Source organism: Dama dama, chromosome 14, assembly GCF_033118175.1.
Source record: "Dama dama isolate Ldn47 chromosome 14, ASM3311817v1, whole genome shotgun sequence".
Lineage (NCBI taxonomy): Eukaryota > Metazoa > Chordata > Mammalia > Artiodactyla > Cervidae > Dama > Dama dama.
Window position 1 is genome coordinate 60,471,398 of NC_083694.1, and position 121,896 is coordinate 60,593,293.

Consider the following 121,896-nt stretch of genomic DNA (forward strand, 5'->3'; position numbering starts at 1 on the left):
TTCATTTTTTGCCCTCTCCCTTTTAAAACTAGTATCACAATGTAAAGATGGCTTAAACTGGGTATGTGGAGTTGGATGAGAAGAACGGGCTTTACCTCATAGAAGAGGAATCTTGTCTTCACTTGAGCCTGGCCACAATGATATCTTATCTAGTTATGCTTGGACTTGTACCAAGGACCAAGAAAGGATCTATAGACCTAACACCAAGAATCACATGTAGTAGTTAGTGTAACTTTGAAGAGGAATATTGTAATTCTCTTCTGCTGTTGTTGTTGTTCAGTCGCTGAGTTGTGTCCAACTCTTTGTGACCCCATGGACGGCAGCATGCCAGGCTTCCCTGTCCTTCATTATCTTCTGAAATTTGCTGAAATTCATGTCGATTGAGTTGGTAATGCCATCCAACCATCTCATCCGCTGTCATCCCTTTCTCCTTTTGCCTTCAATCTTTCCCATCATCAGGATCTTTTCCAATGTATCATATTAATTCTCACCTGATTAGAAATCCCCATTTGATAACCTCAAAACCTTGGAAGTTTGAGAAAGCTTTCCTTTACCCTTTTCTCATCCATGATCTTTAAACAACAGAAAAGAAAATAGCATTGGGCAGTCATCCAGAAAGTGCAGGCTCTCTATTCTCTTGGATCCTTAGTTTCCTCAATCCTATGTATGCTATGTGCAAAGTCACTCAGTCATGTCTGACTCTTTGGGACTGTAGCCGGCCAGGCTCCCCTATCCTCAGCCCTAGACAATTACTATTCCTTGCTTCAGAATTATTACATTTTGAAAAGTATAAAACAGAATGTAAATATAGACTAACACCATTATATTATTAGTTGTAACTGTTATCTTTAAGTTGCATTCTAAATATAAAAGATAAAGCTTGGGACTTCCCTGGTGGTCCAGGGGCAAAATACTCCACACTCTCAACGCAGAGGGCCTGGGTTTGACCCCGTTTCCCAGATGGCTCAGCAGTAAAGAATCTGCTGGCCAATGCAGGAGACACAGGAGACCCAGGTTGCATCGCATGTCAGGAAGATCCCCTGGAGGAGGAAATGGCAATCCACTCCAGTATTCTTGCCTGGAAAATCCCATGGACAGAGGAGCCTGGAGGGCTACAGTCCATGGAGTTGCAAAGAGTTGGACATGACTGAGTCATTAAGCAAGTGTACAGGAAACGAGATACCCACATGCCTCAACTAAGACTTGATGCCAAATAAATAAATAAAATATTTTTGAAAAAGAGAGAGTAATGTCTAGACTTGAAAAGAATATAGGGAAATGAAATCAGAAAGACTAAGAGATGGAAAAATAAACACACTGGTAATTATAAAGGATAAAAAAAGGGCCAAGTTGCAATCTGCAAAGGTCAATACAAACTTTTAAAATTATTTTTCTAATTATATATATCACATAGTTTCAGTCTTGATGTAATGGGCATCTGGGTTTTTTTTCTGCCTTGTAACCTGCCCTCTTCTGGCAACAGCAACCTCTTTGCTTGGAGAACTGCTTTTCCTAAACTCCAAGGTTTTCACATCACTCTCTTCACCTTGCTAGGGGTGGGTATGCTCAGGCATCTGCAGTGACCTGAGTCAGGGGAATCAGCATCCTTCCTTGAAACTAATTACACAGATCCTGATGGGGGAAATCTCTGTTCTCTGAAGATCTAAGTGGAATTAAAAAAAATTTTTTTGGAGCTCTTTCCTCTGTATAATAAACGACTACCTTCCCTCATCCTACCATTCTCACAGTATAGAGGCACTGGCGATCATCTCTGGAGGGATCTGAAACCATTTCCCCCACATTGTCACATTTTTCTTCTAAACACCACAATTGTTTACCAGAGATAATGAAGTTTCCAAGCAGCTAAGAACATGAATTAAGGACTCAGAAATTCTTTGAAAAAACAGGCCAGCATGAAGTAAAAGAAAATCTCAAACATCTCACTTAAAAAAAATACCAAGTTTATTTAGTCAGCAGTGGCATCTCCAGGTACTTAAAATACTTGATTTGTTATCATCAACGATCTAGTCAGCATTTAAATTTCTCAAATTGTCTTAAATTTTTTTTCTTTTAATCATTGGTTTGTTTGAATCAGGATTCAAACAATGGAGCAAAAAAAAAATTTTTTTTTATCATTAAGCACACTGGCTGGTTACATTTTTATCTCTCTTCAAAACAGATACATCCTTGTCACACTCTCATGATGAGCAACAGAATTCAGAAATCAATTCAAAGTCTCTTTATGTGCTTTACAAATACCAGATGAGGTTCTGGTAATGAAACTGTGGGGTAGATAAGCATAAGTAATAGCTTTAGTTACCATTGGACATTAGAACCCCAAAGGAAGCAGTGACAAGAAAACATTTATGTTGATTTTAGGTTCTCCATTTCTTCAACTATTTTGACTTGGCAGTAAACAAAAGGAGATCCACTGTTTGGTTTGCCAATGTCTAATAAAATACTGAAAATTTATAAGGCAAATGTATTAATATATGTATTAAATATAGTTATTAAAATTATCTGTAGCTTTATTTACAAACTGACGTGCTTATCTTTGTCTTTTATGTCCTTGTTTGTTCTCAAGATCAAGGACTGAGAGAGAATATCACCCCTTCTAGGTATAAATGAATATATTTTGCTTCTGACTCAAACATGAAAGGATGAAAAAACATTGTTACCCACAGTTCCACAACCTTCTTCAACCAAAGAGCAGATGCCAAGGGATGAGGAGTTACAGGCTTCTGAGTCATGCCTAATCTCCACCCACTTCATCAAATAAATTAACAATATAAGTGATCCATGTATCTGCGAAGCAAGCTCACCATTCTGACAAGTCCCCTAACCCACTCCCCTCCCCAAAACCATCACTCTTAAGGTCCTCCTAGAGTTAACGCTGACCCCTACCATAGTAACCTAACGGACACATTTCATCATTTCGTATCCCCACCATCTCTCTCTTAACGGGACTTCTGGGTACAAAACTAGATATTCTCCGCTCCCGTCCCCGCCCCAGTGCATTTATTACTGTTAAGATCTTGTAAAGTTAAAAAAAAAAAAAAAAAATCTGTCTCAGGAGCACCCACTTTGCTTCCGCACGCCAAAGCGATCCATCCACGTTTACAGCGCCCTCCCTCTGCTCCTGTGTGCGTCGTATCAGCACCGAGTAGGTGCCCAGGTTCTGATCTCGGGCTAAACCTCATGATCTTCTGGCTGAGCTTCTGTGAACTGAGTCATTCTGGCAAGGAGAATATTCCGTGACTCAGCAGGCCCGAAAAGGAGGATGTCAAATCCCAGATCCTTTCGAGTCTTTTAAAGGCAAGCTGGGGAACATAAACAACACAGTGGAAGAATTTCGCAGTGGGTCTGCTGCATACCCAGGGGAAAAAAATGCCATTCCATTCCCAGCCTTCTCACTTCCTTCCTCGCCCCTGTTAAAAACCACGGGTTACGCTTTAATTTTGAGGCAGGAAATCACTTCAGAAAACTCATTCTGATGCTGCGATCCGGCTCTTTAATCTCCGGGGACCGTGTCAGCCCCCTGACACCCCGGGAACTCTGCTCGGAAAGCCCTGGGGCCGGCCGCGAGCAGCACGGGCCATTCCCGGGGTGGCCCCGCGGCAAGGGGCTGGGGGGGAGGGCGGACACCCCACCTCCGTCCGCAATGTCGGGTCCTAAGGTCCCCGCCCCGGGGCGCGGCCCGCGGGACACCAGGACGGACACCTGGCGTGGCTGGGACACGAGTTACCGCGGCCCAGACCGCGCGGGGCCAAAGGGCCAACTCCGAGCGTCCCCGCCCCTCCGGCGTCGCCCCTATAAGACCCCTCCGTTGCCCCCGCCCCCAACCCCGAGTCTTCCTGGGGACTCGGCGCCAGGGGACCTTGCTGTCCATTTCCCGGCTGGGCGCCGGCTCTCCAGGGGCTCCGCGGCCCTCCCGGCATGCACCGCCCCGCCGCCCCGCCTTCCCCGTCGCCCCGCCCCCTCTCCCGCCCCCGCCCCCTCCTCGCGCCCCTCCAGGCCCCGCCCCCGCCGACCGCGCTCCACGGGCTCGAGCGTGAGGTGCCGCCGCGAGTCTCCGGGGCGGACGCGCAGTCCACGGCGCGCGCGGAGGGCCGGGGAGCGGCTGAGAGGACGCCGGGGTTGGGCTTCCTCCTCGGCCAGACCCCACCCGACCGTGCCGACCCCACCCCCCAGCTCCTTCCTCCCCGGGGGCGCGCGCGCCGGCGCGGGCACGCGCTCGGAAGTCGGGGGTCGGCGGCGAGTTGCGGGCTGTGTCCCGGGTGGGAGAGAGGTGGGCGCGGAGCAGCGCTCAGCCAGCCGCGCGGTTCTCGCCCGGGGCGCCCACCCGCCCGTTTCTCCGGTGGCACAGCCGCCGCCACCGCGCGTCCGGAGAGCCTGGTCACTGGGCCCCGCGGCTGAACCCGCGCGGAGCGGCCTCCGAGGGACGCCCCCGGGCGAGAGGAACGCACCCACGCCCTGGCCTTTGCCGTGGCCCAGCGCGGGGGCGGCGGGATGAGGGGCAGCGACCGGGCCGCGGCGGCGCTGCGGCCGCGGGGCCGCGTCTGGCCAATGTTGGTCGTGCTGGCGGCCGCCGCGGCCGGCTGCGCCCGGGCAGCCATGGACGAGTGCACGGACGAGGGCGGGCGGCCGCAGCGCTGCATGCCCGAGTTCGTCAACGCCGCCTTCAACGTGACCGTGGTGGCCACCAATACGTGCGGGACTCCGCCCGAGGAGTACTGCGTGCAGACCGGAGTGACCGGGGTCACCAAGTCCTGTCACCTGTGTGACGCCGGGCAGCCCCACCTGCAGCACGGGGCAGCCTTCCTGACCGACTACAACAACCAGGCCGACACCACCTGGTGGCAGAGCCAGACCATGCTGGCAGGGGTGCAGTACCCCAACTCCATCAACCTCACGCTGCACCTGGGTAAGCAGTGACAGCCCCGTGTGCCCTGCTGCTGCTTTGCCCGCAGCCCGGCTCCCGGGCCACCTTCACCCCCTGGTCTAGCCTGGACAGGGGCCCGAACAGCCGCCTGCGGGCTCCCTGCTCCCCAGTCTGGGCCACACAGAAATTCCCTTCTCCAACTTCTATGCTTGATCTAACACCTAACTTCCCGCGAGCCAAGATGCTCTTCCCGCCAGCATCTCTCTGTCTGCTTTCCTCTTCTAACTTAGCCGGCTTTTCTTTCCTTAGATTATTCGCCATTTCGGCTTCTTTGGTCCCACTTTCCTGAAGCATGAATCAGAAACCCTCCTCGTCCCCCTCTCCTTGTCCACCTTAAGCCCTTTTACCTTGTTTAAAAAGTTTCTCTCCAGGGTTGAGGGTGATTGCTCTTTGCTCTGCTGAATACGCTAGAGAGGAAAAGGTTAAGGGGATTTGAGGGGAGCAAATGTGTTTACTACCGCTGTTGCCTGCGTGTAATTAAAATAGAAGTTCACTTTTAAAGTTATTGTTCTTGAAAGTTGTTCATCTTTAATGAAGGGCCACAAAGCGATTTCACTGCTAATCTCCGTACGGAGAAAACAAAAGGAAGTATCTGCACCCGCTGCATTTGTTCGGTGAAGTTTGGTCCCTGAGTAAAAAGGCTCTCCTCACTGCCTTCTCTTTTGCTTTGATTCAAGGCAAGTGTAGAAGCATGTGTGAGAGACCTTTTAGAAATCAGGAAAGGGATGTATAGAAAACTTCATCCCTGGGTGGTAGACGAGGATGGACGTGTTTATCTCAAAGAATTGTATGAAAAATCATGTTTGATCTGCGTCAGTTTTTCTTCATCATTGGAATATACAAACAAGCTGAGTGATTCATCATTGTGTTTAACAGAGTAACATATGCATAAGAAACTGACATTTGACATGTAGAGCTTCAGCCTCAGTTAGGTTGAAAGCCATGATTTTACTGGTAGCTGGTAGTAATGAACTTCCAGAGAGAACAGGGTGCCAAGCCATTCTTCTGTCAAATCAGGATAGTTCTGTAAGGCTGGAAACATGATTTGGGGAATCTTTGAAAGGAACTATTTCGTGGGCACATGGTTCTTTTGGTTGTGGTTTTGTATTTTTCTTTCCTCTGCTGTCTGGTACATTAAGTTTTATGTAAGTGTCAAGATTCCAGAGAAAGTACTTGAAAAGTGAAGTTAAATTACTGTGTGTGGAGTAAGTTTTAGAAAAACAGTATTTAGCGCTTTTGTAGTAAATATTTTATTTGTAGACAAATCATTAGGAAGACGAAACTTTTCAAAAATACGTTTATAAACTGGAACTCTGAGGCACCCGTTTTTCAGAGATTGAAGAAGTAAACAGTTCAGTTTTTCGAAGGTATTGGAAACATACGGAGCTAAACCGTATGTTGGAACAGGTGCCCTTCTGAAGATTCTGCAAGAGACCAAGGGCCTTCCAAGACCTTGTGGGGATGCTCTTAGCTCTTTTCTCCTAATTGTTATAGTTTTAAACTTGGCCAGAATTATTTTTGAAATTTTTATCCATTTATTTTTGTTTAAATTTTTGTTTTGTTAAAGTTTCTGTGTTGAATTTTGAATCTCCACGAAGTCTTATTTCATCTGTTTTGAAATATTAAACATTTCGAAGCAAAAGCATGGCCTCAGTGTCTCACATGCCTGAGATTCATTTGAAAACTTCTGCACAAAAATCTCTTATTTAGGTAAAGATAGGGCTGACAGTCTGGACCTTCTGAATTTTCTGCTGTGAGCATTGCATCTGTTGTTGTTGAGTCACTAAGTCGTGTCCAACTCTTTGCAACCCCGTGGACCATAGCCTGCTAGGTTCCTCTGTCCATGGGATTTCCCAGGCATGAATACTGGAGTGGGTTGCCATTTCCTTCTCCAGGGGATCATTCCGACCCAGGGATCAAACCCCAGTCTCCTGCATTGACAGGCGGATTCTTTACCATTGAGCCCCCTGGGAAGCCCTTGATCACTATGTAGTGAAAGGTTATTTCAGGTGAGGGTGTAGGAAGGTAGATTACTCAGTGATTACTCCTCTGTTAGAAAGATAATGTGTTAGGTAAGACAGTATCTTGTCAAGTTAGGTTGCTACTCCTGGACGATGGAAACATGGACTTTGGGTCCTAGTGATTGAACGCTTGATAGACTTTTTTCTCTGAAAATGTTATATATGCTTCAACTTGTTTTGCTGAAAAGTTCTTCAGTTTTGGTAACATTTTTGCTAAATGAAGTTCATAAAACTGTAGATTTAAAACTTCTAAGTAAACAGTTACCTAAAAGTTTTCACACAAGTGCTGTAAAAACATTTTCTTTAAGCTTTTTAGGCGGACAGTTTCTAAAAAACTTGACAAGAACTTATTGTACTTGTTCTTGGAAGGGGAGGGAGATTTGTGTGTAGTGGGGTTAGATGTCTCAATCTCTTTCTCTCCCCTCTCTTTTTTAATGACAAGGATATATGTATTTGTGCATGTTGTGATATCTAACTTATGGCAGATAGACAGGGTTTTATGTATTGGATATTCAATGTATTCACTCCCTAACTCCAGTTACTCCATGGGCTCTAGCTAACTAATTATTTCCCATGAATTCAAGGACCATGACTGTTTGTGCATCTATTAAATCTCCCATCCAGTTCAGATTTCACATACCCTTAAACAAGTGATGCATATTGTGCTCTGCCCTTACGGAGCATGTGAAACTCTACGGGAGCAGTGTGAAAGAACTAGGTCTTGCCACCACTTTTCTAGCTTTCCTTTTAATGTTGAACTTTAAACACAGTAAACTTTAAAATAAGCAAAGTCAGTTCTCACTTAAGTAGTCACAAGAAATATACATACTTTGCCACTGATCCTAAGTCATTTTTTTTTTTTAACTGTAAAAGTGAAACATGACATAATGAATTAAAACAGTATAATGACTAGTGTGTACTTCATCTCCAGTTGCTAAGTTGCCCTGGAGACTGTTGCTCACAATTTCTTTTGTAACCTTCCAGAAACTTTTCATGCATACACATGTATGTATAAAATAACATGATCATTTTAACTGGTCCTTTTTTTGGGTGGTGAGGCATATTTTAATAGATGGCAGGTACAAATTACATGGTTGTACCATTATCATCACTTGTACGAAAGCCAGGAAAATCAGCACTGATTCTGAAAGCAGCCATGTCTTAAGCACCACACACAGTAATCCAGGGTGCAGGGTGTAATGTATCCTTAGATATAATGAGTTACAGTTGCTATGGGATTCAGAACCACATTTTCTGCCTGTTGTGAAGAGAAATCTCAGCAAGGCACCCTTTTCTAAAAAGAAGTTTTTCTTAGTTTGCCTTCAACTTCTGGATCTTCTCTCCTGACTTCTACATGAATTATTCAACTACTTTTTCAAAGTTTAGCTTTTGCGTTTTACAAGTTATAATGAGTTTTATCCTTATCAGCAGAGTAGTTGATAGTAAGATTGTAGCTGAGAACTTGCCTTTTATTAAACAACCTGTTTAATTAACTTGGTAGTCATTTGTAGGTGAAAACTTGGCAAACTGGGTCTTTTGGAGGAGGGTACCTTTCCCTCTTTCTAAAAACAATTATATTAAGGAAAAGAGTGCTTATAAAACCAACTCAGTCAAAGTTTATGAAACTCCTAAAATATACACCAAGACCAGATTGGTGTCCAAACTCGCTATAAGTTTCGGTAACAAACAGTGATTAAATGATGCTTTTAAGCTGTATCTAAGATACTCTTTTTTGGTGTCTAAATTAGAATAATTGCTATATAAGGAAGGATATTGCACTTTATTCTGTTTGGTCCCTTAATGTATATTTAACAGGAAAAAAAACGGCAATTTTTTTTCCCCAGGAAAATCTTTTTAAGGTAGGTTCTGACTCTGTCAGAACTCTGGTGACTTCACTGTGGTATTTGTGTACCCTGAGGGGACACTATTTTAGTTTGTCTCACAAAGGCCTGATTTACATTTTGCAGGTTTCAACTTGAGAAGTTAAGGAGCTCTTCTTTAATGGCCAGCAGTTGGTGAACACAGTTTTATAAAGTTGCTGTTGGCTGGTTTCCTATTCTACAATTCACTGCTTTTTCTCTAAATACCTTCTTCATGTTTCTAGAGTATTCAGAAAAACAGTTTACACGTTAGGAGAAAATTCTGGAGCTGTAAGCTCCCTTCCACCCTTGATTTTGTCATTGACCACATTTGTGGGAGGGACAAAGCTTGACTATTTCAATTCTAAATCCTCTTAGTAAGTCAGATATCCCTTTTGCTATTCACTCCTTAGCCTTGTGCATACATTCTCACATTACTTCCAAATATTCTGCAAACATATTTTAAATACCTACTAAATACATGGTGCAGTACCTGACAGAAGGGTGTAGAAGATTGAAGGTCCATTCTTCAGAAGTTTATACTCGGTTAGATGGAATTTTGGCTTCTCTGATGACTCAGATGATAAAGAATCTGCCTGCCATGCAGGAGACTCGGGTTCGATCCCTGGGTCAGGAAAATCCCTTGGAGAAGGGAATGGTAACCCACTCTAGTATTCTTGTCTGGAGAATTCCATGGACAGAGGAGCCTGACGGGCTGTAGTCCTTGGGGTCGCACAGAGTCAGACACGAGTAACAACTAGCACTTTCAATTACTTTCATTTGGAATTTTCATACCCAGATGTAATGCCATTACAGTACTAAATCAGGAGTGCCTTTGTAGTGTTTTAAAGCGGCCAGTCAATTACTGATTAGATTTTCATAGCTCATTGAAGGAAGGCGAAGATGAGGAGCCTGAGGTTGTGATTTGCCAAAAATTACAGTGGAGGTAGGTTTTTGACTCAGTCTAACATAATAGCTCCTTCAGCTCTTAGCTCCTCTAACAGATCTCTCAGAAGAATGACTAGTTTATTTCAGGGCAACTTTAAAATACAAGTTCATGTATATACTGATTCAGAGATACCAAACTCGCTTGGTTTTCTTTCTCCTGCTTCTGTTCCTTTCCACTTATGTTTCTGAATTTCTTTTTACTTTCTTTCTTTTTTTTTTTTCATGTTACTTACTCTTCTGAATGAACTCTTAATCTCAAGGCTTTCATTACTATTGGCAAATCAGTGAATTCTAAATTCACATTTTCAGGACAGTTTCTTCTCCAGGTTGGACATAGTCAGTTTGGGATGTCCAGAGGTCGTGTCCAAAACTAAATTCATCCCTTATTTTCTTATCCAGTTCAAAGCTGTATCTTAATGAAATGAAGATACAGCTAAATTACTGTTTAGCCCTGAGACTCTCATCCATTCTTTTGCCAAAGACTGTGCTTTATAGGCGCCAGTAAAGATTACTCTTTGGCCAGCGGATAGCATCCACTGCTGAAAGTCTCTGGGCAGCTCTAACTCCATCACTTTCTTTCCCATCCATGCTTACTGCAGTCTGATCAAGACTCCACTTTCACTTCCTGTATCCAGCCTTTATGTCTCTTGGATCCTTAACTTTATCTTGCTTTATTGTAGCTCCCCATGGAATTCTACCTTGATTACTGCAGCAGCTTGCTAACTGATTTGGTGGTCTTTCTGCCTCCAGTTTTGCTCTTTCTATTTGGGCAGCCGTTGCTTGGGACTGAGCACTGGTTCTCAGATGCAAGCCTGTTGATGTTGTATCCTAGCTGAAAATGTCTGCAGTGGTTCCTCAAGTCTTTAAGATCAAGTCCAGACACCTTGTCATGCTGTGTAAGGTACTTTAGGATCTGGACCTTTTTAAACTTCTAGGCTTATCTTTTGTCATTTCATGTGCTCAGAGGGTTCCTTTTTGGTTTGGGACACTTCTCCCTGGTGTCACCACCTATAGGAACCCTTCCCCAGTTTGTTTCTCTTATCCCTTTCCATCCTACTTCCTGGCCTGGATTAGATCTTCCACTCATACCACCCTGCAGGTATCTACCACAGCGCTTATCACATGGCATTGTCTTGTTGCTTTACTTTTCTCCACTTCTAGCCCAGGACGTTTTTGAAGGCTGGGTTGGAGATTTATATTTTTAGTTTTTAGTTAATTGCTTGCTATGCCTCAGCACCATACAGTTTCCTGGGTGTATAATGATTCATTGGACATTGCCCTGACCTCCTGGAACTTGTGGCTTAGATGTGGAGTCCTAGGTCTCTCCTGGGTGTGGGCAAATTATAGCCCACATGCTAAATCCAGTCCTGGGCTGCCACCTACTTTTGTATGGGCCATGAGCTGAGAACAGTTTTTACATCTTTAATTGGTTGAAAAAATCAAAAGAAAAATATTTTATGACACATGAAAATGATAAGAAATTCCAATTTTGGTATCTGTAAAACTCCTTTGAAACACGGTTAAGTTCATTTATTAACATATTGTCTCTGGCTGCTTTTGCACTACAATGGCAGAGTTGAGTGTGTCAGTATGTCCTGGCCCACAAAGCCTAAAATGTTTACTGTCTGACCCTCTGCAGCATGAGTTTGGTGACCTCTGCTTTAGACAGATATATTCAGTGTTATATAATAAGCTTTAAGGTAAAAGGTGCACACACAGTGAGCATTCATTTATTTCACCATTTGGAGGGGGACTGAAACAGTTTATATCTTCAGTGCTTATCTGTCTGTCTGGCATATTGAGCAACATGGTTCAATAGGTATATTGATAAACAAGTAAATAAACGAATGCCTGAACTATAAGAAGCCCCCAAACACTCCATATTAATTTGCATTCTTCTCAGTAACACTTTTGAACTTGAGTTTGTTATCAGTGCCATCTCTTCATTCTCTTGAGATATATGCTATGTTAATATGGTCTGTAGTGGTTTTATTTCTGTAGCTTTAAAGAAAAGTACTAAGTTAACTGGGTGTGGAACTGATATGGAATTGAAAGATCTGTGATTGTCCTTTTTGGGGGCAAAAATTAGACTTTTATATGATTTATAGTTAGCTGGGTAAATTTTAGGAGTAAACTAGATGCTCAGATTTGACTCTCCCTTGTTTTTGTTTGTTTTGTTTTGTTTTGATTGTCACAACAATCTCCTTGTGATTGTTCCTGAAATTTTAATGTTAATATTGTGTATTTTGTCTTTAGAAATGGACATAAATTTTATTTTAAAATATGTGTTCACATGTCTATTGTTGAAATAATTATTAAGCAGTTGTGGGGAAGGGTTGCAGTGAAATACCTTATTTGCTTATTGTGCGTGGCATTTTTAGTTTATTTAACTCATTGGGGTGCAGTTGGAATACAGGCATACTGAGGCATGCCTTCTCTGCAGGATAGTGAAGAACCACATTAAAGTGGTTAGACAGATGAATAATAACCACTTATTGTCTAGAGTTAACAGGCAGCAAAACCAACAGATGCTTCTTTCCTTGGTTCTTGTTTCTGGCTGTATGTAACAGCTTTGCTGCTGTTCTGTTTGAGTTTTAGGGGAAAGTGTCAAAGTTTAGAGCAGAGCTGTTTGTTTATTTTTACTGTCCAACATTCTGGAGGAGATTGTTAAAAATAAGAGATTATGAATCTGTCCCTTATTTTTTTTATTATTATTTTTTTTGTCATTTATTTTAAACTGTCATTTCAAAGGGTAAAATTTCAAGATGACTGTGTGCTAGTTCTGTTCCTTTGCCTACATTTCTTGCTCTAAGATTTGTAAGAGGGCCTTGCTAAGATTTGCAAACCTCTCCTTTCTTATAAAAGGATAAAGTTAGATGTTGCTCATTCAAGCCTAAAATGGACAGCTTGCTAAAAGGGGTTAGCAGAAAACTCATTTATAGAAATGTTGCTGAGGTTTTAGAGTTTTGTGCCAGACTGTGGTGACACTAATTAAGTACATCTGCCTTTCTTTCCATGGTCTCTTCCAGGGGGGCCAGCCTAAAATAACTGGGTCCAGTCAGCCTGGTGCCCTATGCAGCTACATATTCATGAATAAAATAAAGCAGACTTATCTCTTTCTTAGACAGTGGCGCTCTCAGATCTCTTGTGGCAAGGCTGGGAGATGAGTTAAGGGATTTACATCATTTCTTTTAGAACTTAGGAGCTGTATATTCCCTCAGCTCCCTGCTTTTACTCTTTGTTTCCAGCTTCATGGCTGCTTCCTATTACATTGCAGTCAACATTGGATTTTTGCTGTATTATCTTTTTTTGATTTCTGTTATTTTATCTTCTTTCTGTTTTGCAAGTTTTTGAAAGTAAAAATTCAGAATCAGCCTCCTTCACTTAAAAAAAAAAATTTTTTTGAAGTAAAAAATGCAAGTGGTCCTGTGTAGAGTTAGGGACTCAATGAATTTTGTTCGTGCTGATAAATCACAGTGTACATGAAGAATGATTGCCCATAGCAGTGACTGTAGAGATGCCTTCAGTGTTTTCAGAGACATGGCCAATGATCGGGTTTTGTTTTTCTCCATTATATTTCTCACTTTACATTCTGTATCTTGAGTTGCATGGAGATTACATAGGTGTATACATATATATAGATTCAGAGTCATATATTTAATATTTGTGCACTTCATTGTATGTGAATTATTCAAGTTAGAAAAAAGAATTAAGAAACATTTCAGTCTTTTAAAATACAAAAATTATATAGGTGATTTTTTTAGTTTGAGGTGTGATTTTGGTTTAAAATAGGAGAGCACAGAATCTGAGACTTAATCTGAACTCTGTTTCTTTTGCTGTCTTTCTATGCCACCAGCAGCTGCTGGCATTAATAGGCATTAAGAAATGTTTTTTTTGAATGAAAGGATGAACAGGCCAACCAGCTGATCTTCATTGAGGTGTCAGCTGATTTTAACGGACATACCCACAGAGTAAGTTCAGAAGAGCATTCAGGTGAGCTTCATAGTGAGTCTCAGGAAGTGGGGTGCAGGCAGGTGTGCAGGGTGAGCAGTTCTCTTTGCTCTTCTCATCAGTACCTTTAACCAAGTAAGGGTTTGGTTAGTTACCCCTATGGATAGTAATAAAAGATGACTGGTGACTGCTCTGAGGCAGGACAGGTTGAGTTTAGGTTGGAATTCAGATCTGCTGTGGATAGATTATGCTCTTGCCATCGTGCTGTGTTAGAACAAGCCTGGTGAGTGGTGGAGAGCCGAAGAGGACCTTTTAACTGGGCAGTGAGATGAAAGTCCACTGAACGGGAGTACTGAGCCTGGCTTCTCTGACAGATCTCTGCTGGAGCTCTGGGTTTGGGTTGTTTCTTTAAAAAGGATCTCTGCACTTACTTGTGAAGAACAGAGGATTGTTAGCAATGGAAAAATACTAGGTTTTGGGTGCTTATACTAGCCTTATATTTAGCTGTTAACACTTCTAGGAATTTCTAAGGAATTTATTGAATTTCAGAATGAGATCCTGTGTTTTGTCAGTGTCTACTGATAGGAAGAGTGTACCACATACCCCGTTTCCTGAAGGGTGGTTGGGGAAGGCTACCTTATCTCCTTTCTACCTTATCCATGACTCCTTTCTGGTTGTTGAGAATGGCTGAGTTGGTTCAGTTGCTTACTTTATCTGACATCTTTAAAGATAAGTCTGTCAGGGCCATCTCCAGTTTCTATTTCATTTCCTCTGCTTCAAGTCAACTCTCTGATATTGTGGCTTTTTTGTTATTCATGTTTGCTAACTGAGTAGATCTAACCACCTTTTATTGATTGATAAATAACTACTGTGGTCCTGGGAGATTTCTCTGTCACTATTTCCTTTTTCAAGCTCAAAAGTGACTCCCTTCACCTTGATTGCTGTAACTGTTAGTTTATAGATCTACAACTCTGTCTATGTAATCTGTCTTATCTGTGTATCTATCTGTCATTCTATGTTTATCTCTTAGGTTCCCTAGAGCACTCCTGAGCTAAGGTTCAATCAGGGAATTCCTAGATTCCTTAAAATTAATTTTTTTTTGCTTTCTCTCTGAAGGAGGAGGTTATATTTCCCACTTGGATTTTGGATTTTGTATTCCTCCCACACAACATACTACCTCCGCTTCTACTAAGATGAAGTATTACTTAATCACAGTCCTGCTTTCTCTGCTTTCTTTATAGACCTACTTTGTACACATTGCATTTCTGTGACACAGGCATTACATTGAGTGAGTGATGATTTTTAAATTCACATTTCTTATGAAAAGGATGGCACTTACTGCTGCATTCTAGTCTGTGTATTGGGCTTAAAATGCCCCCACCCCTTTTGCCAGTTGGGAAAATACAAGGGCATAAGCGGGTTTTTCCATCAGCTGTCTTCAAAGAGAATAAAAGGATGTTAAGTATTTCGAAGAGAAGAGCTTCACAGTGTTTGAAAAGGGGGTCATGACAGCTTGTTGAAAATGAGTTGAACAGCTTCTATTGCACTTTCTGTTCATTGGCAGGGACTGGGAAGTAATGTTTTCCTGCTCTGGCAACAAAGATCCTGGTTAGAGGCAGGAATGGTTTGCCCAGATGTTCTCAAAATCTGAGGTCATCTTATTATCACTGACTATTGAGGACTAAGTTTTAGTAGCTTGGCAATGTGAAATGATTAGATCTAGAAATGGATTTTGTTTTCTGACTCTGTCCTGAACAACTTCAGTTTTCTGGAATGTTGGCATCTCTGGACTTTTAAATATGTGGCTAACTGGAATAATTTTGGAGTTGAAAAGAGACTTAGGAAAGTTTAAGCTGTTAAAAAATGTGTTTTACGGATGGGTCCTTGCTTAATTTGGTTAATTAACTTCTTCTTACCAAAGAAGTTAGGGTATAGTTGCCTTGGTTTAGCAGTTTATCTGTGCTTTGGCATTGCTGTTCATCCCCTGGTGGTTCCTGCTTATGGACCTTGTTCTCACAGGACCATGACTTCTGTTGTTTTGGTACCACTGTTTTTAGATTATTCTTATTATTTAAATGCCAGATCCTGATCTGGTAATGATGGGCATCCTGAAATATTCATTGAAGTTGTGTTCTTTTTTTGGAGGTGAGAAGAAACATGAGGCTAAAAGGTGAACATTGTTGGGGGGAGAGACAGCTGAAACCAAAAGAGCAATTGTATACTTTAATTGCTTTGGTCATGTGGTTGCCCCTTCATGGTAAAAGGGTCATGTTCTGTGGGCTTGAGCATCTAGGATTAATTTTCAAAGTGGCTCTGTGCATGGTTGTGAATTTCTAGTGAGTATTTTAGATAAGTCGTGGGATAGAAAGTCTGTTGAATACCAGATTCTTACAACTCTGCTACAGAATATGAAGGTTTGTGGGCCCATCTGTAATGCAGCTGTAATAAAATTTGTTTACCAGGATCGCTTCAGAGGCTCACGCTGGTTTGTTTACTGCCATTTTCAGCGTTTTTGTTGCTTTTGCCAAGAAATAAGTTAGCATCAGTTCCTGGTGCAATTGGGCTCTTTCAGTTTTGTGGCCATCCTGATAAAGCTTGGTTTTATCTTAGGCCCACTTTAAAGTTCTTGTATCCTGGCAGAAGACATGGATGGTAAATCTAGTGTACCCGAAGAGAGACTGTGCAAATTAACAAAGCTTTCCAGATGTTTGGAGAATGTAGGCTTGTTTTCTGTGCTGTTTTTCTGTGTTCTTCTGTGTGTATCTATGCTTTCCTGTTTTTTTTTTTTTTTAGATAGGAAAACCCCTTGGGGAAGAGGGATGTGTTCTTTGGAATGGGGAACAAAACAAGTATTACATTTTTTGTGAAATCTTTAAGTTGGATTTGCCATTTCTCTGAGAGAAAGGCGAGGCAGCTTTGTTCCCAAAAGGGAGACTGCTAGGAAGGCTGGTGTTGGGGTGCGACTCTGTGGAAGTAACTAAAAGGACTTCTTCACATCCCTAGTGATTTTCAGTTATGAAGTGGGCCACTAATGCTCTGAATCAGCAGCCTTTTAACCACGCCTGACTAAATAGACCTTGTTTTTGAAATTCACAGCAGTGTCTAGATCCCTGCTGTCTTTTTGTCCATCCTGCTAACACACAGCTGTTTTTGTTCATACATCATCTTATGTTCAACTGCCTGGTGACTTCCTCAGGTCCCTTTTATGGTGAATAATGGACACTTGGGAGTTCGGACACCCAAGTGTGTGATTATTCAAACAGGAAGTCTCCAGGAAACACAGTAACCTTGTCAGAGGAACAGAAGGTGGTATGGGAAAGGCCATTGATGATTTTAGGCTTAAAACATCTGCAGGGAAAAATCTGACAACTTCTGAGATAAGGACATTCTGCAGCTTATAAAAGGGGTGGTTTATTTGGAACTTGTTTCATTTTTTCCGCCAGACATTTGGAGTAGTCAGTCTCCATAATCTATAACATAGAAATGGAGGTAAAAGAGAAGCAGTGTGGCATCAGTGGCGTTAAAAACAGAAGGAAGAACTTCCCTGGTGGTCCACTGGTTAAGGATCCACCTGCCAATGCAGGGGATACAAGTTCGATCCCGTGTCTGGTCTGGAAAGATTCCACATGCCGCAGGGCCACGAAGCCTGCGTGCTGTAACTGCTGAAGCCCACCCGCCTGCTCACCCTAGAGCCTGTGTTCTGCAACAAGAGAAGCCACTGCAATGAGAAGCCTGCGTCCTTCAACTCGAGAGTCACCCCCGCTTGCTGCAGCTAGAGAAAGCCTGCACACAGCAATGAAGACCCAGTGTGGCCAAAAATAAATAAATTTAAAAAGAACAAAACAGGAAGGAAACTCTGTGGGTCTTGGAAAGAAGGTGCAACAACTCATCTTTCCTGGAGGTAACAGTGAGGCCGTGCACACGGACAGGCAGATGACTGGGACTTGACAGGGACTGAGGGACCTGATGGGATTGGATCGGATTAAAAGAAGATTCTTTTACAGAGCCTATCATTATTGTGCACAGAAAGAATATGAGATATAGAAAGATGTGGATTATGCATAAAAACTGTGTGGTCTAATGGGAGAGCAAACATGTGTTTATCAATGAACACATTGAGACAAAATATAAAGCACTATAAGAGAAAGATCAGAAATTCCACATGACTGCAAAGAACTGATTGTAGCTGATGAAATGATTCCCAGACCACTTATCTGGTGACCTTTCAGAGTCCTCCCAGCTTTGAGATTCTTTGATTACATGATGGAGGGCTTGTTAGAACTAGTCAAATACATTCTGATTTTAGATTTAAAAGTGAAAATTAAATCTGGATGTTAAAGAGGTGGGTAGCTCTGCATTGACAGCAGTTTGTATTAAACAAGTAGAGTGATGCAGATGGTAAAGAAAAAAATTCTGTTTTTGGCTTAATTAGTGGGAGCAGTGGTATTCGAAGGAGTACTAGATATGTTCGCTGTGTCCTTGGAACGCCGCCCTTAAGTTCCAGTCATGGTAAACATGTTCAGACAGCATGGGTGCTGCATCTTCTTGATTCCTTACCTTGTTTATTTGGTTAACTCCTAATTGTCCTTCAGAACTCATGGCAGATCTCAGTTTCTCTGGAAAGATTTTGATTTCTAATTCCTCCTGCCCCTCCATAGCATTTGCTGTCATGTTGTTCAATGTCCACATATTTGTTCATTTCTGCAAATCACTGAACATACTGCATGTCTGTGATTTGAGAGGTGCTAGATTGTACTGTTTTGTTTCCCCCATTAGACTGAATTCATTGAGGATAAGATGAATATATTGATTTTTCAGTTCATTTACCTAACAGATATTTATTGTCTGTTATGTAAAAAGCACTGCGGGGCTTCCCTGGTGGTCCAGTGGGTTAGGAGTCCACTTTGCAATGCAGGGGCTTCCCTGATGGCTTAGTTGGTAAAGAATCCACCTGTAATGCAGGAGACCCTGGTTCGATTCCTGGGTCGGGAAGATCCGCTGGAGACGGGATAGGGTACCCACTCCAGTATTCTTGGGCTTCCCTTGTGGCTCAACTGGTAAAGAATCCGCCTGCAATGTGGGAGACCTGGGTTCTATCCTTGGGTTGGGAAGATCCCCTGGAGAAGGGAAAGGCTACCCACTCCAGTATTAAAAAAAATTGTTTAAATCTTCTGCAATGTGCTGGAGATGGGACAGAAAAGAAGACCTAGAGGTTAACTTCTCGGTGAAACAGAGGACCTGACCCTAGGAAGGGTGTGTTGACATTCTTTATTACGTTGGCTTATATATTCTTAATGTATTGCATAATACCTTTCATATAGTAGTAAGTGCTCAAAAGTTTGCTGAGTGAATGAATTCCTGTTTCTCTGAGGCACCAGCTGTAGAATGCAAAGAAGTTCTGTTTCTGTGAGGCTACAGCCATAGAATGCAGATAAAAGAGAGAAATAGTAACTTTGTTTAGATTCTTCTCAAGATGGAGTTTGCTTTTTACATAGGGTTATTGAAACTGGCTCAGGTGGAGGGGAATGGCTGGTCCATGATGTAGCTCCCTCACCGGTGTTGTTGGGTGAAGACTGAGCTATAGTAGTAAAGAGCTCTGACAGTCGTTCAAGAAACACAGAGGTTTCTCTTTCACATGGTGGTCCTGAGTGGTCAGCAGGACAGCTGTGATCCACACAGACATTCTGGGGCCTAGGGTCCTTTCATCTTCATAATCTGCAATTCCTTAGGGTGCTGTCCTCATGTGTGTGGTTGAAGCTGGTCATAGGCACCTCTTTTTTCCAAAAGGGAAGATACTGCTGAAGTGTGTAGGCTTAATTCTCAAGACTGAGACCCTACAGAGTCCACATCACTGTATCATCTGCCACTGGAGAGCACTTAGTCACCTGGCCACTCCTATACACATTGGAGGCTGGGAAATGTAGTCTGGTTGGGCAGCCAGAGCCCGCCACAAATCTGTTACAGTGACGGAGGGCAGGGAGCAGGGGGCTGGCATTGCTGCTGTAAGTCGTGTCTGATTCTTTGTAACCTCACGGAATGCAGCACACCAGGCTTCCCTGTACTTCACTATCTTTTGGAGTTTGCGCAAACTCATGTCCATTGAGTCAGTGATGCCATCCAACCATCTCATCCTCTGTCGTCCCCTTCTCCTCCTGTCCTCATTTTTTCCCGGCATTGGGGTCTTTTTCCAGTGAGTCGGCTCTTTGCATCAGGTAGTGTTGTGCCTGCCAGTCCCTGCTCTGGGGAATCCTCTCTTTACTGAGTTTTGGTCTTCCTGAAGTGCATTCTTCAGAGTATCCTGTTCTGTAGCTAGTAGTTTTGGGAAGTGGATTTAGAAAAATGAGCAGACACTTTCTCTGCAAACCTTCACACCCCTAGGTCTTCAGGAGAAGAGCCTCTGAAGAATAGGGGTGCGTGCTCATCCTGTTCTTCTCAGTTGCAACATTCATTCCCTACCTCTGCACTATTCATTTGATTCTGAGATACCAGTTTTTATTCCCATGGTCCCATCTTGACACTGAGATCTCACTATAGTAGTGTCTGGTACTTGCACTGATTGGCTCTGTATCACATTCATCTTGGAGGAGAAGCACATCCTTGCAGGATCATCATGTCTTGATTTACTTGACAGTACTGATCATGTTACATTCCGTCGTGATGGATGAATCACGCTGTTTTAAAATCCAGATGTGTTTCAGAAACAAGCACTCCAAAAATAATAAAACAGAGCCTATTGTTTGTACCACTTACTGGTCACTTGAACATACAGTCTTGTTCTGGGATGTTTTTAAATGCATATTTATCTTTTCCTTCAATATGAGTTGAGTTCACTAAGTATAGGAACTGTATTTTAACTGTTAGTTAGGTCAGAGACTTAGAGCCAGGTCCCTGACTTACAGAATTGTAGTGAATTGAATAATTTACTAACTGCAGTGTGTGCAGAGAATCTCTGCAGTGAAATGTATTCATAATTTTATGAATTAAAAGCTGATTAAAGGCTATAAGGACCTCACACTAGTTCAAGTCATGTTGTCAGATGTTACGAAAATCTTCTGCTATTTAGAATATTTTGGATTTAGAATCACAGATAAAGGATTATAGATTGTATCACATTTGATTACATATAAGTTATACCACTTTCACAGATAGTGATCATAGAACTACTAAAGACTATGTAAAAAATTGGCACACAACAGACATTTGATTAATTATTTTCTAAATGATCCAATAAAGTCCATTTAACAGGAACTTTTATTTCATTGAAAGCATGAGTTTCAACAAATGTATTTTAAGACACTTTGAGTGGATGGGTTATTAAATTATGGCGAAGTGAAAGTGCTAGTCGCTCAGTTGTGTCCGACTCTTTGCAACTCCATGGATTGTAGCCCACCAGGCTCCTCTGTCCATGGGGTTCTCTAGGCAAGCATGCTTGAGTGGGTTGCCACTCCCTTCTCTAGGGGATCTTCCTGACCCAGGGATCGAAGCCTGGTCTCCCACATCACAGGCAGATTCTTTACCATCTGAGCCACCAGGGAAGCCAAGTTATGGGAAGAGTAGTAGAATTTCAAGTAGAGCATTAAACATAGGTTTCAAAGAAGTAGTTTATGTTTTGTTTTTGTTTTTTTGTAGAAATGCAGTTTTATCTCCAGTGCCTATGTTAGGAATGTGGCTGCTTTAAAGCATTTCACTTGAGATACTTCTTGAATTGGAAGTCAATTCTGATTTTCTTCTTGTTTTCAGAAACACATGATTTAAGTGATGTCTGTGTCCTAGCTCTCTACCCCCTTTATCTTCCTCCCTATCTGCCTACTTACAGCTTTTTTCCTTTCCGTCCAGTTGTTTTAAGTCAGTAAGAAAGCAGAGTCATTAGGAATCTTTGCAGTCACTCGTGTTGGGAATGCCTTACAAATAGTTATAAGTGATTGCTTTTGCCTTTAGGGTTCTCTCAGCTTTGTTTTTGCTTTCTAAAAGATTGTGGTTTCTTTGAATTGACATCTTTTTCCTTTTTCTGAGACTCATTGTTTTTATTTGCTTTAATGTCCTTTGCCATCACTCTTGCCTAAATACATGTCATGTTTTTCTCTGTGCTTTATCATTCCATTTTCTTTTGAAAGGAAATTGCCTTCTCTAAAAATTCTTTTCCACATTCTAGAAATGTGAGACAGTAGTGCTTATTGTATCACTCATTGGTGACTTGAGCATACCATCTTGTTCTGGAATCTTTTAAATGTGTACTTATTTTGTTTCTTCAAGCGAGCTCATCGTGGACGGGAGCTATGGGTCAGCAACTCAGTTAGGTACTTGATTTATGAAGTCCATAGGCGTTTGAGTATTCTTTGTCTTGATGAATCAGAAAATTCAATTCTAAATTGAGAAGCATACGGCTAAATTCAACAAATATGTCCAGACTTTGTGAAAAAGTGTTTGGAAGAGGTGTGTTTATTGACCTTTGGAGAAAATCCACAGAGCTGTTTTCTCGAAATTTAAGACATCATCCCTGTTGTGGACAGTAGTAATAGAAGACGTGTCTTTTTGTTCTGATGAACTTTCTTTTGAGACCCGAAAAAATAGCTGAGACCAACCATAATTTTGTTTCTTTTTAAGTAAGCCTTATGCTCCTTTCCAGGATCCAGAGTGCCAAGTTAAATACCTTTCTTTTTTTAGGAGAGCAGAGTTTCTCAGACTGAAACTTTTAAGAGTTTCTGTTTCTCTAAGGATAAAGTAAGTCCTATAAAGTAGGTGTTGAAATTCCTTCTTCATGGCATTTGAAAGTTATTACAGTGTAATACTTCTTATAAATTCTTAATACTAATTGTCAGTGAATCCAGGGATTTTTCCTCAAGGAGGAAATGCCGGTGTCACCTAGGCTAGTGGTCCTTAAGTACTCAGCAACGGCAAACTGAATCATCTCTGGAGTTCTTTGTGTGTGTTTTATCTCTTTGGAAATACAGATGGTCAGCTGTGTGTTTTGTACTTGGAATTAAACGCAAGACAAAATAGATAGTTATGTTGTTTGTTCAGCAGATGCTGTTTCCATGCACAGAAATCTGGAGTAGTAGTGAACACTTCTCTGTGTTCATTTCTGCCCACCTTCCCCACTCTAGATATCCACTACCCTGGGTTTTATGTTTTATTTCCTTGCTTTTAAAAGGAAGTAGTTTATCATCTCTAGATAGTGTATTGCTTGTTTTTGAACTTTATAAAAATGGTTTCTGTAGTCGTCAGCACTTTGTTAGTAATCACTTAATACGTTTCTAAGATGTAGTTGTAATTTTTTGTTCTTATTCCTGTGTAGTAGTCTGTTCTGATTATACTATAGATAATTTATTGGTTATTCTGCTGATGGACATTTTTTGGTTGTTATGACAAATAATGTTCTATGAGCATTCTCACTTATGTCTTCTGATGCTTATGTGGGAGTCTCTCTCACTGAGTTGCTGGATCTTAACACGTGTCACCGTTTTTATGAGATCATGCAAGTTGTTTTCCAGAGTGGTTGTGCTGGGTTAGATGCTCACTAAAAGTGTTAATAGACAGTTGATTCACATTTGGTATTGTTAGAACTCTTAAATTTTGCCCATTTGATGGTGTAAAATTATATCTCAGCTGTTTCATTTATAAGGGTGAATATCTTCTCATGTGTTTATTGGTCTTTCATATTTCCTCTCCTGTAAAATGTTTCTTCATGTTTTTTGCACATTTATTGATTTGCCTGTTTATTCATTTGTAGAATTCTTCCTATATTCTTGATACTAATCTTTCATCAATTACATATTTTCTGTATCTTCTACCAGTGTGTGATTTGTCTTTTATATTCCCTGTGATAGCTTTTGGGCAGAATTTCTTAATTTGAATGTGATAATTGATTTGTGTGTTGTCTTTATGTTCTAAGGCAAGTCCATTTCAAACTTATTCTTCTATTTTACAAATATCCTAGCTGTCTTTGGGCCTTTGCTCTTAAACATGAATTTTAGGTTGAAGTTATCAAGTTCCTTAATAACCTCTATTAGGATTTTGGTTGAAATTGCATTGACTTATGCATCCATTTGGGTTGAATTGACATCTTGACAATTTTAAGTCTTTCTTTTCATTTGTGTAGTATAATTTAGTTCTTCTTTAATGAATTCCAGTAGTTTTTTCTTTAAGTGCACACTTTTTATTGCTAGTTAGAATCAGAAAACCTCTGACAAACGCCAGTGATGTTTTATAATTCTGTCCATGTGAACCCTGCCCTTTTTCTGTTAGAATTATTCCTGGGTACATTTTTGATGTTCTTGTTATTTTAACTTTTTTCTAAATCATATCTTCTTTGTCTTTGTTGCTGACATGTAAGAATGTAACTGGTTTTTGTATATAAGATCACTTGCCTAACTCTTGCTTGATTTTCTTATTAATTCTAATTACTTTTCTTTAGACTCTTGGGTTTATATGTAGACAGTCATAATCTGTGAATAATAATAGTTTTCTTTCTTCTTGCTCACCCTTAACTCTTTTATTTTTTCTTTTCTTTGCTGACTTGAACAATATACAAATTCCTGTTTAAACATTCCTCTTAAGGACTATGATTTTTACAAAGCTCTGCTAATTTGATAGATGAGAAATGCTTTATTTTAGGTTGCCTTTCTTTTGTAATCATTGTAATTGTTGACACTATTTTTTATTCTGTTGCATGTTATTTATTTCTGTAAGCTGTCTCACTTTCTTTTTTTGTAAAGAGATGTGGTATTAATACAAAATCTTTTTAGCTTAGTGTCTAACTATTTTGCTATTTAACCACTTTAAGGAACGTTTTGGCTACAGGTTACAGTGAATTAAAATAGTTCAAATTGAGAATTCCTTGGTGGACCAGTGGTTAGGACTCCGTGTTTTCAGTGCTGAGTGCCAGGGTTCAGTCCCTGCTAGGGGAATTAAGATCCTGCAAGGCACGTGGCAGAGCCAAGGGAAAAAAAATAGCAGTACCCAGATATTACTCACCTCTTTGATAAAGTAGGAACCACATTAGTTGTTAATTCATACTGTTTGGCATGATAAATAATATTTTGGATAACAAAAGCGCTGCTACCTATAAAATTTACTGAAGACTTGGTCAAAATATTTGTTTCTCTAAAAAACAAAGCAGACTGTCTCAGTGGCAACACCAGGAAGCACTGATAAAAAGCCCTTGTCTTCCGAACTGAATCATCCTTGACTTCAGTTTGATAAATTTCTCAAGCTCCTGAGATGTGTTAGGGCAGTTGTCACGAAATTTTCTGTCATTAATGTGGGTCATATACTTTAAACTCTCTTACCCCTCTTTAAAACTGTTTTGATACACTTTGAAACCTTATTTATAATCTGAGAGGTGGATTGAATTTCGAGATTTTTAGAACAAAGAATGGTAAATCTATGGGAATTTGTAGAAAGACTGTTTTGTACAGTGTAAAATGTGATAAATCTGAAGTTTTTAAAGTGTTTGGAATAGATAAGCCTCATGGATTCTGCTGTACCCCCTACCCCCCAAGAGAAGTGGTCCTCAGAGGAGTGTGGTACTGTCCCTTTAGGGGTATTTAGTACATGGGAGGCAGAGAGGATAGAGTGGGGAAGGGAGGCAGTCCGACACAGCAAAGAATTGCTCAAGTTTTGCCCAACTTTGTGATTTCTCATGGGACATTTATGCTATTAAAAAACCTGATTATAAATATCTGAGCATAGAACATAACTTTGTCTTTACACATAGTTTTTTCCACATAACTTTATTATACATAATTTTCCATGAATACAGCCACTGTATAAATAGTTTTTGAGCTTAGCAAGAGGAAAGTCATTTTTCTACCAATAGTCCCTGTCACGGAGTTCAAGTTGTTGTTCGACACATGTGTAGATCACACTACACTTCTAGCACTCAAAGAGTGACTCCGTGTGTATATTTGTATACTTAGCCTCTTTTTTTCCTAAAATATCAAATGTCAAGGAACGTATTGATCATATTCAGTTGAAATTTTGGAATTTGCTTTTACAGGTTTTCCTGCACATGAATAATTATCGATGTGCCTATCCTGCCAACATGTTTTTTTCTTATGGAGCAATGAAATCATTAGGATTAGGTGAATATTTCATAAGGAAACATGCTGATAAAGTTGGCTGAGATATATCATTGTAACTGTGTTCTCTACTTTGGCAGTCTGTAATTTGAGCTGACTTGTTAATACCTTCTCAGTTAAAGTGTTATTTATTCTTTTCTTAAAACACGTATGGGTTCATCTGGTGTGTTACTACTTTTGCTAACACCATTTTTCTTTATTGCATTGTCCCCCTGTACCTCTGCCCCTTAATTTTCTGTATGTCGTGTATAGAAAGGCATCTAGTCCTATTTTTAAAAATGCAAACTTGGGACCTGCCTGGTAGTCCAGTGGTTAAGACTCTGCACTTCCATGGCAAGGGGCACGGGTTCAGTCCCTGGTTGGGAAACTAAGATCCCACATGCCACATGATGGCATGGCCAAAAAATAAATATATAATAAATGAATAAAAATGCAGACTTACTTGTTATAAGTTGGTGTCTAGTAAAGGTGTCTGATGGCTTTGAAATGCCTTTTAGTAGTGATGAAGGTCTTTCTATTGAAATGCATAGTTTCCTTTTGATTTCTGCTTTACATTATAGGTAGACTTATACACACACACACACACACACACACACACACACACACGTGCACCCTCCGTTGAAAGTTGTGTGTTGTAGATGATAACCTATGGGTTTCATTTGGGGATGGTGAAGGGAAGGCATTGCAAAGTATTTGTTGTAAAGTAAGTCTGCAGTCTGTTGGCTTGAGGATCACGCTACAGTGAGTCATCCTTCCACAGGTAGTTTTCTAACCAGTCTCCTGTCTCCACAGTCTCTCTCCAGCTTCTGAAATACCAGCTGTTACTTCCTCAGGTGCTATCTTGCACTGCATTTTGGTGTATATATTGTCTCACCAGTTGGAGACGTTGATAGGCAGGGACTGTGTCTTTGATTTCATTCTCTCTCCGTGTGTATTAGTGTAGTTATTTGTGCCTGGTGTGCGTTCCAGGGGTGTTTGCTGATATTTTTAATCTGCTTTTCCTCCAAGGTAATAGAAACTGAAATTGAAGAAAGGTCTCCATGATTCCATACTAATTTTTTTTGGTGATTTTATTTTTTTAATTAAGAATTGTTTTTTTAATCAAGGTACCATTGCTTTCTAACATTGTGTAAGTTTTGTGTGTACAGCCTTACACTTTCACTTCTGTGCACCCTATAGTGCGCTCACCGCTGAGCGTTTAGTTTCTCTTCATCTAAGTTTTTCAGCCTTAAGCGCTGAGTGGTGGGGTCCGAGAGGATCTGTTGCTCTGGAATTCCCTATCTTTCTCTCCTTTTAAGTGAGGTGGTCAAATGAAGTTTTCTTCACCTGAGTTTTAAAATTCCCAGTTGTGAGTAGTTAGCAGATCATGTCTGCCTTAAGATGCAGCTCTGATTTTGCTGGTTAGAATGGATTAGAGATGGGCATGAGTGCTTCAACACTCTTCCCTTTGCACGTGGACTGGCGTGTGACTGCTTGACCACCAGTGGGAGAGTGGACGTGGTGATCGGCCAGTTCCAGGTTCAGCCTGTGAGAGGAGTGGCAGCTTCCGCCTTGGCCTCCTGGAGCCCGAGCCGCCGTGAAGTCGGACTGGACTGACACCACTAGGCTTGAGAGGACGTGGGTGGACACCCTGGTGGGCGTTCTCAGCAGTGTCCAGCCTTCCATCCACCCCTGCCAAGGCACCAGGCATGACCAGCCCGGCTGAATACCATCGAGTGACTTCAGTCAGCGCCGTGCAGACTGCGAGAAGCACCCAACGGAGCCCTTTCCAAATTCTTGACTCAAGATCCTGAGATATAAAAATGGTGGTTGGTATTGACCGCTGAGCATTGGAGTGGCCTGCTGCGCAGCAGTAGATAACTGGGCCAGTTGTTGAGTCTCTGGGGTGTTGACTTGGAAAGCCCAAGCTGTTTTCCCCCCAAGGGAATCAGCCTGTATTCCTTCCTGGAATGGTTGCTTTAAAAAAACAACCTGTGGACTCCAAGCAGAAATTGCACTTCTACTTGGCTTCCACTGGAGAGTAGCGGGAGAGGAGCCAGAAGCATCCCCGGGCTGTGCATTTTTGTGTGAGAACCGAAGCTTGGCAGTAGTTTCAAACCAAGTTCCGATCACAGGGATCTTGTGTCTGAGAGAGCAGACTCTTACGGTCGGTATCCTTTTGTGGCTGCTGCATGGGAGGCCGGTGCAGGAACCCATCATTAAGATGATCTCAAGGAGAGCCATGAATGTGGTAACCCTAAGAAGACGAGCGTGTTCAGATTGTTGGTATCCATAGCTTCCTGCCATTCCCCATGACCAAAAAGCTGCCCTGTCATTGCCTGCCAAAGAGAACGTACACCCCCTGGCGCCATCAGCCATAGCCTTAACTACCACTGTTTCCTTACAGGTGTCTGACTAGCTACCTATCCATTTTTATGCAGCTCTCATGCCTTTTCTTAGCTGTTCCTGCCTCCTTCAGAGGTACCCTGATTTCCACTCCTAATACATTGTCTCTGCCAAACTGTGCCAGCTGATACTATGTTTATGCTAAAAGGCTAATTTCAGCTTTCTTTTTCTCAACGTCTTTAATTTCTTATTTCTCCACTCATGTTCCTCCCTCTCTCTCACCTTGAGCAGAGTCTTTTTGGATGTTTGTCTTATCTCCCTTCATAGATTATAAGCAGTTTGAGGACAGAGAAGTTCTTAATCATTCGTAATATGTAACAGTGTTCATTAAATTATTTGGATTAAGTAGAAACCTTTTCTGTATTTGCATTTTCTTCTTTCTTTCTCGAAGAAGCTACATAAAAGGTCTTGAGGGGCTTAGTGGCTGGAAACCTAAGGAATTATTGTCTCCAGAGCATGTGGGTTTCCTTATGCAAACACAGGTAAAGGACGCAAGGCACTTACACAATGATTACTCTGTTTCTCCTAGTGTTGGCTGGAGTTCTCTGTACTTCTGCTTCCCATCCAGGAAGGATAAAGATCAGCCCTTTCTGAATTTATTTGTTTGAATTTATGGTACAAGAGTGCTGTAAACCAAATCTCTTGTTAGGGTTTTGCAATGCGTTAAATTAAAAAGCTTGAAAAATTTGTTTAAAGACTCAAAAAACTTAGTTTCCTTGTCAATTTTTAATAGGTGAGTTTTCTCCTATATTTTTTACTGTAACCCTTTAGAAGGAATATTTTATATTGCCACATATTCAGGACTATGGACACAGGTGTCCTAAGACAAGACTTACTCTGATATTTCCATTCTAATTATTTTTTTAACGCTGACTTTGACCTACCAACTTTTCCCCCGCATCTCAAGCCAGTGTATTGTGTGAAAAATACTTAGATCAATAATAAGCTTGAACAGTAAAAGTCTGATCTTGAGAACTAGTCAGCTTTCCTGAGAGAATTATCTGACACTTAACGGCTCCTGGTATTCTGGCTCATCTCCGTTTCCTCCTTGTATCAACACTTGACCTTGCCAAATCTGGTACATTTGTTGTCCACTGGAGAGGACCACTGTCTTTGAAGCCTGACTTGAGTGTCTTCATCCTTGAAGGCTTCTTCTCAGTTCCCCTGGCCGTTGCTTTGCTCTCCCTCCTAAATTCTCGAATGCCACTGGCGTTTAATCAGCTTTGTGAGGCAAAATGAAGGCACCTCGAAGACCTCAGAAGTCTTTTTACCGACCACACTCAAATTACAGATGAAGAATCTGAAATCCAAGGAAGATAGTGATCAGGTTTCCTGCTTCTAGATTAGTGTTCTCTTTATGACTTTATGCACCATTTCAGTTTGTGAGCTGATTAAAAAACAAAAACAAAAATAGGTTATGTAACCAGACCCATACCTTATGGAACAGAGAACCTCTTTTAAGGGCTCATCCTGCTCATAGTCTATATGCCTTTATTTAGAGGGTAGGCATAATAATTGAGTAATTCTCTTATTTAAAATCACAACACAAGTATTAATAATCATACATGTACTAAGCACTTTGTACAGAGCTTTGAGCACTGTGAGCTTTATAAGAAAGTCTGTGTCTTTGAAGAGCTCACAGCCTACTGAGCAGTTAAAAAAAACAAGTGAATAAGGAAGACTCTGGAGCAGGACTAAGTATTCTTTGGTTTGTTAAAGTGTAGTTTCCCTATGATACAGGGTCAGAGGAACACAGATTGGTACTCACCTGGTTCTCTCACCTCAGCTTCTCTAGAAGAGAAGTGTTTAGTGCATTTGTTTCTATTTCGAAGTCACAGTGGTGCCCACCTTATAGCCTTCTGAATGCTGCCTGGGACTTTCTTTGGTCAGCCCTCATTCATTACCACTTCTTTAGCCATCTTTGATGTCTAAATAGATTTCATGATACAGGCCAATCTCCAGAGAGACAAAGTTGCCTCTCTTCCTGGAAGCGTCCTAGACCACCACAGACCATATAAAAATTTACTTAAAAATTCTAAAAGCTGTCAGCTATAGCCTAAGCTGGTAGGGTTGGGACGTTGAGAATGTACATATATATCATACTCATTTAGTCTCTGTTGAAGTTTTTTTTCCTTATATTTTATGTGCCTTAACTAAACATACCAGATATTTTATTATGCCCAACCCTTAAGAAGTAACTAACTCATAAAGTCATCTTTAAAAGGATTTGCTCTTGTTTAGCAAATAATAACAGACCTCATCTCTTTCTAAAAATAAACTATCAGTTTGTCACTGAGTATATTTGACCCTTCTAAAAAGAGACTGTCTCTCATTCTAAAATGGCAGGACATTTATTTTTTTTTGTCTATGATGTAGTTTTCCCAAAGTTCATCACTATTGACTGCTCTGTTCTAAATTTAGTAAATTCTTGGAAGTACACTTAAAGAATCAATTTAAGGATTTTTATCTCAAACCTGCACATTGTGTGGTTAAGTGGATGTGAGTTTTGGTCAACTGTTAGGGATACTGGGAGTGATGGAATTTTACAGTGCTTTTTGATTTTCTACATCTTTATGTTTGTCTGCTTTTTAAAAAAAATTAATTTATTTTTTATTGAAGGATAATTGCTTTACAGAATTTTGCTGTTTTCTGTCAAACCTCAACATGAATCAGTCATAGGTATACATATGTCCCCTCCCTTTTGGAACTCCCTCCTGCTTCTTGAATACACTACTTTTGGTGGAGAAGATTCCTCTGTGGTTATTTTACTTGGAAGATATAAATTTAAGTCTATTTCTGTTTCTTCTCTGCAATTATTTGGTAATAGAGATCCATATTGTTTCTTTGTCCCCTGAAGACATGATGGATTTGGTGATTTGGGAATTGTGTGTGTGAATGAATCATTAGAGAATACATCTTAAATATTTTAAGTTTTGTTCTTACATATCTCTCCTGTTTTCCTATAACATTTTCTTATGTCTCAATATGTAAATATTTTATCTTTACTCATCCTAATGTTTCTTGTTAACCAGATTATCTTCTGAGACTGTTTATCTAGACTTGAAGTATTTTTTTTATGTCTCTGGGTGTGGGTGTTCTCAGTACCTCCCAGAAAACCTCCAGGAATTTTTGCCCACCTACTTGGTTTCCCTGGAGGGTAAAAGAAGGTGATTAATGGAGGAGAAAAACTCACAAAAAGCCACCAACAAAAGGCTCTCTACATATTTACTAAAGGTAAAAATCTACTAGCTGCAATCTCAATACCCAAGTGTTCTTCAATTAAGGTAATATCTATATTTTGTTCTGTTTTACAACATATAAATTTTTCTTCCCTTGGAATAAAGTCTGGAAAGTTTTTCTTGAAAGATAGCTGTTCTATGACAGAATCTGTTTTTGCCATGTGTCTCAGTTTACTAGTTTGATATAGGTAATTCCTTCCATTGGGTTCCCTGTAGCTATTGCCTGTCTTATGATTTTCTTAGAAGCCCCTGGTAGTGAAGTGGCCTCTAATTCAAGCCTTCATAAGCAAAGCAGCCATGCTTAGAGGAGACTATGTTAGCAGAATAAGAACCCTGCTGAGAAATAAGAGGGGAGGCTTCGTTGATGATTTTGTTAACTCAGGTTTGGTTTCCTGGTTTGAAAGGTGTTTGGCATAAATGTTGATAGATGGGTTATTAATAAGTTACATCATTGTGGACCACAGCATCCCAAGTTATAAGAGACCACTTGCCCTGTTTTATATCAACACTTATAATTTACATTAACCCCAAGTGTGTGGCAAGAGAAAATGGAAGTGATCTGAGAGACTACCTGGTCTAATTCTCCATTTCAGCCAAGGAAGCTAGTCAAACTAAGTGATTTGCCCAGTGTAAGTCAATAAGTATTGATAATTTGTGGTGGCCCTGAACGCGGACCCCAGATCCGGCAGCAATTTACGAGATAGGTAAAAGAGAAGACACATAGATGTGGCGCGGGGACAGGACAAGCAGAGGGCTGTTCAGTGCAGGATTGTGTGTGGCGTCAGGGATGGAGACCACAGAATCCAGAGTGGGGCATCTACCACTTACAAGCTGTGTGCCATTTGGACAAGAAATTTAATTTTTCTGATGTTAGGTTCATTTATCTTAGAAATGTTGTAGGGATTAAATACAGGACGGTATTAAGTGTCTGGCACAGTGCATGTGACATAGCAAGTGTTCCCGAGTGACAGTTACTGTTCTGTCTTCAGTGGAAGAGAGAGCAGCAAGACGAGGAACGTGAACAGTGTGGTCGTGGGGAGATGGATTAGTCAGTGCTCTCCAGAAGAACAGAACCAGTAGGAGAGAGATCCTTATTTTTGCTTTATTCTTTTCTTTTTTTTTTAGTTGGAGGATAATTGCTTTACAGTATTGTGTTGATTTCTGCCATACATCAACATGAATCAGCCACAGGTATACATATGTCCCCTCCATTCTGAACCTTATTATGTAAAGGGATTTATTATGAGGAATTGGCTCATGCAGTTGTGAAGGCTGAGAAGTCTCACCATCTGCTGTCTGCGAGCTGGAGACCCAGGAAGGCTGGTGATGTAATTCCAGTCTGAATGCAGAGGCCTGAGAGCTGTTAGGCAGAAGGTTAGCCACAAGCAGTGAGAGGTAGCCCCCTCAGCTAAATCCAGTGGCCACCTAATCCCACCAAGCTATTTACTAGCCCTGCCCCAAAGACACCCTTATCAATACTCCAAAATAGGGGATTGGAGAGATCGCCCACTGGCCGACTGGAGGAACTTCCCCTACTCTGGCACATGCGCACACCTCACACTTCGTGTACTTAGGTAACCTTTGGTGGCCATTGGGCTCATTAAATGTTCACAAATATTCCATGAGTACGTACATCTAATTATGAGACTGAATGATGGGGAGGACATGCTGCAGTAGAGCCTCTTGTTATATTACCTGCAGCTGTCAGTCAATGACCCCCCTGCCCCAGGATTATGCAAATAACCTTGCCTTAAAGTCTCTGCACCCTCCAGGGCCATTGCCTTCCTTGGTCTGGCCTCCCCCCTCTCTGTCTTAAGGTATTCTCTCTGTTCTCTCTTTCCTTATCTTCAGTAAACTCTCTTGCAACAGGTAAGACCTCAGATTCTTCTTTGTTTCCTTACCAAGAACTGAGGCCCATGGGAGAAGGGGTCTCTGGATTCTCCTCCACTCACAGATCCGGGGGAGCTAATGTTATAAATCCCAATCCAGGGGCAGGAGAAGACAGAGGTCTCAGCTCAAACAGACAGGAAGCAAAAAAGGGGTGAACTCTTCCTTCCTCTTGCCCTGTCTTTGTCTATGCAGGCTTTCAATACAATAGATGGTGCCCACTCACACTGGGGAGGGCAAGCTCTTTTACTGAGTCCACCCATCCAAATGCTAATCTCATCCAGAAGCACCCTCACAGACAAACCAAGAAATAATGTTTAATGTGAGCGCCCCTTGACCAGGTCAAGCTGACTCTGAAATTAACCATCACAAGAAGGCTCTGTTGATCTTGAAAGGAGAGTGTCTTCAGAGCAAGCTCTAAAAACCTGAGCATGTCACTGCTGAAAATCATCCTAGGCTCTTCATCATGTATCTAGAAGTTCAAGCCTAATGTGAATTGCTTTCCAGCTTTACTTCTTGTACTTTTAATGCTGGATCTTTTGCAGTTCTTGGAGGGTGATACATATTTTCATTTTTTTCTTAAATAGCACTTGCCCTTTTATTCTGTCCCACCACTCCCCATTAGTCATCCTTTAAGACTTAATTCAAATTCCACTTCTTCTGTGCAGCCTCTCATACCATGGTTTCTCTATCTCTTACGTCTTGTGGTGTGAATCACTGCTTCTACTGTGTTTCCATAGTACCTTGTACACAGTATTACAGCAATTATTAAACTGTGCCCTAATGATTTGTTTACATGTCTGACTCACTAAGTAATGATTTACATCCCCTGAGGACAAGGATCAGGTCTTAGTCATCTTTGTATCCTGAGCGCCATCCCTAGTGCCAGATACATCGTAGATGCTCATTGGGTGGTTGTATGAATGAATGAATGAATGAATGAAAACAGAAGTCCTGGTTAGAGGTTATGATGAGTTGACAAAATAAGCATAAGCAAAGAAAAGAATGCAAAATTTGCATCACTTTGTTGAGAGGAGTGAAACAGTTGAATTGGAAAGAAGAATTTGTGTTCAGAAGCAGGCTTCTGTAACAGCGAGAGGGAGATGTGATCACTTCATCTGGAATACTTTGAACATGAAGCAGACTTGAGATGTGTTGTGGAAGGGAGCCATTTTAAGCTTTTTCTGTCAGATTAGTGACATGGTTACATAGCAGAGTTACTGGAAAAATAGTCTAGTGGCTAGATGGTTTGGAATGAGGAAAACTTTGGATCCTGGAATACTAGTTAAATTATTGTAGCAGTCCAGATGTGTTTTAATGATGACTGAGTCTGGGGTGATGTGCCAATCAGAAAGGCCAGAGGAGAGACATTTAAAACAACAAACCACAAAACTCTGGTGGACCTAGTTCACTTTTAGATTTCTCACATTTTGGTTTGCCAAGGTGGTTTTTTTTTTTTTTTTTACCCCCTTGCCTCCCTTCAAAAGTAAAGTCCTTGCCATTCTAGTCTTTTGGTATTATTAGTATCTAAAAACTCCACCTAAATCTGAAATTTTCTGCTCTGGTTTTTCAAAGAGGAACAGAAGTTCTTTCTGTAATAACTCTTGCTTTTAGTTTTTTTGTTTGTTTGGTTTTTGTTTGTTCGGAGCTCATCTTTGCTGGGCTGTGGGCCCAGACGGAATCTTGGGAAATAATTTGTCAGTTCCTCTTGGCATTTATAAGATGTTCCTGTCGCTTCCTTATGATATTATGGCTTCCTGACATTTTGTTGCAGTTGTGGACGGTACTTATTGCGTTGCGTGTATGCTCAGTCCCTCAGTTGTGTCTGACTCTTTGCGACCCCATGGACTGTAGCCTGCCAGGTTACTCTGTCCATGGGATTCTCTAGGCAAGAACACTGGAGTGGATTGCCATTTCCTTCTCCAGGGGACCTACCTGACCCAGGGATCGAACCCATGTCTTCTGCATCTCCTGCATTAACTGAGCCAATTAGGTTCTTCACAGACATTTTATTGAATGCTCACAACATCTGGTAAAGTAAATAATAATTTACTTCATTGAGGAAACTAAAACTTTGTGTAGTTAAATTGTATCTGTGCATAATTGAAAAGTAGTGAAAAAGGAAGCCTACATCTTTTTAATATGCCCAGCTGGGAGACTTCCCTAGTGTTCCAGTGGATAAGACTTGATGCTCCCAATGCAGGGGGCCTAGGTTCGATCCCTGGTCAGGGAACTAGATTCCACATGCTACAGATGTGACCCAGCACAGCCAAATAAGTAAATAAAAATAAATATTAATATCTCCAGTTGACCTGAACTTTTTCATATAGCAGTTTTCAAACTTTCTTATAACAGGACTCTTTTTTTTTTTTTTTTTTAATAACAGAACTCTTTATCTAATGAAATCACACTCTCAATACATAAGATAAAAATAGTAATGTTATGTACATTTATTTTCTTCAGTACACTAAATTTCAGTTTGAGAGTTATGTTTAAACCTTCGGTCAGTTTCATATTATAATTTATTTCTATGTAAATTTTGTTTGCAAAATGAGATTTCAAAGTCGTGGATAATTTAGTATTTTTTTTTGGCTGGATCAATATTATTTAGTATTGTTTTTCTTGTCAGAAAGTGCTGAAAATTACAATGTGGCTCTTTAATACTTGATAAAATAGCTTGTCTTGCAACATCAAGGTAGTGTCTTGATTTACATAACCCAAGACACTTGAAGGAGAAATAGTAGGAAATTTTGTTTTAAAGTTGAATTACTAGTGATGTCAATGTTCCATATCAGTTAAATTCATTTTAGGGGTACAGATAGGGAGTTAGTGAATATCCCTACATCCAGTGTCATTATTTGGCATAAAATGATTTTTGAATGTATGTTGTAACATTTTAAGATGTTCATGGTTACTTAAAAAATCAAAAGACTGTCAGCTTTTCACTCAACTTATCAATATAGTCAAATTTGTTTTACACATTGAGTCCAAACTAACACTTGTCTGTAAGCCTTCAGTATAGTAAGATTAAAGCTTGTTCTGGAGTATAGGCAAATTGATATTCAGAGGTAGTTAATGGATGGAATTTATCAACCAGAAGTAATTTTAAAACATCATTAGAGATCAGCACATTGCTCCAGGGCAACTAGTATGAAAAGAGTTGAAGTTGTGCATGTGGGTGTTGACACCCTGGAAAATGAGCATTTCAGAGATGGTGCACACAATTCAACTAAGCCCATGTGCCACGACTTTTGAGCTTATGCTCTCGAACCTGCGAGCTGCAACTGCTGAACCCATGTGCTGCAACTGCTGAAGCTTGAATGCGCTAAAGCCTATGCCCTGCAACAAGAAAAGGCTCTACGGTGAGAAACCTGTATACCGTGAGTAGAGAGTAGCCCCTGCTCTCTGCTGCTGGAGAACGAGCCCGAAGCCTGTACAGCAGTGAAGACCCAGCACAGTCAAAATAAATAAATAAACAAACAATTAAACAAAAGATGGCTTAGTGAAATCGGCAGCTTTTGTGTGACTGTTCGTTACTATGTGGAAGATGCTGGTATCTGATGCTTACTATTGAACACATTGTGGTAATTGATTTTGTCAGGGCCATGCTGTTCCTGAGATCTTTTCTATCTTTCCTTTAAACTGTGTTGCATAATATCTTGTAAATACTCTTTATTTTTTTTCCTGAAGAAATGTTAAAAAACAAACATTTAGAGAAAATCTGTCTCATCAGATACAGTTGTTAGAATGAACTTAGCCAGTTTCAGACATTGAATGAACTCGGCATATGCAAAAGATGCTCTTGCTTGGAATCTTCCCTGGGGGTGTTATGAGATGATGATATTAAATTTATTTCCACAGTTGCTTGCTCATACATCAAACTTGATACTTTTTCCCCCTTTTTAAGATCATGTTTGCCTACAACATTGTTCATTCTTGGATACGGTAATTTATTTTTGAATGACAAATTAGTTACATTTTCTTTGTCAGGTTATAAGAATAAAAGAGAATAAGATCTGACACTTTAAATAAGTGTTAGGATGTCACGAAGCAAAGTGGGTGACATCCTTATTGTTGTGGAGCTGGCTCTTACCCGCTGGCAGGTGCAGCGCCAGGGAGTCAGGTGTGTTTAGGCTCCTCTGGCATCTGAGTGTGGCACACACGGGCAGTAACAGTGTATGTATTTTACACAAGCGGACAAGCCCAGAACTGAATTTACAGGAAAACAAAGTGGAACTATAACTGGCCTAATTAACCCACATGTGTAAGTTCAGATATGTCACAGAGATGGGGAAGAGTTTTTCCAGTGTCTTCGTGAAAACAGGTTAACTTATGTGCATGACTTAATGCATTTGGTAGTTATAATTTTATATGTAATACATTTAAGTGTATATATAAGTCATGAATCTCCAGAGAAACACAACCAATAGGAAGGAGATGTGTGTGTGTGTGTCAGTCAGTATATGCATGCACATGTACATACATATGTATACATACAAATATCTGTGTATTTGTACATACTAATTTTTTTTTTTTTTTTTAGTTTTGGTTGTGCTAGGGCTTCATTGCTGTGTGGGGGCTTTCTAGTTGCGTCAAGCAGGGTCTGCTCTTCATTGTGGTGTGTGGGCTGTTCATTCTCTTGTGAAGCCCTGGCTCTGGGGTGTGTGGGCTTCAGTAGTTGCAGCTCCTGGATTCTAGAGTGTACAGGCTTCAGCAGTTGTGGCACATGGGCTGAGTTGCTCCGTGGCATGTGAAATCTAACCGAGCCAGGGATTGAACCCGTGTCCCCTGCATTGGTAGGCAGATTCTTAACCACTGGACCACCAGGGAAGTCCCTTATATTGCATTTTAAAGTTTTAAATTCCCCTATATCTTTTCACTATAGGCTAATACAAACATTTATGAGCACATGATTGGTATTGTACATGGGGGGAAAGGGAATAAAAATCCAGCACTCTCAATTTTATTGTTCTTTTTTAAAACTGAACAACCAATGAAGATAAGCAATGTTGTGATCTCAAAGAGTTGTTTGAAGATTAAATGAGGTATCCTGTAAAGTATCTACAGAGCTTGGAATGATAAGTTTTGTTTATCGTATTTTTAGTTATTGGTGTATAGTTTTTTTAATGTCACACGTTAAGGCTAAGTACATTCTAAGAGTGCATTGAAAATGTAATTTCTTGTTTGGATACCAGTGTTCATTGAAATGGAACCATATTTTCTAGAAAAATCTTTAAAGGAGGTCATATTCTTACAGATTTCATACCTGGGACTTTGTCTAACTATTGATGATGATTTACTGATCAGCTCTGGGATTTTGCTCAGAAATGAAATGTAATCTTTGATTCATAAGGTTTTTCAGTTTTGTTTGGAATTCTGTTTTTTTGGTAAGTATATTTTTAAGTTATAAAAGCATTCTTACTTTAATAATAATAAAAAAAGATTAGGATGGCTCCTATTAAAGTTGATCACATAACTGCCAAATATATTTTGTGCTTTTCTTTGTTGATGTAGTTCTGCACTGAGTGTTCTGTAGCTCGTCAATATTGACCTTGTTATTAATAGTGTTGGGAGTATCATGATAGCAGAAGGAACTTGGAAAAGATCTGTTATTAGGGACCTCACATGGGTGCTTCTGTGCTAGATGAATGGAAAAAAGAGATTAACTGTTTATATACCTGTCAGTCTTCTGGAAAATGAGTAGATTAGAGTCTATTAACCTGAGTTTCCTTTAGCATGTGGAAGATGAATTTAGGGTCCATTTCCTACTAACCTGTTGAGAAGCTTAAGGGCTATATTGAAAGTAGCTGGTAATACTCAATTTCTTATTTGAACAAGGTATTTTTAAAAAGCCTTTGCTATTTATTGCCTAAAAGATGATACTGTATTTTGTTGGATTATCTACTTTGTTTTGTGTTCATTTCTTCTTGTGGAGAATGACAGTGGATACAGTTGTCCCAAACTCAGATGCTTAAGTGAACTTAAAGTGTAAAGTCATTATTCTTAGGTAAATTGAAGTAACATCTGGGATGTTATAGTCCAAGGTAAGACATAATTTAAGTCAGAAGTCATACATAGTACATAAGCAAGGAAGGGCAAGTACATCCATCGGGATGGGAATGAGGAAGTCAGAACTGGAAGTTTTGGTGGTATTAGTGCTCTTCACCCAGTAGTCCTGGAAGGGTAGCAGTAGCCCCTGACTCTGGAGGAAGACCTGCTATGTGCTAGCGTTTGATGTTCTTCATCCTCACAGTCACTCTGTGAAGTAGGTACTAGGTTATTGCAGGTCTCGCTATGACCAACCTAGACAGCATATTAAAAAGCAGAGACATTACTTTGCCAACAAAGGTCTGTCTAGTCAAGGCTATGGTAGTCATGTATAGAAGTGAGAGTTGGACTATGAAGGAAGGCGAGTGCCAAAGAATTGATGCTATTGAACTGTGGTGTTGGAGGAGACTCTTGAGAGTTCCTTGGACTGCAAGGAGATCCAACCAGTCCATCCTAAAGAAGATCAGTCCTGGGTGTTCATTGGAAGGACTGATGCTGAAGCTGAAACTCCAATACTTTGGCCACCTGATGCAAAGAACTGACTCATTTGAAGACTCTGATGCTGGGAAAGATTGAAGGCGGGAGGAGAAGAGGACGACAGAGGATGAGATGGTTGGATGGCATCACTGACTCAGTGGACATGAGTTTGAGCAAACTCTGGGAGTTGGTGATGGACAGGAAGGCCTGGCGTGCTGCAGTCCATGGGGTCACAAAGAGTCAGACACGACTGAGCGACGGAACTGAACTGAGTCCCAGCTCCAACATCCATGGGGCAGACTGTTTCAGAATTCATGATTTTTAGAAATGTAACCCGATGTGTATATTATGTACTCCTCCTCTCACCAGTTTTTGGACAAGTACCCCATAATTGAATGCATGGCAGTTTCTGCAGTGAAAGAAAAACTCATGCATAAGTGGAATAATGACTATAAATAGCCCATGTCACATCAGGTCAGATTTTGCTATAAAAGCTAAATAGGTGAATTTTATAGTATGTGAATTATGTGTCAGTAAAGAAAAAGAGTAATTTCTTAGAGAACTTTCATCCAGTGTCTTGTACATGGCACATTAATCCAAATCTCTTGGGCTTTGCACATTTTTCAGTTTATATAATATATACTGAATTAATTCAGTTACAGTGTCCTAGATGTTCTAGGGAATAAACATGCATCAAAACATCAGATGCCAGCTTGTATGTGTTAGTCACTCAGTCGTGTCCTACTCTTTGCAACACTATGGACTGTAGCCCGCCAGACTCCTCTATCCGTGGAATTCTCTAGGCAAGAATACTGGAGTGAGTTGCCATTTCATTGTAACCCATACTTGTGGAAGGATTTGTCATTTATAAAACTATTTTCATGTAGCTTATCTTTTTTGAGCCTTACTTCAGTCCTGTGATTTAAGTAGGACAGAATTAATTGGTTTCTCATCTGTGTTTTCCAAAGCTTTTTCATACCTTTTACTGTGATAACTTTCTTCACAGCTGTATTATCTGTTTACCTGTTCTTCATGAAGCCTTATGTATCTGGTACTTCAGCTAGCAGGACCTCAATAAGTGCTTTGTTATTGAAATCACTTATTCCCATTTTTCTAGTTGAGGAAATCAAGACTCTGAAGGTTGAGGGGACATGCTCATGTTCCCACACTGGGTAGTGTGGCACGGCTGTGGGGTAGAGCCTAAGGGTGCTGGAATCTTTCCTTTTTTCCTCACTTGACCACCTCTAAGAAAGAAGGTGACTGTGAGCCCTGAGGGAAGCTTTCTGCCAGAGGATTTCTGAGGCTTGGCCATGAAGGCAATGAGTCATGAATGGAGTCTGGAATGCAGGTGGTGAAGGGGACATTTTTTGTCTTGCTCTTGATTTTAAATAAGAGAATGATTTAATGTTTTATGGTTGAGCATGTTACTTCCCCAGTGGCTCAGCTGTTAAAGAGCCTGCCTGCCAGTGCAGGAGACGCAAGAGACATGGGTTCGATTCCTGGGTCAGGAGGATTCCCCTGGAGAAGGAGACGGCAACCCACTTCAGCATTCTTGCTTGGAAAACTCATAGGCAGAGGAGCTTGCCAGGCTGTAGTCCATGGGGTTGCAAAGAGTAGGACACGACTGAGTGACCGAACACACACACACACACACACACACCTGCCCACCGGCAAATAGGCATTGCATTTTAGCTTGCTGTTCTTGCCAGATTCTCAAAACATCCTGGTATGTGCCTGGGAATAATAAGTATGGAGTCTCATTATTTCTCTTTTGCTAATGCATGTTCAAAGTATGACAGATGGGAGCTATCCACCAGGATATAGAAAACCTGATTATTAAAAATGCAGTTTAATGTCCTGCTGTGTTTTTGAAGATCGGGCGTTCCAAGTAAAAACAGAATATCATGGGCAAAGGCTCTGAGTCCATGAAGAATGGCCTGGCTGAGTTCTTGTAAGTGGTTTGGAATGACACAGTACATGGCACACAGTAGACTCTTCATAAAAGATTACTCAGAGAGGGATTGAATGAACGGACAGATGAATGAGTGTGCTGGATTGCAGGATGTGTGTAGAATTAGATAAGAGATACATAGACTTGGCCATGAAAATCTTTCATGTCATATGGTAAGATTTTTAAAGTTCAGAGTGCTTTGAAAAATCTAAACAAGGGAATGAAATGCCCAGACCTATATCTTTTAAAATTTGAGTATTTTTTACTAAATCATCTCTCCACAGCCCTTTTATAAGGCAAATACATAGTCATACAGTTCAGTCTGTGATTCAGTAGTTGTATTAGCAAATCATTTAATCTGTGGGCCCACTTCCTCGCCTGTTAATGAGGCAATTAGATTTGGGAACTCTCCTTCTACCATAGAGAGCATCTATGATTTTAAGTAAATGAACAGATGTTAATGCTTTTCTTGGGGCTCCAGAGCTGAGTCCCTTCTGTTGGATTCTGTGTCCTGGCTCTCTGAGCATCACTCTGGCCTGTCATGGAGTTTAGATGACCGAGATGCTTTGTGGATGCTCAGATGTTCCTGGGATACTTCCAGTTTTGTGGGTGATGGTAACATCTGTGTGTTCTTCCTTTGTTGTCTGGGTCATGATCTCACTAGTATACCACCATTTGTATTTATTTGGCTCCTTTGATTTCTGGGGTAGTGAAGGAAAATATCCTAGGTTTTTATAACTGTAAGGAGAATAAATGCTGTTATCTAGTTGATAACTAGGGAGACCTTACTCTTTGGAGGTAGTTAGAGGAAAAGGGTTTAATAATTTCTTGAGATATCAATGTTACATGCTTACTTTTTAAAATTCTTTTTTAAAAAAATACTTATTTGACTACATTGGCTCGTAGTTGCAGCACGCGGGCTTAATTACTCCGTTGCATGTGGGATCTTAGTTCCCTGACTAGGGATCTTACCTGACTCCCCTGCATTGCAAGGCAGATTCTTAACCACTATACCCTCAGGGAACTCCCTCCATGTTATATTTTTAAATCTGTGGCTTAGGAGATTTGCTTTTAAGTAACTTTTTTTTAGGAATTGGGTAATCTTCTTTTTTTCTGTTTGAATTCAGTGTAATTCTCGCAGTAATGGCACCCTTGGCAGATTTCTTACGTTAATGTGTAAAGAATTGTCAGAGAGATGCAAAGGCTAACTGAACAGTGGGTAAGAGTGAGTTAAAGCATGCGAAATCATCCAGCAGATGAAGGCTGGTTGGATGGTGAAGATGTGGGGTTGTGTGCTGATGCATTATTCCCTGAGGTGGTCTGCAAGTGTGTGGGGGAGGTATTTGTTCTCATTTCCTGTTTCATCACACCCTGCCACCTGCTGAGTCGCTATACAAAGTAACAGTGCTTTTCAAGATTGATGTTTAGGAAATCATGTTTTATATGTCAGGAAGCTGATTGTGTTGTTGTTTCACAAAAGGCTGATCCAGGAAATGTCTTTCAAGGCTCTAAATTTGAAAGTTGGTGTGTGTGTGTGTGTGTGTGTGTGTGTGTGTGTGTGTGTTTTCAAGTCAGGGAATTGGTGATTGATGCAGGAAGAGACATAATGAGAAACTTGGAATTGTGTGTGCGTAGATGTTTTGTCTGCATGTGGGTGTAGGAAAATGCTTTATCCTGTGTTCTGTAGCTGTTACCCTGTGGGATTTCTCACTTGAAAATTGAAACTGTATCCAGATATAGCTGTAATTTAAAATAATAATAAGAAGTCTGTATTTTTCTTTCTCTGGACACCAGCAAGACTGAGACTAAAATTGTGATGCTGTTTGAGGTATGTATGTAGGTAGACCCTGTGCAATCCATAGTCATTATTCACAGATTTGGTATTTGCAGATTCCCCTCCTCACTGAACTTTATTGGTAACGCAGAAGTCAGCACTCAAGGTTCCTTTGCAGTTATTTGGGAACATGTTCAGAGAGGTGAAGAATGTTGCCTGACACCCATGTTCTCAGCCGACATTGGAGAAGGGGATGCCCCACCCTCTCATTTCAGCTGTCATACGGTGATCATTTAGTGCCACATTTTTCTCATTTTGGTGCTTTTTCTTGGTGACTTTACTACCTAAAATGGCCCTCAAGTGTCTAGTGTTTCTGAGTACAAGAAAGCTTTTTTTGTACTTCAGGGAGAAAATACATGTGTTAGATAAGCTTTGTTCAGGTGTGAGTTATAGTGCTGTTGGCCATGAGTTCAGTGTTAACCAAAAATAGATGTAAAATAAAGTGCCCTAAAGCAGAAACACACATAAAACAAGGTAATGTATTAATGTGTTGACAGAATATGTCCAGATGTTTGCAAGAATCTAATTCTGTATTTCCTCTGGCAGCAATGCTTGTGTATTTGCTAATTTAGTGTTCATGGCATTTAGTTATAGAACATAACTACCAGAATAATGAGAATTGATCGTATTTGAAGTAAAGTTATTGGCCATACTCATGGTTCAGATGTCTGGGTGAATGTGAGAAATTTTTTTTTGTTGAAGTATAGTAAATTTACTTTATTGTGTCAGTTTTAGGTATACAGCAAAGTATGTGTGTGTATCCTTTTCAGATTCTTTTCCATTATGTTTTATTACCATATTGGTTTATTACCAAGATACTGAATACAGTTTCCTGTGCTATACAGTAGGTCCTTGTTGTTTATTTCATATATAGTGACTTGTATCTGCTAATCCCAAACTCCTCCCTTCCCTCTTTGGTAACCATAGTTTGTTTTCTATGTCTGAGAGTCTATTTCTGTTTTTGTAAACAAGTTCATTTGTATCATGTTTTTTAGATTCAGCATATAAATGATATCCTATGATATTTCCTTTTCCATCTGACTTACTTCACTTAGTGTAATAGTCTCTGGGTCCATCCATGTTGCTGACAGCGGCATTATTTCATTCTTTTTTATGGCTGGGTACTATTCCGTTTTATATGTGTACCGTGTCTTCGTTGTCCATCCATCTGTTGATGGGCATTCACGTTGCTTCCGTGTCTTGACTCCTGTAAGTAGTGCTTCTGTGAGCATTGGGGTACACATAACTTTTCAAATTAAGGTTTTCATTTCTCCCCAGATATATGTCCAGGAGTAGAACTGCTGGATCACATGGTAGACCTATTTTTAGTTTTTTAAGGAAACTCCAAATTGTTCTTCATTTTGGCTGCACAGTTACATTCCCAACAGTGTAACAGGATTAGAACATGGGGAATTTTTATGTATTTTGAAAGAGAAAAAGGAAAAAATCTCTTGAGAATTAAAAAAAAAACTTTTAATTTGGAGCTTAGAACAATAGCACATAGGTAAAGTTTGACTTTCTGAGGTCTGTTATTTGGGGGACACCATTTGTGATAATATGACCATGGTGAGCTTCTGATATAGATAAACTCTTGCTGTGACACATTCCAGAGACAGTGAGGCTTGGCAACATTTAATTCAGGTGATCCTTGCAAAGTCTGCAGACAGTGCTTTGAATATCTTGGACCCCAAAAGTTCTGACTGATTGTATGTACATTTCTGCTTCATTAGAAGTATTGAGTCGACAGTCATAGAGCCTCTCGTCCCACTGGTTTTCAGACAATTTCAAACACCCATAAAGATTCCTTCTTTATGGGTATGGACCTTCCAGAGTGAATGTCTAACCTGAATCTAGGAAATGGTGGGAGAGAATTTCCCCACAGTGCTATTATGAACAGAGTTGTGGATGAACGTACCAGGGTGTGGGCTATGGATGACTCTTGGGTCCTCTCGGTTAGAGGACGGATCATTGCAGCATCAGTGCTTGGTGTTGTCCTTCAGTAGTATTAAAACTGAAGCTTTGCTTTTCAAATTCACTTACGACATTTAATATCCTTCCTCTTCATTTGACCTCATTTACTGTTGTCTGAAGAGTGATTCCTTAAACCAGTCTTTAGATAAGATACAGATGAGAAGTAAAAAGAAAAAGGAAGTACTAGGTAGGCAGTGCCAGACTAAAAGTACTGTTTATATAGTTTAATCTAGAAAATGTTATTTTACTATATGATAAAGGCAATGCCAAAGAATGCTCAAACTACTGCACAATTGCACTCATCTCACATGCTAGCAAAGTAATGCTCAAAATTCTCCAAGCCAGGCTTGAACAGTACATGAACCATGAACTTCCAGATGTTCAAGCTGGATTTAGAAAAGGCAGAGGAACCAGAGATCAAATTGCCAACATCCATTGGATCATCAAAAAAGCAAGAGAGTTCCAGAAAAACATCTACTTCTGCTTTATTGACTGTGCCAAAGCCTTTGACTGTGTGGATCACAACAAACTGGAAAATTATTCAAGAGATGGGAATACCTGACTACCTGACCTGCCTCTTGAGAAATCTGTATGCGGTTCAGGAAGCAACAGTTAGAATTGGACATGGAACAACAGACTGGTTCCACATCGGGAAAGGAGTACGTCAAGGCTGTATATTGTCACCCTGCTTATTTAACTTATATGCAGAATACATCATGAGAAACACTGGGCTGGAGGAAGCACAAGCTGGAATCAAGATTGCCAGGAAAAATATCAATAACCTCAGATATGCAGATGACACCACCCTTATGGCAGAAAGAGAAGAACTAAAGAACCTCTTGATGAAAGTGAAAGAGGAGAATGAAAAAGTTGGCTTAAAACTCAACATTCAGAAAACTAAGATCATGGCATCTGGTGGTCCCATCACTTCATGGGAAATAGATGGGTAAACAATGGAAACAGTGAGAGACTTTATTTTGGGGGGCTCCAAAATCACTGCAGATGGTGACTGCAGCCATGAAATTAAAAGACACTTGCTCCTTGGAAGGAAAGTTATGACCAACCTAGACAGCGTATTAAAAAGCAGAGACATTACTTTGCCAACAAAGATCTGTCTAGTCAAAGCTGTGGTTTTTCCAGTAGTCATGTGTGGATGTGAGAGCTGGACTATAAAGAATGCTGAGCTCCGACGAATTGATGCTTTTGAACTGTGGTGTTGGAGAAGACTCTTGTGAATCCCTTGGACTGCAAGAAGATCCAACCAGTCCATCCTAAAGGAAATCAGTCCTGAATATTCATTGGAAGGACTGATGCTGAAGCTGGAACTCTTAATACTTTGGCCACCTGATGTGAAGAACTGATTCATTTAAAAAGACCCTGATGCTGGGAAAGATTGAAGGCAGGAGGAGAAGGGGATGACAGAGGATGAGATGGTTGGATGGCATCACTGACTCAATGGACATGAGTTTGAGCAAGCTCTGGGAGTTGGTGATGGACAGGGAGGCCTGGTGTACTGCAGTCCATGGGGTCACAAAGAGTTGAACTTGACTGAGCAACTGAACTGACTGAATGGGAACCTAAAAGAGACACACCCATTTGATATGAATCAAGAATCTAGGAATCAGACTGTTGCCTAAGTTGGATATATGCCAAATGTTCAACCATGATTTGCTTTGTAAAGGTTTTTTTTTTTTCCCATAAAAATTGTTTAATGCTTCCAAAACCTTTTCGAAATGATACATGTTATGGGCTGAATATTTGTACTCTCAGATTTCATATATTCTAGCCCTACCCCCCAACATCATGGTACAATAAGCCCCCTACATATGAGAAAGTTCTCTTCTGAGAGCCTGTTCAAAGTCCAATTTGTTAAGTCCAACAAAGTTAGCCTAGGTACCCAGCCAACTAACACAGTTGGCTATATAGTACTGTACTGTAATAGGTTTATAATACTTTTCACAGAAATCATACATAGAAAACAAGCGCAAAAATTAAAACATTTGTAACTTTCCAGTATAGTACCTTTAAAAGTACAGTAGTACAGTGCAACAGCTGGCAGACAGGGGCTGGTGTCGAGTGAACAGGCAAGGAGAGTGACTGGCTGGCGGAAGGAGTGGAGGTGGGAGATAGAGCTGAAGGAGCGTCAGCAGGAGCAGACCCAGGGCAAGCTGCATTGCATTCACTCCTAATGTTGATCGCACAGGTTCTGGTTCCTTGCTGGATTCAATTCTGTCTACCCTCTTGAAGAGGAGGCTGAGTACTTACCTGAAGAAGAGCTGAACACAGAACACCTTTCCCATCTACTCCAGAGAATTTTGACACTTTATAAGTTAGAAAAAATGATATTTTTATTCTGACCTGTTAATTTTATAGTTTTAATTGATAATCTTATTGGAGTCTATAAGAAAAAAAATCCTGGGAGTTTTTTTACTCAGTGCTGTAAGATTTAAAGATGAAACTTTACCAAAATACCAGGTAACTGAATAGTAGTAGTGGAAACCTCTTTCATTTATCTACTTTGGGATAGATACAGATTATATACAGACTAGCTTTTACCTCACTGAGTTTTAAAAGGAAAACTTATTTCCTCCCAAATTCAAACACAGCCTCAGTCCCACTTAAGTCTAAAAGAATTGTGATGAAATAAAATTTATTCACTGCTTATGATTTTCTTGTCTAATGGAAAAATTTTCCAAAACAGGTTACTAAGATTATAGTTATGTTTGAGCAAGAATGAAGGGAAGTTACATAAGTTAGGAAGTGAACTTCCAGGTTATCTCAAAGCTTTGAGTCCATGACAAGCATGAGTTCTAAGTGGCTACCTGGACCTGTGGTCTCTAAACTTTTGGATCAGTCATCACTGGTAGTAAAATATTTCTTGGCATACACCTGTTATGTATGTATACTAATTTATTTATAAATGATACACATGTAGGCTATAGCAATATATTATGTACATTACAAGTATAGTAGATAGGAAGTTTAGAAGGGTTAGACAAAACCAAATAAAGTTTCTAATATTTTCTTCCCACACATCCTAAAATGGACCATCTTGTTTGCTCATTTTGGATAGCGATGATTTGCCCTTCCTGTCTTTCCTCAGAAATAGGGAATTTATAACTTTTAGAGTTTGCCATTTCAGGTATGGTGGTAATTTGTATAGTACATTGAAATGAATAGTTACAAGCATTTGATAGAGAAAACTCTTGTATCCTTGGAAAGTTTTTTAAAATTTCATTTCCTTTCAGAAGAAATTTGAGTCAGTTGTAGTGAGGTGGATAAATCTAGAGCCCATTATGCAGAGTGAAGTAAATCAGAAAGAGAAAAGCAAGTTTTAACGCATATGTATAGAAACTATAAAAGTGGTACTGATGAACCTATTTGCAGGGAAGGAATGGAGGCACAGATGTAGGGAATGGGTTTTTTGACACGGCGGGGGGAGGAGATGGTGGAATGGGTTGAGAAGGTAGCATTGTTGTCCACGGTCATGTGTAGAATAGTAGCTGGTGGGAGGCTGCTCTGTAGCACAGGGAGCCCCGCCTGGCACTGACGACCTAGAGGGGGGGATACGGGGAGGGGAGGGGCGCTCACGAGGGAAGGGCTATACGTGTAATTATGACCGATTCGTGTTGTCATCTGGCAGAAACCCAACACAACACTGTCAAGCAGTTTTCCCATAATTAAAAAGTAAATGAAAAAATGGCATAAAAAATTAAAAATTTTTATTTCCTGTCAAACAAATCCTCAAATTCTGGGTGCTTAAGATGTTTTGGCTCATGACTCAGCTGTCTCCTGCGTGGAGAGGAAGGGTAAGAGAGAGTACAGTAAGTTTCCTAATCTCCTGGCGCACTGGGGACCTATGAAATCCGTGGATTCAACCTCATGTTGTCTGGCCAGTTTCTGTCAGTGCTTCTGCAGCTGTCATAAAAACCTCTTTCTGTCGTTTTACCAGGTCTTAGAGATGTTATAAAGAGAGAACTAACCTTCCTGGGCAAGTTGTTTCCAACAGTGTGAATATGCCTCCACAGGGGTAAAGAAGGATGGAAATGGAGAATCCGTTCACCCTTTGAAAGGTTCTCTGCTTACCAGACATTTTTGTGATTGTTAGGCACACTTCGTATTAATGCTCTCAGCTCCCTTTCCTTTGCCTTTATCCCTGAGTAGGGAAGGACATTTTTTCTGAGCTCTCATTTTTATTTCTTAGCAGTAAGGACTGAAAGAATGCAGTCATGGGGTTTTTTATGTCAAATGAGAAACACTTCTGTAGTTGTATTTTATTCTGTTAACATGTCCATCAATTCATTTGTTCACCAGCCTTTGCCATCTTTGTCCAGCAGCCTGGGAAAATGATGGAACCAAACTGGTGGTTGGGGTGGTAAGACAGGAGGGGTTCAGTTCAGTTCAGTCGCTCAGTCGTGTCTGACTCTTTGCGACCCCATGAACCACAGCATGCCAGGCCTCCCTGTCCATCACCAACTCCCAGAATCCACCCAAACCCATGTCCATCAAATCGGTGATGTCATCCAACCATCTCATTCTCTGTCCTCCCCTTCTCCTCCTTCCCTCAATCTTTCCCAGCATCAGGGTCTTTTCCAGTGAGTCAGCTCTTTGCATCAGGTGGCCAAAGTATTGGAGTTTCAGCTTCAGCATCAGTCCTTCCAGTGAACACCCAGGCCTGATCTCCCTTAGGATGGACTCTCAAGAGTCTTCTCCAACACCACAGTTCAAGAGCATCAATTTTTCGGCACTCAGCTTTCTTTATAGTCCAACTCTCACATCCATACATGACCACTGGAAAAACCATAGCCTTGACTAGACGGACCTTTGTTGGCAAAGTAATGTCTCCGCTTTTTAATATGCTGTGTAGGTTGGTCATATAACAGGAGAGGTTATTAACCTCTTTTCTCTCTTCCTTTATTCTGCAGTGGCTGAGTACCAACCTTCATGCATCAGCAGGTCTTAACTTCAGGGCCATTGTAGACCTTTAGGATGAAACAGTATCTGAACCATATTAATACTACATCTAATACTATATCAAAGAAAGTCTGCGCTTGTTTTCCTTTTCTGCATCGCAGTCACCAACTCATCCTGTGAATGGCCTCTCTAATTAATACTAGAGATTTGATCACTGGTTATTGAAGGCTGGATATACATTTTGACAGAAATCACTTGTCATTCAAAGCATTTGTGCACAAACAAAAACATTATTTTTCTCCAAGAGACTCATTTGTTCACCTTACCCCAGACTCCACCCACCATCTAATGCCTGTCATAAATATTTAAACACAAGAGTATTTTAACTTCATGCCCAACTAGTTAGAGAAGGACTTGTTGATTTTGTTACCTAGTGACTGACCTTTTCACTGCAGTTTCCTGAAGTTGCCTGAAAGACGAGGATTGTGCTTCCTGAGTTCATTTTGGTAGTTGGTGTAAATAAGAGGGTCTCTGGAGAACAGTTAGGGTTGCTTCTTTCTAATTTAGAGAGAGCAGAACAAAGGACCTAAAAAATGCAACCAGTCTTAAACCCAATTTGCCCCTCCATTTCTCCTTTTTATTGAAAAGCAAGTACACTTGCTGAAAGTTTTGGGGGAGTGGGGATTTCTTTGAAGTACCTGTGATCCTAGAGATAATACTGTTGAGTCTTTTTGAACAGGAGAGAGTCATGGTTGCGGACAGTGCTCATTATTTGCAAGAATTCCTTTTCCCTTCCCTTTTTCCTGTTCTATCAAGTCTTTTCTCACTACTATTGTTTGTGCTGACTGGTTCTTACCAGCTTTCTGTCTCATCTCTTTGGAGTTTACTTGTTTGGAGTAATAAAAAGTTCTCTCTTAAAATTTATTCAACTCTGGTGTTATTTTTTTTCTTAACCTTTGAAAGTCGTGCTTTGCTTTTTGTGTGTGTGTGTGTGTGTGTGTGTGTGTGTGTGTTTTAGTGTACTTTCCCCCTTGATATTTTAGATATGGATAAAGTTATGAAAAATAGTAGTTCAGAAAGGTTATTCTTGACAGGATTTTATCATATTGGTTATTTTTTTGACTAGTTATGGATCCTATGAATTCCTGCATCTGCAGATAAGGTGTTAACTGGAAGGGTAGGTATCACACTAGAATGTTAATTGCTTTTTAAAATGCACTTACATCTAAAAGCTCAAGTAATGAGATAAGATCCTCAAATCCCCAAATCTGGAGTCAAGGTGAGAAAATGGAATCTAATAGATGGAGTAATTTTAACTAATTTTCATGTTGTGGTTAAAGGTAACATTGTGAGATTAAGGGGATCATGATATATAATTAATGTAAAAACTATAAGACAGAATCTTTACTGACATATAAGGAATATTGAAAAGGAAATAAAGAATAAAAATTTTAATCTGTGTCCCATTCTCTGGAGGAGAAAGTAATATTAGACCACTGGTCTGATTATTTTTAGAGAGAACTATCTCTAGAATAGAGAAGGGCAGTTTGCCATAATTTGAGAGAACTCTTGCCCGAGAATGTTCAGCTCCCGTTTGCTCCAGTTCTCTGCTTACCAAGCAGTTCTCCAATCTCTAATTTGGTCTTCTGTGAGGACTTGCTGTGCAGCTATCTGCTCCTATTGTTTTGACAAGAACAGCTTTTATCAGAAATGAACATGTGGTTGTTTATGGATACATCAGTTTGGTTGAGTTTGGTTAGCATAAATCAGTTCCCAAGAGCCTAATCAGCCTTTCATGCACTCATAAAAAATTAAATTTCTGAGTTTGAAAAGCTGAAAATGAGACGATTGTGCATAAAATAACTAACCAGTGTTACCAATCTTTATAATAGAGTCAGTACAATTCTACTGAATGGACACATAAATGTATTTATTATTGTAGGCATAATGAAGGGATATCTTATTGCATAATGACAGTGCTATAAAAATGTAAAAAAAAAAAGTATTGTTTTATTGGCTGTTCCCCCCCCGCCCCACAGATGATATTTAAGATACCAGGATAGTTTCTACAATTTCTAGGCAATGTCCTTTATCTTTGGTTATTCATTTTCAGAGAGCATTACACTGATCAGTGATGAAATATACATGGGCACAACTCGTTTCAGCTTGTAGCTCATGAAAGGACCAGATTGGATGAGGCGTATCCCTGGAGTTCTCAAAGGATCAGCTCCCCTTTCTCCATCCTCAGTGTTTTGTCCTGGACCTCCTTATGGAAGCCAAGGCTTCCCTGTTCCCTCTCTTAACTTCTCAGACTTCAGCCTTGGGACTTAGAACCATTGAGAGAATACCCAGCTATACTAAGTGGTCGCTGAGTTGAGTCAGACCTCTTGAGGATCAGGGAGTTTATTGCTTCCAGTTTGTTCTTTCCAGACCCAGTAGCTAGTTTGTTAAATCTTAACTGTTATAGTTTGATGTTAGTTTTTTTTTTTTAATATTATGTTAAAAATAGAAAAATGCATACTGCTAAGCTGTGTTATTTTATGTATGTTGTTAGATTGCTAGTATTTTTTTTCCCCAACACAAACCAGTTTGGGACTTTAAAAACTGGTCTTAATACAACTTTTCGTAGTACTAATGTTTTAAGTTTTTAGTATTTTTGCATGAAAATTACCTTTGAAAAACTATGACAAGGTTCGTTTGGCTTCTGAAATGAGCCCTTTAAATTAACTTTAGTAATGTTCTTTTTAAAATTAACAGACTTTATTTTTCAAGTAGTTTCAATGGCAAAATTGAGTTGAAAGTAAAGTATAGAGACTTCCCATGGAATACTTCTTCCCTTCATTCATACACACAGCTTCTCCCACTGTCAACATCCTAAACCAGAGTGGTGCATATGTTACAGTCAGTGGGACAATAGTGACCCTTAAGTATCCCCCCAAATGGATAGTTTACGCTAGATTCGTTCTGGGTGGTAATACCTTCTGTGGGTTTGGACAGTGTTAAATGACATATGACCGCTATTGCAGTATCAAAGGGCCATGGTATTGATGAGATTATAGCACGAATGCTTTTTGATTACACAGGCTTACCTTGGAGATATTGCCAGTTTGGTTTCAGACCATTACAGTGAAGTGAGTGTCACATTAAAGTGAGTCACACATATCCTTTGTTTGCCCAGTGCATATAAAAGTTATGTTTATGCTACATTGTAGCCTGTTAGTGTGCAACAGCATTATGTTTAAAAGGTGTACATACTGGGGACTTCCCTGGCAGTGCAGTGGTTAAGAATTGGTGCTTCCCCTGCAGAGAGCATGGTTTCGACCCCTCAGTTCAGTTCAGTTCAGTTACTCAGTTGTGTCCGACTCTGTGACCCAATGGACTGCAGCTTGCCAGGCTTCCCTGTCCATCGCCAACTCCTGGAGCTTGCTCAAACTCATGTCCATCAAGTTGGTGATGCCATCCAACCATCTCATCCTCTGTCGTCCCCTTCTCCTGCCTTCAATCTTTCCCAGCATCAGGGTCTTTTCTAATGAGTCAGTTCTTCGCATCAGGTGGCCAGAGTATTGGAGTTTCAGCTTTAGCATCAGTCCTTCCAATGAACACCCAGGACTGATCTCCTTTAGGATGGACTGGGTGGATCTCCTTGCAGTCCAAGGGACTCTCAAGAGTCTTATCCAACACCACAGTTCAAAAGCATCAATTCTTCAGTATTCGGCTTTCTTTATGGTCCAACTCTTACATCCATACATGACTACTGGGAAAACCATAGCCTTGACTAGATGGACCTTTGTTGGCAAAGTAATGTCTCTGCTTTTTAATATGCTGTCTAGGTTTGTCATAGCTTTTCTTCCAAGGGGCAAGAGTCTTTTGGTGATTTAAGATACCACATGCTGTGTGGTGCAGCAAAAAAAAAAAAAAAAGTGAAAATAAATACTTAAAATCTTTTTTTAAATGTACACGCTTTAATTTAAAAATATTGCTAAAAAGTGATAATCATCATCTGAGCCTTCAGCAAGCAGTCACATCAAAGGTCTCAGATCACCGTAACAGATATAGTAATAATGAAAAAATTTGACACATTGCTAGAATTACCAAAATGTGTCATAGAGACGCAAAGTGAGCAAATGCTGTTGGAAAAATGCTGCTGTAGACTTCCTGGATGCAGGGTTGCCCCAAACCTTCAGCTGTGTCTACAAAGCATGATGAAGTGAACAACAATGACAAGGTATGCCTTGTTATTAGTATTGATGATGAAAATGTTTGTGGATTTTAGGCATGTGCCTGGATCTCTTAAGATGGTTTAAGTGGGGGGGGTTGTTAGGGTCGGTACCAACCATCGCCTGGTGCTGGGAATTGAAGTGAGGATTGTGACTTTGGACGGCATTCTTTTGAGTTTCGAGGTGAGGTTCCTCCAGCTCAAGCCTTGTGGACAGTATCTGTGGTCTATTAGTGACACAGAGGAGCAAGGGCCCTTGAGCCCTGGCACGGCTCAGAGAGTTGAGTTGAGTGCCCGTGTTCCCGCCGTCTGTGCTTCTAACTCTCCCAGCAGCTTTGCCCTTCACAGTGACTGTGCAGGTGGGAGGTCTTGGGAGGAAGCAAGCAAAGGTGATCTTTTTGAAGTAGTACAAGACAATAAGAGGAAAAAAAGATTTTTTTCCTTCATGGTAATCTGTTGCCATCAAGGGTAGATCATCCTAGTGTACCTATTCTGATGCTCTTTCATATGTTAGTGTTGATGGTGATTGATCTGCCTGTAAAGTTGATTTTCTTTCTTTTTTTTTAAAGAGGTATTTTATTTTATTTTATTTTATTTTTATTATTATTATTATTTTTTCCAGTGGGTTTTGTCATACATTGATATGAATCAGCCATGGATTTACATGTATTCCCCATCCCAATCCCCCCTCCCACCTCCCTCTCCACCCGATTCCTCTGGGTCTTCCCAGTGCACCAGGCCGGAGCACTTGTCTCGTGCATCCCACCTGGGCTGGTGATCTGTTTCACCATAGGTAGTATACATGCTGTTCTTTTGAAATATCCCACCCTCATATTCTCCCACAAAGTTCAAAAGTCTGTTCTGTATTTCTGTGTCTCTTTTTCTGTTTTGCATATAGGGTTATCGTTATCACCTTTCTAAATTCCATATACATGTGTCAGTATGGTGTAATGTTCTTTATCTTTCTGGCTTACTTCACTCTGTATAAGGGGCTCCAGCTTCATCCATCTCATTAGGACTGGTTCAAATGAATTCTTTTTAATGGCTGAGTAATATTCCATGGTGTATATGTACCACAGCTTCCTATAAAGAGGTATTTTAAAAATATTTATCTGACTGGGTCATGTCTTAACTTGTGGCATGTGGGCTGTTTGTTGTGGTATGCATCCTTGCTGGTTGTGACGTGCAAGCTGAGTTGCTGTGTGGCACATGGGATCTTTAATTCTCCAACCAGGGATCGAACCCACGTCCCCTACATTGGAAGGCGATTCTTAACCTCTGGACCACCAGGGAAGTCCTCAAGCTGTTTTTCCTTTTTAAAGTAAGGATAAAATGGGGAAGGGATGGAAGAATTTCAAGCAGGGCATCCTTTCACCTGGGTAGCGTTCATCTATGATATGGAAACAGAATAAGACCAGGATGAGTGGCCAGCCTGCCAGCCCACAGACTGCCTGGCTTGTGCTGGTATCTTCTACGACTGACGCTTTTGTATGGGTACTGCTCTGTTAAGTTTTATACGGTTCTTATATAGAATCCCCTTTGAGTTACTGTCTTGCTTTTTTGAGTCACAGCATGCAGTTTACCGTATGAATATGTGTGAAAGACAGCCCAAAGAGTAAGCTATTTCTCCTTTTCTCTTTTAGAAGATTTTAAAAACAAGTTTTTGCCAATTTGACTATATAAAAATTTTAAAGGATTATAGGTGAAATAATCAGCTATTTAAAATATTTAATTTATTAACTTATACATTTTAAATATATTTATAAATTAATATTCTTTTCCACAATTTCACAACTATGGAGTGATTTTATTCCAGTTTTTTGCATACATTTCTGACATCACTGACTGTTAAAGTCCCCTTTTAGCTATCAGTGCAGTTTTACAGATATATTCATTTTCATGATTAAATTATTTATGATACAGTACTTTTACATTTGTATAAGATTGTTATCATCGGAAATTTTTTCTTAAGCCATACATACTGATTCATATAATATTAATATATGTATTTCTCCGTGTCTCCTTTTGGTTTGTATTTGCATCCTTCATAGTATAACCATTTACTCTCTTTCCTAATAAAGTATTCTTTAAAAGGTTTATTATTTATAGTATTCAGCACTTTTAATTTTCAAGCCATACTTCTCAGGGAAAATTATGTAAATCTGAGTTAATTTCTTGCCTCTTATAAAACAAAACAACAAAAAACCTATTATGTGTCCTATGTAAGCATCCAAAACTTGTGTTATTTGAGGTCATTTCAGACTAATTCGATTTCCTCACAGTAATTTGTGGTCTAAAATGAAATAATTGGGAAGGTTTGTAAGAACTGAAATACAAAGCAGTTCTCCCTTTTCTGAAAGGATAATTTAGGGGGAAATTCCTTTATTATACTCAGGCATATATGGTATTTAAAATCAGCCTGGTATTTAAAATCCCTATCTGTGCCTGTATTCATATAAATTCTCTGTGGGTTTCTTACAATGCTCTCTTTTTCATTCTGGCATTAAGAGTGACAATGCCAGGCATTCTACTCAAGTGAGTATTCTTAAAACTCCTATACTAAAACATCAGGAGAAGAACTGAAAGAAAATGCTTTTGAGAGTATAGATTATGTTGGTCTATTGTGTCAAAGCCTCCCACTTGTATTTTATCAAGTTATTCAGAAGAAGAAACCTAAATTTGCCCATAACTGCTTTATCAAAGTTTGTGAAGTCGTCCATTTGAAGTCAGTTTGCCCTGCATACACTTTTGCTAAAACTTAGCACATCCTTCTCTAGGTTACACTTGGATTTGTGGTTACACTATATTGTAAACTTTTTGAGGGCAGAGAGCATATCCATCCTTACATTCTGTTACTTTAGGCAGTTAGTATGTGCTTAGAAGTTAGAAAGTGGCGGCCACTGAAAAGTTTATAAACATGCTTTATCAATTCTAAAGAGATAACAAAACTGGTTAAAAACTGCTTTATGCTCATGCTGTCCTTTTGCTCTTGTTTTCTACCATGTGACCTGTTTCACATTCTCATATTCCTTCTATTAATAGTTTTCATAATCATGTTTTTGTCTTTAGGTTCTCACTGGACTTTTAAGAACTTTGGAGTGTTTGACCCTTAGCATATTTCCACTTATCTGGTTTTTTAGGAAAGCTCTAAAAAGGATTAGAAATAGCACTAAATAGAAGCAGGCAAATTTAAAAATGTAATGCCTGTTATTTGTTTAAAAATGTGCAGACAGGTCTGTTTTACGCTAGATTCCACATCTGTATTATAGGGTGAACTTGAATTTACTTTGCTGTGGAAAGAAGGAAAACAGGGAGATACATCTGGAGACATCTCCGTTGACTTGTCGGGGAGGAATCACTGAGCAGTAATGTGCTGTGGAAAGAAGGAAAACAGGGACATCTATCTGGAGAAGGCTCCCTTGACTTATCCGGGTGGAATCACTGAGCAGTAATGTGCTACATGGCTGCATTGCAATTCTAATCCGCCTACATGCATAAGTCAATGGGGTCTTTGTTCCACATTTGTGGAAGAATGCATGAGCCAAGTCTTGGTGGGAGTTCAGTTCAGTTCCACTGTTTCATAAATTGGGCTAATTTTCAAAGGGATCCAGGCATTTACTTTTTCAAGCGAGAGAAACAAGGGCAGAAAATCCATTCTTCCTTGGTACTGAAGAAATTATTCTAGAATGTTGTGTCATTTGTCCCTTGTGGACAGAGGTGTTTGGTTATTTGTTTACAGCCTGGAGATTGAACGTCATCTTCTGTGGACCTAGACGTGGAGAGTTATTTTCTTCTCGTTCAAGGTCGGAAGCAGCTATTTGAGAGCCCTTTGTTAGGTCATTAGAAAAGTTTTAACCTTAAAAATGGAACCTTAATTTCTGTTATCCTTTGTAGATTATTCAGTATAAACTCACCTGGGACTATAGGATTAAACAGAGTACAAAATACTGGCAGAAGCATGGTAGGGTTCAGAGAATTACTTACTGTCTTTAAAGAACTGAGGTTAGTTGGAAACCAGCTGCTATTTCATGTCTCTGACGTCATTTGTCTTTGTGAAATCAGTTCCTATGGCATTTTAACATTCTCTAGAATGTTGCTATAAGCAAAGGAAGTATTCAAAAGATCTGTGAGGGAGGTATCTTTAGAAATGTGGATTTCTAAACACATGGAGTATAGAATCAAGCTTTTTGGATCTGAATGTTAAGTTCATCTTGTTGAGCCCTTATTTTATGGATGAGCAAATAGATGTGTGATTACTCCTTACTTCCCAGTATAGTACTTCTCTCACATGACATTTTAATTATTTGTGTCTTCCCTTATTTATCATATGGAATTCCTTTAGGGAAAGGACTTGAGACTTCCTTCATCCTTGCCTAACTGACTGCCTAGCAGAAAGTTTTAGCATATCTTTGCAAAATGAATGAATCTGTGAATGAATGAATGAAACAACAAGCCAGACTACCTGGGTCACTGACTTTCTCCTTTGGCTTGCTGCTTATTTTATAAGTCAGACATTTCTCTCCCTTTAAAAGGCAATGACAGAAACATCCCTCAAAGTAAAGGAATAGCGGGGGACAAGACAAGAGTCCTGTCCTCAAAAGCTTACTCTCGTGTGTGTGTGTATGTGTGTGTGTGTCTGAAGGGGGCATATAAACAAGACATGCAAAAAAATAAATGAGATAATTCCAGGTACTGATAACCCAGTGAGAAGAGTGCCTTGAACATGAGACAAGAAGTGAGTTTCCCAGTAAATATCCAAATGTCTTCTCTTTAGTATAGTCTGACCCCCAGCACTGGGCATCAGTCCATCTACTCCACAGAGAAGAAATCCTTGCTGCTACCCTGAAGGCTTGTCACAGACTTGTGGCTGAAGGAGTTTTTCTGGAACCAGAGCTGCTAAAAAGAACCAGTTTGGAGGGATCAATTCAAGAAGGGTTGGTGGCTTCTGGTCTTCTTAGGGATGCCATGGTGATGAATGGAATTTTGCCTTTTAGCTTTAGGAAAAGGTTTTTTTTTTTTTTTTTTTTTAAATCATGTTAAAAGCTGCCATATACAAAGGCTTTAAAAATATTGTTCAGTTTTTTAAGTAATTGGAAGGTCTTGAAAGTTTATCGTCTTAAACTTTACGTCAGTATCTAGAAAACATTATTTCATTGTGGAATTCTGACCTGTTATGTACAGGAGATGCGTCAGCCTATAGTAGATACTTAACTAAGCACCAGTTTTGTGCCAAGGACAGTGTTTTCCAAGTAGGCTACAACTTCCTAATGTCATAACATGAATTTTGTGAGCTGTGACTAGCATTTTTTTTTTAATAAACAAATGAAATAGGGGATGGAAGAGAATATCAGATTGCATGATAGGTAGTATTTCATTTTTTTAAAATAAAACTTGAGTTTCAGTGTCTGTCTGTGTGTGTATGTTGAGAGTTGCAGTATAAAATGTCTTTATTCTTACCATGTGTAAGAATAAAGAAAAACTTGAAAAGTACTATTGTAGAGGATATCCAAAAAGTATAGGTAGATTACTTGCTTTTGAATAAGTTATACTCTGAAACTAATATACTTTTGGAAATCAACTATACTTTAATTTAAAAAAGGAGTTAAACTTCTTGTAGGGGGAATGAAACTTACACAAAGGGGTGAAAACCCAAGTTCTGAATTATGTGATTTGGATAGTAAGAACTATGTGTTCCAGTAAGATAACACATGTTGGGAGTGTTATGGAGACAGTGCCACTTGAACTAAACCTAGGAAGAAAGGTAGGATTTGGTAGGAGTGAAGACTTTGAATGGCTTTGAAGTGAACATTGGTATGTATATAAAAGAGGTGGCAAGACTGGAGTCTTACATTAGAGAGTTTTAGGATATAGTTTGAAGGTGTAAAATGAAGCCCAAGTGTTCAGGCTTATAGGTGCCTTGCAATAACATGCCTAAGGAGTTTACACTGGATTAGGTACCTTGCACAGATTCATAAATTGGGTAGCAATATGACGTAGGGTGGATTTATAAAATATTTTCCAGCTCCTTCCTGACTCCTCTTCTTTAGTTGTGGATCTCCTGAGGGAATTTCTTCTAGCTGGGTGTTGGGTACCAAGTCTCTGGCAGCAGATCAAAGAGAGCTGGGAAGGACTTTGGCAGTTCTCCAGAATGTAAATAGAAAGGTAGAACAGGTCCCATTGTGGTGCATGGGGAATCCTCCCATGGATGAGAACTCAGCACTGTCTGTTTGAAATACGGTGAAGGATGGGTTAGAAGAACATTTCTTCTGATATCACTGCTAAATATTTGCTCTTAATATAGAAGGAAAAGCAGATAAAGAAGGCTCATGTTTTTGAAGTACAGGGAATCTGACCGACCTACCTGAAGCATTCTGTGTAAATAATTTGTCACATGATCTTGTCTTCCCCTCACTGAATGTGGTGTATACATATTGTATAAAACAATTTCAGGAGTGATCACAAAAAGTTTCTCCTTCCTTCAGGGATTTTGCAACTCTTAACTACTTTCCTATTGAAGAGAAATTTAAAATGAAGCTTCTGAAAGTATAATATATGTTAAAAGGAAGGTGATTTAACTAGAAAAAAGCATATTTAAATGTGACTGTTTCATCTGTAACAGTAACTACACCAATAATTTTGATTGACTTCTGGCTGGAAGTTTTGATTCTTGTTGTGGTAGATTATCAAGTGTTCTAAATTGAGGCTCTGCTTGAGAGTAGTCAGTGTTTAAATTATTAGAAAAAATAAGCAGGCACTTGTATCTGGGAGCTCAGGGTTGTTCACAGATAATCAAGGGAGATTGCGAGATTGCATACATCTTAGGTATGTGGTGGGGGGCACAGTGAAATCAGAAACGCAATAGCAAGTCCAGGCACCGCCCATGAGAGATGAAGGGATGTGAAGAACACAGAGTTTGGTCTGTAAAAGACAGTGTGAAGGGCATGCATGTCCTTTCCTGTGCACAGAGGGGGGATGAATGAAAAATGAAGAAGGGGGTGCATTCGTTTACCCTTATCTTGGGAAGGCATCTGCTCACAATCAGCCGCTTGTGGAGAGAGTGCCAGTTGGCAGAGCATTCTCATGATGTAAATTGTCCATCCGCTCAGAAGAGCAGAAGTACAAGGAGGCCTGTGTGAAGGACTGAATTCCTACCCGGAGGACAGGGGAGGGAGGAGCTCGCAGAGATCTACATGGGATTGACTTGCCTTTTTCACTTTATTTGCAGTTTTCAGCATCATTTTTTCCTGCCATCCCAGCAGTTGCTGTGGAGTTTGCTCGTCAGTTTTTCTCCTTTCGTTGCTTTTGCTTATTAAATCTCCACGTGGGGTGGATCTGAGAGGGGGCATCACTAGAAACACGGTGCTACTTTTCCCAGCGGTGCTGTTTTTCTTGTCTTTCTGCTTGACTGGTTCGTTTTTGTGGGCTAACATTATTACAGATTTTATTTTTGAAATGCATTAACTCTACATCCCTTCTTCTTTTAATTGCTGATCTTTTTTGCCTATTCATTTGAAACAATAGTTTTCCTATGAAATAATAAAATAAATGTAGGTTTCAAATGAATTTGAATTGTTATTAATCTTAAAAAATGCCTGAATAGACTTCCTCCTTCCGTATTTTATGGGGCCATAGAGAAAAAGATTCGGACATCCTTGGGCCAGTTATTTTTTAAAATACTATGCCCTGCAGAAGAGAGGTAGAGAAGATTTTAGTAGAGTTTTTTGTTTTTGTATTCTTTGATTTCTTAGAGCAGGATTGGCAGATGTTTTCCGTAAAGGCCACATAGTAAATATTTTAGGCCTGCAGTATCTCTCTCAGTTGCTCAGCTCTGCCCTCATAGCCAGAAAGTAGCCATCGACAATGTGCAGTGAGTGGGCATTTGCTGACAGAAATAGGTGACAGGCTCGAGTTGGTCTGTGGGCTGCAGTGTGCTCAACGTTAGATTCGAAACTACTGAAGATGTGTCCTCAGGCTTGATTCTGGAGGGAGATGAGATCAGTCACCTCCAAGTATTTCCAAAATAGAAAACACACCTTGTAGATCAGGTGTGAATGATAGGGGAGAATTTAAAATCCAGAGTATCAAGTCTGGATTTTTAAAGTGTTCTTATAATTCTTCAGTCAGCCTCACCCCCTCACCACCCCCAGTCCCTCTAATAACAATGTGAATGTCTGGTACTTTACTCTTAAGCATATATATATATTTTTAAAAAATAAATACCTGAAATTTCTTCTCTGAAAAGTAAATATTTCTACATTGGTCTTTAACCAACAGAATGTAACACTCTCTCTGAAAATGCCAACACTACCCGACACAGACTGGGATTAAACAAGTCTAGGCTTCTAGACAAAGAAGAAAAAGTGTTTTCTTATCTTTTTGAGTGTACTGAAGCAGAAGTTAACTCTTTGCTTCCAGATTTGTTCTTGCCATTGAGAACTGTTGGTGGTCTGTCCTTTTATAAACTGTTAAGTAATTGTAGGGAGGAGGAAGAAGGGACCGAAACTAGAAGGGTTGGAGAATTTGAATTACAGAGAATCTTGACCTGATTACAGAGAATCAGGTCCTTGGTGGCTTATATGGTAAAGAATCTGCCTGCTATGCAGGAGTCTTGGGTTCAATCCCTGGGTCAGGAAGATCCCCTGGAGAAGGGATAGCAACCCAACTTCAGTATTCTTGCCTAGAAAATCCTGTGGATGGGGGAGCCTGGTGGGTTAAACCCCACGGGGTCGCAGAGAGTCAGATATCCTGAGCGACTAACACACACACACATCTCCATGAGAAGAACAGCACTGTGGAACCTCCAGCAGTAGGTGGGTTTTCTTAAAATCTAATGTTTATTTCTACTTGCCTGGGAAATAGGGCCTTGAGGATACAAGTTGAATGACAAAGGAAATTGGCATGGAGAAGAATGTTGTGGAGCTTGGGTTCGCCTGGTCCAGTGACCCCAAGTCTTCTTGACTCTGGAGTGAGCAGCCCCTGTGTAATTTAACATCTGTCTGTGTCTGCAAGAAGATAGACCACTATTACTCTGGTTCACTGCTCCTGCCTGCACAGTTAACACTCACGGTAAATTTCACCTTAAAATACATGACATGAAAGTGGAAGCCCCCACTTCTGAGTGCCAGAGTTCATTCTACAGTGTAGCACAGGGGGCAGAACCTTTCCTTCCTAAAACTTTAAAGGGTGAGAACGAGGATAAGGTGAGTTTATAGTGAGTATTTTTTCAAATGTACATGAAAATCACCTAAGGTATTTTTTAAAAATGCAGATTTGGGGAATTTACCCCAAACCTGCCAAAGTGGAACTTCTAGGGATGAAGCTTAACAATTTTCATTTTCTCAGAAATTTTCTGATTGATTCTAACAGCTAGTCTGATACCTTACTGTGGGCTAGGTTTTGGGACCGCTATAGCAAGAAAGTCTCCATCTGGGCTGGCTCTACTGGAGAAGGCCTTCCAGAGCTCCTGTGGTCTTTGAACTGTTTGGGTACCAGATAAGTTTCTAAAAAAGTTTGTTCCGGTATAGTTGATTCATAATGTATTAGTTTCTGCTGTACATCACAGCGATTCAGTTGTATATACAGTATATACAGTTATACATGTATATACTTTCTTTTTTATATTCTTTTCCATTATGGTTTATCACAGGATATTGGATATAGTTTCCTGTGCTATACAGTAGGTCCTTGTTGTTTATCCATCCTATATAATAGTTTGCACCAGATAACTCTTTTTTTAATCTAGATACTTACTGTGATCCTGTTCTGTTATTTCTTCTTTCTTGAGAGAAATTTTTGGAAAGGCTCAAAGAACTTTACTGTGCACCAGAGTAGGTCTCTTTTCCCTCTCTAATCCATCTACATGACACTAGAGATGGTCCTCACTGTTCAGTGTACATTCAGCTGCTGCACTGGATCAATCCCATCACCATAACATGTACTGTCTGCCTGGACGAGAAGGTAATTTCTCCCTGAACCCTCTCTTCTCCCCTCTGTTTACCACCTCATTTCTTCATAGCAGAATTATTTGGAAAAATGTCATTATTAGCTGTCTCCAGTCTCTCTCCTCCCCACCCCCTCTACATTCTCTGGCTTTCATCCCTGTCATTCTGCCAGTCCATCTGCTGTCAAGGTCAGCAGTAATCAGTGAAATCCAGTGGCCAACACTGTTTTCATCTTTCTCACCTTTTCAGAAGCATTTGACTCAGTCGATCGTTCTCTTATTCCTGAAAAGTTGTTTTTTTTTTTTTTTAAACTTGGCTTCTGGATTCTGCTCTGTTGATTCTCTTTCTGCTTCAGTGACTGTCCCTCTTGAGTCTCCTGTGTTGAATCCTCCCTACCTCCCCCATCTCTGAAAGTTAGTATGTCCCAAGACCCAGTTCTGTGCCTAGCAAGTCATTCTGTAGGTGTTTTCCTCTAATGCCGTCACTTTCAGTCCTGTCTGTCTGACTCATGACTTTCAGATTTCTCTCTTTAGCTTGCACCTCTCTCTGGAATCCAGACTTGTGTATCTTAGTGGCTGACTTGAAATCTTCACTCAGATGTTTCATAAGCATTTCAAACTTAAAATATCCAGAACTGCACTCCCAGTTTCCTTGCTCTCCATCCCTACACTTGTTCTTATCTTGTTTCTTTGCTGTCTCAGTAAATGACAGCGTGATCTTCATAGCTGCCACAGCTTACACCCCGTGTCCAGTCCATCAGCAACTGGTCTGGTCTAGCCTCAGAATAGTCAGAATCTGATCACTGCTTGCTGCCACCACCCTGGACCACACTGCTGTTATCTCCTATCTGGGAGATTGCAGAACCCCCCAACTAGCCTTCTTTTCTCTCTGTACTCCCCTCCACAGTCCTGTCAATAAAGGAGCCAGAGTGATCCTTTTAAACGAGTAGTGAGATCATGTTACTCCCTTGTGCAGAATCCTCCAGTGGGTTTTCATCTCATTCAGAGGAGAAGCCAGTGTCTTACAGTGGCCTAAAGGCTGGCATGCTTGGCAGTCTCGCTACCCTCAGCTTCTCTGACCACATCCCCTGTCCTTTCCCTGTAGTCCACTGTTACTTCAGCCACACTGGCCTCTTCATCCTTCCCTGGAACTGGCCAGCATACCTGCCTCAGGTGTGTCCTTCCTGGCATGTTCTTCCCCCAGATGCCTCCTTACTTCTTCATGCTTCCCCAGAATGTCACCTTATCTACATCAGTGAGGCCATCCCTGACACTGCATTAAATGCCACTCCATTCCCTGCTTTCTGTCCCTTCTTTGTTCTTTATCACTCCATTTATCATCTGACACACAAGATTTTTGTTTTTGTTTTTTATCTCTCCCTTATTCACTCCCACTCCCTACTGCATTGTAAGCCCCACTAAGTCGGGACCTTGTCCATCTGCTTTTCTGCTGTAGCCCCAGTGCCTGGAATAGTGCCTAGGACAGTGGCATAGGTGCTCAGCAAATATTTGAGGAATGAATGGGAGAATTTGGACTTGCAGTTATTAACACCAATTATGGCTATTAACCTGATCTAATAGGTGACTATGGTAAGAAATTACACTATTGTGAAAACCGAGAAAGACATTTTAGTACTTAAGATATTTTATAGTATTTGTAATTGTTTCTGCCATTGAGGACAGATACAAATAGTTTATGATATGGAGTCATAGAGAGCTGAGTTTAAGACTTAAACTGGAGGGTAAATGGAGGGTAAAAGGCATTCTAGCAAAATGAAGGACTGGGTTTTTAAATAGCTTGTCATAATGGCCTACCATTTGAATTTACTTAGCAAATAGTTATTGAATGAATAAAAAGTACACTATGGGTTAACGTTTTGTGATTTTTTTGTGTGTGGGGAGGATTTATTAGAAATTATCTTCGTCTATGATTTTACCATTATGACTATGTTAGAATCTCTTATTTTTGCCTGTCAGATTTTCCCTCTGTTGTTCTACAGTCTTCTGCTAGGGATGGTAGTCAAAATTAGTCATATCTCAATAGTGTACAGATGTCACAGAACAAGAGATAGCTACCCATAAAACTGGTGTCATTTTTCCTTTTCATGTCTTGAACAATTAGACATCTTTTTCATGTCTTAAAAAATATTAGTTTTAAAGTATGGGTTTTATTTATGGAACTTACATTTCATTGCCTGTTTATTTCTTTAGTATTACAATTAACTACTTTCTTTATGTGATTCCATTAAATCTTACACATCAATTCCTTGTGGTTTAGAACTCTGATGTTCAGCAGAGTGGATTTTTTGCCTCAGCTTGGACGAGTGGGAGTAAATGCTGGCTTCATTCCTTTAGCTTGGCTCAAGGATTTCAGGCATGCTTGTGACCTACTAGCCTGAATTAGGGCTGGTATTGAGTCTGTGAGCATGAGATTTGGGGTTAATAAGTCATATGCCCAGTTCTTGGCTTGAAATTTCACTTGCAAATCTTGTCTCTTCTGGTAACAAATTCAAATAAAATGGCAGGATATACAAATTGAGATACATTTATCTGATGTTTCAATAAAGGAAAATATCTGTAACCTCTAACAGTAATTTGCACCTGTTTTGAAATTACCTTCCAAAAGTGTTTGATGTTCTAGTGTTCAGTTAAGAATTCTGTTTGTGTAACAATTGTATGATGATCTCATGTTTATTTAGTGTGTAAAGCAAATCAATTTTGACCCTTCAATTTGCTGAAGAGTATGTCGCATTTTTGGATATTACAGTTGGGGAACACAAGCAGGATTTTAGTTTTTGAGGCTTGCTATACTAAGTTAGTGCCCATGGTCTTATTCAACAATCATACTAAGTAGAAGTTCAGCAGGTGATAGGGAGAGAGTAAAACTGTCTTGCTTGCCTTGAACTTTAAATTTGGTCCTTTAGGGAAAAAGTCTAGTTTCCCCAAGAGATTATGGGTTTATTTTCTCCCAAATCATACCAATCCATTTTAAAACTCAAGTTTTCGCCTTAGCTTTATTGTTATAGCTATACCATTATTTTTAATACATAGCCTTTGGTAGAGAATTTTATTAGCTTTTTAAAAAACTCTAAAATGGTCATCTTCCCGTTGTCTGTTTTACCCGCCTGCCTTGTTACGTTCCCCCTTGGCAGCTTGGAATGGAAACTGTATTCCAGCACCACTCATCTCAGCATGTCTTTCTGTCATGACAGGGGCTCATATGTGATGGAATGTGCCTTCTGCATGTACTTGGAAATTTGAACATTTTGTTTATTCATTTGAAAGGGATGCTTTCTCCAGTTGTGGATGCTACTGCATTTGTTTTAATCAATTCAGTGAAAGAACGACTAGTTCATAGAGAGCTGTTAAGGTTACTTGTTCTCCTTCATCAGTTGTGCTGGTTCAGATGCAGTTCCCGTGGGGTTGTCCCCTTACAGTGTTGGCAATTTAGCTGATAGACAAGAGAGATGGCATACAAAAGGAGCACTAAAATTTAAGGGACAGGAGCGGGATAATAAGTTTTTAAAGACAATCTAATTTGAAGATAAGAATTGAGCCACAGAAACTGGCCTCTCAGCAGGCAGTTAGGGCGGAATCTCCTAACAGCTGGACTGACTCCATGTACCCAGCTCACCCCAACACATTCTGTCTGTGCTTGATGCTTCTTCTCCATGCTTTCTGATCACCCATCTGTGTCCACTTGAGGATCCCACATTCAGCATTAACTTGGCCCTGGGTCATCTTGATTGGCGAGGCCGTATTTGTACAATCTGTCTGCTGAGGTGGAACAATAACAGCTGGTATGCAGCTGTACACGTTGTCCTGGGAACTCCTATTTCAGCCAGCAGTTATCCTAACAAAATTGGAAACGTTTTCAAGTAGTTGTTTTCTGTGACTACTGTTTGTGTTAACTGTTTGGAGACTCCCTGCTAGTAGCCTAAATATCTCCCATCTCTAATCAACTTTCTGTGCTACAACCTCATTAAAGTTTCGTATTCCCAGGTGGCCCTAGTGGTAAAGAATCTGCCTGCCAATGCAGGAGATGCAGGAGACACGGGTTTGGTCCCTGGGTCGGGACGATCCCCTGGCATCGGAAATGGCAACCCACTCCAGTATCCTTGCCTCGAAAACTCCATGGACAAGAGGAGCTGGCAGGCTGCAGTCCAGAGAGTCGCAGAGAGTCAGACACGACTAAGCATGTGTGCATGTCTATCTCAGATCAAGGCAGACTGCAAGGAGAGCAGTCACTTTCTGATCTTGAGGAGAGAGCATATAAGAACAGCAGTGGATCAGTGACTCCTAATATGATACTTCAGAATGAGCTCATTCTGTTCTAATTCAGGCCACGCAAGGGCATGTTGAAATTTCATGCAACTCTATGTCCATTGTCGTTCGTTACTTCTCTGTAAGGGACGCTATTGCACAACGTCCCCATGGAATTCTCTGAGCCACACATAACAGAGAAGCATTCATGTTCCGCCGCAGTCAGTATTTGACTCCAGTTCTGAGACAGGAACGGTTTCTCCCCTACTCAGAGAGATTAGAAATACTTCATCATGGAGGAGGCTGACGCAGAATTCCTTGGCTCGACCCTGTGTGAACAGAGGCTGGATTCTCATTGTCCAGGCTGTGGTCCCTTCCTCGTCTATCAATCCCTCAGCCACATGCACTGTAGGGCTCAGAGCAGGAAGTATTAGTTAACTTTGTCTGCTTGGTCCTGAACATCTGCACTTGAGTCTTTTTGTTTGTGGAAGGAATGTGGCAGCGAGGGGTGAGGGTGGGAGGCAGCAGAACATTCAGAAGCTAAATATTTTCTTGAGGGTGTGTATATCCAGGGTTAGTCTTCATGTGCGTGAAGGCAAGGTGAAGGGGGAAGACCTTCTAAGCTGTATGGTGGCTGGGATCCTTTCCAGACAAGATCTTACTGATCCTCCTCATTGCTTAGCTTGGCTTGGCTCCTTTACTTTGAAGTCATATTGTCTACTTTAGTGTGCCCCCACGTTATGAAGATAGTATAGTAGCTGTTATTGGCCTGGAAAAACGAAGACCTAGTCCTCTTTTTCTATTAAATGGTAGGTGAATGAGACCTTCTTGCTCTGTCTACTGTGAAATGAGTAGGATGGACAGATAAGGAGCAAGGAAGTATATTGAGAGAGAGTGTGTGGGTGGGGAACAAGCACATGACAGGTCTCAGCTGTAGTTGTTTAGTGAAATAAAAACTAGCTCCTAAGTTTTCAATTCTTGATTATTCATGATTACAGGTAGTTCCAGATAACACAGAATATTCAAGCCATGACTGTTCCACTCCACTTTCTGTATTTACTTTCTTATTTGTGTATTTTGGGGGTCACACCTCGCATGCAGGGTCTTAGTTCCCTGACCAGGGATCAAACCTATGCTGCCTGCCGTGGCAGTGTGGAGTCTTAACCACTGGACTGCCAAGGAAATCCTTGAAGTCACATCAGCCCCCCTGCCTTGTCCATTCATTGCCCCTGTGCAGTGGGAACTAAGTGCTTCTTTAGGAAATCACACCTCCTTGAAGTTGAATATGCCCTTACCTGGCAGCCTTGTCTCTGCCCCACGTGTCTTTCTCTCCTCTCAGCTTTCTGCTAGTTTCTATCTTGGGTCTCCATTCTCTTCAGATATTCCCCACCTAACATTGTCCACAGGCTTTACCCTCAACCCCTTAGCAGATACCCTTGATTGTCACTGCACAGAAAAAATAGTCATCAGTGTGAATGCTTTCAACTTCCACCCACTACAACCTACTGATAAATCCCTTGCGTTTGCACTTGGGTAGGAAGCAAGGGTTAGGTTTCCTCCCGTATGGAGCCAGTCCTTTCACAGTGCTGAATCACATTCTTGTTTCCCAGCCTCGTTTCCAGTCTTTTCCTCTCTGCTGACTGGAGCACGACAGCAGTATCTCCTTGTATCTTCTGCCACCTTAAAGGGAGGCGTCTTCCCCTGGCTCTGTGCCCTCCAGCTGTTGTGGTCTTCTCTTTCTCCTCCGCTTCACCAAGATGTCAGACCAGGTTGGCTGCCCTCACTGTGTCTGTATTTCCACCACCTGTCTGCCATGGGTTCTCTGTTCCAGTTCAGTAAGATCCCTGCCAGTGGACTGTCCTCACTAAGCACAGCAGTGACCTCTTTTTTTTTTAAATATAAATTTATTTATTTTAATTGGAGGCTAATTACTTTACAGTATTGTAGTGGTTTTGCTGTACATTGACATGAATCCGCCACGGGTGTACATGTGTTCCCCATCCTGAACCCCCCTCCCACCTCCCTGCAGTGACCTGTTTGCGGCTTGAAGCTAGTGGATGCTTCTTAGTCATTATCTTTCTTGACTTGATCAGCAGATTTAAACACCACTGATTATTTATTTCCCTCCTGGCTTCCATGATACTTGTGCTCTCTGACTTGCCCTCCCCGCTCTGGTCTTCATCATCCCCTCTGTCACTTTTTCTTCTGGCTGTGCTTTAAATGTTGATGTCCTTCAGCATGATCCCAAAAGTCAGCTGTCTTCTCACTCAACACTCCTGCCCTCTTCGGTTGCAACCATGGCCATGTCTTCATTATCCAACTGCACGCTAATGAGTCCTAGATCTTCTTTTAACTTTTGAAATAACTAAAAAAAATTTTTTTGGCCACACTCTGGGGCATGCGGGATCTGTTTCCCAACCAGGGATTGAACCCGCGCCCCCTGCGTTGGAAGCGTGCAGTCTTACCTGCTGAACCACCAGGGAAGTCCTTGAATCCCAAATCTGTATCTCTGCTTCTATGTCTCTCTTGGGTCTTCAGATCATTCACATTCAAGTCCCTACCAGACGTTTTTTTTTCTTGTCTCGGTGACCATGCTGCTACGGCTAAGTCACATCAGTCGTGTCCGACTCTGTGTGACCCCATAGATGGCAACCCACCAGGCTCCCCCGCCCCTGGGATTCTCCAGGCAAGAACACTGAGTGGGTTGCCATTTCCTTCTCCAGTGCATGAAAGTAAAAAGTGAAAGTGAGGTTGCTTAGTCGTGTCCGACTCTTAGCGACCCCATGGACCGCAGCCTATCCGGCTCCTCTGTCCATGGGATTTTCCAGGCAAGAGTACTGGAGTGGGGTGCCATTGCCTTCTCTGCTCGGTGACCATAAACACCTTAAATCTTGTGTATCCAAGATAGAACGCATATCCCGATCATGCCCTCCACCTCTGCCTCCAATTTTGCTTAACCTCCTTTGTTGTCTGTTTCAGTGAATGGTATGGTATGTCTCTCCATTTGGTTGTTTTTAAACTAGAAAACTGAATGTTATTCTTAATCCTACCACCTTATGGAACATGTAGAAGGAACTTCAGCAATGAAACTTCAGCAATGTCAATAGGGTAAAAGTAGAGAAGGCTATCAGAAATGTCTTCTGCTTCCCTCCATTAGTTACCAAATTATTATTCATATTGAGGTCTGCTAACTACATGTCTGAGAGACTGAGCATGCACACACACAACTGCATGTAACCCAAGTCCGTTCATTCCTCTCTGTTCCAGCTGTCCCTGTATCGAGTTCAGCCACTGTTAGGCAGGATTACTGCCACATCTTTCTAACTGTTCTTCCCACATTTAGTGCTGTCCCGTCTAACCTAATCTCCACACAGTGGCCAGAATGATCTCTCTAAAAATCAAACCTGATCATCCATGTCTTGACATACATCCCTCAGTTGGCTTGTCAGTGGGAGTTGAAGTCGCTCTTTAGCATGGCCTCAGGCCCAGCACGCCATGCTTGCTAGCTGCCTTGTCTCCAGCCACCCTCCCCAGTCCTAGCTGTCCTCCAGCCCTCTGTGTCCTCTGGTCTTTCATACCTCCTATTCCATCTGCCTGGACGACTGGCCTCTACTGGCCTAGCTAATCCCTCTGCATTTCTCAGGTCTTGGGTTTAGATGTCACTGCCTCTCGAAAATGTTTCTTGACCTCACAAATGTGGGTGAGGTGACTTTCCTCCAGGCTCCCCAAACCTCATGTCCTTCTCCGTCATAGCATTCATCACATGGAATTGCAGTGGTCGGCATCCACGGCTGGGTTGGCTGCAACACCGAAGGTCCTGCATGTGTCCGTCTTGTAGTGTGGAATGTGGGAGCCTCCTTTCCAGATAGCCACAGACTGCCACCTCTTTCAACTGTAGCTAAAAGTTAGAATGAAAAAAGCAGCTCTGAAAATGAGGCATAGCTAGACAGGGCCAGTGCCAGCAAGCTAGGCTGCTGCAGAGCTTAATGCTGGCAGAGTTGCTTTTCTGATGTTCTGTGCCGACACTGAGTGACCACACATTCCTGTTTCTTTCAGCGTGTGGCTTTGTCGTGCAGATGTTTGTCTGGGACACTGGATACCCAGATCTATTTTACCTTCTCTCTTTTGATCCATCCTCCTGCAGATTGGGTTGCTAAAGAACAATGAAATGGCAGAAATGTAGACAGAATAGAAAAACAAGGGTAATCTGTAATCCAAAGATTAGTGAGTAAGCCTTTGAACATCCTAAGCCATGTACTCCTGAGTAACTAAATTGTTGTACCATTCCAGAATGTTTTAGATAGTCTCTGGAATGCCATTGATACTGTATTATAACCTCACCCTCATTCACAGGTGACTTCTTTACATTTTTGACACAGCAAAGAGATACAGGTTCACTCTGCATTCTTTTAACAGGAGTGTTGTAAGCTGTATTTGCATGACCTGTGTCCAAAGTGTTGTACTGCTTCCTAGGCAGAAGGTCCAGGTTTGTGTTATATTCTTTGGCAACTGTGTCAGGTAGGCCCTTGTGCAGTCAGGCTCTTGTGTGTGAACATCTCCAGGATCCTAGTTCAGGAATTCTCTTCTGTACTCTCTTATAGTAATGCTATTTGCATGCTTCTGCTGTTTAGCTGCTAAGTCATGTCCAACTCTTCATGACCCCATGGATTCTAGCCCACCAGGCTCCATGGGATTTTCCATGGCAAGAATACTGGCGTGTGTTGCCATTTCCCTCTCCAGAGGACCTTCCCGACCCAGGGATCAAACCCAGGTGTCATGCTTGGCAGGCAGATTCTTTACCACTGAGCCACCTCTGATAATGGTACTGAGAAATGAGCCAGCAGGCCTAGTGTTCAGCCAGCATAATGCTGCCAAAAACCTGAAATTCTTAGCGTTTACGTCTCAGACTAGATTGAAGAGACAATTGTTTTTAAGCTACAATTTCATGATTATATATACAATTATATATATAAACATAAATATACAATTTCATTTCTATAAAATTCAGGATATATATATTATACAAACTCTGTGTACAGTTTTATAACTAATCAAGTATATGCAGATAGGCACAATCTTAGTTTGACCTTCCAACAACTCTTCGAGATAGGTGGCTCAGGGATCATCACTCTCATTTTTTTTATTTTTGAAAAACATTTATTGATATATAGTTGATTTACAATATTGTATTAATTTCTGCTATACAGCATGGTGATTCAGTTATATATTTGTTTTCTTTTTCATATTCTTTTCCATTATGGTTTCTCACAGGATATTGAATATAGTTCCCTGTGCTATAAGTAGGACCTTGTTATTTATCCATTTTTATACGTAACAGTTTGCATTTACTAATCTAAAACTCCAAATCTTTCCCTCCCCAACCCCCACCTCCCCCTTGGCGACCACAAATTTGTTCTCTGTGTCTGTATCGTCCTCATTTCTACAGAGGAGAAAGTGATGGAGATGTACCAGAGATCCCACAGCTAGTAATTGAGGAGTCAGATCTTGTGTTCAGGTTTTGCAGTGCCTGGTCCTGTGTTTTTTCCGTCATGCATATTACCTCTTTATGTTCAAGATCTTATGTGCATGAATGTGTTTCATGTATATGGGTACAGTTAAACCCCTCTTTTAAGATCTGGACCATAGAGTCATATTTGGGTCATTTGATCAGTTTTATCCTGGATAAAACTGACTTGAAGAAGAGAGCCTGGACTTACAGCCTACACTTCCCCACCGAGGTTGCACTCACCCACTCAGTCCTGGATGGAGTAGCGGGGTGTCAGCAGGCCTCCCCCACCCGGCAGAGGAGGGGCGCTCTGAGGAGTGAGGGAGAGGAGAGAGTTGAGGAGGTTCCAGGCCACACACGAGCATCACGCCTCCCTGGGGCTGAGTGGGTGTGAGGAAGTGAGACCATGATAGAAGTCTCCCCTCAACACTTGTGAGAGTGCAGGAAGTCGTCCGCTGTGGGCCCTGGAGGAGGGTTCTTCCTGTGAAGTTGATTCTGATTCACAGAGGAGACCCCCTGTGTCTGACACATCTTGTCCCCCGAAATATACAACATGGGTCTGAGCAGGTAGTTGTGCCCAAGAAACCCTTCTTGACAGAAACTGATGGGAAGACCCATTTGTGAATGAATGGCGTTTGAAACCAGTCACACGTTATCTTTTCTTTTTTTACAATTATTTTAATTGGAGACTGATTACTTTACATTATTGCGGCGGTTTCTGCCATACTGCACAGTACCTTTCCTGCCCACCTGAAGTCCTGCTGGCAGCACCCACGCTGCCCCAGCTCTCAGACCACGTTCTGGTCCGGAGGCCGCACGGTGCTGCCAGACCCAGGGACCGGGCTCCCAGAGGGGTGACAGCCCGTTGGCTCCTGCTCCTGGCTGTTGTTCCCTGCTCGGCACTCATGTCCCATATATTCTCTTCTGAATACAGCTTTTTAAAACTGCCTTTCTCTTCTCTGCCTCTTTCTCTCTGTTTTTGTCTTTGTTCAGCTACTGGAGGAATTTTTTTCTTCATTCCTACTCAACTCCTGACCTTATCCCTCAAATTTCTTTTCCAGAGTCTGGTAAAGAAAGAAAGATTAGTCCTGATGATACTCTTCTTGCATCAAGAAGAGAAACTAAAATGAATAAAGAATGAGTTTTTTAAAATCTTGGAAGTGCCCAGAAGAAAGCTAGCAAATATTTTCCTTTCTGTCTTTTAATTAAGCTTTTGTAGAAGCAACAGCATTGAGGATAAAATGCACTTTTCCACTTAATTTTACTTTCATTTCACAGTATAAGTACATAATATATACTGTCATTTTTCATGGGAAGCAGAATTTCAACAGCACACATCATAAATGGGCTTTTACGAGCCAGCTTCTGAGCCCAGCTGTAACGTGTGTCTGTGGGAAAACAGGCACTGTTTCCGGGCTGAGAATAGCCTGTCGGGCACAGCCAACATGTAGTGTGTTCTGGAACCCTCTAAGTCTAGTCTGTGCGGGGTGGTTTGTATCCTCTTTTTTTGTCAAGTTCCAAAGCAGAATGGGAATAGAGGAGGGTTCTTCGCTTCATCCACATGACTTACAAACATCCGCGTGTTCGCCCCAACAGGAAAAGCATTTGACATCACATACGTGCGCCTCAAGTTCCACACCAGCCGCCCGGAGAGCTTCGCCATTTACAAGCGCACGCGGGAGGACGGGCCCTGGATCCCTTACCAGTACTACAGCGGCTCCTGCGAGAACACCTACGCGAAGGCAAACCGCGGCTTCATCCGCACGGGAGGCGACGAGCAGCAGGCCTTGTGCACAGATGAGTTCAGCGACATTTCCCCTCTCACCGGGGGCAACGTGGCCTTTTCAACCCTGGAAGGAAGGCCCAGCGCCTACAACTTCGACAATAGCCCTGTGCTGCAGGTAGGCACCCGGAGCTCGGCCTGGTAGCCGCTGACTGGTTCCACATGCCAGGGTGCGGGAAGATCATCATAGTGGCGGCCCGAGGGCCCGCTTTTGGAGTAAGGGTCAGGACAGACAGCTGGATTTTATTCTGCTCTCCTGTGTACTCTTAATAAGTGAAGGAAAGTAGTTTTGTTCCTGCTGTCCCGTTGATGTTTGTTCTTGTGTTTGCATGCACATGTATCCTGGGATGTAAACTACAGATATTTTTAAATGCTGAGCAGTTTTAACTTGCATCTCTGTACTTGCAGTGGAAATATTTTACTTCTCTACCTTCCTTTTGAAGGAGGTTATTTGAATGAATCTGCTGGGTTTTGGTTTTTTTGGTGTTTTTTTTTTTTTTTTTTTTTTGTATCCTGTCTTACCTCTATGATTTGACAAAATTAAAAAAAAACAAACTATCTGTTAATGTTGACAAGAGGGAACAACTGAAACAAGATGTTTAAGAACTCTACCTTCCTTTGCTATTTAAAAATTTTTTTTTTTAATTTATTTTTGTGTGTGCTGGGTCTTTGTTGCTGCGTGGACTCTCCTCTGGTTGTGGTGAGTGGGGGCTCCTCTCCCTTGCGGCGTGCAGGCTTCTCACTGCAGCAGCTTCTCTTGTTCCTGGGCATGGGCTCTGTAGGGCGTGCAGGCTTCAGTAGTTGCGGTTCCCAGGCTTTGGAGCACAAGTTCAGTAGTTGTGGTGTGTGGGTTTAGTTGCTTCCTGGCATGCGGGATCTTCCGGGATGAGGAATCAAACCCATGTCTCCTGTGTTGGCAGGTGGATTCTTTATCACTGAGCCACCAGGGCAGCCTCCTTTATTATTGTACAAGGAAATTTTGGTTGTCTGGCACTGTTGCCAATCATTATGAAAACTCTTCATCACCTAAAGGCACTGGTTTTTATGTCGAGATGTGAATTTAGCTACCCTGGTGTAGTGCTTAAGGATGGTGATAGAAACTTGTCACTATGTGGCAATCGATTCAGAGATTTCTTTTTTCATAAATTCGGTGTGCGTGTTCCTTATGCACTACAATTTGGAATCTTTCTGTATTGCTTAGATGTCTGTGACTTTTTCTTATATTCTGGCTGTTGATTTTAGAGAGGTGGATGAGTGTCCTGCCACCCTCAGCACATTCACACTGATCAGAGTTGCTTCAGTCACATGGCTGAAGCTAACATTTAAATGGGGGCAGCCCATATTTGCTGTGACTGGATGTGGGTTTGCAAGTGCTACATATACTTTATGAAGAGCCATTATAACTTGTAAGAAGGGAATGCCTGTGTTTTTCTGGGCATTAGGCCTTTGCAGCCTCTCATTCTCTCTCTCTAGAAATTTTTATGTTCAAGGACTCTTTGTCTAACTTGGCTGTGTAACTTTGGACAGTGGCAAAAGATGAGACTATATTCTGAGTCCAGTTCCTCCCTCTCATTGTACTTCTGTTGCTTGCTGGGGGATCATAAATCTTGATTTGATAAACTCCGAGAATTTTGGTGAGCAGTGAGTATGTTTGCAAAGGCCTTTCAGAAAATTTCTTTCAATGGCCGGAGGATGTATTCAAAATAAATGGCAGAAAGAGTAACCAGCTCTGGTAGATGAATAAACAGGAGACAGATTACCTAGGGGAGAAGTGATCTACAAATACTCTTAAAAAAATTTTTTTTAATTTATTTTTAATTGGAGGATAATTGTTTTACAACCTTGTGTGGGTTTCTGCTGTACCACAACGTGAAGCAGCTATAAGTACACATAGACCCTCTTCCTCTCGAGCCTCCCTCTCATCCCCCCATCCCACCCCTCTAGGTCGTCACAGAGCACTGGGCTGAGCTCCCTGTGTTACGAAGCAGCTTCCCACTCGCTGTGTTATACCTGGCGGTGTATCTATGTCAACGCTACTCTCTCAGTTCATCCCACCCTCTCTTTCACCTGCTGTGTCCACAAGTCTAAGTTGATCAACTGGCACATGTTTCCTGGCTTTGATTCTTTCTACACAAGTTATTATATTTTACTGTCCTGGAGAGGGACCAGGACAGTAGTCAGTAGGAAAAAGCAGTGAGGTAATGTGACTGTGGTTTTCTGGCCCCTTTGCTAACTGTATGCCTTGTCTTAAATCAGTTCCACAGCTATAGGAGTTCTGATGTTTCTTATTCTTCACGCCTCAGAAACTCATAAGACTAAATGTGACAAAGGCTGTGGGCATTCGCAATAGATTTGGTCAGTTGTTATCATTATGCAGAAGCATCAGTTATGTGTCTCTGGATGTAAGAGCTCTGACTCTGATATTCAGCTACCAAGGAATGGTAACTGATTTGACTGGTAGCCGATCTGACAGTGAGGACAGAGGCAGTTGGCTCTTCCCTCATTGCTCCTTGCGCCTCCCTATAAAAGTTGTAATCTCTCAGAAACCTTCCTGGTTTCAGTGTTGAATATTGCTGAGCATGTAGTGATTTATAATAATAATTAGCATTTATTATAGCACTTACTATAGCATGCCATAGTGTGCCAAGCGTTGTTCTAAGCCCTTTAGGTACATTAAATATGTTAACACATTTAACTCTTCCCAATAACTCTATAAGATAGACACTTTTATTATCTCCATTTTACTGATGAGGAATCAGAGGCCCAGAAAAGATAAAATCACTTGCCCCAAATTACACTGCTTTTAGCCACTAAACTGGGATTCAAAACCTAGAAAGTCTAGTTCTAGAGTCTGTTTTCTTTAAGATGTGCATCGTGAAAGAAAAAGTTGCAGATTCAGCTCTTGAGAAGTTTTTATTCAAGAAAAGTTGTGATAAAGTTGAAGCCTGTTAAAGATACAAGCGCTAAACACAGAGATCCATTCAGCTATTTACACTGCAGACGACTGAAAGATTCCTGACATTGTGACCGTGAGTGGGAGTTGTTATTGGAGTTCCAAGTTTGGATATGGTGAAATCACCATCTCTTCTCCTTCCTAATTATACATGGAGGCTTCACGGAGATTAGCCTTGATGGGCTCTCTGTGTTGTTCTATCTGCCAGGTGTTTGGCATGGTGTAAGCAGTGATTCTTAATCAGGGGTGTGCCTCACTGTCTCACGTGAAGCCTTCTGAAAACAGATGCCTTCAGCTCTGCATTGAGCTTGTTATGTCTCCATTGGTGATGCTGAGATGCAGTCCCAGGAGAGAACTGAAAGTGGGCTTGGCATCTTTGGGCCATTATATGTAATATACCACTCTAAAACTTAATGGTTTTAAACAGCCGTGATTTCTTGTTTCTCATGATTCTGTGTTGGCCTGAGGTCACTCCCTGGCCAGTCAGCTGGGATGGGAGCTGGGTTTATCTTCTCCCTGTCATCTTATCTCCTCAGGGAGGCTGGACTAGGCTTCTTCATGTGATGGTGAAAGTATTCAAGAGGGTAAGTCCCAGGGCACGCATATATATCAATCCTCTGCTTGTGTCACATTCACTGATGTTTCTTTGGCCAAAGCAAGTCATTTGCCTACCTAGAATCAGTGTGAAAAGGAAATACACAGGGCTTGGACACTGGCAGACATGATTCCTCAGGATCATTGTTATAATTACCCCAGATGTAAACATCGGTCTAAAATTAGCTCAATGAAAGGGCATTTATTATAAGCACTCAGATCTCATAAAACCTAGGGGAAAACTGTATAACTTTCCTTCTTGTCCTCTGCCATTATGATATACCTGCCATCTTGATCAGTTGTAGTTTTCTGCCAGTCTGCCCATTTGCTTGTTGTTCAGTGGCTAGGTTGTGTCCAACTCTTTGCCTTCCCATGAACTGCAGCATGCCAGGCTTCCCTATCCTTCACTGTCTCCTTGAGTTTGCTCACACTCATGTCCATTGAGTCAGTGATGCCATCCAACCATCTCATCCCTTGCCATCCCCTTCTCCTCCTGCCTTCAATGTTTGCAAGCATTGGGGTCTTTTCCAGTGAGTCAGTTCTTCGCATCAAGTGGCCAAGGGATTAGAGCTTTAGCTTTAGCATCAGTCCTTCCAATGAATATTCAGGGTTAGTTTCCTTTAGGATTGACTGGTTTGATCTCCTTGCTGTCTAAAGGACTTTCAAGGGTCTTTTCCTTGGTGAATGTTAATCTGAGAACCAAGTATATCCTAACCAGCAGTGAAATGCAGTGAACAAAAACAAAAAAATTCCTGCCCTGTGGAGCTTATAATCTGATGTGGCAGTGGTGGGGTGGGCAGGTGGTGTTGATGGAAACAGGCAATTGTAATAAAATAGTGATGGGAAATAGGGAGTTGGAGGTAGTGGTATGGTGGCAATTTTAGATAGCATTGCCAGGGAAGGCCTCACAAGAAGCGACATTTGGGAAGGGTCAAGACAAAAGAGTACATCTGATCGGTTCAGGCCAGTGTAATGATTGATTGCTTTGTACTGGGATGTGTCTCTCAGCTCTGTCAGTAGTGGTTGGGGTAAAAGGGAAAGGGAGATGGAACAAGATGGGCAGGAGGAGGCAGTGACCAGCACATCGAATGCAGTTGTGGCTCTTTGTGAACTCTCTGTTGGCTTCTCTGGGCTGGCTTTGGGCTGTGGATATAAAATGGAGAGACAGGACATGTGTATTGAGTACCTAATGTATGCTGAGTGTTGAAAAGGGTATTTCATTTAAGCCTTTCTACAGCCTTGTGAAGAAACTAATATTATTTCTGCCTTGGGGGATTCTGAGTGGTGAAGTAACAACTTAGATCCAAGAAGGGAAGAGTCAAGGAGAAGAATATAAGGATATTATTAAAGGAGGTCTTTGAGTAGTATAATAGATTTAATGCCAGAAGAAGACATAAGTTAAATGAAACATTAACTGTTTAGAAGATTTTGTCACATACATGTCAGTGCCTTTACCATCTTTTCTATGTTTTTATTTTCTGACAGGAATGGGTAACTGCCACTGACATCAGAGTAACTCTCAATCGCCTGAACACTTTTGGAGATGAAGTGTTTAACGACCCCAAAGTTCTCAAATCCTATTATTATGCAATCTCTGATTTTGCTGTGGGTGGTAGGTAAGTAAGCCATTAGATAACCTTGAAAGCCATAGAAGCTTTGGTGTAGGAGTGAATGTAGCCACTTGTTTACAACCACATTAGTAACATTGTTAGACCTCATTATCCTGGAAACAAAGTAACTAGGTTTTCTAACCACTTATCCAGTCAACACATTAGTGAATTCTTATTGAGCAATTAAGTGCAAAGCCCTATGACAGGCACTGTGAAGCTACTGAGGAAGCATGGGATTGACACTCACCTTCTGAGAAGGACCTGACCTTCAAGGATCCTGCAGATGAATGAGGCAGGTGCTATGTGAGCACGTGAAAAGTTAAATACTAGGACAGTCATATGCTTTAGATAAAGAGATGTCATATGCCAGAGGACTGTCAGGCTTATAGGACTGTCAGGCTAGAGACGCAGATGGAATTGAAGCTGGGCCTCGAAGAATAGGCAGGGTTTAGATAGGGAGAGAGGATGTCTGGGTTGGGTGCAGGAGGATGGACATGTGAGCAAAAGTTTAGAGTTGGAAGAATCTAAATCTCCTTGACAGGAGGAACATCTTACATGAATTTGTAGAGTTGTAAACCAGAGAGAGTTTGCTAGCCAGAGACCTTAGACAGTGGGCCAAGAATCTTGGGCTTACCTCTCCCTGTATTAGCCTGTGAAGTCTCCAGAGCAGAAACATGATTTTTGTATGCTATGTTCCTGGTATGGGATTGATGCTCAGAGAAAGCTGATGGAAACTGTAACCAGTGGGAAATCAGGTACTCTCTTGGAGTAGGGCTCTGATATCAGACCAGTAGATTAGGAAGACGAGCTGCAGGCAGAGTGAAAGTAGAATATGATTGAGGGAATTTTATATTCCTGTTATGATGCCGTCATCTAGGTGTTAGGTGACAAATGCCTGACGTTGGGGTGGTGACAACAGGGTGGAAGGGAACATTTAGGTGCATTTTGTGAAGAAAGAATTACCAGGATTTTAGTCAAAGAAGATCTGAAGGTTTAGTGATCAGGAGAATGGTGATGCCAATTTATAATAATATAAACAGAGAAGATGAGCTCATTTGGTGAGATGGTGAGTTCAGTTATAAAAGGTAAAGCTTTAAGTCATGGAGGACATTTAATTTGTGTAGCAGTCAAGGACAGGAGCTTGAAAGAAAGAGGCAAGCTGGAGATGTAATTTGGGATTCATCCTAGTGCACTGTAGATATTTCAGAAGTGTTTGAGTGTATTATTAAGTGGTGCTTGAAGCTGTGGAACTGACTGCTGTCTTTAAAGAGCGAGTGAGGGGCATGCAGGGCAGCAAATACTCTTGGGAATTTCCACAAGTCCTTATTGTTCTAGTGCCTTCGTCTTAGGGATCCGTCAAGGATTCTTACCCAAAACAACCCGAGGGCGTGTCTACCAGAGATCCATATGGTGGTATCGTGTCTGTCTCTTACTGTCTTCAGATCAGAATGCTTTTTACAATCATGATGACAGATAACTGCTGACATTTATTGACTTGTTATATGCCCATGTAATCCTGGGCACGTAAAAACAGCAACCTCTTGACCTCAGTAACTCTATGAAATAGACATTATTCTCATCCTTCTCTGACAGGTAAGGCGCAGGTTGAGTTACATCTGTAAGTCACAGGCAGCCTGGCCTCAGAGTCCATGTCCTTGTTGGTTTTTTTCTCCATTGCAGTATAATTGCTTCACAATGTTACGTTAGTTTCACTGCACACAAGGTGAATCTGTCATATGTGTACACCCGTGTTCTTCTTAACCACCACACTTGGCTTCTTCTTGAAACACACACGTTTCACTTCAGGAAAGGGTCCTGCAGACATCCTCAGAAATTGTCGGGGGCATTCTTTTTATGTCCAGTTAATGCTCCAGCCCCTGTTAAATAAAGCTACCTTTTTTGGTCAGAATTTTTCTTCATAACTAAAAACACAGCCATTACTTAATCTTGCAGTTCTTCAATTTACAGTTCTGTTTGGTAAACTCAGAACATTCGTAGGTTGCTATAATTCTCTGTGAACACCCTTTCTCTGAGTCCAGGCCAGCGCTTTCTAGCTGTTTCTGCTTTTGAGAGTCTCTTCTCTCCCCAGGTGTAAATGTAACGGACATGCAAGCGAATGTGTGAAAAATGACTTTGACAAGCTGGTGTGTAATTGCAAGCATAACACTTACGGCGTGGACTGTGAAAAGTGCCTTCCTTTCTTCAACGACCGGCCGTGGAGGAGGGCGACCGCCGAGAGTGCCAGCGAGTGCCAGCGTGAGTGCGCCAGGCTTCCGTCTGCTGAGCTGTCCTGAGGACTTCGGGGGGCGGGGGAGTGGGTGGCCTCCTTTGATTCTTCCATAATTTGAGCATGTAGATGTATACATCTCACCTGCATGCGTGTCAGAGGGAAGCATGGGTGCGCGGGGTGGGCCATAGACGTAAGCCCGCGGGTTTTCTGTTCCCTTCAGCGCACACTTAACGGACTGGGAGCCGCATTTCCGGGGGCTGGCCTTCTCCTTAGTCTAAGTACTGGGCCAGCATAGCCTACGCTAAAACATGGTTTTTCTAGTCTTTTCTTTGTTGCTCTTTAAAATAGTCTTCTTCTTCCAATTCTTGTTTCTTCAGACAACCAAGGTTGTTGATTAACATTTGTCAGGTGTGATGAGTAGTAGACTAAGACTGCCATTCAAAAGATTGTATATAAAAATCATTTTTTCTTTATCTCACTAAAGAGCAAAATACAGAGAATTTTCCTACTTCCCTTGTGCAGAGGCGAGAGGCTTTGGGAGGAAGAGTAGATCGTAGTCCTCTTAGGAAGAGAGAAAATGAAAAAAGATTATACATTGTTTATCCCTTCACAAATGTCTTGGTTTATTCTGAAGAGATAGGGAAAGGAATCTTAGGAGATAAGTCATGAAACCGTGTGTAATCATGATTTGCCAAGGACTTAAAAAATAAGACACTTTTTAAGCAGCTATAACTTTCTTCTGTCCTTATAAATATTCCTTATCATACCTTCTTGGAAATAAAGGGAATAAGAAGGAAGACACTCTGAACTTGCAGGAATTATTGGCAGAAACCTTGAAAAGGGACCAATATCTTAACTTAGGACTGTTTCCATTAGCTGCATACAGCACATTTTCTTATTCATCTTTTCTTTTCTCAGCAAATCCCTGATTTTTAGGTAAGTCTGATAGCCTCCTCCTCTAGTATTCCTAAGCCCTTGAACTTCTCTACGTCTTTTACTGAATTGTAACATCCAGTGTTAGAAGCTACATGATAAAGGCTTATAAAAAGTTATTTCTCCTAAGATGTGACATCTAAGTAAATATACACATGTGTTTGAACAGTAATCTGCTTACTGATGTCATATTTTGAGTCTATCAAGGAACGTTATTAGAAAAGCGAGTGTAATGTGATTGCCAGCTTCTGACTGGCAGATGAACTGAATACAGCTAACCAGACTTTGATGAAGAGCTAAGTCGGTTTGTTTCCCTTGGAAGTCCCTTCAGCACCATGACCCCTCAGAGAGAGGAGTTCCTGGCGGGGGACAGTACTACAGTATTGTCAGGTGCTGGGGGTAGAGGAGAGAAGATGACAGCTGTTTTCTCAGCTGGTATCAGGGAGCCACAGCATCTGCTTTAGTGGTGGGTTAGGACAGTGTAGACATGGGGGTTGTTCTGCCTCATAAACTACAGGCACCAGACCATTTAGGTGCTGTAAGCTGGGCTGATTGTGAAATAATCTAGGGAGGCTTGAGAGAGGAGAAAATAGCTATGAAGAAGGGAATGGGAGCTTTTAAAATTACTTAACTCTCTAATTCTTGATGCTAGTGATTCAAGTTCCTAAAAAGTTTTCAAGTATAACACTATAAAAGAACTAGTGGAAAGGCAGGGAGGAGAAAAAATACATATATTCAAAAACAACAATTTTCTGCTGTATCTGAAATCAAATAAAATTTTATTTAATGTTCAAAATACTGTCTGTACTTGGGGAAGAATCAATAATTTGAAAAAAATCATGTTAATATAAATATAATAAAGATTTTCAGTGGCTGTAGATACTTGTTCTTAAAATATGGTTGTGCCCTGTAGGGACTATAGCTGCTTAACAGATGAACCATTTGGTACCAAGGCTTCCCAGTAGATAGAGGGAGCTAGTGGGTCTAGATTTCCCTTCTAGTGGATTTACTTTCTAGTGCATCTAGATTTCCTGCTTCTTTTTACAGAGGTACATATTGTACCCAATATGGCTCAGATCACCCCAATCTCAGTATGCAAGTAATCTGGGATTTTGAAAGTTAGTGAATTGTCTGAGCCCTAAAAAGGTAAACTGAAGCCTGCGTATGAACTGGTCCCTTGTGCTTGGACTTGGTATTAAAATGAAGGATAAAGACTCAGAAAAACTGTAATTTGACTTGGCTTTTACTTGTATATATACTACTGTCTGGAGATTACCAAGTACAGGAATTAGTTATATTTTAAAGTAAAAGTTACTCTGTTGTGTCTGACTCTTTGTGATCTGCTGGGCAATACAGGCCAGAATACTGGAGTGGGTAGTCTTTCCCTTCTCCAGGGGATCTTCCCAACCCAGGGGTTGAACCAAGATCTCCCACATTGCAGGTAGATTCTTTACCAGCTGAGCTACAAGGGAAGCCCAAGAATCCTGGAGTGAGTAGCCTGTCCCTTCTCCAGGGGATCTTCCCAACCCAGGAACTGAACCAGGTTCTCCTGCATTGCAGGTGGATTCTTTGCCAGCTAAGCTATGATAGTACCATTTTTTATAAGGATGAGCATTTCCTTGTAAGCTGATAACCTGACTATAAACCTTTTATTAATAGACGTACTTTTTTCATTTTTTTTTTTTTTAAATGAGAAATGTATCTGGTAGTCATTCTTATTCTACTACCAACCATCATGGCTCAGAGGTAAAGGATCCGCCTGCAATGCAAGAGACCAGGGTTCTATCCTGGGTTGGGAAGATCCCCTGGAGGAGGAAATGGCAACCCACTCCAGTTTTCTTGCCAGGGAAGCCCCATGGACGGAGGAACTACAGTCCATAGGGTTGCAAGAGTTGGACACGACTTAGCATCTAAACCATCACCACCTCCACCATCTGTCATGGAGATGTGGGGAGTTACAGTTCGGTTTGAGTCTTCAAAACTCGGATCTGACTTCATGTTTTGGCCACCAGCCTGTGACTGCAATGGCCGATCGCAGGAATGCTACTTTGACCCTGAACTATACCGTTCCACGGGCCACGGTGGCCACTGTACCAACTGCCAGGACAACACAGACGGCGCCAAGTGTGAGAGATGCAGGGAGAACTTCTTCCGCCTCGGGGACAGGGAAGCCTGCTCTCCCTGCCACTGTAGTCCTGTTGGTAAGTGACAGCCAGGGTCTGCTTCAGCCTCATGGGTTGGGAGACAAAATAAGCATTTCCTGTATCTCCAGGAAATAAAGCTTTGTTTCCTTAGGATTCTCACAGGTTAAGTATAGAAGAGTGAATATTGTTATACTGTGTAAATGATTTGGCATTGGCCTCAACTCTCTTTAACCAGGTGGAACCTTTAGATGACTTTCTGGTGTGTATAAAGCTGGGATTGGCCTGAGTAATGGTTTATAAATAATTAGCAGTAAGATCGTTGAGACCATTTGAACTTTTGACTGTAAAAGGTTGTTTAGCTGCTCTGTGAGTTCTTCCTTGTTAATGATTTTGTTTAGTCTAACCTCCTTGGAGGGCTAAACCCCTGCCGCATGTTGCTGCGTGTTCAGAGGAGCTGAGAGCTCTTAGTCTGTTCTACTTTTCTAGGAGTTTGAACTTTATTTTTGCTGTTCCTGCCTGTATATACTTAAATTCTAGACACAGGCCCTAAGGAGCCTGTACTTGTCCACAGTGACTGATTTTGCATGCAGTTTATCGTGGGTACAGAGTTATTTGTTAATATTTTTCTTTTTTTTGGGGGGGGGGGAGGTTTTGTCATACATTGATATGAATCAGCCATAGATTTACACGTATTCCCCATCCCGATCCCCCCTCCCACCTCCCTCTCCACCCGATTCCTCTGGGTCTTCCCAGTGCACCAGTGTTAGTATTTTTCAATAATGATGAGTAGATTCATCTTAGGGTGTATGTCTGAAAAGTTTAAACATCATAGTTTAAAGGGGTATGGGTTTTGAGGGAGTTCTGTTTTAAAATTTGACCTTTAGTCTCTTGGTTACCATCTAGGCACTGAAAACCAATCTACATACTGAATTTCAAGCATTGTTTTTACTTACCAGTTTTCTTTCTTTGAGACATTAGTTTTACTTACCTCTCTGGTGGTTGACATTGAGTGCTTTATATTTCAGGTTCCCTCAGTACACAGTGTGATAGCTATGGCAGATGTAGCTGTAAGCCAGGAGTGATGGGGGACAAGTGTGACCGTTGCCAGCCTGGGTACCATTCTCTCACTGAGGCTGGATGCAGGTAAGATTTTTTAAGGGGGCAGAACCCGATTGTAGCTGATTCTTAGTAATAGATCTTGTAGTTTATCTGCAGCTATGTAAACATCCCCCCCCCATAATAATTATCACCAAGATTTAATTAAGGCTTCTCGCTGTAATGATGATCCAGGATTGTTTTGTACAGAAATGAAGCAGTTTTTAATGTCTAAATGTGATGGGTGTCCTTGACTGAAATAAAATCCAAATACAAAGATGACTTTAGGATTCATTTTGCTTTTTTATGTATTTCTTTTTTTTAAAAAAATCTATTAGCATGTAAAACAAAAGACTGACTTGGAGCAAAATTTCTTTATCCTCTTGTTTCATTGTTTCACTCCGTTTTCCATCCAACAGGCCGTGTTCTTGCAATCCTTCTGGCAGCATAGATGAATGTAATGTTGAAACAGGAAGATGTGTTTGCAAAGACAATGTTGAAGGCTTCAATTGTGAGAGGTAGCTCATTCTTTCTCTGGCTGCGTTGTGTCTTCTCTCATATTTCAGATACAAAAAAATACTTGATTGTATCTTAATCTCTTTCAGATGCAAACCTGGATTTTTTAATCTGGAATCATCTAACCCTAGAGGGTGCACCCCCTGCTTCTGCTTTGGGCATTCTTCCGTGTGTACAAATGCCATTGGCTACAGCGTTTATTCTATAACCTCTACCTTTGAGACTGGTAAAAGACCTTTCCTTCTGTCCCCTAGAATTTTGAGCCTAGGCTTACAGTATTAAAAAAGTCAGTAACTCTTTGAAGAGCTTTTGAGAATATCAACACTTTTTTTTTTTTTAATGTATGTGATTTTTGTTTGGCTTTTAATTTAATGAAAACATATACAGATGGTTTTAGAATTTACCAGTGAGTATAAATGTTATGTAAAATAAAGAAAAATACAGCTTCAGAGGTATAGCATATATAGGCACTGTTACAGCTTCCATCTATTCAAAAACTTGCAGTGATGAGTTTCTGTATGTTTTGTGGAATACAGAGGACCTGAATTCAGGATGTTTGCAAGGTAACTGCACTTGTGTTTTCATCCTCTGCTTGTAGATGAGGACGGGTGGCATGCAGAACAAAGGGATGGCTCTGAAGCATCATTTGAGTGGTCCTCTGAGAGGCAGGATATTGCTGTCATCTCAGACAGTTACTTTCCTAGGTATTTCATCGCTCCTGGTAAGTAAGGCTCGGAAGCCTTGTGGTGTGGCATGTGCTTGTGTTTATTCCTGACCTCATGTTCTTGCTCACCATTGTGTCTGCCTTCCAGCGAAGTTCTTGGGCAAGCAGGTGTTGAGTTATGGTCAGAATTTCTCCTTCTCCTTCCGTGTGGACAGGCGAGACACTCGCCTCTCGGCAGAAGACCTGGTACTTGAAGGAGCTGGCCTAAGAGTGTCTGTGCCCTTGATCGCTCAGGGCAATTCCTACCCAAGTGAGACCGCTGTGACATACGCCTTCAGGTAAGACAGTTTGGTTTATAAAATCTGACTTGACCAGAATGATAAAAGTGGTTTCTTTATCTAAGCGCCTCAGGCCTCAAGGTGTGTATTAAAGAGAAACGTTGGGGTTCTCGATGTGACTTAGTAAAAGGGCACTTGCTCCGGTTTACCTGTGCCTTTTCCAGTGGTATGGTCAAACCAAAAGACTCATCTCTGACGTGGTTAGGCCGGCAGAGCAGTGCATCGTGGGTGGCATGGATGAGTAAGAAATACTTTCTCAGCTCCCAGAATTGTCCTCACAGAGGTTAACATGCCCCTTCCTTTTTCTCTAGGCTCCATGAAGCGACAGATTACCCTTGGAGGCCTACTCTTACCCCTTTCGAATTTCAGAAACTCCTGAACAATTTGACCTCTATCAAGATTCGTGGGACATACAGTGAGAGAAGTAAGTTATAATATAATTAAAATAATCATTTAAGATGATGATTAGGAAAAGGATCCATAATCAAAAGCTTATCTCTAAAGTCCTAATGTAAACCTGATCCTAAAGAAGTGGTATAATAAACTTCCTCATCATACATGAATTGTGTATAAAAATAATGCATTTAGAAACCGTTCTTAAGGACCTGGAGAAAATTATCCCCAAATTAGTAAATGGTGTTGTCTTACAATGGGTAAGCCTATTGAGGTTACATTATATATGTAATTAGATTTTTCTAAGAATCCCAATATAGTTCTACTGGCTCATATTACTTAACCTCCATTTCTTTTTACTTCTTCCTTTGTAATTATCAAACCCTTTTAACTAAATCAATTATCAAGCCCTTTTAGCTAAACGATGAAAAGTTAAAATTTACTGAATGAACGTTCGTTATAATTTTAGATAAACAAAGCTGTTTTTAAGTGTGCCTTTAAATTGTTTTCCTGTAATTTTTTAGAATAAGGACCTATTTCTGTAGAAAGGTAGAGAATGCTGGGGGAGAGGAATCAGAGCATTGGTGTGGCCTTGGCAGTGGCATCAGCAGCTTGGATGTGTTGATTTTTGAGGTGCCTGCATGAATATCCAAATGAAAATGTCTTATAAGTAGTTAGAAATTTGGATGGGACTTAGTTGGGACTGGAGATTTAGAATCAAAGAGTTGTCAACATATGGGCAGTCATTTTTAAACTTGGAAATATGACAAAAAATGTAGGAAGAAAAAAGAAGCAATCCTGGAAACATGGTTATTTAAGGACCTTGATCTGAGACTCAAGAGAAGAAAAGAATTTTAAGGAAGTTAACAGATTGGGAAAGACAGTACAATTGGATTTTGTTATTTGGCAACTAAAGAATCATTGGTGACTTTTTATTTTAAGAGAAGTGTTGGAACAAGTTAGATTGCAATGATTTAATTAAGTAAATTAAATTACAAGTACATTTGAAGATGAAGTAAAATATTCTTTTAAGAAGTGCAGCTTTAAGGGGAGGAAAAGAGAGATTTTAATTTGGGACTAGGGACAGATTGAAGGAAGAATACGTTTAGGATGGGGAGACTTAAGAATGTTTGGAGTTGGAAGCACTTTAACAGTGGAGATGTCTTTCATGATCTAATGTTGAAAAAGCCCATAAATATATTAAAAGTTAAACTAAGTTCAAGGCAGAAATAAGAGATGTCCTTTAACCTCAGTTTCTCATTTTCTCTATAAACAAGTGATATTTCATAACATGGGGAGATACACTTAAAAGATAAGACTGTAAGAGATAGGAGTGGGATGGAAATTAAAGGGAAACATGCTGGTATAATAAAAACTTGGCCCTTCGGTAGGATGTTCCTTTTGAGCCTGTCACATGCACTGTTAGGCTGGATGAACCTTTGAGCTAAGCCAATATAAGGCTTTCTCTATTTTTATTTTCTTTTGAAAACAAGAAAGTGTTATGATATATGGCCAAATGGCATAATGGCTTTGGAGTGATTATGTTTGTCAGAGTAGCCCTGATTATTCGAACTTGTTTAATTATTTTTGCTATTTTATGCAGGGCAAAAAATACAGTTGCATGGTCCTTATTGACAGGTGCTTTCGCTGCTTTCCAACCCTTAAACTGTATGATCACTGCCTGCTTTTGTGGCTTCGTGGCTGTAGCCTTAGACTCTTCCTGTTCCCACATTCTTCCATCTCTTCTTGCCCCAGATCATTGCCCGGTGCTTTTCGTTTTTCACTTTGGTGATTGGGTGCGTGTGCTAAGTCACTTCAGTCATGTCCAACTCTTTGTGACTCCCGCAAAGAGTCTGTAGCCCGCCAGGCTCCTCTGTCCATGGGATTTCCCAGGCGAGAATACTGGAGTGGGTTATCATTTCCTTCTCCAGGGGATCAGATTGGGAGAACTGTAAAATTGAAATTTTTGTGTGCATGTCTGTGTGTGTGTGTGTTTAAAAAATAAGAGTTTGATATACCGCCATTCCAGATACTTAGCACCAGGTACCACATAATTGATCTAAGTGGTATTTTCTAGTTATCGTCTCCAGTAGATAAATTAAACAAATGGTTGGCTGTCTCCGAAATTTTGAATCTGTCCTTTAGCACTGATGAATTTTCATGAAGTTTTGGAAAACGGAAGCCAGTTCAGTGATCCTCTTTCCCCACTCCGCACACAGGTGCTGGCTATTTGGATGATGTCACCCTGGCAAGCGCTCGTCCTGGGCCCGGGGTCCCCGCAACTTGGGTGGAGTCCTGCACCTGTCCCGTGGGATACGGAGGGCAGTTTTGTGAGATGTGCCTCTCGGGTTACCGAAGAGAAACCCCGAGCCTTGGCCCATACAGTCCGTGTGTGCTCTGCACCTGCAATGGGCACAGCGAGACCTGTGACCCTGAGACAGGTGAGACGGTGACCTCTGGGGACTGCTAGACCTCAGTTCTCCTCAGCAGGCGGGTCAGAAATGCTGTCTTGTTCACTTGGATGCGTGCCTTTTTCTCAACACCTGCTCTCCAAATAGGTGTTTGTAACTGCAGAGACAACACGGCCGGGCCCCACTGTGAGAAGTGCAGCGATGGCTACTATGGAGACTCGACTGCGGGCACCCCCTTCGATTGCCAGCCCTGTCCGTGTCCCGGGGGCTCCAGCTGTGCCGTCGTCCCTAAGACCCAGGAGGTGGTGTGCACCAACTGTCCCACCGGAACGACCGGTGAGTCGGCTCTACCCGCAGGAGCGCCTGGGAGGACGGGCTTTGGAGGTTAGGGTTTTCCTGGTTTGGTTTCATGATTACTTTTCCCAGTAGCAAAAGTTTTGTCGGAAACAGGTTTATTATGGATTCATAAAATGCATATATGATATTAATAACAGCTGGCGTAATAATTATGGCCAGGTGCTTTTCTAAGTACTTTAACATATACTGCCTCATTAATCCTCACAGCCCTCTGAGATAGCTTCTTGTATTATCCTCAGGTTGTTCATTGCTGTTTAGTCGCCAAGTTGTGTCCAACTCTTTTGTGAATCCATGGACTGTAGCCCACCAGGCTCCTCTGTCCGTGGGATTCTCCAGGCAAGAATACTGGAGTGGGTTGCCATTTCCTCCTCCAGGGGATCTTCCTGGTTCCAACTCAAGTCTCCTGCGTTGGCAGGCAGATTCTTTACCACTCAGCCACCAATATTTATTTGGTTGCATCAGGTCCTAGTTTCCCTGAGCAGGGATCGAATCCACATCCTTGGCATTGCAAGGCAGATTCTTAACCACTGGACCACCAGGGAAGTCCATCCTCAGGTTATAGTTAAGAACATTGAGGCACAATTAAGTCACCTGTCCAAAGATGGATGGCTGGTCATTGAAGGAGCTGGAATTTCAACCTAGGCATTCAGGTGCCAATGATGATGATTTACTACAACATACTCTCTTATAAGATGTGGTTCAAAACTTGATTTTCAGTTTGTGAGGCCGCCCAGGGATTCTTGATGTAAAGCGGCATTTTTAAAATTTGTTCTCTAAATAGTTGTTTCAAATGTATCAGAGCCCATCACATTTAGTTGGGAATAAAATATTTTTATAGCTTTGGATATATACCTCTGTTCCCATTCTCTGAGTTTCTTTCTTTTTGATAAGAACACTGAAGTAGATCTTTGCTAGCTGCTCAAGGAGCTGCCTGTGCTGGTTGACAGAGGAGACTGGGGCTCACAGGTGACAGTTTCCCTTCTTCCACTGACTTTAGCCTTCATGTGATAAGAGAGGTTCTGGCCACACTTCTAGCCTTTGACTCCACTATAAGCTCTTTGTTCAAAAAATATTGCTACAGAGCGTGAACATAAACAGAACAACTGAAGCACTGAGCTCATAATCTGCATCTCTCTTGTCTCATCAAAAACACTCTTTAATTATTGGGAACCATTAAAACACTCTACCTTCCTTCCACTCCTGCCCTGACCCCACACCGAGCGCCAGGCCGTGCCACGCAGGGAGAGCCAGTCATTTGCTTAAGGCAGTTGAGGAAATGAGGAGTAGAGGTTAGTATAGAATTTCATATTTTTAACTTTTCTTTTTGTTGTTGTCGTTTATTAAAAAAACCAAACAGTGGCCCAGCAGAGTCTCTTACAGACAGACTTCTCCAGCCTCATTCCCCACTACCTGCCCCTGCACTGGTACCCTCTTCTCCAAGCCCTCCTGGTCTTGTCTTCCCCCAGAGGCACCGACTCTGGCCTGCCATGAACTATTCTTTCTTTAGAATGCTTACCCGGATCTCTTACCCAGATCTCACTTTTCCTAGCCAGCTCCTATCTCTCCTGTGGATTGAGTTGAAACTTCCCTTCCCCAGAACGGTTTTCCTCAATGAATCCTCTCTGTGCTACTGCCGCAGGTTCTTAGGACCCTTTGCTCTGCTGTCGCAGAGTATAGTAAATATCTCACATTCAGGATCTATACTCAGAAGCATTTAACACAGCATTTTGGTAAGAGATCCCTCTACTCGTTGTTACGTCACTGGTCAATGAGCTGAACAGTTAAGCATTGTGGAGTCATTCTCATGTCTATACTAACTAGTACAGATGGTGAAGTAAAATTATTTGGGATGCTTATAGAAAGATGGAACATCATATAGAAGATTTTAGAAAATGTTATATTAGTCACTAATTAAATGCTTCTCACAGAACATTTGTGAAATATACAGTTGATCCTTGAACATCACAGGTTTGAACTGCATGGGTCCACTTATATGCAGATTTTTTCAATAGTAAATTCTACAGTACTATAGTCCATGGTTGGCTGGATCCATGGATGTGGAATTGTAAATACAGAGGAACCACAGAAGGTGGGGGCTGGAATTTCAGAGTTTATTTGTGGATTTCTGACTGTGCAGGGGGGCGGTCAGTCAACCCCCCCACTCCTTGCATTGTTCAAGGGTCAACTGCATTTGTTTTTCGAGGTATCACCTGGATTGAAGAAGATGATCTATAGCAATTCTTGAGGATGTTAATTAGGATATAGAAGTCTGCATGAAACCAGCACAGAGCCTGTTAAAAAAAAACCAATATTATCACTCTTTATTTTCCTACATCCTGCTTTGCTTTTTATAGCACTTTTTAGCTGCTCAATATTTTTATGTGTATTCATTTGCTTATTGCTTATCTCCCCCTTCCATCCCCAGAGTTAAGGTCCTTGAAGCAGGGACTTTGCTCTGTTTTATTCACCTTTGTATCCCTAACACCTGAAATAGTGTTTGGCGCATGTGTTTGTTGAATGAGTGCGAGTATTTATTAAATAAATGAATAGAGCTTGCAGGGACAGAGTAAGATGCTCCTCACTTAGAAGACTGTTGAAGGATGAGTGACTGATGATAGTCACTGAGATCTTCGTGCATGATTTGCTTCTGCATTTAATACTTAAAATGATCTTTTCAGGTAAATTAATAATACTAATCTCTTTTCAACAAAATTGTTTGAGTGCATGGCTTTGGGATTATGAAGATGAATAAAGGAGGGTCCCTACTCTCCAGGGTCTAAAAGTGGAGGGAAGCACAGAGATCATTTTCATACAGTGAGGTTAGTTCAGATAAAGAAATGCACTCAAGAATGCTAAAGGAGAAAAAAGACACCTCTCCTGGTATGGGAAGGATAATAAGAGAAGTCTATAAATTGCCCGAATCATGTAAGTAGTACAGCCTGGATTAGAACCTACATCCTAGACTCTGAAACAAAGGGGCAGGCTAGCTATAGCTTTGGAGGATATTTTGCAACGAGAGCTTTTATGGGCTACCATGTCTATTTTGACTTTTCTAGCAAGTTTCTCAATTGAGTTTTATTCAAGACAGGTTTTAAGACATTTTAATGTTGCTTTTTGGCTGCGTCAGGTCTTAGTTGTGGCAAGGGCATCTTTCCTTGCAGCGTACGGGTTTCCCCCTGGTTGTGGTGTGTGGGCTTGATAGTTGCAGCACATGGACTTATTTGTCCCACAGCATGTAGGATCTTAGTTCCCTAACCAGGGATCAAACCTGTGTCCCCCACATTGGGAGGCAGATTCTTAACCACTGGACCACCAGGGAAGTCCCTAAGATATTTAAAATATGGATCATATCTAAACTAGCTAAATTACCTGATGAAAAAGCAGAACTAAAGTACTGTTTCAGTCCTGTGCTGGAGAAGGATCTCGTGTCTGGAAACTGTTGTATTTACCTCAGAGGCAAAAGGGCCCCTAGCTTCCCATCCCCTTTTAACATCCTGTTTCTTCACGTCCTGCCCCATCCCCGGCTAGATCTTCTGTTACCTCATCAGTGGTCTCTGTTTGCCAGATGCAGTGGTCCATTTTCTTCTCTTATCTGACCTGGTGTCTCAGCAACACTGGACACTGCTGACTACTCCGTTTGCTCCAAAGAGTTTCTCCTCTTGCCTTTTGTGACTCTTCCCTCTCCTTGGTTTTCTTATCCTTTTCTTCTCTTCTTTTGGGTCTCCTTCGATCACTTCTGTTTCTCAGCCTGGGGTTTTCTTATCTGTATTCTCTCCTTAGGTGAGCATCTCTCACCTTTAGGCTTCAAAAGCCCCTCCTTGCCTAAAGCTGGAAAATCCATGTCTTCAGCCCTGACCTTGCTCTCTCGAGAGCCAGCTACCTACTTGCTGTCTCTACCTGGATGGTGGGTGGGGAGCCTTCCATCTGCCCCTCCATATTTATGCTCTGCGCTGCTTCACCCTGATGAGACCTGTGTGTGCTGCATCACATGGCCACCTGCGCTTGGTGGGATGCACATAGATCAGAGAGGAAAAGAGGAGGAGGGCAGAGTATGTATTCCAAGACCCGATCTCTGAAGGGTCTTTCAGCTCATGGCAGGTGACCTTCTCCAAACAGCTCTTTCTGATAAAGTTAGAAACTATTAGGTTCTGGTAACTGCTCACCCCCTGAGGTCCAGGTTATGGACCCCTGCATTACTATCCCAAGTGCTACACTCTACTTGAGATGTCTCAGCACTCTCCCCTGCCTTCTGTAGATGCTGTCTTTCTTAACTCTGCTCAAGTGTTGTTAGTTTGAAGGTGCCAAATCTTTTCTGTTGTGATTTTGAATCAGACAGCTAAAGGAATCTCAAATTTAAGCAAATCCAAGCTAGGTCTTTGATTGTCTTCAATTCTGACTCTGTTCCTTCCCTAGTCTTTATCTCCATCTACCTATTTGCTCAAGCTAAAATCCTAGGCTTATCCTTGATTCTTCTTTCTTTCATTTTCTAGGAGTCAGCCAGAAGGTGTTATTATCTCAAATCTGACCACTCTTTACCACTTTGACTGGTAACCACCCTGTCCGACCCCATGGTCACCTCTCACCTGAGATAGCCTCCTGATTTGCCTCCATGCTTCACTCTGCTCTTCTACAACCCATTCCCCATACAGCAGCCAAAATGATACTTCTAAAATGTGACTCAGATCTCATCACTCAGAAACACCCCTCTCCCCCCAATAGCACCTCATTGCACTTTAATTTAAACCCAGTTTCCTTACTGTGCCCTACATGGCTGCTCTTACTGCTTCCACAAGCTCATCTTGCTTTTCTGGAACATTCTTCCCTTGGATATTATCATGGTTTATTTCTTGTGTCTCTCCATTGTCATCCCAATTAGCTCCTCTTACAGAGGAACCACCCAATATGAAGTAGCCCTTGACCTGTCTCTCTTATCATATTTTCTGTTTTAACTTTTTTATGTGTGTCGCTATCTGATGTGGCTTTGTTTATTTGTCTGTGAACTCATCTGCCTCAGGGGCAGCACAAGCCTTGTGAGAGTAGAGACCTCATCCACCCTGTTCTCCACGTCGCCCTGGACAACCCGAGAACAGTCTGTGCATGATAGATGCTCAGGCAGTATTAAAGGGATGAGTAAATGAACAAACCTCTGTTTCTCCAAAAGAAGTTTAGGCTAATTTAGGCCCAGTTTGGTACAAAGATACCAAAACACAACTTGAGCTAATAATGGTGGGCAAGTGGAAAAGGAAGGATGAGGAGCAGTGAGTTTAATGTAGTGGGAAGAGTCCTGAATGCTAGTTCTGTCTCTTTTATTATTAGTTGCTTGGTTGTGGGCAAATTTCTTAGCTTGTCTGTTCCTTTCTTCATAATAAGAATGAGTAGCAAATGATGATCTCTGAGGTCTCTTCTGTGCTGGCTGACACTGCTCACACAAGGATTAGTAGATGCCTTTTATGTTTTAAGAAAATGATCCTGCCAAACCAGCTATATGGGGCTTCCCTGGTGGCTCAAATGGTAAAGAATGTGCCTACGATGCAGGAGACCCAGATTCGATCACTGTGTCAGGAAGACCTTCTGGAGAAGGGACTGGCAACCCACTCCAGTATTCTTGCCTGGAGAATTCCATAGACAGAGGAGCCTGGTGGGCTATAGTCCATGAGGTCGCAGAGAGTCAGACATGACTGAGTGACTGTCACTTTTTCAACTCTGTTGTATAAGGAATGAATGGTACGAAGAGTCATTTTCAGGGACTTCCCAGTGGTCCAGTGGTAAAGAATCTGCCTTCAGATGCAAGAGACATGGGTTCAATCCCTGGTCGGGGAACTAAGTCCCACACACCACGGGGCAATAAGCCCATGCGTTGCAACTAGAGAGTCCGTACGCCTCAACAAAAGATTCCGTGTGCTGCAACTAAGACCCAGCACAGCCAAATAAATATTTTTTTAAAAACCATGTTTAAAAAAAGTGTCATCTTTCAGTTTTCTCAGTGTTATTGACAAAAACAAACACAGGTGAATGTGCCAACCCTTGGGGCTGTAAAGTTTAGTAAAGCCTCATTTATAAAGCACTCTTAGGGCATGATTTCAGTTAATCCTCAAAAGCTGGAGGAGGCGGCAAACTGGGTGCTGTCTTTCTGAAGAAATGGAGATGTGTCCAAGGTCACCGCAGTGGCCGGGCACCACGCCAGAGCTGCAGCCCAGGTCGTCTTCTCTCCTAGGCTGGTGCCGTGTCCATGGCACCAGGTAGCCTTGTGCCTGGTGATTGCTCCAGGCTGTCTGTAACCAGTGGCACTAGAAACAGCTAAGGCCTTTCTCTGGTAACATCAGATTGTCTCACACGCAGGTAAAAGATGTGAGCTCTGTGATGACGGCTACTTCGGAGACCCTCTGGGTAGTAACGGCCCCGTGAGGCTTTGCCGCCTGTGTCAGTGCAATGACAACATCGATCCCAACGCGGTTGGGAATTGCAACCGCCTGACGGGAGAATGCCTGAAGTGCATCTATAACACGGCCGGCTTCTACTGTGACCGGTGCAAAGATGGATTTTTTGGAAATCCCCTGGCTCCCAATCCAGCAGACAAATGCAAAGGTAACCAGCCATCAGCCAAATCCTCTAGCAGTTACGCTTATTCATCCTGAGCGTCACTGCATGGTCTCTTTAAATATTTACAGTTGTCTGGTCTAATGCAGCGCTGTTGCATAGAGGTATAGTGCGAACCAGTCACGTAATTTAAGTTATTCTAGTAGATACAGTACAATAAAGAGAAGCAGGTTAAGTTAATTTTAACATTGTATTTTATTTGCCATATCTAACGTATTATCATCTCAGCAAGTAATCAATATAAATGGTTGAGATGTACGTTTTTTTTCCCACACTGCTTCTTCCAAGTTGAGTGTGTATTTCACATCGGCAGCGCATCTCCGTCTGGTGACCGGTGGCTGCTGTGTTGGACAACCGAGTCGAAAGACTATTTGTGTCGTTTACACTTGAGCGTTCCTCTCGGGTGATGTGCATCTTTTGCTGTCTGTGTCTTCCTGCCGTAGCCTGTGACTGCAACCCCTACGGGACTGTGAAACAGCAGAGCAGCTGTAACCCCGTGACCGGGCAGTGTGAGTGTCTGCCCCGCGTGACTGGCCGGGACTGTGGTGCTTGTGACCCCGGATTCTACAACCTGCAGAGCGGGCAGGGCTGTGAGAGGTAAAGCGGCGGGTGCCTTTGGTGCGGGTAGCCTTGGCTTTCTTTTATTGTCACAGGTGCATTTTTGTAAGTTATATTTCTGCAGTTGGTTTGGCTTTGTTCGGGAATTGAGTGCCTGAAACAGGCAAGGCACCCTTTAGAGGCGATGCTGGAGAGCTCTAATGAAGTAATGAGAGCAGAGAGTGGAAGGCAGTGGCACTAGCTATGTCAGCATCACCTGAGCAACATTTGTTTAAAAAAATGCAAATTATAAAGTCCTCTCTGAGACGTTTAGAATCAGACCTTCTAGGGTTTTAGAGGCTGAGAATTCCCATTTTCAGAGCTCCAGCCCAGCGCCCATACAGTGCCAGGTTGGAGAGTGATGGGAAGTGGGTTTAGTAGTGGAACAGCAATATTTGTGTGGGTTAGGTTAGAAAAAGAAGATCTGAGTAGAGCTCATGAAAATTACTGGAACCTCGGGGGTATAATAACCCTTAACATCTGTCATCATTAAAACATTCTGTTTTCTGATACAAAATTGTATCAGTCCTATGCTGAAAGAAAAAAAAGAAAGGTTTGCTGAAAGTCTGTTTTACTTACCTGAGAATTTCCATGTGTTCGTTTATTAGGTGTGACTGCCACGCTTTGGGTTCCACCAACGGACAGTGTGACATCCACAGTGGCCAGTGTGAGTGCCAGCCTGGCATCACCGGTCAGCATTGTGAGCGATGCGAGGTCAACCACTTTGGGTTTGGACCCGAAGGCTGCAAACGTAAGGGGCGTGTGTGGCACTGAGGTCTTCAGTCCCCTCTCATTCCCGTTAGAACTGTGAATCCAAAACATTTCACCAGCCTCCATGTAGGCCTACGGCTCACAGTCAGGGCTATACCCAAGTCCTCAGAGATGCTTTATTTCAGAAACATGATCCATTTGTAAAACTTGGAGGACCGAAAGCCTCTCTGGTTTCTTAGCAACCACCCAATTTATGTCTTCTTTTATAGTGTTTCTGATTCTTCCTTTTTCTGGTCTTTCATATTTTCAAGTGATTACCCTTTGATTACCGAGCCGCCTCCTGTGCTTAATGAAACTTTTTAATTGATCACATTCTTCGTGCAGATAATGAAGCTGTGAGGGACTCTGCTCAGACGTGTTTGTTGACTTACTGACTGCAGTTGCTTCCCACCCTTGGGGCCCTTTGGTGCGCTTACATGTCAACATCTGCTGCTCCTTGGCATAAACACTTGCCTGGAATTAGGCCGCAGAACAGTTTGGGTTTTTGCTTTCTGAATTCCTTCGTTTCTCCTGTGGAATGCAGCATAGGTCATTGACTCCGTTCAGAGAACAACATGAGTAAACAAACTACAAAATAATGGAAAATCAGCACTAGCATTTGGGTGTTCTAGTTCCTTAGAGAAAGAAAAAATTAAATGGTTGGAGAGATGAAGATAGAGATGAATTCTTGGAAGTGCACGAAAAGGGCACTTTCTATAATGGACTGATTTCTACTTCATAGACTAGTATAATTATTCAGTCATAGGAAGTGTGCCCCCTCCAAAAGATGCTCACTTTACTTTAAAATTTACTGTTGTTTTAAAAATGTCTGTCTTCTCTGCTGAGCAGGCATAACCAGTTAAATTCTCCTAAATCAGCCTGTTTTTCACTAAGTATCTACTTATAATGAGAGTACAGTTGGCTTATTGATATCAGTCTGAGCTTAAAGAAAATGCACTCCTGTTTTTTCCTTATTATGTACCCTTTTCCCTTTATTCTGCAGCCTGTGACTGTCATCCTGAGGGGTCTCTTTCCCTCCAGTGCAAGGATGATGGTCGCTGTGAATGCAGAGAAGGCTTTGTGGGGAATCGCTGTGACCAGTGTGAAGAGAACTATTTCTACAATCGGTCTTGGCCTGGCTGTCAGGAATGTCCAGCTTGTTACCGGCTGGTGAAGGATAAGGTCAGCTGCCAACAGTGCATACGTTCATTCACTCAGCAGATGTTGGATGGGCACTTCCTATGCTCTCAGCTCTAGAGAAAAAATGGTGAACCAGATAGACCCAGCCCCTGTTCTCAAGGGCTCAAGTGCCGACTGGGAGACACATAATAAAAATTAAATACTGACTGAGATAAGTATAAGAAAGAATGCAGAGAATAACTGGGGAGAACTACTTTCTATAAAGCCTCTGTGGAAACTCACTTAAGGTGAGATCTTAAGGATAAGAAAGAGCAAGCCAAAGGAGAAGTGATAGGTAGGCTGTTCCAGGAAGAAGGAACGTGGGGTACAGAGGCCTTGAAGCTCTAGGGTATATGGATCCTGCTGAAAAAAGAGGGAATGGTTTGTGATAAGACTGGAGAGGTCGTTAGAGACTGCTTATGTTGCACCATGTTGACCAGAGTAAGAAATATAGATTTTATTCAAAATCCAAGGGGAGTGCACTAAAGAGTTTTAAGCTGGGGAATTCAGTTTATATTTCAAGAACACTCCGCTCCATGCAGTTGGATGGTTAGGAATAGGGCAAAAGGGAAAACTTAGACTGAATTAGATAAATATGTGTGTTCAACAAGGCAGGATATGGGAGAGGGTCAGGATAGGGAAAGAGAAGAATCAAGGATAGATCTTGGGTTGTTTTGCTTAAGGTAGTTGGAGGCACTACTTATTGAGATGGAGATGATTCAGAGAATACATACTTAAGAGAAAAAAAATCAAGGGTATAGTTTTGGATGTTAAGTTGAGAATACCTGTCAGAGAGCCAAGTGGTAATATCAGGAAAGTAATCTCAAACAGGAGAGAGCGATCAGAACTGGAGAATCATCAGCTTGCAGCTTGCAGGAATCAGCCTGACAGTTTTTCTTTTGAAACCAGAGAAATGAGGAAAAACTACACATGTTATCTACTTAAAAGTTTACATACATGGAGTATGTAGACCTCCACACTTATAGAGCACCGCTTTGATGATTATTTCTGCAGGAAGTACAATCAAGTTCTTCAGGAAAGTTTATACATCCTACCTTTCCTTTTTCCTTATGTTTAGGTTGCTGATCATCGAGCAAAACTCCGGGAATTAGAGAATCTCATTGCAAACCTTGGAACTGGGGATGAGATGGTGACAGATCAAGCCTTTGAGGATAGACTAAAGGAAGCAGAGAGAGAAGTTACCGACCTCCTTCGTGAGGCCCAGGATGTCAAAGGTACACGAAGTTAAAGTGGGTGATTTCCGTGAGGTGGGCCATCTTTAGATGTGGCTCTTAGTTCAAGGTTAAATAGTATGGTTTTATAAAATGCTTTCTCAGTTTTTAAACTATGTTTAGAATATGAATGATTTTATTTGTTAAACATGTAGAAAAGAATTTGTCACTGTTTTAAGATACACTAAGCAGAAAATAATTCTCCCATTACATCAAAATGACTAGATGTTAAAACCCAAGCATTTTATAAATCCTTTTATCAATGTGCTTACTGTTGGTCTGAGGTTACTTTTGTGTTGAATTTTCTCCATCGTTGAGATCCAGGTGCTCGCCAGATATTCACTGCAAGTGTGCGTTAACATTAATACACTTGGGGCCGCAATGATCAACTTCCGTATTGACTCCATGTCCACTATGAGTTAGAGAAGTCTTCTTGTCAGGGTACGGGTCAACAAAAACTAAATATATTGCTTACCTCCTGTTGTAAATGTCCCTAAGATTTTATAAAATGATTGAAGTATAGAAGGAAGAAATTGGATATATCTGGTTTGGGCAAGTTTGTTTAATTTTTGTAGGACAGTCCAGAAATTGTTCTATGAGGTAAATTTTTAGAAATGGAAAAATAAAATGAGATGTCAAAAACATGTTTTTTGTTTCAGCTGTTACATTTTAAGTCTTAACCTAGATTAAGAAGAATTTATGGGTTTCCTGTTCTATATAAATAATGGTGGGGTTTTTTTTAGAATGTTAATTTTTCAAATTTTGACACACATTTTTCCATTAACGTATTCTCCTGTAACAACAAATTCATATCTGTCCTGCCATATCCGTTGAAGAGTTGAATGTGGGGTGGTCGTTCTTAAGCGCTGCTCAGCCACCTGAGAGGTGGGGTGTGGCACACAGCTCTGGTGCCAGCATCTCGAGCTCGGTCAGGGGCAAGAAAGCGAGGTCGGCCGGCACTGCCACCCGTCCAGGCCCCACACCTCGGTGCGGCCGCAGCTCGTCGGGCTCTTTTCAGCCACAATGGCTACAGCCTTTCCTCTGCCCGAGGGGATGATCCTGTGGGACGAAGCTCTAATAGGAGCCGTGGCCGCCGCACTTCCCCCTGAGCCGCCTCAAGGATGGGGAGCATAATGGGTTCCTGCTTCTGCTCGCTTTGGGAGCCACCAGAGTGAGGCTGGGGTTTAAAATCCACGCCCACTGAGTCCTGGTTCATGGGGTTCCTGGCTGACTTTTCCCACTTAGGTTCAAACTAGCTGAGAATAAGAATGTCTTCATAATGATTTATCCTTTCAGACTCTCCCTAAGTTTTCATTTGTAGTTTAAACTTGTGTTTATTCTTCGATTTTGAAAGGAGATTATGTGGTACATGTGGACACTTGAAATTAGAGGACTTTGAAGTGATCCACTTAGGTTATCTCTTCCCTTTTTGGGGGGATACTATTGTTTCTCTAAAGAACTGGCCAGAGAGATCAATAGGTTACCTTCTTGGAGTTTGAAATGGAAGGGGCTTCTATAACTTCATTGGCTGCTTCCTAAATCTAAGTGATTCTCCGTGATTTCAACTTGTTTTTTATTTTGTGTTTTGTTGAAAATCTTTGGGTTGTCAAAGAATTGTTTAAGTAATATCTGAATGGGGTCATTCTGTAGTTAGATGAGCATTTTGCAGTCTACCAGCTTTGTGTGTATGTTGATTGGGTGACCTTGCTTCCAAGATGCTATTTTCCAAGCCTGTATTCCTTTGTTGATCTTGACTTCAACTTCTCATCTCTTTTACATACCTTGGAAAATTCAGATACCAACACTAGCATCATGCAGAATTAAGAACTGGTCAGTTTGAATAAGATTGACTTAATGCCTCCTGTATATTAATATAACCTTATGACATGTGAGAATTTTAATAATGTCAGAATTATCTTTGTATGGGCTTATATATGTTTCTTGATTGATTAGGGTACAGCTATGAGGTTTAAATTGAATGGGCAAAATTAAGAAAGAACAATTTGAAGAACTATTCAAAAACAGAGATCAGTCTGAAATTACGTGGATGTGTGGGGTGGCAGCAAGAGTCTACTTAGTTTAAAATTTTTAAAATGAATTTAAAGTGCTGTATTTCAACTTCTATTTTGAACTGAGTTTTTTCCTAGTTTAGAAAACTGTCCAGCTCTCAGGGCTGGTAGTGCTTTTACCAACATTGTATTTTTATGATTCAACCTTGCATGTGCTGGAGTGTCAAAATCTTTGCTTCATTAGACCATGTCTTGAGTGTCTTCTCTTGGCCAGTCATTGTATAAGACTGGGATGCTGTGTGGAGTAAGAATGGAGGGACTCGTTGTCAAGTGGGAGAGATGGTGTGTTCGTCTCCAGTTAAACACAATCGGAGACCGTGGTTGAATGTAACAGTGGTGGTACTGCTGGGCACAGTGAGGACTGACCAGCTCTGCTGATGGCTTCGGGAAACTTGTCAGAAAGATATGCTATATATTTGGAAGTGTGATGAGAAGCAGTGCCTCAGATTTCATATGAGATGGTGTGTTCCCCCCCCCTTCAGATAATTTATGAACTTTCTTCTGCACTGCTGTTGCAGATGTAGACCAAAATCTGATGGATCGCCTTCAGAGAGTGAATAACACCTTATTCAGCCAAATTAGCCGTTTACAGAATATCCGCAATACCATTGGAGAGACCGGAAACTTGGCTGAACAAGCACGTTCCCGGGTAGAAAGCACCGAGCAGTTAATTGAGATCGCGTCCAGAGAACTTGAGAAAGCGAAGGCTGCCATCGCCAACGTGGTGAGTGACTGGGGCAGCCTGGGGTGGGACTGGGGAGCCCCTTGGTCATTCACAGCAAGTCTTTTACTGGGAGGGGAGTGCTTCCTCAGATAAATTGACTCCTTGTATCTTTTTATTTGTCTCTGAACATGGAGGAAGAAAGCCACATTGCTCATAGTTGCCTTGAAATAGTTATCCCAAACTGAATTAAAACCAAAGGACATCTGGGCCCTGTCTCTAGTTTTGGTCCTTCTAGGCAATTTAAGCTTTCTTTATTCTCTGCTGAAAATAGAAATAATAATCTGTAGTCAAGGATGCTGGTATTAACTGAAGATCTCTTAAATAAAGAGGCATTCTTTCTCTAAATAATACTGATAAAAATTTAATTTTGACACTTGTTTATTAATATAAATAATCCCTTCTGAGATCAGTGCTTTGTTTACTTCCTCTTCAGTCAATCACTCAGCCAGAGTCTACAGGGGACCCCAACAACATGACCCTTTTGGCAGAAGAGGCACGGAAGCTTGCTGAACGGTAACCTCTAGATCCCTTTTTAATGATTAAGTTATGACTTATGTTATGGCATGTACATGTTCCATCCTACACCCACAGAGACTTCCCACATAATTACTTCTGCAAAGTTTACTCTTTTCTGAAATGTTATGTACTGTACTCTGAAAAGAACTACATGTACTCTTTTGTTCCCTTCACTTTGATATTAGAATATTTATTTTGAATATTAGAATATGATGGTTTGGGGGGAAATTGTATCTACATATCTAAGGAAAATTTAGATTTTTAATTTTGAAACCTTAATCTTTAATAGATAAGCTCAGAACTTAGCTGCTTTTTTAAGGTTATTGATTTTAAAAAACTTTATTTACTTTTGGTTGCACTGGGTGTTTGTTGCTGCATGTGTTCTTTTCTCTAGTTGCAGTGAGTGGGGGCTGCTCCTTGTTGCAGTGTGGGATTTCTCGTTGCGGTGGCTTCTCTCGTTGCGGAGCACAGGCTCTAGGGCACGCAGACTCAGTGGTTGTGGCTTGTGAGCTTAGTTGTTCTGCAGCATGTGGGTCCTCCCAGACCAGGAATTGAACCCATGTCCCCCTGCATTGGCAGGCGGATTCTTAACCACTGGACCACCACTGAAGTCACTTGTCGTTGTTGTTGTTGTTTTTAATTTTGAAATTTTTAACAAAAATGTTTTCAAGTTTCAGTAGAAAACATTTAATAATCCATAGTACACATGAAAATTAGCCAAACAGATCATTTCACTCCTGATTAAAAGTAAGGCAATTTCTTAAGAAGACTTTAAATTGTAGAAGGCATTAAGTTAAAGCATTTAGAAAAAAATAAAATTGCTAAAATGTAGTCCTTGTGAGGGCAGGCGTTTTTGTGTGCTTTATTCATTGCTGAAGTCCCAGTGCTTGAAATAATGTCTGACATATAATAAGTACTCAATAAATGTTTATAAATGCATTGCAGAACAGTAGACCTTATGGGTCTAGGGTGCTTAAGTAAAACCTGATAGAATTTTAGCCTCAGTATCTGAGCAACTGCATTGGCTTCTTGCTTTAACATATGTGTTCTCTTTCTGTTCTTTGTAAATGTGAGTGTGTGAACTGCTGTAATTTAGTTCATAGAACATTCATGGTTTCAGAGCTGGATTTTCTGATTAAAACAAGACAGCTGAAAACATTAGAGAAAGCTCCCAAGGAAAATTAGGTCTTAGAGATAAATTAATTGTGGTGTGCTTCTTGCATGAAATTTGAAGGAAAGTTTATCAGATCAAAAAGAATGGCCAGGTATTGCAGTGTGACAATGTAATATGAAATTTTAGAGCTTGAAAAAAAACCTTAGCAGTTACTCAGCAGTCCCAGTTGACGTGTTCTTTGCCATTTGGCATTGAATTGCTCTTCCTAGGTTGCATGTGAGAAATCTAAATAGTCAAAGGGGTTTTAAGATTAGGTAGTAACGGAACCAGAGTAGCCATTAAAGATGAGGTCTGAGATTTGTGTTTATGACTAGAGAAATGAGTTCTTGCCAGCTTCATGTATACATGTATACATAGCTTCATGTATAAATATTTTTAAATAATTAAAATTAAAAGTAATTTTTAAGAAGTAAAAGCATTTGTCCCTATATATTTTATATCATTAATCTTCCTGGGAAGTGTCATTTTCTCAGATTATAGAATGCTTATTTATAAACTCAGCCCCACTGAAATGATAAAATTCCAAATGTATAAGACTTTTCAATATTTGTGGAATACATAGCTTCATGTGTAAATATTTTTAAATAATTAAAATTAAAAGTAATTTTTAAGAAGTAAAAGCATTTGTCCCTATATATTTTATATCATTAATCTTCCTGGGAAGTGTCATTTTCTCAGATTATAGAATGCTTATTTATAAACTCAGCCCCACTGAAATGATAAAATTCCAAATGTATAAGACTTTTCAATATTTGTGGAACTCTGCCCGCGGTAGTATATGTATATAATAAGGTAAGCTTTACCTGAATTCTGCTTCTTTCCCTATTAAAAGGTTCTGTTTCATGACTTGTTTTTCCTGTTATGTTATATAGCCATAAACAAGAAGCTGATGACATTGTACGAGTAGCGAAAACAGCCAATGATACCTCAGCTGAAGCATACAATCTACTTTTGAGGACCCTAGCAGGAGAAAATCAAACAGCACTTGAGATTGAAGAGCTTAATAGAAAGTGAGTATAATTTAAATTGTTCTTGTAAGTGGCACCAGTTCAATGAAGAATTAAATGCTGGTGAATTCAGGCCAGACATTCATGCAGTAAGGTATCTTTTATTAATCATACTTCTGAAATGATGCAGTAATTAGAGCAAAGGATCTAGAGCCACAGAGATTTTATTTGATCCAATTGCTGTATCAGCAGAGAATGGTAAAGACTAGCCATCATACTTAGAATTCTGCATAAATGAGAAAAAATATCACAGAATAAGCTATGTATATTTAAAAGGTGTCTGAAATAAGAATTATTTAGAATAATTATTAAGAATATTATAGTATATTATACGCTATAAAGTGATGAGGTAAAACAGAAATGTAAGCTGTATTGGTATTAAATAATAGCATTTTAATATAACATTTCTTTGAAGTTTTGAAAATACTGTCACAGTGATTTAAACTAGAATGAATCTGGTGAGCATTAAGATGCTAAAAGGAATGTAGGTTTTCATTAGGTCACGTCTTTTGCTCTTTAGGTATGAACAAGCAAAGAACATCTCCCAGGATCTGGAGAAGCAAGCTGCCCGTGTACACGAGGAGGCCAAGAAGGCTGGTGACAAAGCAGTGGAGATCTACGCCAGTGTAGCCCTGCTCACTCCTGTGGACTCAGAAGCACTGGAGGTAGTGGGCTGACAGCCTGCCTGCACAGACCTGCCGCCCCCACCCTCGCCCCACCAAACGCACACCCGCACGCCCCCTCAGTCTGGGGGGAGCACGCTTCTGACTGCCCCTCAGCTGTCATCAGGCCCTATTGAGTTGGCCCAAAGGTCCATTTGGGTTTTTCCGTAAGATCTTATGGTATTGGCCCACCCAATACCTCCTCTGACCTCCCGTTGACTCACTGGTAAAGTCAGAGTTCTAGGTTAGATATGTTAATACACCCCGACCCTCACCCCATATAAGGAACAAGCTCACCCCTTTCAGTGAACGAGTGAGCAAGGTAGTCTGTTACTTCTCTGCTGCAGCAAGGGGCCCCAATAAAGCCTTGCCTGAAAAAACAGAACTTATTGAGGTAAAATAATCCTGTGAGTATAAACATTAAATAGAAAAGACTCCTTTAGTGATATGAATAATCACTCCTAAATTCAAATTATATTTGACATCTAGATCATGGCTCCCAGGCACTATCTGCTTTTGAACAAGAAAGAAATAATAGTGATTTAAATGAAAGAACTGTGAGGATGCTTTGGGGCAGGCAAAATATTTGGCAATTGATGGTATTTTATTTCACCTGTACTCTAATCATGAATCCTCACACCAGATTCTATATAAATGGTATATTTTTTACATTAAACTTGAAATATGTTAAGTTTCCATTCTTATGTCTGAGGTCTTGACTTTGTTTTTATCATAATGTTTTAAATCTCTTCAGACATGTACATACTGTTGTCATTGTTGTTCAGTTGCTCAGCCTTGTCCGACTGTTTGTAACCCCATGGACTGCAGCACGCCAGGGTTCCCTGTCCATCACCATCTCCTGGAGCTTGCTCAAACTCATGTCCATTGATTTGGTGATGCCATCTAACCATCTCATCCTCTGTCATCCCCTTCTACTGCTTTCGGTCTTTCCCAGCATCAGGGTCTTTTCTAATGAATTGGCTCTTCGCATCAGGTGACCAAAGTATTGGAGCTTCAGCTTCATCATCAGTCCTTCCAATGAATATTCAGGATTGATTTTCTTTAGGATTAACTGTTTTAATCTCCTTGCAGTCCAAGGGACTCTCAAGAGTCTTCTCCAGCACCACAGTTCAAAAACATCAATTCTTTGGCTCTCAGCCGCCTTTATGGTCCAATTTTCACATCCCTACATGACTACTGAAGAAACCATAGCTTTGACTATATGGACCTTTGTTGGCAAAGTAATGTCTCTGCTTTTTAATATGCTGTCTAGGTTTGTACATACTTATGATTTCATACATATGGAATTTGACAATAGGCAAAACTAATCTATGATGATTTAAAAAACAGACCAGCGACAGCCACATTGTTGGAGAGGTGGGTGGGGAAATGGACTGGAAAAAGACACAAGGGCATGTCCTGGGCGGAAATACTGTGTATCTTGATTGGGGTTTGGTTACACAGGTGAATATATTTGTCAAAACTCATTAAACTAAGTACTGTGCATTTCACTGTGTATAGGTAGGATATACCTTCTTTTTTTTTCCTCTTAAAAAAGTCCATAAAATCTTGCCCTCTGCTATTCTTTTCAAAACCATCTACTAAGTATTACAGAATTACTGAGGCTATCTTTTGGGCAGTTTAGGTTGTTTTTTCGTAACATATGTGATCTTACGTGCTTTTCATAGAATGAGGCAAATAAAATCAAGAAGGAAGCTGAAGATCTGGACCGTCTGATTGACCAGAAGTTGAAGGATTACGAGGACCTCAGAGAGGACATGAGAGGCAAAGAGTTTGAAGTAAAGAACCTTCTGGAGAAAGGAAAGACTGAACAGCAGGTTGGTTTGCTTTGCAGATTGCTTCATTTCGTGAGGCAGAAATTGAAATTGTCTGACTGTAACCTGTGTCTGAGCCATCACCACAAATCGCAGAAGCAACAAAATACACCAAGAAGAAATCAGAGGAGGGTGCTATGCCAGTGCCCCGGCCTAACCTGCTGTATGCTGGCTGGTGTCAGAGTGGGGTGGCCTGGAGGTGCCTGGTCTGTTAGGGGAGAGAAGGGCTTTACCTGGGAGGCTTTGTCCTCTGACCTGCCATGTGTTGCAGACTGCCGACCAACTCCTCGCCCGAGCTGATGCTGCCAAGGCTCTTGCGGAAGAAGCTGCCGAAAAGGGACGAAACACCTTACAAGAAGCCAATGACATTCTCAACAACCTGAAAGGTATGAGAGGGTGAGGTCACAGGGTAAATGTCCTCTGTTAGGCTGGTTTTCTTTCTTTTGTAAAAGATTTTTACTGTGAGATTTTCTGACCACATACAGTATGGGAGATAATAGTATAATAAATCCTGTATACCTGTCATTCAGATTGAACAGTTAAGATTTTTACTGCACTTACTTTATCCCCCAACACCTTCCCTACCTTTTTTATGTCAAGTATTTCAAAGAAAAATCCCAGAGCTCATGTCATATTACCCATGGTATGAAAACAAAAAAAAAAGTGTATTTCTTATAACCAAGATACACCTATTTATCTGCTTAGTATTGGTAAATTGAGAGTATCTTTAATTTTCTCTGCCAATTGCATCTCAGTCTTTGTTTTCTTTCTTTACCCAAGATAAAAAACAACTACACTCAATTCATTCTATAGCCTTGAACTTGCCTCTGATAAATATAAGTTCTGTAAATACAGAAGCTTTACAGGATAATGGTTGAATGTATGGGCTCTGTGTCAGTGGGTTTGAGTTAGAATCCCTGATCTACCTCTTACTCTTCCTGTGAATCCTTGAAAAAATGATCTACCTTTTTAGTCCTCAGTTTTCTAATGTATACCAGTGATGCAGTTACAAAAATTCATGAAGCTCTCAACTCAGTACCTTACACATAGCAAACACAGAATCAGCTGCATCTTTCAATATTGGTTGAGGTGGAGGTGATAACATCCTCGGTTCTGCGTGAAAATAAATGCTTCAAGTGAGAATTTGCCTTGCAGAAGCAGGTGTTCATTCCCAAGAATCTTCCATATAGAGCTGTGAGCTTTGTTCTCCTAAGATTTCAGTCCATGTTGTTTTCATTCTTTTCCCCTGACTTCCACTATTCATAAAACAAAGTCTTGTGACAGCTCCCTGAAAGTTTCCCTTTTGGCTTGTTGAGAGTTTAGTTCAAATGCATTCCTTGAACCTGTTTTAGATTTTGATAGGCGAGTGAATGATAACAAGACGGCTGCAGAGGAGGCCCTAAGGAGAATCCCTGCCATCAACCGGACCATAATTGAAGCCAATGAAAAGACTAGGGAAGCTCAGCAGGCGCTGGGCAATGCTGCCGCAGATGCCACTGAGGCCAGGAACAAGGCCCATGAGGCGGAGAGGATCGCCAGCGCTGTCCAGAAGGTGTGCATGCCCCTCCTGTCCGAAACCAGGCCTTTGCTCACATGTTATCTATTCTCTAGTTGTTTTCCAGGTTCTTTCCAGACAGCACCGCCCCCCCCCGACCCCTGCCACCGAAAGGTCTTACACATTTTTTCCTTGACTCAAGTAAAGTTACATTACTCCATCTTTGTCATTCCTTTTTCCCTTTTTCCTTTTTTAAACCAAGCATTAGAGCAGGTAACCACGGTGATTAGAGGGGAGAGTTATTGAAAGGGTCTCTTGGGACTTGTTGGCGGTCTAGTGGTTAAGACTCCATGCTTCAGACTCCATGCTTCCAGCACAGGGGGTGCAGGTTCAGTCCCTGGTCAGGAAACTAGATCCCACATGCTGTGTAATCCAACCAAAGAGAGAAAGGGTCCTTTACTCTCAAATCTCTTCTATGTCTCAGTGGCAGGGTCTGAGTTGTGAGGAAGGGGGTGGCTTCAGGGACCCATAGAGTCCCCTCCCGCAAAAAAAATCAGACTCTTTCTAAATAAACACAGTTCCCTGCCATGGATAGTTTATTTTTTTCTGTCTTATATAGAGTGTCAAGTCTATACGGTTTTTCACGCCCCCCTTTCAAACAAACATATTGCCATATCTAAGCCCCACCTATTCAGAATTTTTATAGCTGCCCATACCAGGATTCTTTCTATGCATCTTAATAACTTCTTTAGGCTGGCTTTCTCCTACTTAAAGATCAGTTTGTTTCATTTAAAGGAGAGATTGGAGCTGATTGTAAACTTATATGTGTTTGAAAATCACACACATTTTTAGTTTATTTAGAGCAGATATATTTCAGGATTATGGACTTTTTATACATTATAATGAACTGCCAGCTAGAATAAGACTAGCTTTAAATAGAAAATTATCCATGTGAAAGAGTCTAATTAGTGTGATGCGGTGGAAAGTACACACCAGTTAAATGTTGCAGTGATGTGACCCCAACTAAAAATGGCAACAATAGAACAGGAATTTTTATTAACTGGATTAAATAAAAGGATACAAATAGCAGTGCTTTGTAAAATGTTATTATGTTAGGTGGTAATGTTATTTTTTTCATTACTGTTATTTGTAGCCCAAATAAATGACAACATAATTCAACTTACAGTACAAATTATAGGGCAAATTATTGCCCTGTTGTTTCTGGATCCTAGTTTTGAGTGGCAGAATACTTTAGAGAAAGGAAAACATTTTTTCATCAGCAATTGTTTATTTTGTGTCTAGAATGCTACCAGCACCAAGGCAGAAGCTGAAAGGACTTTTGCAGAAGTTACAGATCTGGATAATGAGGTGAATAATATGTTGAAACAACTACAGGAAGCAGAAAAAGAGCTGAAGAAAAAACAAGAGGATGCTGACCAGGACATGATGATGGCAGGGATGGTAAGTGATTTTGGAATTTTTGGTAACGAGTAGAAAGTGAAGGGTGTTTAGTGATGAAAGGTTCCTGACTTGAGGAGTCTCTCTCCTGTTGACTTCTGTTTTCAATTGTGTTTCCTGGTCAAGAATTGGGTTAGTAACTTACATAGAAGACAAAGAATTTGGATCTTCTGCCAGATGGTTGCACAAGAGTTCCTTCCCAAAGCTACTCTCAATTAAAAGCAAAACATTGTTTTACACATTTGAGGTTTTAGGACATTTGAAAGTATGTATTTATATTTTTGAATGGGTAATTCATAAATGGGATATAGTCAGAAGGGGGAAAAAAAGGAATGCAATGAAAGTTAATTTCCTTCCTCCTCTTAGTCTCCTAGCAACTTGCCTTTAGCAAAGACCAGTTTCTTGGACAGTTTTGAAGATGACACAGCATACCAAACTTACATCCAATTTAATTTTTCATTTATTGTGATGATGTGTATACATAACTCTGTTTGTAACAAAATTGACTTGTGAATGCTGGTCCCCCAAAGGACTGGGGTCCATTTTTCTGTTTTATGCAATATTTTGCTTTTGAAATACTAGTGGAGTCACAATGGAAATAATTTCTTTCCAGTTCAATCTGATTATAATCACAGTAATGACAGACATTAACTCCTTTGTGTGGGCTTCCCTCATAGCTCAGCTGGTAAAGAATCTGCCTGCAGTGCAGAGACCCCAGGTCAATTCTTGGGTCGGGAAGATCCGCTGGAGAAGGGATAGACTACCCACTCCAGTATTCTTGGGCTTCCCTGGTGGTTCAGCTGGTAAAGAATCCGCCTGCAATGCGGGAGACCTGAGTTCAATCCCTGGGTTGGGAAGATCCCCTGGAGAAAGGAAAGGCTACACACTCCAGACTTTATAGTCCATGAGGTCACAGAGTCGGACCTGACTGACCGACTGTATAAATAATCATGGTAGATCATTTTCACCTTGGAATAGAAAGAAGAACTACGAAGCTTGTTAATTTAGTGAAGAAGTCCTTAGGGAAGTGATAATAGAAGTATCCCTCTGCAAATACCTTATTTTATTATGCGTTTTTTGATTTTTGTTTTGGATTATCTGAATTTTCTATAGCAAGGCATGTCTCAAGTGAAAATTCCCACATAGTAAAAATGTGTGTTTTTCATATGTGCTGAGGTTTTCTGGATTTTATTTTTTTTTTTAATGCAGTCATAGAAACATGAGATTTAGAGCTTGTTGAAAGAAGGGAAAAGATATATATTCTCTATATCTTCATACCCTCAAAGAAGAAAAAAGATTTATCTTTTATTCCTTTTGGTAAATAATTTATAAGGAGCACAGGGCACCCTCATATGTACTATCCCATTTATAATTAAATAGCCTGAAAGGCCAGAATTGCATCAGTATTGTTGGAGTCTGTAACCTATGTTTTAAAGGAAAAGGGTGAAAGCTCACAGTTGTTCCTAGAAGAGGGGGCTGCAGACAGCGGGATAAATGCCATCACTTGCAGTCCAAGGGCCAGCATCTCTGCTAGGATATTTGCAGACTGCCTGGGAAGACGCAGTGGTAGTGGCTGTGATTTGAACAGAGATTAATCGTTTATTTGTGAAGGTTTTTTCCTCTTGCTTTCTTTTTCTTTTTAAAATTTTCACGTTGTTTCTCTACCCAAAAGTTTTATATTTCTGTTGACCCAGAAAAAACTAGGAAAAACAGTTCTGTGGTGGGAAGCTCAAAGTTACTGGTGTATATCCTGACCAGATTTATTTGTGAGAGCATCTGTTTTCTGATCCTTAGACACTTCCTCTTCCATTGCCATTTCCTGTGACTCATGCAGAGGCATATTTGTTCAGGTTTCATGGAATTTTCCCAAATAGATTTACCTTTGGTTGATTTTTTAAAATGTAAATTGTATTGTCTCAGTTTGTATGTGTATGTATGTGTGTGATTACAGGGGGAGAGGGAATTTTAGAAGAATATCACATAATTATGAAAATTTCCTGAGAATAGGCTATTTCTGATAATCAAGTCTTGGAGGACATGTTTTAGTTCTAATATGTATTAATAGTTTTTTTATTCATCCTTAAAAAGTAATTTGTAGGGACTTTCTTGGTGGTCCAGTGGTCAAGACTCCATGCTTCCACTTCAGGGGTCATGGGTTCAGTCCCTGGTTGGGGATCTATTCCACATGCTACATGATGTGGCCGAAAAATAAATAAATAAATTTAGTTAAATTTTTAAAAAAGGAGAAGCAGAGAACCAAAAAAATATTTTTTAAGTAACTTGTTTCTGCTTGATGGGTTTTATTTTGAATACACCTTCATGTATTCTTGAGTAAGAAAATGAGAAAAGGAAATAATAACATTGATCTTTGAAATACAAATACAGTGTAGGCATACGACTGCCTCTTTATGACTATCATGTGAATTAAAAATAGCAACATCCTCAACATGAAGATATGACCCCAAAAATCCCTACAGTGAGAGATTATAGTTTCATGAGTTAAAAGAAGGGAAACCATCTGAAAATTGAATTTGTTGCCTCATTGGGAAAAGATATTTCAAGAAGATGAAAATGTATCACTTATTATTTATCCTTTTTTGGTGTACAGGCTTCACAGGCTGCTCAAGAAGCCGAGATCAATGCTAGAAAAGCCAAAAACTCTGTTACCAGCCTCCTCAATCTTATTAATGACCTCCTGGAGCAGCTTGGTAAGTAACTGTGGTCATTGTAGGCAGTCTCTGAATTCTTGGTACTGTTCTTGGGATCCGAGATAGTTGACTCAGAAGTAGATATTACAGTGCAAAGATTGTATAAACTGAATCATGACTTTTAAGTTGTATTAATTCAATATGTACTTACTAGGTCCTCCCATGGAATCTGACCTCAGTATTGGAATCTGACCATGATCCGAGGACTTAATAAAATTCTAAAGGTTTGCTGCCAGCTAGCATGGCTTTTATGGTCAAGATTTATAATATAGTTGAGCAGTGATTATTCTTAGCTCATCCTGCTGGCAGAATGTCTTCAAAGAGTTTGACGTGAAGGATTTCAGTGATAGAATAAAAGCGCACTTTAAAGAATAATCTGATGAACTGATGGTTTTTATGCAAAATGAGAGAAAAGGCTTTTGTTTTGAAGGAAACATAAGCATATTGAAATTTTCCTTTAATCCAGTTTGATAGGGAGCAGGCCGCATTATAGGATAGACGTACTTTTGTCACCAGTCTGCATCATAAAGCTGTAATTCCTCTAACCAGCGGGCTTGCCAGGTGGCACTAGCAGTAAAGAATCCGCCTGCCAGGTAGCAGACCCGGGTTCGATCCCTGGATTGGGAAGATCCGCTGGAGGGGAGAGCATGGCAGCCCACTCCAGTATTCTTGCTTGGCGGAGGAGCCTGGCAGGCTACAGTCCACAGGATTGCAGAGTTGGACACGACGGAAGCGACTTAGCACGCACACGATACTCTTAACTAGCACAGCTGGGCAGCAAGGCGTCCTGTTTTAACGTGCTAGTCTCTGAAGTTTGGTTTTGGTCTGTCTTTTGTTTTGTGGGGTGTGTGTGTGATATTTTTATCCGTCTTAATTTTGAAGAATAATAAATTATGTGCCAGCAGATGGATTTTAAAATGAAAGTAAGCTAGAAGAGGTAGCTTTTGTGGCAGAAAAGGTTGGCTTTTAAAGTTAGTCAGACTTGGGTTGGAATCGTTGCTTTGTTGCCTGTAAGCCGTGCAAATTTGGGCAAATTACTTAACATCTGAGAATCATTGATGTCAAATGGTCTTGTGAGAATTTAATCAAGTACAGTATACATAAAGTACCGCAGCTGGCTGTCTGCTTTCGTTTATATAGAAATAGTTCCTAAAAAAAAAAAAAAAAGAATTCCTTTCAAAGGGACCTCTTTTTTGTGCTAATTTTAAAGCAAAGCTTTGCTAAAATTATTTCAGCCTTTCAACCCTGGCCATTCTCCACAGGAGGGTTTCTATAATAGAGTCTAACTCCAGGAGCAGGGTAACACTCCCCCAAAGCAACCCAGTCTCCCTGGTATCAAAGAGCTGAGGGCTTAGAGTTCTAGCTTAAAGATTTTTATGTTTTTTAAAGGGGACCAAAAAGACAAAAAGATTACATATATAAACTTGAAAAAGAAAAAGGGATTAAACATTACTAGATGACCTTCAAACCACAAGTAAGGCGTAAGGTCTAGGACATAGTAGCAATATATTCAGAAAACATTTCACAGAAACCATATTCTGAGAAAAAAAAAAAAAAAATCCAGCCCCAACATTCATTATATGTTCTGACCCGTCCCTGCTGGTTAGGTCAGTGTTTGTACTTGGTTTGCATTATTAGTGCCCCCTCCCTTTTTTAATTGACTTTTACCGGAGTATAGTTGTTTTCCAATGTTGTGTTAGTGTCTGCTCCACAGCACAATGAATCAGCCATACATATACATACATCCCCGCCCTTCTGGACTTCCTTCCCATTGAGGTCACCGCAGTGCATTAAGTAGAGTTCTCTCTGCTGTCCAGTATGTTCTCATTAGTTAGGTGTCTAGTTCTCAGGCCACTTTTGTATAATGGCAGCTGCTGGTCTTCCTTTATAAAAGGGCTGGTGGGTTTGGGCGGGGGGCAGTACCTGTGGAGTGATGTCATAATTTGTACTAAATGCGTCTCTCTTCTGACTCTGTAGGGCAGCTGGACACAGTGGACCTGAACAAGTTAAATGAGATTGAAGGCACCCTGAACAAAGCCAAAGAGGAAATGAAAGTCAGTGATCTAGACAGGAAGGTGTCCAACCTGGAGAACGAAGCCAGGAAGCAGGAGGCTGCCATCATGGACTATAACCGAGACATTGAGGAGATCCTAAAGGACATCCGCAACCTGGAAGACATCAAGAAGACCTTACCCTCCGGCTGCTTCAACACCCCGTCCATTGAGAAGCCCTAGCATCTTCCTGTAGGGAGCCACTGTGAGGCCACAGAGTGCCTTCACACAACGATTACATTTTTCAGACCCCTGCCCCCCACTCTCTGCTGCTCTCCACCACTGTCCTATTGAACCAGGAAAAGTCACAAAGTTTTAAAGAGAAGCAAATTAAACATCGTGAATCAGGAACAAAGGGTTCTATCTAATAAAGTCTCTCTTCCACTTAACGGCACTCCCTCAGACCCACCTGTCCCTTCCGAGTCGCATAAGGACGTGGCATCCTGCGTTGCCGTGCAGTGGCTTAAACACTCCGTGGGAACCATTGTATGCCAGGGCTGAGCAAGTAGCCCTCCCTTTCTCACTGATGCCAGCAGAACCTCCTCAGTCTCAGTACTCTTGTTTTTATGAAGGAAAAGTTTGGCTACTAATAGTAGCATTGTGATGGCCAGTATATCCAGTCTATAGGCAAAGAAAATGCATCTACATCTCCTGCCCCTCCTCCTCTTAAGCAAAAAGGAGATACACCTCCTGTGCCAAAGGTATTGGTCATTCAGAATGTCGAGAGCCATCATCAGTTGTTTTAGCTATTTGAGTTTAGGACACTGAGCCATCCACGGGTAAGGATGCAATGATTTATGACAGTCTCCAGGAGAATATGAGACTGCAGAAGTAGGCCGAACATTTTCTCAGATGTTAATAATTGACTAGGAAGATAAACTTTTTTCAGATCTTTGGGCAGCTGATACTTTAAATCTGCAACGGGCAGCTTGCACTCACCAACAGACGCCTTCTATTCCTATAAGTGGAATTATACAGAAGAAATAGGGATATGATAACCACTAAAGTTTGTTGTTTTTTTTTTTTCTCAAAATCAAACTAATTCTTAGAGCTTTTTTTTTTAGTATATTAGTTTTGGAACTAGTGTTGTTACCTGGCAGAAGATGGTGGTTGGTCCTTAAGATCTTGACAAACAAAGCAAAAGCCTCCTTGTCCTAGTCTTTTCTAGCAAAGGGATAGAACTTAGATGTGACTTGCATTGTCAGGATCCCACGTATCCATTTTTCTTCCATTGGGGAGAGATGAAATATTAGACCCTTTTTTTCAGTTTCAGTCTTCTTCTGATGTTCCCATCACGTAGAATCCCTCAGAACACATTGTTTGCCAAATCCTGGTGGCAGATACTTGCACTCAGTATTTCATGCAGCTGCCAACACCATCTAGTTCCTGCACTTTGTGATCTACACCACCTCTAGACCTTCCCTCCAAGTGTGGACGGAAGGCCCTTACGTGGAGTTTCCTAATGGGCTTCTCAACTTCTGATCCTCAGCTCTGTGATTTTCTTCCAAGATCACAGCGTGACGATTCTCTGCCACAAACCCCTTCCTCCTCCTGCCAGCCCGCCTTCAAGATTCATATATAGCCTTTAACACTATGCAACTTTGTACTTTGCGTAGCGGGGGAAAGAAACTATTATCTGACACACTGGTGCTATTAATTATTTCAAATTTATATTTTTGTGTGAATGTTTTTTTTTGTTTGTTTATCATGATTTTAGAGTAAGAAGTTTATGTAAATACCCTTGTCCTGTTTCTGGAATGACACTGTCCGTTCACTTCTTCACTTCATTTTTCCTCTTCACCGGCACAGTGCGTCTGTATACCTCCTTCTCTTCCATCTGCCGTTCTTTGGGTTGGATTTGCTCCCCATTGGTCTGCCCTTTGCCTTGTGTTTGCAGCGTGTCTATTCTCTGACATTCACATCCACCTGCTTTCCTCCACACACAGCCGCGGGAAAGAGGTCCCTGGAACCCTCTTCCACTGCAGTCCTGGTGGCCCTCAACCACAGCACAGTTTTCTTAACACCTGCCCCAGAGCAGGAACACCAGGTTGACAGGGAATGCTGGAATTGGGAAGACGTGCTGAAGGACATCTTCACCCTCAGTGTGAGCCTAGCCAGGGATGAGCTGGAAATATCCTTTCTGGCAGTTGTTTTTGGACTGGATGGATTATTTTGATAGAGAGGTGCATAATTACTGAGCACTTGTAAGGCATCAGGGATCGTGCTATGGATAGGTAGAGTGGGAGAGGTGGTCTGTCCTCATTCTTCTCCTTTCCGTCTCCTCCTTGCATCCCAGAGTTGACTTAGCAGTTTCTTGACCTGGCATCACTCTATTCCTCCTCTCGGGCCTCTTCTCCCACCACAGGAGGCATGACTCTTTCTTGCCAAGTGTTCACATCAGTGTTTCCTAGCTAGTTCCTCTTGTTATGTGGCCACATCCCAGTAGACGTTTTGGTCAAGGTTGCAGGAAAAGGACTGAAGATAGACTGCGAAGGTGGTTCTCCCACCTAGCCTGTGGGTCAGATTCATTACAGTAAGTCTTAGGCCACAGTGAAATTGGGGAGATTGGTTGGTTCTTTTCTCCTTTTCCATCTATGTGGTATATTTTTAAACAGAATTTTATTTTTTAAATAAAAGTTCTTTATAAGAGGATACCTTCATTACACTCCTGCAATATAGCCATTATTGTATTGTATAGTTCCAGTTATCTGTATTATATGTAATGAAACTGACAGGGTGGCTGCTGCAGAATGCGGGGTGTCGCAGGGAACATAGACAGCTGTTCCCGGGAAGTTTCCCTTTTAACTCCAACTGTGGCCCTTTTCCATGTGCCTTCACTTGAGCTGTTTGCCTTAACCTCTACGGTCTTGCTCTCCAGGGTGGTAAAAAAAAAAAATGCAACACTTGGCATTTTTTATGTTAAAAAGAACAGTATTTTATTTATAATAAAATCTGAATATTTGTAACCCTTTATACTTGGTGTGGCTTGAGTGTGGTACTGGGGATGTAAGAAGGGGAAGCTTCTCATAACATATTTTTTGGATGATTTTCCTGAGAACACTCCACTGTGGGAGAGTATATCACCTGCCAGTGCAGGAGATGCAAGAGATAAGAGTTCGATCCCTGGGTTGGAAAGATCCCCTGAAGGAGGAAATGGCAACCTGCTCCAGAATTCTTCCCTGGAAAAGTCCATGGACAAGAAGAGCCTGTCGGGCTACCGTCTATGGAGCCTCAAAGAGTCGGACATGACTGAACACACACACACACACACCCAATAGTGTAATACACATACATATTTTCTCAGATTGGGATACTCTGGTGTGGTGCAGAGGCTGGCAGACTTTTTCGGTAAAGCTCCCAATGGTGAATGTTTTACGCTTTGCAGGCCT

The 121,896-nt window shown here is 41.1% G+C and overlaps 1 protein-coding gene across 1 annotated transcript; it reads left to right on the top strand.

Annotated features, from left to right (window-relative positions):
• Positions 1–4,509: 4,509 nt before the first annotated feature.
• On the top strand, positions 4,510–121,480 carry LAMC1 (laminin subunit gamma 1). The gene is made up of 28 exons (XM_061160882.1): positions 4,510–4,924; positions 76,029–76,333; positions 81,248–81,378; positions 83,462–83,628; positions 86,548–86,736; positions 87,705–87,822; positions 88,194–88,292; positions 88,380–88,516; positions 88,889–89,011; positions 89,103–89,292; positions 89,604–89,716; positions 91,905–92,126; positions 92,244–92,432; positions 98,793–99,038; positions 99,494–99,647; positions 100,256–100,398; positions 101,401–101,579; positions 102,655–102,811; positions 105,396–105,601; positions 106,035–106,114; positions 108,164–108,301; positions 108,819–108,963; positions 110,649–110,798; positions 111,067–111,181; positions 112,148–112,347; positions 113,593–113,751; positions 116,357–116,456; positions 118,434–121,480. Exons 1-28 carry the CDS (start codon positions 4,510–4,512, stop codon positions 118,688–118,690), a joined length of 4,827 nt encoding a protein of 1,608 aa, XP_061016865.1. The 3' UTR covers positions 118,691–121,480.
• The last annotated feature ends 416 nt before the right edge of the window (positions 121,481–121,896 follow it).

Bases quoted from the DNA above. Each gene is read 5' to 3' on its own strand.
- LAMC1 (XM_061160882.1), top strand. From the start codon at position 4,510: ATGAGGGGCAGCGACCGGGCCGCGGCGGCGCTGCGGCCGCGGGGCCGC. The intron at 89,012-89,102 runs GTAAGTAAGGCT...TCTGCCTTCCAG, and splicing joins TAGGTATTTCATCGCTCCTG to CGAAGTTCTTGGGCAAGCAG. The intron at 99,039-99,493 runs GTAACCAGCCAT...TTCCTGCCGTAG, and splicing joins TCCAGCAGACAAATGCAAAG to CCTGTGACTGCAACCCCTAC.